This window comes from Marmota flaviventris, chromosome 4, assembly GCF_047511675.1.
Source record: "Marmota flaviventris isolate mMarFla1 chromosome 4, mMarFla1.hap1, whole genome shotgun sequence".
Taxonomy (NCBI): domain Eukaryota; kingdom Metazoa; phylum Chordata; class Mammalia; order Rodentia; family Sciuridae; genus Marmota; species Marmota flaviventris.
The window spans coordinates 43284362-43414281 of record NC_092501.1 but is presented as its reverse complement, the minus strand read 5'-3'; the positions used below and the strand labels follow the sequence as shown (position 1 = coordinate 43414281).

The 129920-nt window shown below is 43.1% G+C and overlaps 1 protein-coding gene across 1 annotated transcript; it reads left to right on the top strand.

The window, feature by feature from the left end:
- Window positions 1-12418: 12418 nt before the first annotated feature.
- Sh2d4b (SH2 domain containing 4B) lies at window positions 12419-96792 on the top strand. Its single transcript, XM_027939877.2, has 11 exons — window positions 12419-13520; window positions 14154-14323; window positions 14414-14821; window positions 34891-34962; window positions 35276-35435; window positions 36535-36682; window positions 50133-50280; window positions 61571-61787; window positions 66196-66323; window positions 91802-92022; window positions 96301-96792. The coding sequence occupies exons 3-11, from the start codon at window positions 14638-14640 to the stop codon at window positions 96391-96393; spliced, it is 1371 nt and encodes a 456-aa protein (XP_027795678.2). The 5' UTR covers window positions 12419-13520; window positions 14154-14323; window positions 14414-14637; the 3' UTR covers window positions 96394-96792.
- The last annotated feature ends 33128 nt before the right edge of the window (window positions 96793-129920 follow it).

Sequence of the window (129920 nt, the reverse complement as noted above, 5' to 3'; positions counted from 1 at the left end):
AGAACAGGTCTGTGGAAGCCATTTTCATGCATAAAACATGCACCTCAGAGGAAGGTAAGTTACCTCCAAGGATTGGGAAAGGCCTGGTTTAACTCTGGGAGCCTATCCCTAGAACCTCACCTTGCAGCTAAAGCAGGAGGCCAGGAGGTGACCTGCCAGCTCTGAATTTCAGATCTAAGATCCTCCAGGTCACTGGGCTCAGGATCTATAAGCATTTGGGAAAAGTGGGGAAATGGTGACCTCCCCTCTGTACCTGGACTTGAGTGCCCAGTTTGATTTTGGGGCCTGTGGGAAAGCAGGGCATTGCTTCTAAGCACAGCCCCATGCTGGGCTATAGGCCTTGGTGTCACACAGTAGGCTCAGTTTGCTGCAAGGCCCAAGCTGTGCTGTGTTCAGTCCACAAACCGACTGCTCCCTGGCTCTGTGTGAGTTGCTTATCTTAAAGCCAAGTTGCTGGGGATGGGGTGGGGACAAAGCTTCCCCTCACTCAACAAGCTTATGGAGGCTGGCATTGTGGGGTCAGACGCAGCCTTCTCTCAAGGAAGTGCTGAGCAGAAGCCACAGAGGGAGGGCCTCTGTCGAGCAGGAGGGTCCACATGATGACTTCCTGGCCAGCAACCTCAGAAGCATGGTATGCAGAGATGCAGAGAATGGGGAGAGCTATCTCAATGGCCCAGCACCTGGGGTTCCCGCTGTCTGGGTAGGAAAGTCCCTACCCAGATGTCAGTTGTGTCAGCACTGACCCCCACTAGCTGAAAACCCTCAGGTCCACAAGATAAGAAGGGAGGAGGAACAGTACTTCATGTGGGCCTTTGCTCCAGTGTCAGTGTGTTTGTGTCTCCAGGGCTACAAAGTTTTAGCTCATCAGCCCCATGATGGATCTTGGTAGATGTGCTTCTGTCTGATCATGTCCAAAGGATCTCTGGACTTCCAGGTCAGACTGGGCCACCTGCAGGCTGTTCTCATTTACCTGGGTGCTCTCCAAAGGCCCAGAGAACCACATACTTTTAGGGCATTTTGAACTTCTTACAAAGTCACAATTAACGGGCCTTTCCTCCTAAAAGGCTATGTTAAAACCAAATTTATTCTCAGAATGATTTGGGGGGCTTTAAGGAGCCTCAGAAATGTCACATGTAGAACTGGGGCTATTGTGGAACCTTAAGAGAAAGAAAAAAAAAAATGCTAAGGATACATTTAAGTGGAAACTGTTCTAGGGGTTCTGTGGGGTCCCAGCTCTGAAGAGGGCAGAGTAAAAATTCCTTACAAAGGTTGGAGGTGATTATTTCTTCACTTGCCTTCCCACCCGCCCCCCGTGTTCTGTGTCCTGTATTTCAGCAGGGCTTTCAAAAGCATCACTTAATAACTACCAAAATAAATTACCACCTTGGACTGTAATTTTGTCACCTCAAGCAACTTTTAAATGTGTCTTTTTAAAATATAAGTAAAAGCAATCTAAATAGAGTGTAAAGTGAATTTTTTTTCTTCTGTTGCCAGAGGCAACCATAATGAAGTCTCCTTCCAGCAAGTGACTTCAGATCTTTACACAAATGGCAATCATTTTACATGGTATCCCATGATTAGTTTTACTTAATATACTGATCTGTGGTGCATTTGCATGGTCACACTGTCCATTGTGGGGCTGTGCCACCAGCAAATGGACCTTGCCCTCAGTAAAGGGGAGTATGTTTACAGACATAGGTAACAGAAAACCCAGTTCAGACTGGCCTGCACAATGAGGGGAGGGTTTTGGCTCCTGAACCTGGAAAGTCCAGAAGTGGGGTGAGTTTCAGGGCTGGTTTGATCCAGTGGCTCAGCAATGTCAACAGGATCTGGTTTCCTTTCTCTCTGCTCTGCCTTCCATGGTATCCCCATCCTCTGGGGCTGAGGGGGGAATCATTCCACCTCGGACAAGCTCCTGTGATGGATGCAGCATGTGGTAAAGCCACTGGGGGAAGGGAGGCCCTCCTGCTTGTTCATTTTACTTTAACCACATGGTAGGATGTGGTTTAAGCAGAGTCCTGTAGGATGGGGGATGGAAGCGAGATGCTGACAATCCCCCCCACCCCTGCATTGCTGTGGGTGAACATCAGGGTAGCTTGCAGGGTTTTGTTCAACAAGGGGTTGAAAAAAAGCATGTGTGTTTGGTTAATGGAATTACTTCTTAGTAGGATTTGTAACATGTTTAAGGGAATTCTCCAGGGGGTTGGCTTACATTGGGTGGGGTGTGCCTCTTTTGCCAGGTCATTGCTGGTGTGTAGGAAACTGTCCTAAACCTCTCCTCCCTTTTTGGTAGGTAATAATCCCTCTCTTGGACCTTTCAAGGATTAAATGAGATGTGGTGGGTAAAACATTTAACAGTAGGTCCAGATTAGTTAGTATGGTAACCCCCAAATTATTGCTAATGTAGTTTGGAGATTAAGGGGATTTGATCTGTAGCGTTTTGTCCCCACCTGCTGAGCTGCCTGGGTTACATGTCATACAGCTCAAGTTCTGAGCCCAGTGAAATGAGTAAGATGTAATATTCATTCCTCCGCCCTTTTAGGCACAAGGCTTCCGGGTTTGTAGGGAGCCTCAGGCATTTGGAGTTCAAGATCTGTTTGCTTTATGTCCCTTTGGGATATGGAGGTGAGAGGGGGCTGCTTCCTGAGATTGGTGCACGGGCCCTGCTGTGCTTGCCAGGAAGCCCTGAGAAAAACTTGGTGTCTGAAAACTGGGAAAGTCAGGAAAAGTCAGGTAGAGTGCGGCAGTTGTCACCACCAGGGCTGGTGTCTTCCTCTTCTCTCCCTAAGGTGGCCATTTCAGCCTTACTGTGCCTTTGCAAGGAGGTCAGGGTGGCAGGTTTGCAGATCCTTTGGGCACAAACAGTCACTCAGCTATCAGCTATTGTGTTTTCTTTACTTTTAGATTTGATTTTGTTTTGTTCTTTTTTTTTTTTTTTTCCTGAAATCAGTACAGATGTAGTTTAATATGGGAAGACTTGAGTGGTCTCTGGGAGGTATTGAGTACCCTGTCTCTGAAGGAATGCAGTACTTATCTGGGATAATATGGATGGGACAGGTAGCATGTGAGTTTTGTGCTTCATGGACTGACAGCAACTCCTTCCATCTATTGATTAAAAAGGGGGGCAGGTAGGTTGTAGATCAGTGGTAGAACGCTTGTCTAGCACATGTGAGACAGTGGGTCCAATCCTCAGCACATTAAATAAATAAATAATATAAAAGTATTGTTTCCATCTACAATTAAAAAATGTTTTTTTAAAAAAGCATGACTCTAATATTACATGTGAACCTGTCAAGGTTTTAATTCATTAAATAAGGGAGTTGGTAAGATTAACAATTCAAAGGAGGAATCACAATGAATCATAAATCCATATGTAGTAAACGTGTTGAAATTGTCTTTTTTTTTTTTCAGGAAAGGAAGCAGTTGAATCTCTTTGGGAGATATGTACATCTATTGACAATAACTCTGCAACATAGAGTTGTAGAATAGCTCAAAGGCAATAAAGATCTAGAATCAAGATCAGATAAATGGGAAGGTGTGCCCCAAATAATGCATAGGTTTCCACTGAGGACACTCAGATGTTTTTTATTTTATTCCCAATTTCCTTCTACCTCTTGTCCCTGTAGAGCTTACTTTTAAAATAGAACCAGGCAGGCCATTGAAAGGAACCAATGGCTCACAGTGATAAGAGGTGCTTGAGGATTAGAACACCTAGCTGCCCCAGCCAAGGGCCAACCACTATGGGAAGCATCCTGGGGGTTCTTTCAGCATGAATGGCTGGCTCAGGCCATGTCTGCCACCTGCAAAGCTCATGTCTGCAAATCTGCTTGTTTTTTTGTTTAAACCAAAGAGGGGAAAACCCAACTTTTTATTTCTTTTTTAAATAAAAAGATGGGGTCTTGCTTTGTTGCCCAGGCTGGCCTCAAACCCTGGGCTCAAGTGATATTCCTCCATCAGCTCACGAGTAATTGGGACTACAAAGTGTGAGCCACTGTGCGCAGCTGCAAACCTGATTTACATCTGCTTCTTGACCCACTCCTACAGACACATCAATTGCTGCATCCCAAACTGCTTAACATGTTTTCTCTTCCCCCAAGCCTATGTTGCACTCACACCGCAACCAGCCCTTGTCCTCTGTATCTCAGCCGAGCACCCCACCATTTATCAGTGACCAAATGCAGGAATATGGTATCACCTGGGCTATGGCAATGAAATTGACTCCTCTGTAGTCAGTAGGCCATCTATCCTAAAAGTTAAACACCATCTAGCCAAGTGATGCTGAATGCTTCACTCCCTGGAGTAGCTACCATGACAGATTTCAGTATCATTTACCCCCTTTTTTGTCTGAATGATTCCTGAGTCTCCCCTTGTTTGTAATGCATGCATATAGGTGCATTTGATTTTTGTTTTCTTATTTATTTAAGTATTAGGGATGGAACCCAGGGGTGCTGTACCACTGAGCTACATCCCTAGCCCTTCTTATTTTGAGACAGGGTTTTGCTGAAGTTGTTGAGGCTGGCCTCACACTTGGGGTCTTCCTGCCTCTGCCCAAGAGGCTGAGATTGCAGGTGTGTGCCGCCATGCCCAGAACAAAGTAAAGTGTGTTTACTTCTTTTCTCTCTGAATCTCAAAGAGATTCCTGAAAGATATAGGGGTGAGAGGATTTTGATCATGTAGAAGGAAACCTGTGATGGATGTTTTAAATAACAGGAGTGCGGGGGTCCCCAGCCCCTAGCTGCTGAATTCTCCCCTCTTTCCTCCCTGAAAAACAGTTCTTAGAACTGGCAAAGACATGCATTTTAATGTCACAATTTTGGTCTTTTTAAAAAATTCCTACAACCTCCCTGTGTTTGTCAGTTTCTATCACTAAAGTGAAATACTTGAGATAAGTGACTTATAAAGAGAAAATGTTTATTTTGGCTTATATTTTGGAGGGTTCCAGTTCAAGATTGATTGGTCCATTACTTTGAGCCTTTAGAGAGGTAGAGTATCACAGCAGGAGTCTTGGCAGAGCAAAACTGCTCACCCCATGCCAAAAAGGAAAAGAAAGAAGATGGGGCTGGGGTCTCACAGTCCCCCTTGAGGGACATCCCCAATGACCTGAGGACCCTTCATAGGGTCTCACCTCCTTTGAAGGCCCACAGCATCTCCCAATAACACCATCTTTGGGACCAAGGACTTGGTGTATGTGGGAGTTGTGGTTCTGGGGATGGAACCCTGGGCCTCTATCCAAGTGTTCTACCACTGTACCACACTCCCAGCCCCAGGACCATGCCTTTAACACATGGACTTTTGGGGACATTCAACATTCAAACTAAGCATCCCATCCCCTTACCTTAAGGTCATACCAGAATAGGTGCCAGCCACGGCCTTGAGGAAACAATATGGGTAAATGTTCACTGTGGTCCTTAGGAGTAAGGTTGAAACTGGGGCATGTATGTCCATAAGCCTTTTTTCTTCTGTGAAAATGCAACAGTCTGATGATGACCTCAGAAAATCTACAGTGGGGCCAAGGCTGCTGGACAGGTGGGGGCTGGGAGAGAACTATTTTCTCCATTATAGTTAAGAGGAAACAGACTCAGACCAAGGAACTTGCCAGATGGCTGGGAAGTAACATAGCTGAGATTACAGCTAGGATTCCCACTTTAAGGACTGTTGTCCCTCCCTCTGATGAGACTAATTCACAGGACACAGATGTGTGTGTAGTTGTGGGCAGATGTGTGTGCTCATGTAGCACAGTGCAAAAGCCAGGAACTACAATCCTTTTCTTTAGAAAAATGGGAATAGTGCAGTCATTCCAACACTAGCTTATGAGTTAGGGCAGTGGTTCTCAAAATGCAGCTTCTATGCACCGCCCTTCCCCAAGTATATGGAGTCAGATACTCTGGGAGAGGGCCAGTGTTCTGTTTCAATCAGCTCTTAAGTGATTTTAATGCATACTAAAGTTTGAGAACTGTTTTATAAGGGAAGAATCAGAATAGAGTAACCACTGTAACAACATCCCCTGAATTTTGGTGACTTTGAAAAAGAAACACTTGTTTCTTGTGTATGTCACATTCCATCCCTAGTGGCTTCTGGGGGTTAGGGTGGGGAATACTATGCTCCATACAGCCTCTCAGGGATCCAGTCTCTTTCAGTCTTATGGCTCTATCTCCTAGAGCCCCTTGGAGTTGTCTCTAGTCAAATGGTGGCTGGGGCAAGGGTGAGGACCAGGGAGGAGGATATTGGGAGCTAGACCCAGATGGGAGTATATTGTGTTCACATTCCATTGGCCAGAACTTGAGCCAGTTAACTACAGGAGCCTGGCAGAGATCGAGGAGTAAGAAGGGAGGTCAGATATTGGACACCAATGTTCTGTGCCCCAAGTCACAGTTTAGGGAAATAAAGATGAACTGAATTTTCTGACTTCCTAAATCCCTTTTTGTAGGAATATGGGGCCCAGATTAGGGTTGGGGCTGGTTTACCTCATAGCCTCTGCTCAGCCTTCTCTACTCTACAGAGTGCCCTGAAAGCAGTTTGGCTTCTCAAGTTCTGGGCAGGAGAGTGGGCTGTGTCCGGACTGGAGGGCAGACAGCACACTGAACAAGAGTGGAACTTGGGAGGGCAGGAGCCATTCTTGGCTTGGTGAGACCTGCCTTTAGTTCTTCTTGTTAGCAGCTGTGCGACCCTAGTCTTGATTTCCTCAAATATAAACTTGAGATAATAAAATGGCTAGTTTCATAATCTTGTTCTGAGAATTAAATGAGGAATTTAAAAAGGAAGCCCCTGGCACAGACCCTTTTGCCACACAGACATAATGTTGATAGTTCTTCCCTGGCTGTTCCACTGAGCAGGACATGGGGGATGGGGGCCACTGGGCTCTCCTGGTGCCTTGGAACCTGGCAGCAGGGGCTCACTCCAGTTCTCAGCCACTTGCCGGACAAGGATGGCTTCTCACTACTGGTCAGGATGGCTAGGGCTGGGCTTGAGGTTTGTATGTGACTTGCCTACAGCTGAGTGGGGCATCAGGGAGGGCTAGCAGACTGCTTCATGTTTACTAGGACCCAAGGGACCAGGGTAGCCTTGGTGGGAGGCTGTTCATAGTGTTGGCCATCTAGAGCAGCAGAGTTCCAGCCTGCCCTTGGAATTCACAAGTATGCACTAAGACTTGGTGTCTGGTAAACCAGTGCTGAGTGGCCTCTGGAGAGGGATCAGGTGAACAGTGTTTTCTTATGAGGAGGATGAGGTTTCCAGGAGAGATTTATGGGGCAAGGATGCAGGCCAGTGTTGGTCCTTTGTCTGGGTCAGCTGGTGGTGGAAAGGTGGCAGCCATCTCAATGCTCCCTCCACCCTGTGGACCCAGAGCTTCCTACTCCATTAGCCTGTGAACAGAAGATTTAGCTTCTCTAGAAACTGTCCCTTCATTGTGTCACAGCTTCTGTCCATGAAGCAAAGAAGGAAGGCCTGGGACACTGCATAGCTCTAAGAGCGTACATTGAACAATCATGTAGAAGTCTTGGAGTTTTGCTCACCATAGAAAACTGGTGACATCCAAGTATGGAGGCGATGGATGGATTTGGGGGCCTGAGAAGACTTCTTGTGGTAATCAGGCCATCAAAAGGGCCCAGGTTCTTCCCTTTTGTGGTATCATGTCCTGCCCATCTCTGTAGCATCCATGACAAGACAAATGGAGACAGAAGCAAACCACTGGGGTGGTCAGGAGACACTGGCTGTAGTAGTTTAAAACTTTAACTCCAGGTTAAGCAAAATGGGGTTTTACAAAGGCCCACACCCCCAAGAAGGACAGGGGCACATTCATAGACTCAGAGAAGAACCAGGGCTTTGGGGTAGGCAGGGGCCTTGAACCTGCTAGGGAGACCTTCCCATTGGCTCCTCTGCTATCTTTACAGGTTGGTCCTACTTCCTTCTGCTACATACAGACCTTAATCTTACAGGGAGACTTGAGTGTCAGCAGCCCCAAGTTAGTAACTTGGTAGAAAAAAAGCTCATTATCCCCCATGTTTGTATATCAATCCCAGACCCAATACCTGTCCAGCTCGTAAGTCCCCTTTAAAGCCAGGAATATGGGGAGGCTCTCTAGGCAGAAGAATTAACTTCCACAATGCACTCCCCCACCTAATATTAGTTTGATTCACCGAATTAATGAGGAACCAAGCTCCAGATTAAGAAGCATACAAACAGAACTCATGTTGTTACCCAGTGTGTGCCTGGCTGGTTCATACAGGGCCTATCTGTTTAATATGGAGCCCTGACTGCTTACCCAGGTACAGATGAGGAAACTGAACCATGAAAACAAGGCCTGTCTGGGAGCTCACTGCGCTGGTAAGGTTGAGTGTGGAGTGACACAGGTCTAGTTGGCTACTAGAACTGTGCTGTTGGAATCAGTGTGTGCGTTTGTGTGTGTGGTGTGTGTGTGTATACACACACACACACACTATCTATATCTATATCTATATATATATAGATATATATATATAGTAGTTTTTTGTTGTTTGTTTGTTCACAAATGTCACCATGGGTGTTCTGCCCTTTAGAGATATTTGGATGTCACCAGTTTTCTATGGTGAGCAAAACTCCAAGACTTCTCCATGATTTCTGCTGACCACTTTCCTAGAAGCCCATGTACCCCAAAACACAGAGATCACTTCTCTTTAGTGATCTCTGTTTATCCCCACCTTTATCTTACAGAATTGGATAAAATTCATTTTTTAAATAATAAAGATGTCACAGCAAGCATTTTGTGAATTAAATCACATTGATGAAGATTTGGGGCAGGGTGGACTGCAACCCAGATTAGATGACTCCCTCTCTCTCTTCTTCCCCTGCCTTCTCTGAAGCTCACAATCCCTAGTTCACTGGCATCAATTCCAAATCTAACAAGGTATCCAGAAGGGCAGGGCTTCTTCCTTTTTTTCTCATATTTTTAATTGGAGCATTATAGTTGTACATAAAAATGGGATTTGTTGTTCCATATTCATATATGCACACAATATAACTGGCCTCCTACCTTTAATAGATCACAATTGTACTCCTTCGAAAGGAGTGGGGCTTGTACTGTTGTTTGTCTTGATATATAAGACTGAGGCTGTACTACATACATCCAATCTCAGTTTACCTGCTTTCCCCTTGACCAACACATCTTGAGCAACCTCTTTATGCTAATGTTCTCCTCAACTTCAGTTCCAATGGCCCGCACTGCATTTTATCCTATAGATGTACCATGATTTATTCAGCTAAACATTTTATTGAACACATTAGTTATTCTGAAATTTTCACTATGGCAAATGTCACAGTAATGATCCTTGCATATGTCATAAGATCCCCGCCCCCACAGTGAGGATGTGAGCATTGAGTATAATACTGGCAGTATAGAGTTCAATATTCCTCAGTATTTGGGGAGTTGGTTTCATCTGTTCATTCTTTTTTCTTTCTTGGTGCTGAGAATCCAACCCAGGACCTCCCACATGCTAGGCAAGCACTCTACCCACTGATCTACACCCCTGGCCCCTCATCTATTCATTCTTTTGTTTAACTTGGGAATCATTTTATCAATCCTCTCTCCTAATTTCCTTTCATATTTGAAATGATATTAAGTCCATAAATTAATTTGAGATAGTATTAGTTATGTATTGCTGCATAGCAAATTATCCTCCAATTTAGCAGCTCATAAACCACACACATGCCTTTCATAACCATTTTAAGGGTTAGGAATATAATAGCAGCTTAGTTGAGTGGTTCTGGCTCTCTCTCTCTCTCGTGAGATTGTAATGAAACTGTTGACCAGGCGGAGATTTCTCCTGAGCAGAGCTGGAGGATCCTCTTCCAACCTCACTAGTGACTGGCAGGAGGTCTCAGTTCTGCCCATGGGCCTCACAGCATGGTTTCCTGAGTGCATGATGAGAGCTGAGAGCCTGGTCAAGTGTCTGATAGAAGGCACACTCCCTTCTGGCACGGGTGTGAAATCCAGGAGGTAGGGATCTTTGAGAACCATTCTTGCTGAATGGCTGATATGGAGATTAATTGGACATTTTTTCAATATTGGTTCTTGTCTGATTGTGAATGTCTTGTGTTCCTAGATCAACTTAAAGCCTACATATTCTCCCAGTAAAAAGATCTACTTTTCCTTGTTACAGGTCCCCACGTTGTTAAGTTCATTCTTAGTATTTCGTATGTCTGGTTCCTGTAGTGAGCAGGATCTTATTTAATACATCATTTTTTTTCTCCCTCCCTCCTTAAATCATTATTTTATTTTATTCAAAAATATACCTCATTTTTTTCTAAGTAGTTGCTGCACTCATGCAGGAACACTATTGATACTTATGTCCATGATGACATAAGTATCATCATGGTGGTGACAAGCAGAAACTACTGTTGACTTTCACTGAGCCCGTAGATTGCAAAATAGATCGAGTAAGATAAGTAAGTACTCTTAGAAGCAGCTTCCCAAGTGATGATGCTCCAGGGAAGGTGGACAGAATGTAAGAAGGGCCCTCCTGTAGCTGATGCTTCCATGGTAACTTTGCCCAAGCTCAGCTGTAGCTGAAATGAGAGGGTCCTCTGGCCATCACTGACCCTGCCTGTGAGGGACTGTGGGACATGCTGGGGAAGCCAAAGCCGGTGACTTGTGACAAGGCTATCCATTCACCTAATGTAGCCCATGACTCCTAGGTCTAAGTGTCCAGCATCCTTTCTGCAGAGCCCTGCTCTGGATGGCTCCCCAGAATCTGCATAGGCTCTGCCAGTTCCACCTGGAAGGTTCCTTCTTCATTCATTTTCTATAGGTATTTACCAAGCATTGCTATGTGCCAAGGAGCATTCTACATCAGTGACGAACTGGATGGAAGCACTTGCTCTTGGAGTGGTTATTATCTAGGAGGGAGGGAGGGAGGGAGGGAGAGAGAGAGAGAAATATTATTGCTAAATAAATAAATAAAATGATAGTTTATAGAGCAGAGGAAGGGAGGGGTCATCAGGAGGATAGGGGAGCTAAAAGTTTGAGCCAAGACTAGAATTTGGTAACTGAACCAAGTAAGGTCTAGACAGAGGGATGAGCCATTGTGAGGCCCTGGGGAGGCAGATGTCTAGTGTATTTGCTGTCCAGTGTGAGGCCAGCAGGCTGTATCCAGTGACCAGGTGCAAAGGGGTGGGTGGTGCCATATGAGGGGTGGTATGAAGCTGGACAGATTATGAAGGGCCTGTGGTCCCCTGTGAGAACTTGGGTTTTGAGTAGAGAAATGACATGCTCTGATTTAATTTTAAGAGGATTTTAGTAGAAGCAGAGATTCTGGATAAGACTCTGGGACCCCCAATTCTACTCTTATCTGACCCCTTAACAATGCCTGTGTAGCCCTTTATTCTCTCTCCCCTGGATCTGGCCAGTATTTAGTGGCTGTTTCCCCTGCTTCCTGTTTTTCTAGCACCCTTTCCACACCAGTGACAAAGCTGTTTCAGAAATGTCCCAAAGCCCTTCTGCTGCTTGGGAACCTGAGGTGATATGATGGTTTGTCCACCCTGACTTCCTGGCATAGGGAGTCTGACTCTTCCTGTGGCCCTTCTCTGGGGGTGGGTCCCCTGCTGATCTCCGGAGGGAGGTTGGTGTTAATAGATCACATTTTAGGACTTTTGAAATACATTTGATTTCAGTCATGTGAGTTACATAAGTGTATGCTAATCATTCTATAAAACACAGAAAAAGTTAAAGTGGTCCCTCCCCATTCCAAGATGAAACAATGCTAAACAATTAGATGTAAAATCATCTGTATTTTTCCTTTGTTTACACAAAAGTAGTCAGAATTTCTATTTTATTATTTTCTCTCCCGTTCCATGTTCAAACATAGACTTTAGAAAATGGATTGTCCTGTGCACAGAATCCTACACGTTGCCTTTCCATTTCATCTGCTTTGGCCCTTTCCCCTCGTTAAGCCAAATCGACCCCACTCTGTGACTGGAGCATACAGTTTTATAGTGGGCGACCCCTGAACTCACCAGGGACTTTCAGGTGGTTTCCAGTCACTTGCACAATAGCATTGCATGCGCGTATCTCCTGGCGCCTGAAGGAATTGCGTTAGCCTGCAAAGATAAATGCATCACATGGCTAATGAGAAATGAAAACAGAATACAGCCTGTTGAAAGGCTGCAGGAAACCTGGTCTGAGAACCGCGGGGTTTCCTCGCTGCTTGTCTCCTGTTATCTGAGGAGCCCAGTAGTGCCCAGTTCGGCCGCCAGAGGGCGCGCCATGCCAGGCCGAGCCTGAGTGGCGGGCGAAAGCCAGGTGGGAGGCGGCGCCCAGGACTGCCCAGCGGCCCCCACCACTTGTTACCGAAACCCGATCCATCCCACAGAGCGTCTGCGATCCGCTTTTCGGTCACGTCCCCGGGATTCGGTGTCTCCTGGCCTCCTGCCCCACTGACCTGGGATTGCCAGGGAGCACCCCTCCCACCAGCGAGGTCCGTTCTGTTGCACAAGACGGGGAGCAAGCCAGGGTCATTCTCATGGATGACACCATCATCACCCAGCCAGAGGACAGGACCTCATGCCCATTCCCACACCCAGCCGGCTGGTGCTGCTGCTCTGAACAGCATTCTCTTTGGCCCTGTGCCCTTTCTTGTCCCATGCCTCTGGGGAGCCAAGGAAGAAAGACACTGCCTGTAGGAGGCCAGCTCCCTTGGTTGCCTTCCTCCTCTGGTCTTCTCTCTGGACTTTGAGCTGCCCCCAGCCCAACCACAATTAAGGCCAGGAAGGTCAGAGCAAGAGCGGGCTGGGGATCTTCAGTCAAGAACCAAAGGGAACCATGTCCCCTAGAGGAGTCAAAACTGAGGTAGGGAAAGGAGAGAAGAGGTCAGGGCAGGATCCACAGCCACAGCTCATCCAGGTGGCTGGAACACCTGGGTGGAGGCTCCCAGAAGGTCTGGGTCACATTGGGACAAGCTGTCTGTTCCTGGGAAGCGGCTCCAGACTATATTTCTTTTGACCTTGTGGGCTTCAAGCTGGTTGAAACCTGCTTAGTCCTTGCATTTGCCGAGGGAGCTCACTTGCCACCACGTTCCATCACTCAGGTGTGCGATCCACTTTGAGTCCTAAGGGAAGAGAAGGGGACACAAAGGTCACTAATCCAACCAAGCCACAATGCCAAATCATATTTGTTTGCTTATTTTCTCCTGGTGGGGTTACATTTTTTAAATCATCAACAAGAAGTTAGATTTGAAAATTGGGGGCTGGGGATGTGGCTCAAGCGGTAGCGTGCTCGCCTCTCATGCGTGCAGCACCACATACAAACAAAGATGTTGTGTCCGCCAAAAACTAAAAAATAAATATTAAAAAATTCTCTCTCTCTCTCTCTCTCTCTCTCTCTCTCTCTCTCTCTCTCTCTCTCTCTCTCTCTCTCTCTCTCTCTCTCTTAAAAAAAAGAAAGAAAATTGGGTCGAGTCCAACTACAGCACTTTATTGGTTGGGTTGCTGCAGGCAAGGCACTTACTTTCTCTGAATCCTGTTTCCTTATCTGAATAAAAGGGCAGTTAACTGTAAGTACCTCTAAGCATTGTTTTTTTAGGGAGGGGGGGCTTTGGTCTCAGCAAAAGCAGTTCCACCCACCCTCACAGCCAAACAGAGGTGGTTTCCCTCCAAGCAGAAGGCGCTATCATCCTGCCCTTCCCTGCCCAGGTGCCTCAGATCAGGGCATGAAGAGGAGGCAGCTTCATATTCTTCCTATTTGGTGAACTCCAGACAACTGCAACAACAAGGAGATCAACATCAACCATCCCATTGGGCTCTGGGGGGGTTGTCTCTCAGCACACACCCAGCTTGAGTTTCCTAATGGGGAAAGGGGAAAGAAAATCTGGCTTTCTTCTTTCTTGGAACTCCATGACAGTACTCCTTTTGGTGTTCTCTGTTGATACCATTTCATTTCCCTCCTTGGCTACAATATTGATAGGAGGAAAGATCTTTCCTCTCCCAATGCGAAGTTTTAAAAGCATTACCTCAGTCTGCCAAATGTCCTGGAAAGGAGAGGGCTGGCAGTGGTGGAGCAGGTAGATAGATGGTGGGGTTGAGGAGCCCAGAAGTTCCTGGCTGGCTCTTTTGGCCTCTTTTTAAAATTGGCCCCCAATATAGGGAATTAGTAGGCAAAGCTGCCTCCTCCTTTCTCTTATCTGCAGAGGAGAGATCAGTTCTCCAGCTGGCCAGGGCAATGTCATTGATACAGCTGGTGTCATCGTTACCTTCCACTGACAGATCACTCGACACCTACTGGCCCAGGCAGGGTTGGGCCTGGGCCTTGCCCAGCTGAGCTAGACCTTGGACTGCCCCTGTTTTTCCAGAAGGCGAGGTGAGTCCAAGAAAGAGGTGCTGCTGGGATACAGTGCTTGGTGACCCAACAGAGGGACTCAATTTCTCCTGGTGGCTGCTTTCCTTTCAGGGTCCCAGAGGCTTCTTTGGTTCCTACTACTTGGTCCCCTGGTGTCCTGGGGAGAGGAGATATGCTCATCACTGGCTGGGAGCTGAGGCAGAGTGATGCTGCACAGAGACGGGGCACTTAGAGTGGCGCCCGAGTGAGGAGCCAGGGCTGAAGAGTGGCTGGGGGCATCCTGCCTGGCTGCTCTGGTCAGCTGCCCTTCTGGTGTGTGCATCGCAGGTGGCACCATGCTGCAGCAGATCCTGCACGACATGTACATAGACCCTGAGCTCCTTGCTGAGCTCAGCGATGTGCAGAAGCACATCCTCTTCTACAAGATGCGAGAGGAGCAGCTGAGGCGCTGGAGGGAGCGGGAGGCCTGGGAGGCCCTATCCCAGGGGGACGGCCTCCGGCCCCCGAAGGTCAAGCGAGGTATGTGGCTGGGCATTCACCAGTTCCAGGAGGGTGGAAAAGTCAGCGGGGCTAACCTGGGCTCTTCTGCAAGATGTGCACTGGTATGATGAGGATTGAGGGCTTAGAACCCTTGAGCTGTGGTGTTTGGTCCCTTTAGCCTGGGCTTTTATCTTTAGATCAGGACTATAGGTTTAGACCACAGCAGAGGCTCTACAAAGTCTCTGAGAATGTGGACTTGATTTATCTTCTTGTAGAATGCCCAGGTTCTGTGAAGTCACCCTGGGGATGCCAGATTAAGCTCAGGCATAGTTGGCAATTGCATGATGGAAGGAGGGCATGTACTTGACCTCATTGCTGGTTCAGGCCAGGGTGCAATGGAGACATGTAGTTCCTCTTTCCTTTGCGAGCATGGCTCAGTAGTTCTCAGCTTGGTCTTGCACTGTGCCTCTCTGTTTCCTCATACAAGGGGATGGTTTGGATTATGCCTGGAACTCTGCTGGGTGTCTGGAGAAAGGGTGTCAGGGAATATCATCACACAATGAGTCACCAGCCCCAAATGGAAATAGTAACTGCAGACAAGAAGGATGGGTGCTACCTTTCAGGCAGTTTATATGCAAAGTCATGTGCCAATCAAGCCCATGGATGGGTCCACCTGAATGAAGGAGATTGTTCAGGACCCCTGGGCTAGAATCTGCTGGGAATGGTCGTTTATGTGCACTGCACTCATTTTATACTTTGCAAAGCTCATTGCCTTTCTTTTTCCCTTCGGTGACCCTCCACTTGGCCTCTGTACTATTCAGCCAGTGAAGTGAAGTTTTGATCTGTTTAAAGTCTTCAGTTCAAGCTGTTTCAGGCCTGGGCATACAGGCGTCTTGGGGCTCTAGCTTCCGCCTTTCACTCCAGCCTCACTGCTGGCCCTTCCCCAATTTGCACCAGGATGTAGTTTAAGATGTGCTCACTCCTGCTCTGGTCTTTGCACATGTGCTTCTTACTATTGGGAATGAGCTCCTGCCTTCATCCACTTGAAAGACTCCGTCAGAACCTGTCTTGTCCTTGGAGTCTTTGGGGATGTCCCCCAGCATAGGGAGTACTTGTCCCTATGTAGCTGACGGGCATGCAGGACTTACCCCAGCCCTTGCATTTGCCACACTGTCATTGTCATTCATCATCTGCTTGCCTGGCTCTCAGTAGACTCAAAGCCACTGGAGCGTGAGGCCATACTCCATTCTGCCCTTCTCCCTTGGGCCTACCTCTGAGCAGGTTGGTATACAGTGTTAAATCTCTATTTTGAACAAGACACAGCAGGACCCTGAGGGGGCAGATTGTGGCTCACTAGTGGCTGTATCACTAGCTGGCAAAAATAACCAGTCACCTTTCCAGTCCCATCCGACCTGTGCCTCCAGGCCTCACATGTGTCTGGTGGCTCCTTTGGGAGGAAGACAGATGCCCCAAAATTTTAACTGCAAAAATATTTATATGGAGATTTGTTTCATATTGACATCTGCATTTTCATGTATAAATTATACATTAAATTCATATGGGTTTCTGGAGCAGAAGATTCTATTCTAGGTTATTAATTTTCAGATTTATGAAGAATGGAAAGAGGGGGAACATGTTGAGGAATATGCATATCCTGGGTCAGGATCCATTTCGGATCCCAGCTTTGTGCTTCAGCCTTGTCCTTAGGAACTATCTGGGTAGGCCACCAGGAGCCTGGTGGACAAAGAGCTTTTTGTTGGAAGAGTCTGGGATGCATGGTGCCCTCTTCATAACCTCATGGTGCAAAGACACTGTACCATGCCTGTGAGTTTTCCATTTGCCAGGTGCCTGCCCTACCCTTAGTCCTCCCATGTGGGGTGCAGGGCAAATTCCTGTGACTCCATTTCAGGAGGAGAAGCTGATGCCCACAGAAAGGATGCATTGTATCCAAGCTTACCCAGCTGCTAAGAAATGAAGTCAAAACACACGTCTTGTGACTTTGTCGTGGAGTCTAATGACTGATGCATGCTTTCTCTTTCATTTCTGAACTGGGGACTTGAATTAGATGAATAATCTACGCTCACATTCACTTGTTCATCCATTCACTCATTTGTTTGTTTCTCCAGCATTATGAAGAGCTGGCTTTGGTGAACTGGATGGAGCTTTATTTCTCCTGATCTTTGGTGGATAGATCACAGGGAAAACAGCCAGAAGCCAGGCCTGGTGCAGGGCAGCTGTGTGGTGGCTCTGGGCAGGAGCAGGAGAGGACAGTCTCCACCCACTGGATCTTTTCTCTTCCTTCCTGGTCCCTTTCCTCCTATTTATCCTGAAAGAGGCATCTGTAGTGCCTCTGGTGAGCTGTGTGCTGGCCTCTTGGGATCCTAAACACCATCTTGATGGGTCTTAGCCAGCTGGAATGATGCTGCACCTCCTCCTGGCCACTGTCCCCAGTCCTGCCTCTCCCCTTTGTTCTCCTCTCTCACCCTCTCTTTTCTGGGAACATTTCCCAGCTCCCAGTAGGCCTGACCTCACTGTTCTTAGGGTTCAGGTAACGCTCTGATGGCACTTATAGGCAGCATAGCACAGGGCAGGACAAGGTGTGCTGTGTGCCTAAGAACTTGTCCATTTTCAAATTGTGCCCAGTGAGACTGGGAATAAGCAGGGTGGCATGGATCATTCTAGTTCACAACACCTTGGGGCTTTATTGGTCTTGGGACATATATTTGGGACCAACACATATAAGCTGGGGTGAAGGCTTAGAACTATGCCATTAAATAAGGCAGGAGAGGAAATGGGGTCACAGGTGGGCATACCTCATTCCTCTAATCATGTGGCACTTCTTTTCTATTTTCACTTTCCATTTTGGCATGAAGCTTCAGATGTTCTACCCAGTCATGGAAGATACAGGTCTGTAGCTTGGGAGATGGGCTATTTATCATGTTGATTGTTTTATCATATTTTGGATGAAGTTTGTTGTCTGGTGGGAAGTTGCATTGTTATACGTGAGATGCGTTATAACATTATGTTCCTGTTAAGATTTAAGCCAGTCCCCTTCCCTACCTATGCGGCCTCCTCCAGCTTTGTTCCCATGGCCCTGCAAGAACTCCCCAACTGCTTTGGGAATCAGAAACGTCACAGTCTTGTGGGTCACTTCTGCACTTGCTTAGTTATCTAGTTATCCCAGTTTCTCAGGGCTGGAGCAGATGTGGTCTTGGAGATAAGGAGTCAGGGCACATATTCACACTGCTCTGATAATATGGGAAGCTTTCCCAGCTGGACCTGTCAGCTCTGCCATGACTGACATTCTGCTAGTGTTAAATTGGTTCCTCTGTGTCCACTGCCTCATCTTTCTGGGTGTCCTTAGGGAGCCAGACAGCTTTCCTTGACCTCCTTCCTGCTTTCTTCTTCAGTGTGGCTGAAATCAGCTACACTGTGAACCAAGCCTGCACACTCAGGAGGCTGGCTTATTCTCACAACACAGCCAGCCCTGAGGCAGAATCCCCACATCCCTCCCAGGTGGCTCTTTGACCTGCATCTATTCCAGCCTGTGATGTGCTGGGTCTCCAGCTTCCATTACCTCCATACCTCACAGCAGGGCTCAAGATGACCTCCCACCTCCTGGTCCACCTCTCTGCCTGCTTGACCTGAGCAGCTCCCAGAGGCAGCCCCAGTTGGGGCCAGAGGGAGTCACCCTCCTAGGCCTCCTTTATGTCCCAGCAGTCCCACTCCTGCCAATCCAATGGGAGTTTCATGAATGCAGAACTTCTCACTGGCCCTTCTGTTTTCTAGGGACGTCTAGTAACCATGGCAACTTCACCTGTTGAATCTAGGTCCTCCTGTGCTCAGCATGTGACTTTTCCAGGCACAGAAGTCCCAACCTTGAATGTTAACCCTGCCTGGAGCATTCGTAGTGTGACCATATTCTCAGGCGTCCCCCTGCCTCACAATCAGCTACCAAAGACCATTTGATATAATAAGTCTTGGGCATACCTCACTTCTCTGCCTGGTGGCTTCCATTACACTTACAGCATGGTATCCATATATCTCTCCAATCCCCTTTGTGTCCCACTGTGTGGGAAGCCCCTTTTCCCAAACCCTCCCAAGGATGGTTCCTTTCTATCTATCATTTTGCAATTACATGTTGAGTTCTTTACTGACGACCCACTCTCAAGGAGTCTCTCTGATCTCTCCATTACAACTCCCTCCCTAAGGTTTGTCCTAGCACTTACCGCATCTGAAAATTATCTATTTTTATTTTAATTGTGGAAAACATAAGATAAAATTTACCATCTTAGCCATTTTAAAAATATGCAATTCAGTGGTTTTAAATGTATTCAAATGTTGTTCAGCATCACCACTGTCAAGTTCAGAACAAAAGGAAATCTCGCATCTATTGAGTGCTCCTCCCTCTTCTCTCCTCCTCTCAGCCTGGCAAACATTGTGTTTTTCATTCCTAGGATTCCTGCCTTCCCCTCCTCTGTGTCTTTCTCTCCCTCCTCTTCTTACTGTTTCTTTTTGCTAGTTTATGTTCTGTCTCCTCCATTTGCTTGAAGTCATCCCCAGACCATGGGTGTTTCTTGCATTGTTCAAGTTTCCATCCCCTCATCTAGAACAAGGCCTTGGGGTACAGTTGTAGCTTGTGTGGGTGAGAAGAGGCTAAGAACCTTGTATGCATGGTGTTTCCAGAGGATGTGATTGAAGAACCAGGTCTTAAAAGATTTTTTTTTTTTAAATGTGAGGCTATGTGCTACACCATGTGATTCCTCTTGTTGATCTTGAAATTCTTCAGTAAATATATATAAAGATTGACCATATAAACTTGTGCTTTGGGATTTGTTATAGAAGCTGATATATGAGACTATAATATACACATAGTGACAATTCTTTGTTACCTTTTCACTTAGAACTAATTTCATTTTCATTTCTTATTTTAGGATTTTGACTCAGATTTTAGCTTGTCCAATACTGCTTTTTAAATTCTCATTTACTTAGTGTGTATTTGTGTGTATCTCCTCCACCCTAGCCTTTTGGTATCATTTTTTTAAAAGAAGACTCTATTGGAAAATGTGTATTAAATAGTATTTGCAATTTTAAGTCTTATTTTGGTAAATGTTCTCAAACCGATTTTCTTTCTTTATCATCAGTAAAGAAAAGGGCTTTATGGTGGGCATGAGGCATAGTCACAGGGAATTACTGTAATCTGTTGATAACTGAAGGCATGGCCCATGGCCTGGGACCACCCTAGTTGTGACTATGTAGCTGGGTGTAGGGTGCCCGGCTGGTCAAGAGAGTAGATAAAGGAAGTCCCTGAGAGCCATGATGGGACTTGCTGTGTGGTCTGTTGGCAGTCTGACATGGAGAAAAGAACAGGTAGCCAGACCTTTCTGCTCTACCCACCTGGTCTGTGTAGCCCACTCTAGATGTACCATGTAGTAGGTGCTCCACTCAGGTGTGTGGCCTAGACATTGATGGGGACCCACTTTTGGCTCAGCATGGTGACATGTCTCAGCATCCTGGATGTGTCACCGTCCTCCTGCAGCACAGCCTTCATCTGTACTGGGGGAGGGGTTCTGTGACCCCCTCCCTTCATGGTGGCTGTGAGGATTGGATGGGCTAATGTGCAGTCCCTGAGGCCCACCCTGTGTGCACGATACTGATGAAAGTCCTCTCATCCTTCCCAATCATTTTCTTCCTGCCATCCCTAGGCCCAGTGGTGTGCATCCTAGTGAACAGCTCCTCCTGACAAAGGGCACCAAGGCCACTGCTCCCCATCTCTAGCACCAGCTTTCAGAAGCCACAAAGCCCCAGACTTGCCAGGTGGGCAGCAAGAGGAACCAGGGCAGAGGCTTCTGTGAGGAGTTGCAGAGTCATCCACAGTGACCAGAGTGATGGCTCTGGTGCCTGGTCGGTGCCATGTCCCTAGGGGTGAGGGTGCAGTTTTTGTGGCTATAGAGGAGGATCAACCTTATGCGAGCCCTTGATTGTCCTCTGTATCTCTGAGCACAGAACTAGCAGCCTCAGGCAGCTGAGGGCTTTTGGTAGGAGGATCCTAAAGGGGTCTCTAGGAAGCAGACTCAGATCTTGGGTGGTGGAGAGGGCAAGCAGAACAAGGCCTCAAAGCAACTGCTTCTTGGAAGGAAGGAGAACTTAACCAAATGGAGACTTGTCTGCCCTTCAAGCACCTCCACTTGCCTAAGCCCTTCAGTGACTTGGAAGATGCATCCAGATGTATTTCATAAAAATAAAACAGTGACTGATTAAAAGACATGCTATTATTTTATGTGCTACTAAGAAAGATGTAAATTGATCCATTGGTTATGAGACACATTCTGATTTCAGAGATGTTAAGTAAAATGTGTACCTTTGAATCAACCAGATAAGGAATTATCTACATTTTAGTTGAGCAAATAGAATCTCAGAGGGTTCAGCAGCCTGCTGTAGGAAGCAAGTGGGAGATGGAGTTAGAATCTGAGTGCGATGCCGGAATTAAAGTTTCTGATTTCTCTGGCTGTGCCACACAGAGCTTTCCTTGTCATGGCTTCTTCCCTGATGAAAAAGACTCATCGAAGGTGACCAAGGACCAATACCCAACAACCAAAAAGCATAAAAAATTATAAAAAATAATAAAAGAAAATATAAGAGAATATTGGGGATAGTTGAGACTTTCTTAAAATACAAGAATAAAAAAAGAAAATTAAGAAAAACCTGACTAAACACAAAATCTGAATAAAACATGTCAAACCAAACTTCCAAAAAGGTCAAAACAGGAGATAAATGGGAAAAATATTTGCACCATACATAACAGGCAAGGTATTAGTATCCCCGTGAACAAGTTCTCTAAATCAATTAGGAAATAATAACCAACACCAGTAAAATGGAGAAAAGACATGAACAAGTAACTCATGGGGGTGGGGAGATTTCAGATCACAATGTTGATGTGAAAAGAGGTTCAACCTCATTAGTAAATCACATAAATGCAAATTAAAACAATGGGATTAGCAAGTGTTGTCAACATTTGATAGTCAACACTGTTCATGAGGGTATAGGGAAAGAGATTCTGTTGCAGGGCTGAGGCCTTCTGGGAGATCGAGGCAGCAACAAGGCCCCCCATTCAAACACCAATTCTTGAAATCGAGTCAGAAAAATTTCAAACATGTCACTCAGAATAACAGGTATCAGTTTATTAGTGGGATAGGAAAGGGGAAAAGGGGACATTCTCAAGGGAGGGAGTGGATCCTTCTCAGAGAGGAAAGGATAGCACTGCATGCATATCTTGCCCTGGAGTTTTATAGGGGTTCTAGGGAATTTTCCAGAAAGTTCTACTTAGGTCCACCTCTTGACTTTTGACTGACAGCAGGATAACATCAGACTTTCAAATCCCCACTGTCATGACCACTCTAGGTCACTTTGGCCCATGCTGGCAGGTTCTAAATGGAACCTATTCTTATAGATTTTATAATCTATAAAGGGAATTATCCTTATCTCCCTGAGTTCCAAGATCTGGTGTATAAAAGGGTCACAAAAGTCTCCACTTCAGGGTACCTTGTGTTCTTATTGGAATTATTTTGGGCCTGTATTTCTCCCGCAGATAGCAGGTAGTTTGCTGAGGAATGTAACATATCCTGTTCACTCAAACCAGGCAGGGTTTCAGGTAAAGTGCTTCTTGGAAAAGAAAGCACGTGGGTGTCAGCACAGTGAGCCCACTTTATACAATTATTCCCTTCATCTCATGTCCCACCGCTTGCCTCTGTCTATCCCCTGTTAATGCTATTTTTCATACACGGTTTCCAGGGGAGATATAAAGAGGCAGGGAGTGTTTGCCCCTTTCCATTTCTTCTGTAGGTTCCCCAAGAGCTGGGCCACACGGGCGCTAGTGGGCTTTCTACAATCATGATGAATACCCGTGATAATCAACTTAAAAAGAGGAAAGGCTTATTCTAGCTCCCATTTTTGTAGTTTTCAGCCCAGGTCTGTTGGCCCCATTACTTTGTATGGTGAGGAGGAGCCTCATGGTGTGTTGTGGAACAAAGCTGCTCCCCTCACAGTGGCTGGAAAGCAACAAGAGAGGAAGGGGAGGGGTGTTAGGATCCCAATATCCCCTTCAAGGGCACTCCTTCAATGACGGCAAGACCTTGCACTAGGCCCCGCTGCTTACAGTTTTTATCACCTCCCAATAGTGCCAAGCTGGGGACTAAGCCTCTGACACACATATCTTTAGGAGACATTTAAGGTCTAAACCAAAGCACATAGGGGTAAGGTGTTTCTTAGTGAGCTGGGGTTGCTATAGCGATTTACCAGTCTAGATAGCTTAAATAACAAGTATTTATTCCTCATAGTTCTGGATCCCGGAAGACCCAGCTCAGAGTGCCAACATAGTTGGATTCTGGTGAGGGCCCTCTTCTGGTTGCAGATGGTTGGCATCTCCTTGTATCCTCTCATGGCAGAGAGACAGTGAGTTAGTTCTCTGGCCTCTTTTAAGGGTACTAATCCCACTTGTTAGAGCTCTACCCTTATGACCTAATCACCCAAAGTCCACACCTCCTAATACTTGGGTTTAGTGTCAACATATGGATTCTGGGATTTCATTGCTGAGGAGTCTTAGGGAAGGAACAAAGGCCCATGTCCTGGATCACACAGCTGTCAGTGATCAATGGATCAGCAGGGAACTTGAGTTTCTGGGCACTTACCCTGTCCTTTCTTATTCTCCATCTTTCTCCCCAGCTGCTGCCTGAAGCCCAAGAACTGTTTGAACAGGACTGCATTTTGTTCAGTTCTGCACAGAGGGAGTCACCTGTCCTAAACCCGTGCAGGGACCCAGCTCGAGGGTGTTGGACTGAGCTGCCCGAGTTTTATTTCTCTCCTCTTGTCTCAGGGATGCTCATGCCTGCCACCTCCCTGCTTCCCTTTCTGGCCTGGAGGTCAGCAGGGGCAGTTCTGAGAAAGGCCACGAGCTATTCATCTCTCAGTAACCTGACCTCAGGTCTCAACTCCAGCTTGGAGCCACTGGACTGAAGCTGAAGTAACAGCTTGCAGATGGCTTGGCTGCCTGTTCCTCTGCTCTCTCTCTCAGAATGGCTAGCATTTCTGCTCTCTAGGTTTTTCTCACGTAAGAATTAGCAAAGATTCCTATGGTTTTCCCTTTTGGAAATAGATTTTTTTTTTTTTTTTTTGCATTAGACTTTTAGATTTAAATTCCCTCCCCCTCCTCTTTTTCTTTATCTCTCTCTTTTTAGTACTGGGGGTTGAACGTGGGGCCTTGCCTAGCACTGACCTACATTCATAGCCCAAGGTTGAAATTCTTTGGGTTCATTTTCACACCAATTTCCTTCACGTCCTTTCAAAGTTACATAACCTTAGGCCTCATTTATTTTCCATCCTGTCATTTCACTGATGTATTTCATTTTCTGGCCACCTCAGTTGGGTTCTCACATTCAGACTTGGTGAGATGCTAAAGATTCAGGATGTCTAGTCCCTGCCTGAAGAATTTGAGCAATCCCCTCCTTTGACAAGCAGTTTATGCATTAGATGTTGTCCCAGATGAGAAAATTGGTCTGGTAAGTAACAAGATGAAGACTCAGGTCCTGACCCCCTCTCTGTCACATTGATTCTGCTGAGTCCCAGAGGGGGAGCTGGGTTGGAGTTAGAGTGTTGCAGATTCTCAACAATAATTGCATCAGGTACTAAGATACACTCCTTCAAAAGGAGATGTGGCCTTGAGCTGGGGAGTCATTTTACAGTCACAATGTTGGAGAGAATTGTGGGATGACAGTTAAGTGTGGCTGAGTCCCGTGTCTGTGTCATACAGTAAGGACAGTGTGGAATGCAACATAAAATAGCCTGGTACTATTGATAGTGTACCTTATGTCGAAACCCTGCTGGGCTTTTGCATTTGCCAGAGGAGTTGTATGTCACACTGCCTGGGTTAAATTTTGGCTCTGCCTACTCCCTAACTGTGGCTGTTTTCCACTTTGGCAAGATATTCTAGCCTCTGTGTAAACTGAGATGATGATAGTACCTTTATCCCGCATTTGTGGGGAAGATGAAATGAGATGGTCCCAGTGAAGTCTGACATGTTGTAAATACTTGACAAACATTAGCGTTAGCACATTTCTTGTGTGCCTGGCTGAGTTCTTTTCTGTTTCTCCAGAGATTCAAATTCACAAATAGAACAAAAGGCACTTAGGTTAAGAGAACCCACCAGCTGTTGGGTCAGCCACCTCCCTTAAAGGATTCTCTGAGAGGTTCCTTACAATTAGATATGGTCCTACCCTTAGGAGCAGGTGCTGTGGTATGCTTTATCTGGTCCATAGTGTCTCCTGATTCCTGAGTGTTCTGAAATTCTGTCACTTCATCACCAGCTAGTATTAACACATGCATCAGTCTAGGTTCTCTAGAGAAACAGAACCAAAAGGATATGTGTTCATATAATTTATTTTTAGGAATTGGCTCATGTTTGTGGGACGGGCAAATCTAAAATCCATAGGGTGGGCCAGGAGGCTGAAAATTGAAGCAGGGTTTCTATTTTACAGTCTCTTCTTCTTATAGAAGCCTTAATTTTTCACTATTAAGGCTTTGGAGGGAATGACACCCCCCCCCCATTAAGGAGACTCATCTGCTTTAAAGTTAACTGACTATAAATGTTCATTACATCCACAAGATACCTTCACAGCAATGCTAAGACTAGTGTACCAAACATCTGGGCACCATAGCCTAGCAAGGCTGACATATACTATTCACCAACACAGCATGTAATTAATTTCACCCACATGTAGGAAACACCTACTGTGTGCAGTGTGCATCTATTGTAATAGGTACCAGCAGTCTGCTCATTAGACTTCCATGGTTCAGCTAGGTTGCTGGTATTTCAATAAGGACATGCCACAGAAAGGAGGTACTTCCAAGCAATCTTCGAGAATGTGAAAACAAGCACAGCATGGAATTAGAAAGCTGTCTGCAGTCAGAGTCGTTTTTCTCCCCTGCCACTCATTTGTGCTTCTCTCTGCACACTTGCTCCTAAGGACTAGCTCCTGATGCTATTCATCCACAAACATGGCCCCCTCTTAATGTATTCCAGGTCTTAATCACATGGCCTTCCATCTCCAAGATCCAGTACCAAATATGACACTCATGCCTTTGCATCTCAGTGTATTCCATTTCATGGGAGTCTGGTTGTCTCAGCGGTGGTCCACATCAGTAAGCAAAGAGGCTCATGGAGATAGTAGGGCTGCTGCTTTTCAAAGTTATGAGCTGTGAAAGGTAGAGCTAGAAGGGAAGTTGGATATAGTGGGTAAACTGTTAATATCTCTGCTGAGGGTGAACCATCTTGTCCTTCTTAGCCTAGGACTAGGACCTTCCTTTTTATAAAATAAAAAGGCTTACATCTTGGAAACCAACTTGGCTCCAAGCAAACTTGGACTGTTGGTCACCCCATCCATTAAACACACCTGAATGGAAACTTCAGAAGACAAAGTGGGTTTCAGGAGCAGGAGACTTAGTGCCATATAAATGCGGAGAAGGAATCAAATAGAAGGAAATATTCTTGGGTTATTCCTGGACTCACTGCCCCTGCATCTGGGTTTTAAAGGAAAATCTGGTAAACCAGCATGGTACAGCTTGGGCTTCCCAGCATTTTCAAGTGGAAAGTGACTTTTTAATTGGAGGGAAAGCTGAATATATATATATATGCATACATTATCTTTCTCATTCCTTGACAGCTTGAATATGGATATATATATGATGCAAAGTAAGAGTCAAATTCATTTTTTTACATGTGAATGCAAAATATATTATTTCCCAGTATTATTTGTTGAGAAAAAAATTATTCTTAATTAAATTGCCTTGGCATGGTTCATATGTTGATCATATATGTATATGTGGGTCTGTTTCATTATATTTATTTCTCTACTTACACAAATATCACATTAGCTATAGCTTTCTAGCAAGTCCTGAAACTGTGGCTTTGTTGTAAATCTTGACAACAAATTGTGCAAGTCATTCAAGTTTGTTCTTTTTCAACATTGTTTTGTCTATTCTAGGTCCACCTAAGTTTTAGAATCAGATTGCCAAATTTGTGTAAATAGCTTTTCCAATCCATAAAAAGATATATTGTTCTGCTTCTTAAAGTTTTTAGTTTCTCTCAGCAATGTTTTATAGATTAGGGAACAAATTTTGTTAATACCTCATAGTAGTTCTTATTTTTGATACTTCTGTAAATGACATTTTAAAATGAATTTTTAATTGTCTATTGCTAAAATATAGAAACACAATGGAGGTTTTTCATTAATGCATTATAGTTAAACATAATGGTGGGTCATTTTGACATACATATAAGTGCATATCTCAAAACTTGCTTCATTTCCATCTCAAGTATTTCTGCTTTTCTCTCCTTTTTCCACTGATCCCCTTCCTTGACTCTAATATATATATATATATATATATATATATATCCATTATAGTTATACATAAAAGTTGAATTCATTGTAATATATTCATATATATTCATACATGTACATAGCATAGTTTGGTCAATTTCATTCTGCAGGGCAATTGATTTTTGTGTACTGATGTAATATGCTGTGACCATGTTAAAATCACTCATTAGTTTGAATAGCTTTTTTTTTGTAGTTTTTTTTGAGGCTTTTATATGTAATTTTTCATAAAACAAAGACAGATGTATTTCTTTCTTTCCAATACATACATCTTTTATGATTTTTTTCTTGCCTTACTGTGCGGGTTAAGATCTTCAGTCCAGTGTTAGATGTGGTGAGAGCTAACAACATTGCTTTGTTCCCAGTCATTAAGGGTAAATAGTTAATTTTTGATCCTTGAATATAATGTTAGCTCTAGGATTTTTATGGATGCATTTTATCAGGATGAGGAGCTCTTTCTCTATTTTTAGTTTGCTAAGAATTTTTATTAGGAATGGATTTTAGGTTTGTCAGATGTTCTTTTCAACTACTGAAATGATTATAGTTCTTTTTCTTTTTCTTCTCTTGTTTTCCCTTGCAGATATGATTAATTAATTTCTTTGATTGTTAAATGTTGAACTAACCTTGAATTCCTATGGTAAACTATATGGTTATGATAAATTATTGTTTCTATATAATTCTAAATTCAATTTTCTAATACTTTATTAAGTTTTTTTTTATTAATCTATGTGTCCAGGCTTTCATTGTGGGTAGATTTGAAAGTACAAGTTGAAATTATTTTGTAGACATAGAGCTACTCAGAGGATGCATTTCTTCTTTGGTGAGCTTTGGTGAGGTATATCTTGCATCTTTTAAAGAATTTATTTCATCTAAGTTATCAACTTACTGTCATGAAGTTTTTAAGTTTTTCTTATTTTCTGTATTTTAGAAAGTATAGAAACTTAGATCATTGGTTTGAGCTCCTTTATTCTCTCCTCTTCCTCCTCCTTCTTCTGATTGAACTCAGAGGTGCTTTACCACTGAGTTACATCCCTAACCCTTTTTATTTTGATTTTGATAAAGGGACTCAGTAAGTTGCTTAGGACCTCACTAATTTGCTGAGGGTTTCCTTGAACTTGGATCCTCTTGCCTCAGTTTCTTAAGTTGCTGTGTTTATAAGCATTTACCACTGCATCTGGCTCTTCATTCTGAATAAAAGCACTTGATGCTAGAATTTTCTCCTAATGCACTGCGTCAACCAAATCCCATAGATTATTATGTGTTATCTTTTAATTTTAAATATTTTCTAATTCACTTTGTGATTCCTTTTTTTTTATTCATGGGTTATTTAGAATTGTGCTGCTTAATTTCTGAATGTTTGAAGGAATTTTTCTAGATATTCTTCTGTTATGGATTTCTATATCAATTCCATTGTGGTAAGAGAACAGTATATGCATGATTTCAAACATGGACATTTGGGTTGTTTCCACTTTGAGGGTTATATGAATAATACTTCTGTGAACATTTATGCCCAATCATAGACTGAAACTTCCACAACTATGAGCCCAAACAAACCTTTTCTCTTTATAAGTTAATTACCTCAGGTATTTGTTTTAGTGATGAAAAGCTGACTAACCTAGTGGTAAATCTGCTGGCACCATAATGGTAGCAGTATCGTATTTTTCACCATGACACAATCACAAAAAAATAATGATGTGTTCACAATAAAATGGATGATATTTTCATCTCTTGATGAATAGTAAACCTTGATAATTTCATTGTGTGACAAAATGGAATGTATGCATAAAGTATTTTTGCTGCCTACAGAAGTATGATGGGTGTCCTGAGAAAAAGCAGGTATGCTTGTTTCATTACATGATGAAGTATCCTCTTTCATGTTACACCATTTTTACTTAAAAAGGCCAACAATTTATATGTATAAATATACATATTTTTTACAGATATGGGTATTTGAAAATAAATAAAGTAGATCTGTTACTTCAAGGAAAGCAACTGATAAAATTTATGCCACTGATAAATTCTAACTTTCAGACAAAAGCTAAAAATTTTGAAAAACTTAACATCTGCCACAGTGCGTTTATTTGTCACCCAATACATAATGACTTTTCTCAAGAGATTCATACATGTATTTACAAATGTGACTTTTCTGATATGTAAAATAAAGTGAGTCCATGTATGGAAGGTCTGCTTGACTCACTGAATCACTATATTCCAAAGGACAAACGAGTAATGTTGCAAAAACATGCATGAGAAAAAGATCCGTTCAAAGTGAATAACAAACTAAATAGTTTTTTTTGGGGGGTGGGGTGGAGTACCAGGGATTGAACTCAGGAGCACTCAACCACTGAGCCACACCCCCAGCCCAATTTTGAATTTTATGAGAGACGGGTCTCATTGAGTTGCTTAGCACCTCGCTTTTGCTGAGACTGGCTTTGAACTTGTGATCCTCCTGTCTCAGTCTTCTGAGCTGCTGGGAATACAGGCGTGCACCACCACACCCAGCGACAAATGAATGTTTATTTTTATTTTGCTTTTTAAATGCTCGAACTTTTTATTTTGAACTAACTTTAGACTTAGAAGAGTTTCAGAGTAGTTTAGAAACTTTCCATCTGCCTCTCACCCAGCTTTCCCTATGGTTAACATCTTATGTCACCGTGATACATGGCTAAAACTCAGAAAATAACATAACAAATGAATTTCAATTTAATAAACTATAATAAAACTAATCAATATGGTTTCAGATTCCAAGCCACAGCTAACATTTAAGAAACCACCTCTTGTTTGATTTTTGGTATAGCATCAAAAATTATCTGAAAAAGGTGCTAATTGTTCTCTTTTCTTCTTTTTTTCCAACTGCATATGTAGGGGAAAACATTTTTAAAAATGTATTTCAACCAAAATTACATATCATAACAGAGTGAATGTAGGAACAGATATGAAAAATCCATCTGCTTTCAATTAAGTTGGACATAAGGCAGATTTGCAAAAATGTAAAATGAGACTACTCTTTCAACTTTGCATATATGTATTACATTTACACACATACACATGCACACACAATATTCCAACATCTCCCCAATCTCCTTGCCTCCAGTCCTTGGTAACCATTTTCACACTCCACATATCAGGGGTTTCATGTGGAACTTGTCTGTGTTCTCCCAGTTATCCACATTGTTGCAGATGATAATATTTCCTTCTTCTTCAAGCCGAATAGTATTCTACCATGTACATCTACCACATAACCTCTGTCCACTCTACCTGCGGCTCCCATTACCAGCATCTGGCTTCATTACACTCCTCTTTAGTTAGGTTCCTGTATTGCCTGGAGAATACTTATGCCCCTTTACCCTGCAGGAGTCATGTTATTCTTTGGGATCCAGATGGAGTCCAGCAGGCTGGAGGCTCCTATCTCCCACAGTTTCACGCTTCTGTTCGGTAGAGATGCCGTAGAGGTATTTCTTGTATCCCTTGTTGTTTTGTATGCATTACGATGTGTTTGGAGAAGAGAGGAATATCTTTATAGGAACATCAAAAAGAAAAGCCTTTAAACCTGCAAGTTTTCTTCTGAACTTACTATGAGATGTGTGCATATGCACATTTCTTGCGTATTTCTTGCTGCATTCCCCCCACCCCAAATAATGTGTCTTTTCAACGTTCATTTCCTTAAAGACTCAAGGGTTATCTGGGAGATATTTTCTAGATTATAGAACAGTTAAAATTTTTTATGACTATTTCCCCCCACTGTCTTCTAATTTGGGGTATTATTATTAGGGAATATGGCCTATAAAAATTTTCTCATAACTATAAGAGCAAAAGAAAAGTATATGCTCAGTGTTTAAGAAATAAAGTTCTGTTGGGCATTGTGGCACATGCCTGTAATTCCAGCAGCTCTGGAGGCTGAGGCAGGAAGATTGCAAGTTTGAAGCCAGCCTCCCAATTTAGCAAGGCCCTAAGAAACTTAGTGAGACCCTGTGTCAAAATAAAAAGGATATAGTTTAGTGGTAAAGCACCAATGGGTTCAGTCTCTGGTATCAAAAGAAGAAAAAAAAAGTTCTGTAATTATTAAATAAAATTGAATCATTCAAGTCCTATATATCATTACTTTAAAAAATCTATTTGACCCACTGACTTCTGAAACAGACGTAGTAAGTGCCCACCAGGAGTTTATACACATTTTCAAATTCTTCTTATATTTTTGGTGTTTTTCTTTTATGCAGTTGGCTGTTATGTTGCTTGTTGTATAAAGTTTTATGACTGTTATATCTTCTTGGCGGGTTGCAACTTTTATTATCACACAATATTCTTCTATGTCTTGTTTACACATTTGTCCTTGAATTTTGCTTTGTTTGACATTGACACTTCTGCTTTCTTTTTGCTTGCCTTTGCACGGTCTGTTGTTGCCTCTATTTTTAACCTTTTCTTTTTTAAGTGGGTTTTCTTTAAGTAGCACATAGCTGGATTTATTTTTTAATCAATTCAATAGTCTCAGATTTTTAATAGGAGAATTCTTTCTGCCTACGTTTATTGTGTTAATGGACATATTAAGGGTTCATTGTCTTTGCATAATTTTCTGTATCGGCTGCAGGTATCTTTGACTAGAACTAACAGAACACGCAACTAATAGTTGCTTAATTAAACAAATGTCTATTAAATTAAACTTCCATGTCTGGGTTGCCTTATTTTGTTTAATAACTGCAGAATTTTATTTCTTGAGGTTTCTTGTTTTTCTCAAAGGACAAAAAGTCTGAAGATGTCCTGAAATGGGTGATTTATTTAGTTGTTCAAGATTTCCAGGGGCACATCCTGGTCTATCTTTCTGCTCCCCCATGCTCAGCCTGTGATTTTATCCTCATGCTTATAAATCTTCTAGCAACCTCAAGCATCATTTCCTCAATCTCTCAGGAAGATGCAAAGAGGGAAAGGCTTCTCCTAAGAAGTTTCATCCTGTGGAGGAGAAAGCCCTTCACTGGGGCTTCTGCCAGTATCTACTTTTTTAGAAATGGGGATCTTGTCACTCTTAGATCCATCACTTGCCAATGAGAATAACATTACATGATGGGTTTAGATCCATTGTTATTTGTCCTTTGAGGCTGGGCTGGAAACTCACCTTTCCTGCAGGGGAGTGTCTCTGCTGCTCCCTGAACAACTTGGGGTTCTGTGGTGAGGGAGGATGGTGGGCTGGGGTGGATGGCGTGGAGGCAATTGATAGCATCTGCTGTGATAGTTACACGTATTTTGTTCTTTCTCTGTTCCCTTTACTTACTGTGACAGGATGGGGATGTCACTAGTCATTTACTTTTCTTCATTATTTCTTTGAAAGTTTTATAATTCTAGTAGTGATGGCCTCTCTGAATTATACCTAGTTCTCGATTACTATATTGCCCTTAATGTACTAAAAATATAACAGTGCCCTTCTATATTAGGGGGATTAATGTGCCTTGTGCAATTGATAAACCCTGACATTTCAGTACATTTACACAATGAAGGCTTATTTCTTGACTGCATTGGTTGGGTGTGGGTTCAGCAGCTCCTCTATGTGATTTTGTTTTAGACATTGACTCATGGATCAGGATGATTTTTTTTCTCGAAATTCTATCATCTTAGAGTCATTTATTTCCAGCTGGGTGGACAAGGGAGAAAATGCAGAAAAGACAGAAGCTGCTGATCACCTCAGCCTGGAAGTGAGACCAGTCACTTCCCCTGACAATCCACAGACTAGAAGTCAGCTGTAGGGTCCCACAGGACTGAAGGAAAGCTGAGGAATGTGGTCCTTGGTGGACTAGAGAAAAGGAATGCAGGGTGGATCTAGCATGGTCACTGTCATTGATTGCCATTCTGAGCATTTATACACTCACCACCTTCTTAAAGGGATTCCAGTCACTGCATCCACCTGGAAGTCCACAGGGTCCGAGGCCCCACATTTATCTCTATAAAGTCCAAATGTGCTAAATAGATATGTCACCTGAATACCTCTCACCCTTAAGACCAACATACAGCACTAAACAAGGCCAGAATATCTCTAGGCATACTGCCATTTGGGAAAGGAGAGAGCGTGAGACCTGTTTTCCCTAGTCTACAGCATCCTTGAGTCCTGCAGGCTGGGCTCTGAGAGTTCCCCTGCCTTAGCCATGAAGGAATTCCTTGAATGGACTTGACCCCCTTGAGGAAGCTTTTTCTCCTTGATTTTTGACCTCGACCTCTTCTGGAGTGAGTGTTGAGGTCCACACCCTCCCCAGATCAGCATGATCTTGAAACCCGCCTGCAGCTCACTAAAGTTGGCACCCAAGAGTTGTTTGAGTCTTGAACAATCAAAGGCTTTCTAGTCTATACTCCAAAACTCAAAAGGCTTCTCGTCTGTTGGCTTCCATGTCCCAGGAACAATATCTAAAATTTTTACTAGTCATTTTCTACAGTTGACTTTATTTCTTTGCCCCTGGACCCCTACATGTCTCACTGTCATCTGCAGGCATCTACATTGAAGTTCTTTGTAAAACAGTTGTGAGAGTTGGCACTCAATGTACTTGGGTTAGTCTGGTTTCTCTGAGGAGCAGGAATGGGGAGGGATTCACCATGCACGGTTTTTTGTTTTTGTTTTTTTTTTCCTCAAGGAAAATGCTTGTCAGAGAAAGAGGGCAAGGAGCTGGCTGGAGGCTGGGAGAGACATTGCCCTGCAGTGCAGTCCTGACTTTGACTGAAGCAGAGAGGGAGGAAGGTTGGTTGGAGGTGTCCCAGAAAGTTTGGCAAGGAGTCCGGTGTGTCTCAGGAATGAGCCTGGTGTGCTCAGTCAGAGACTGAAGCAGACTCTGAAACATGGCCTTGGACAAACCCAAGAGCCCCAGTGAAGGGCTTTCTCCTCCACAGATGAAACTTCTTAGGAGAAGCCTTTCCCTCTTTGCATCTTCCTGAGAGATTGAGGAAATGATGCTTGAGGCTGCTAGAAGATTTATAAGCAAGAGGATAAAATGCCCTCAGTAGTAGGAGGCTGGTGAAGCACAATCTTGTGACCACCATGGAGCTTTGTGTCCTCAATCATGTATTCACCTTAGAAAGTTGACTCAGCTCTACATGAAAATACTTTAAAAGTTCCATCTCTTATAGTTGGAGCCCTCAAAGGAGATGTTTTTCTCAATCCTATGAAGTCCCAGATTTCTAAATGGTCTCTATTCTCTCTCATTTTACTTGCAAAGCCCTGAATTCTTCTTTAGACTCATTTCCTTTTCTTGACACTTTGCCAAACGCAGCCACTAGTAACCAACACACATTACAAACTTTTTATTTCCCACCCTCTTCCCTTATAATGAAAGTTCAGGAAGCCCTGGGCCTGCTTTTTAAGTTACAGTGTCTGACATTTTTACCAAATATTTTGCTCTTCCATGACATGGATCTCCAGCCATTCAGCCTAATGGACATCACTCACTACTCAACTGAAATTCAATGATGCGTAGTTTATATGTGTTTCAGCAGCAGCTGGTTTTTGAGATAGATCTCCATATTAGTCATAGTAATCAATGCCATCTGTTGCAGTAGGAAAACTGAGAAATCTTCATGGCTGAATCTAGTACAGGTTTATTTCTTGCTCAGGTTACTGTCTGATATAGTTCACAGAGACTCAGCATCAGGCTGCTTCATCTGGCAATCTACCATCCTTGATTCTCTCTCTCTCTCTTTTTTTTTTTCTAGCTAGTGGACAGGAAGAAGAGACTGCAGAGAAGGTTCACCACCACCCACTGCCACAGCCCAGGAGTGACATAAGTCAGTTCCTACAGAAAGTGCCTCACTGTTATCTATGTTCTCTTTGATGAGGATTTTAGGAGAGCTCAGTCACAGACACCTTGGGGACCTGCTCCTGCTGGCTGGCTTAGCTATTGTGATGCTCCCCAGGGGAAGAGGGAGGGAAGGAAGAGAGGGTCTTGGACCTGCCTTTAGGCAGTATCTCTCTGGAATCGTATTTGTAGATGACACTGCTCTGCTATGAGGGGTGTAATGGTTGTGTGCCATTTCCTAACGAATGGAAATCAGATATGTTTCTTTTTCCTTCTTTATTCCTCCTCCTGTTGTGAGGTAGCAAGTGACAAACACATCCAGTGGCTCTTGGGAGAAGATGGCAAGGTCTGGGTCTGGGTCATGGGTGAAGGCCCTGGTGACAAGCCTTATGAAGAGATCTCCGAGGAGCTGATTGCAGAGAGAGCGCGGCTGCAAGCACAGAGGGAAGCCGAGGAGCTCTGGTGAGTGGTGCTGGGGCAGGAGGGGTGTTGGTGGGACCTGAGCACACAGCCTTGGGGTAGGTACAAGCCAAAGGCCATAGGTTGTGGGTAGGAGGTAAAAGGTACCATCTGACTGGCTGTTTTGAGCTCTGCTAAGATTAGGGACCAAAGCGTCAGTGTCTTGCATCAGGCAAAACTGAGGGTTCAAATCCTGGCTCTGCTAATTACTAGTTAGCTGATTGGGTCCTCAGTTTTCTCATCAGTAACATAAGCCTAACAATGCCCTTCCGATGTGCATGTAGTTGGATTCATCTTGATTGTATATACAACATGCTTTGGCTCTTTCCTGTACTTAATTGTCAGGGGGACAGTATAGCAGTTTGGATTGACTTTTGTTGTCTGTTTGTTCCTCTATACATCATCCACGTTTCTCACACAAGATGGACGGTTGAGTCCCAGGTGAGGTTAGAGTGAGACTCTCATAAATAATTAATTTTTTTTTTTTTTTGCCAAACTTGGAAATCCATGTGAAATTGACTCCGACATCTCCCCACCACCAATTTTGAATGACAATATTTTAATTGTAAGCTGCAGAAGCCCGTAAACAACACGGAAAACTATAAGGAACAGATTAAATAGATTATAGAATGACATACCACCTAAGATAACTACAGTGAGCATTTAGGTGATACATGCTCTATAAAGTCTTCACCTTGACAAATTGATGAATATAAATCCACAAAACTATTTAAGATTACTGTATAGTATTTGAGAAATACAACTTGTTGGTCCTGTTGACAGACATTTGAGTTATTTATTATGTTATAAAAATTCTCCAATGAACATCTTCTTCATACATCTGTGTATACTTGAGTGAGAAATGGGATTTCTGAATCTTGTTTGTCTGGCTTCCAGAATGATTCTACTGATTTTAACCTTCCCATATGTGAGAGTACCTATTTCTCCCCATCTTGGCCAATGTTAACCTTTTGTTGACGTTCAATATTCGCTATTCTCTAGACCAAGGAAAGATTGTTTGTTGTTCTTATTTGAATTCCCACTGAGATGTGATCCTTGAGTTTTTCACTCAAGCTGATTCCTGCTGGTGCTCTCTTGGAAGGAAACAGAAGGAGGCAGAGATCACCAAGAAGTTCCGGGATGCTCTAGCCAATGAGAAGGCCCGGATCCTGGCGGAGAAGTGGAAAGTGGAGATGGAGGACCGCAAGGCTGCCAAAGTCCTGGAGGAACGCATCCACGAAGAATTCAAGGTGGGCCGCTGCATGGGGCACCTGTGTGGTGGCTCTTGCTCTAGCTCTAAGGCCGTTGTGGCTGATCTCTGGTTTGGATTTGACCTTGGCCATTGGTTGGTACTGGGCACTTTATGAAAATAGAAGAAGGAACTTGACACACCATTTGGTCCCATCCATCTCTTGCAAGATGAGGAAACTGAGGGTCAGACAGAGGAAGAGAATTACCAAGGTCGCATACAATAGAGGTTGGGTCAGAACTCAGGTCTTCTGCACCTCAAACCAAGGATCCTGAAATGAGGGCTTTGAGAGAATTGGGTTTCTGGTCAGACCAGCCTGGAATCCCATTCCAACTTTACTATTATTGCTTTATGACCCTGGGGACTTACTGAACTTCTCTGAGCCACCATTTATTTTTCTTTTTATGAGGATTGAAAGCAGCTTTTCTCTCTCTCTCTCTCTCTCTCTCTCTCTCTCTCTCTCTCTCTCTCTCTCTCTCTCTCTCTCCTCTAGTGGAGGGCATTATTCATAACCTGCATGTCTACTCGTTCTGAGAGCCTTTGCAATTGGTAAAGGAGGTTTACTGCCCTCTGATAGGAAGTTTGAATTACCTGAAAGTATACTTTTTCCTGATTCCTATTTTAAGAGTTTAATTTTTTCCTAGAGTAGCAATATATTTTACTGGATAGAAAACAAAATATAGATAAGCAGAAAACTGAAAATAATAATCATGCTAAATCTCAACGTTGTGTTATTTTGTAACTTGTATTGTCAAAGATAAGCACAGCCAGACTTAGTTAGAGCAGTGAAAACAGTTTTTTTTTTTTTTTTTTTTCAGTAACTGCTGACAATAGGGAAAAGAGTTGAGCCTCTTCTGATTCATGTAGAGGGGATGTGGATGTTTGGGTGAAGGAGGGTGGTGGAGAGCAGGTTCTCCACAGAGTCAGAGAAGAGAGAAATTATAAAGGGCCGGCCAGGGCCAGTGAGCATTCGGTTAGGCAGCTGTGTCTGCTAGGTGGCAGCTGGAATCAGGATTCCACCTTCCCATGGAGGAGACCGAGGCCCTCTCCTTCCAGATGATTACATTTCTAAGGCATGGCTCTCAAGTCCTTGAGAGAGACACTTCTGAGTTGTAGGAGACACATATTCACTACTGTAAGCTCCTTTTAGTAAACACTCTAAGAAAGGGCAGTCAGGGGCTGTCACTAGGTACAAGCAAGATCAAATAGTACGCGATTGCTCTGGCAGTATTGAGCTTTCTCAGGCAGCCACTTAAGTAGTGTCTGGAGTCACCTAGGGACATGGTCTTATGGGCTAGGAGCCAGGCTAGAGTTTGGTGTAGCCTCTGAGTGCAGGAGTTTGGAAGGAGTTATTATGTTTCTTCTGAGAAGTGTCTATTCATTGTATTTGCCCATTCAAAAATCTTTATCCCTCCATAATGATTAGATAGTGAAGACATGGGTTTTTAAAATTGTTTTATGTTGACAATATTTTTCTCAGTAGTTATTGTATTTTTCTTAGTCTTGGTTGTTTTCAGATGTACAGAAGCTTGGGATTTTTATTAACCAAATCTATTCATCTTTTTCTTTACCATTTATTTCACGCTCAGTAAGATCTGTACCATCACAAGCTTATAAAAATATGAACCTGCACTGTTTCATGTATCTTTTATGATTTTATTTCTCTGCATTTAATTCTCCTTCACTTTGGAGAGTGCTATGATATAGGGCTCTAACTTTATTTTTTTTTCAAAATGATTAGCCAGTTATTCCAATATCATTTATTATATAATCTTTTCTTTCCATTTCTATTGGACTTTCTGCCTTGATTAGATTTTTACTTTTTACTTACTTCTGGATCTCTTCATTTTCTTCTATGAATTATTATTCTTGAGCCAGACTTACTTAATTATTATAGCTTTAAAATAAAATTCAATATCTATTAAGGTAAGAGCCCTACCATTACTCTTCATTTTCAAAATGTCCTTGGCTAATCTCACCCATTTTTTCTGGTAGGGAAATTTTTAAATTATTTTATGGCTATCTCCCTCTCTCTACAATAGAACTCACAGTGATTTTCACTGGAATTGCATCCATGTGATAGTTCTGTTTTAACAATATTGAACCACTGAATCTTCTTTAGAAATGTATTATGTTTCTCCTATTATCCAAAGCTTCCTTTTGTCTTTGTTAAAATTTTATCAAACATCTGTAAATGCACCAGCTATCTAATTCCAAACATTCTCAAAAAATTATATACATCTTTGTGCTTCTATTTTTTGGATCTTGCTAAAATTTATTATTTCTTTGAGTGTTCCACATTTCCTTTTTATTTAAACTTTAGATTTCATATTTTTTGTTGCTATTGTGAATGAAATTGCTCCCATTATTTTTAAACCTATTGCAATTGCTAGTTATATACTATTGTTGATCTCCTGATTTACCTTTCCCAGGAGTTACAATTTTTCAGGGGAGATTCTCCTGAGTTATTAAATAAAGCAATATTTATTATCAAGACATTTTATTTTAAAAATTGCAAACATGTAGAAAAGTTGAAAGAAAAGTAGATTGAATATTCATGTATTTTCCACTTAGATTTACCAATATTAATACTTTGCTAAATTTCTACTGTTTCTCTTACAAACACACACACACACACACACACACACACACACACACACACCATGGTTCTTTTGTTAACAATTTGAAAGAAAATTGCAACAATCATGACATTCTAACCTAGGTGTTGGCCAACTGGTATCCATAAGTGGTCAGTGTTTTACTCAGCCATTTCACTGTGACCAAAAGACCTGACAAGAACAATATAGAAGAGGAAACATTTACTGGGTCTCGTGGTTTCAGAGGTCTCAGTCCATAGATGGTCAGCTCCATTCTTTGGTTCCCAATGTTAGGCTGATTATCATGGTGGAAGGGTATGGCAGAGGAAAGTGGCTGGGACCATGGCACTAGGAAGCAGAGAGAGACTAAGCTCAGCTCACACAATATATACCAAAGGCATACCCCAATGACCCACCTCCTCCAGCCACACCCTCCCTGCTTACAGTTACCACTATCAGGGGATTAATACAGCAATTAGGTTAAAGCTTTCATAACCCAATCAATCCACCTCTGAACCTTCTTGCATTGTCTCACACATGAACTTTTGGGGGACATCTCATATCTAAACCATAACAGGTCAGGTGGTAAATATTGTAGTCTTGGGGAGCTATGCTGCCTATGTCATATGATTCACTGCCACTGTAGCATGATGGTAGCAACTATGGTCAGTATTGCAAACAAATGCATGTGGCTCTATTCTAACAAGACTTAATTTTATAAAATAGAGGCCTGGTTTGGCATAAGAACCTTAGCTTTCAGACTCCTGATAAAAAAACCTAAGAACTTGAACATGAAACCTGAAGAGCTACAATAATCATTATCACTCCTATTGAAATTAACAATAATACCAAAATAGTAAATCCAATCCAATCCACCGTGGAGAGAGGTCTATGTTGTTAGATTTTGTATGTTGTTATTTAAGTCTGCTGGGGAAGAAACCAGTTATTTATATATATCTCTAGCAATGATAGTCGTCACCTGCTCCATTTTGGCCACCTTCTTTCCCAGATAAGGCTGGGCCCCAGATGCCAGGAGGATAGTCCAATGCAGCTGGGTCCTGGGCTCTGTTCACAAGGACACTGAGGGATCAAGTTACTTGTGGAGATTTTCTGTTTGATGGTGTCTCTTTGAGCCTTAATGATAGAAGGGGTGATAAATTGTGGGGTGCTCTGTGCCAGGGCTCATGAATGGGTTAGTAAGGCCCTCTGGCCTTTAGGTCACTGAGGAACTCAGATGTAGGCTTTGGTGTTATTTATGAAGAAGGCTATGATACATTTGTTTTCATTTAAAAAATTACTTTGCTAAATGTGAATGTTTCATCTTTAATAGAAATAGTCATTCAGACTCTGCATGCCCTCATTTGAAGAATCTTCAGAAATATAGGTTGTAACTGAGATCCCTGAGAGGCTGAGAAGGACAGTGTCTGTCAGGAGTGGCAGATCAACGAGCCTAGAATTGGTGGCTCCAGGTTTATGAGGTGGGGCATTTTTGTTAGATCTTTAATGCACTCTTCTTTTATCATATTGAGTTCTTCATCCTAGGAAATAGTTAAGCAAAAGGCTGAAACATTATTGAAAAGATTTCTGTGGTGGATTACAGATTCTGGTGGCAAATTCTTTGTCACTTCTCCCTTTGACAGGTGGTGGTATTTATTCCCCACCCCCTTTCCTTCAAGTCCACTGGCTTTGAGATTAGTTTTTTTTTTTTTTTTCCGGTACTAGGGATTGGATTCAGGGGTCCTTTACCACTGGGGATGTAGCCCCATCCCTTTTTATTTCTTATTTTGAAATAAGGCTTTGGTCAGTTGCTGAGGCTGCCTTCGAACTTGTGATCTTCTTGCCTTGGTCTTCTGAGTTGCTTGGATTACAGGCATGTGCCATTGAACCTGGCTTGAGACTAGTTTTGTTGTGGAAGATCCAAGTAGAAATGTTTCTCTGTAGTTTTTAAAATTTTTCAAATTAAAAACAATATGAATTGTGTTTGTATGGCTAAAACATTTAAACATACAAAGAGCATAGAAAATAACAAAAATATGTGGATGTCCAACTCACAAATTCTACAAACATTACTGTTTTCCATGTTTATTTTATATTGAAAAATAAAAAAAACAATGTTGCTAGAACTATTAGGGTTCCTCATTCACTATCTCCCTACCAAGGAGTGGCCACTCTTCAGAAGTTGTATTTTCTTTCCATTTTTACTTTATGATATATAAGAAGCCATATAAACATAGTAACAATTTCTTACAAATTCTCTAATTCTCTATATATTCCTAATTCTTTATATAAACTGTCAAACTGAATACTCAGTTATTTTCAAAGTTTTTTCATATTAGTATCATTTAGTGGCTATATATAATTTTGTTTGAATGAGCATATCATATTTTTTTCTCCAATTCTTTCCTGATGAATTTAGGTCATTTTCAGTTTTGGTTAGAATAAATTTTAATGTAATGGTGAACATCTGTGGACAGGCTTCCTTGTACATATATGGGATTGGTGGACATGTTCTGTCTATGTAACCTATTTCTTTTTTTTTTTTTTTTTTGACCTTACTTGGGATCAAACCCAGGGCCTGGTGATATTAGGCAAGTGCTCTTCCACTAAGCCACACCCCAGCCCACTTTGAGGATAGTCCTAAGAGATCTGCAACTTTTACTTTTGCCTCTGTTGCAATATTCCATTTTGGGAGCTGTCTCATAGATGTCCTGTACCCTAGAGTACAATGCTGTAAGGAAACTCAAGTAGCCATGCAGAGAGAAAAAATCCATCCCAAACCCACTGAGGTAACAGGCACATCTCTGAATCCTTCTTGGCTCTGCTAGTGCATCCTGGACAATGAGCCCAATCAGGACATTCACCTCAGCTGGGACTACATGGTGCAGAAGAGCCACCCAGCCAAACCCTGCCTGAATTATTAACCTATATATTGTAAATGAATAAAATGATTGTAGTTTTAAGCAACTACATTTTCTAGTAGTTTGTTACTCAGCAATAGATAACCAAAACCAGCTTTACCAAAGGGATTATGGATTGAGTGAGAGATGGTCTTGGATTATTTTTATTGTGCTTGTTTAACACTAAGATGCTAATATTTGTGCATATTTAGAATGTACAAACAACTTTTATTAGTACTTTTCTTACTGAGAACCTAAGTGAAGGTTGTTAGGGGAGGGGAGGTGTAAACTCCTTGTTCTATAAAAGCTTATGGGGTGAGAGAAACTTTGTGAGCAACCCTCGGCCCCAGCCACACCCAGGGGACTATAAAGGGGTGCTTGCAGGAGTCTTGGAGTGAACAAAGGTGGGAAATAGAAAGGAGATGGGTGGATTGAAGAATGACCTGGTAGCGGGAGGTAAAAAGCCCCTGATGGGTGAAGCCTCATAGACTGAGCAAGGTAGTTTGTGGAGTCCTTGAATGCTGCATTAAGGGGTGGAGTGTCCTCTGCAGGCAAAGCAGCCTCTTAACCCCAAGAGTTATGGTTAGATCAAGTTTTAAGAGCATAACTGGTAGCAATGGTATGATTCAAGTGCTAGGTTTTTTGGGAAGGGATGCCAGTTGGGAGATTTTTGCAATGCTCAAGATGTGAAGTGATGCAGGTCTGGACAGTTGTGACTATAGGAAAGACAGAAGGGCGTGGACACAGAGAAACAGCGATGAAATCAGTGGTGTTGGCACTAATTAAATATTGGGCTGGGGGAAAGCAAGGAGCACAGACATCTGCATCTCAGGCAGAGGGATGGGCAGAGGGTAGCCTCCTCCTGCCAGGGAGAGCTGGGCAGGAAACACAGGCTGAGAGAGAAGAGAGCCTTCTGAGGTTTCTACCACACAGAGGGTGACAGGCTGGAAGCTGGAGGCTGGAGGGGAGGAGAGAACCTGGCTGAGAAACCTGGTGGTGAAGGGAAGTTGGCTAGCCTCATCTGAGACAGCTTGTATTGGGCACGTAGGCAGGTTGGGCTGATAAAGATACTTGGAAATCTTTCTGTTGTGGCTGGTGCCATTCAAATGTGATTTACATGCTTACCGAAGACTCCTTTAGAAAAAAGGAGATCTGAGGCCAGGTATTATTTGTATTCCCCCTTACCCTTCTCCTCTCCTGCCCCCTTGTTAACTGTAAGACTGCTTCCAGATGCTGCTCTTTCTGCTCATGACCACAGAACAAGGCTCAGTGAGACTCCTGCTCCCTCCTTCTCCCTGGATCCTGTGACCTTCCTTCTCCACTTTCAAGTCTTCTACCCATTCCCTACCTCTTCCCAGTTTCCTTGATAGGCACAAACATAGTTAAGAAGTTCTTTAACTTCTCTCCATTTTCTCTGCCAGGCCACTCTCTTGTTCTTTTCCCCTTTAAGGTTAGAGTTTATTTTGGCCACTGAATGACATCCTCTCCAACTGTAGAAATGGTTGCTGCCTTGTTCCCAATAAGACTATAAGTGGTAGGAAAACTTTCCACTTCTCAGTTTTCTCTTGAACATTTTAGATTTCACCTGAATCTCTCTTGTCAAGACTAACGTGAATAAGACCATGTGATCTACTTACCCTTTCCCTTTCATGGATCCTCACAAACCCTGTCTCATCTTCATTGCTGGCTAATTCACTGGGCTCCTCTGCTGGGTGTTATGGGGCATCTACTATCAGGCAAGCCCAGTGCTGTGAACTGAGAAGGGAGGAATGAGTGACACAGTTTCAACCTTGCCCATTTGGAATGTATCATCCCACAAAACACAGTATTATTGGAGCCAGACAACAATGACACTTTCCAGAAAAATAATTTATGTCTTTGACATTTTCCATTTTGGTGAGGCAGACCTGGACCTTGGAGGGCTCCTTGGGTGTATGTGAGTGATGGCTTCTCAGGAAAAAGAGGATTGTAGAAGCTGGACAGCTCAGAGGGGCTGGTGCAGCCAGAACAAGGCTGAATCATTCCTGGGTAGAATGGGAGTGTTTGCATAGCTTCCTCTTGGCTCTGTTGGCCTTTGGCTGCTAAACCTAGTAGGTAAGGCGGACTTTTCTTCAGAGATCTCAATTTGGCCAAAGGATTCTGATAGTTGCAACAACAATGAGAATTTTTGAGCAATTTCAGTTATGAGAGTTGAGTCAAGACCTCAGGAAGAAAGATGCAATTCTGTTTATTTGTGATTGCAAAATGTTTTGTTGCTCCCATCTTTGCGAAGAGCCTGCCTCTTTCACAGGAAGCAGCCAGTCATTCTCCTTTGAGAGAGAAGGTTGCTGCAGACCTCTGGCTTCCTGGGTGGTGTCCCACTCTCAAGGGGGAGAGAACTGGGTGAATAGTCGTTCACCATTTTACATTCTGTTTCATGTTAATTACAGCTGGGGGAAGTAGGAACACTATGTTGTAATTGGAAGTGAAGTTCCACTTATTCACTGTACAATAGTCACAACCCTTCTCTAGGGTGCAGTCTCCTTGTTTGGGGCTGAATTATGCTTCCCCCACTGGAAATCCATATATTGAAGTCCTAACTCCTAGTACTCTAGAATGTAGCTCTTTTGTATACAGAACTAAAATGAAGTCTTTAGGGTGGGCTGGGTTCTGATCCAATATGACTGGTATCCTTGTAAGAAGAGGAAGCTTGAATATAGACACACATGCACAGAGAAAAGGCCATATGGGGACATGGTGAGAAGGTGACCTTCTCCAGGCCCAGGAAAAAGCCCTCAGAATGAAACCAACCTGTCCACACCTTGATTTTGAACATGAATCCTCCAGAATTGTGAGGAAACACATTCTTGCTGTTGAAGCCACTTGATGTGGTACTTCATTATGGAAGCCCAGGGTGAAGCCCTGGCTCTGACAGGTGCCAACTGTCCCTATTTATCTTCCCTGAGACCCGGTTCTGCCTGGAAGATCTGAAGTACTGTGTGGAGGTTACCATGGCTGTGCCCTGTGGACTGAGTGATACCAGGGAGCCCTGGGGGAGGGAGCAGAACCCACTTTGAAACCGTGAGGGGCTGCTGAGCCAGCGTGCAGGAGGCTGCTGAGAGGCTGATACAGATGAAGTCAGGCTTTGAGGTAAAACTCAGCTGATTTCACTTTGGGGTCTTAGAAACTTGGGTTCCAATTCTGTATCAGTCAATAACTCTGCTCCGGTGTTTCCCACATCAAAATCAACCCATCCCGTGTCTATCATAGCCCCACGTTAACCTCCAGCTGTCACTTCTGTTCTGGGCTCTTTTTCATAGGAAATGGACATCCTGAATGGGTTTTCTGTGGTCCTCTCCACTCCTTCCTGGTGTCATCTGGATGGCTGCCCCTCTGCTGGACTAGGACTGTTCTTGTGAAGCTCTCCGTTGCCTCCAGTGGCCACGCCCAGCAGACTCCTGTGATTTCCTTATCTCTGCAAAGCCTGAGCAGCCTTCAACTCTGTTTGCCATTCCCTGTCTCTTGAAATGCTCTCTGTCCCTTCTGGGTTTTCCTCTTCCCCTTGGTCTTCCTTTTCAGTTCTCTTTTCTGGCTTTGACTCTTTCTCTCAACCTTTAATTGATGGAATGACCCAAGACACTCTGATTGTCTTCTCTTAATCTGCTCTCTTTCTGCCGGAGTCACCATTAGGTTCCATGGCTGAGGAACATCATTCACACCAGGTGACTTCTTCATCAGTCTCTTCAGACTGATGTTCCCCCAATCCCCAGGCTCAGCATTCCACTGTCCTCAGGAACCTCTGGGTGTCTGAGGGCACTTCACACTCTTTCAACATAGAATTTAGACTTTTTCAGTTCCAGCACAGTGGGTAACTCTGTTTTAAACAGGCCAGCCTGGCTTGCAACACCGGCCCTTTGCTCTTACAATTCCCTCTGCCTGGAAATTTCTTCTCCCCAATACCCACTTGCTTGTTATTAAGGTCTCAGACCAGATGTCACTCCTGAGAAGTCTTCTGGTCGCACCATTTAAAGTAGCCTTCTAGACTCTTCATTTACCCAGTTGTGATTCTCTGTACATTGGTTGTTATTTTGTGAAATTTCTTGACTTTTCATTTATTTGTTTAGTGTTTTGCTCACCTCTAGAAAGCAAACTTTGAGCCAGTGGGGACTGTCTTGCTTATTGCTGTATCGCAGCACCTTGAGTAGGCTTTTGAGCCTTTTAGGTGCTTCATAAGTATTTGATGAATGATTAAATGAAGCCACTTAACTTCTCTTGTCCTTGATCTCTAACTCTTTGAGAATGGATAATTAGTAAGTGGGAACTGTGTCTATTTAAAAAAAAATTGATCACTGAATTGGAGGAAAGTTCTCCATCTAAATCATTTCAGAAGCAACAAAGTTTTGTTTTTAAGATGAGGGATTAGAAGTTCAGTTATTTCCTTTTAAATTCTTATTTGATCCATTAAAATACTCCAAGGACCTGAGAAAAATTGTAAACCACAAGGATTGGGAAAATGAGATAAGAAAGAAGAACAGATGAGAAAATGTCCCGGAAGGTCAGCAGTTGGAGGACTGGGAAAAGGTGGTGAGGGCCTCTCTGGGTGCAGAAAGAAGTGAAGGCAGTGAGCAGGTCAGTCCATAGCCCTCGGAGGTCCAGGACTTGGAGGTACCAGCTACTGCAAAGGACAGAGCTGAGAACATGGAAAGGGCTACAAGTTTCTGTATGGAGTGGCTGGACCCAAATGTCCCAATTTTCACCTGTTTCTTCCAAGATATTATATTCCTCCAGGACTAGGCCTAGAAGGAGATGGGGAGTTGAAAGGGGAGGTTTGGGGCTTGGACTAATGGGGCACATGGGCAGAGCAGGAGAGAGCCAAATAGGAAAGATGGAGATTCAATAAAAATCTGAACTCAGAGGAGGGGGCCAATAGCCAAGGTTACCTTTAGGGTATGCAGGGCTAGCAAATAATTTTTTGCAAGGTCTTTCTTCATGTTACTAATTAGGGTCACATAAAATCAGCCCGTTAGCTCTACTCTGGCAACTGAAACTTATGTGAACTTGTGTTAAAAATTCTATATTTTTTTGACACAATCTATCACTTGTTAGGCCACCTTTTCAAAGCAGGATCCAGGCTGACTTCACTGAGTGTGAATTCTGGAGTTCCCTGGGGCATCTGGTCAACCTGTTGCCAGGTGGTCGGGGAGAGGGTTAGAGTGCTCCATGAAGGGAAGAAACAGGAACCAGGATTCAGACAGGACCTCATCTGGGCACAGAGCAGCTTTCCTGAAAAACTCTGCTGATTTTCTCAATTCTAGGGGGACTATTTCTGGATATACCTTGCAGGGAGGGCTTGGTGAGGACATTTACAAAAAAGGCACTTCAAAGCATAGGCTTCCATGAAGCATGGGGCCCAGGTTAGAGCCCTCCTGGCTTGGGTGAAAGGTTAGTCCTATCTGTAGGCTGCTCCCCACTGACTCCTGGAATATTGGTCATCAGACATCACCCAGGAAAGAGAGGAGAAGACCCTGAATATTCTCACAGACAAGATTCTAGATTCTTACATTTGCGGATGGCTCAGTGAATGGCTAGTTCCTTATCCCTTTGCTCTAGAGTGAGGTCCACCTCTCAGGGAAGCCTGGCTACACAGTGAGCCTCCCATTCAGGTTTTACCTTTCTCTTGAATATGAATGGACGACCAGTGAGTATCAGACATAGGAGGAAAGTCTCCCAGGGAAATGGTGGCAGGCACCAAGTCAAACAAATAAAAAACAAAAACACAGAGGAAATAAACCTAAATCACAGAGAGGGCAAAAAAAAAAAAAGCCTCAGAAAGATGAGCTACTGTATTTCTGAAACAAATACAGATGCAAAGAGGAGAAAGGGGCAAGAAAAGGATAGAACAGAGGGCTTGGAAATTGCAAATGCCATAGCTGAAATAAACTCACTAGAAGGTTTGGAAGATAAAGTCAGTGACATCAGCCAGGGAGAAGAGCAAAAAGAACAAGATGTGGAAAACAAGAAATGATAAAGCTCTTAGAAGATCAACCAACTCAAGGAGACCAGCAGTGACAAATAGGAGTCCTATAAAAAGCAAAAGAGGAATGAGAGGAGAAGAAATGAAGAAATCCTAAGCAAAGATGTATTGCACTGGACAGACAAGAGACTCCACACTGAAAGCACTCCAAGTGTTCCACATCACGGATGGGAGGACATCCACACGAAGACACAACATTTAAAAACACCCAGAACATCAGCGATAAAGAGACCCTGAAGGCTTCCAGAAAGAAAAATTGATACCCTATGTGGAAAAATGACAATCAAAGTGGAAGCACCGAATGCTGGGAGACAGGGAAATAAAGTCTTTAAAATTCTGCAGGAAAAGAATTTTTAATCAAATTCTTATGCTCAGCCAAGTTAGCAGTTACAGGTGAGGTTCACATGGCGATATTTTCAGACCAGTAAGGACTCAGAAAATGTTTCTGTGCATGCTTACCTGAGAAGCAGTATGAGACATGTTATCCCAAAGCCAGGGAATGGCCAACAAAGACACAGGGCTCCATTTCAGGGAAGGCTGAGAGGGGGGTCCTGGGAAGATAGATGGAGAGGAGATCTAAGCACCTTAGGTACTGGGATTGGACAAGAAGGAAAAATGGCACGCAGGGCTGTATTATCTATTATAAGAAAGAACACCTGGTTAAATATAGAGAAATATTTAGAATTTCAGTATTCAATTTCAAGAAAAAACAATTAACAACTCAGGAAAAAAAAAACAAAAGAGAAAAAGCCATCATATTTCCATATTTGACTGAATTTAAGATGCTATTAATTATAAAAACATGTCATTATTTTAAGAAGAAAAAAACTGTTGCCTATTAAAAAGACAAGTTGTAAGACATGTAAATTTTAGTGATTACTAAAAAGTTAAAAAAAAAGTACTTTTTAGAATTGGTGAAAATAGCATCCTCTTTGGCTTTGCGATGAACTATTTGATATTGTTATTGATTTAACTACAAATTGCAATGAGAATTCAGTTTTCTATTTTTGTTTTTGTGATGCTAGGGAGTGAACCCAGGGCCTCATGCTATCCAAGCGTCTACCACTGAGCTACATCCCTAGCACCTTTTTTTTTGAAATAGGGTCTTATTAAGTTGCTGAGACTGGCTTTGAACTTGTGATTCTCCTGCTTCAGCCTCCTGAGAAGCTGATATTACAGGCATGTGCCACCATTCCCAGCAAAACAAATACAATTGCAACTTTTTTTTTTTTTTGCAGTGTTGAACACTGAACCTAGAGCCTGTCACATGCCTAGGCAAGTGCTCTACTATTGAGCTGCACACCCCAGTCTGCTACTTTGCATTATAAGCCTTTCTAAGCTCATGATGCATGTTTAACATATACATGCTATTTTCATACAAATAAAAGAAACATTCACGTGGATGTATGCACATGCACACATGTGTGCGCACAGACACACACAAACACATACACACACACACAGATACACATAGACACACACAGACCTTTCTGGAACTTGAAGGTGAATTAGAAGTGGGAGATTCAGGGCTCCTAAACCTATTCACTTTTGGAAATACCTTTTCCAGATTTAAGCTTAAAGCATGTTAATATCCTGCTTAATGGGCCTCCAGGAAGACCAGGTGGCCCTCCTGTCCCTTCCTTCTTTCTGCCCCAAATGAAAGTAATCCAAGGATGATCCAAGACCTCTGATCTTTGCAGAAAAGCTTTTGGCCCAGAGTCCTCTGATCTTTGTAGAAAACTTCAGAATTTTCCTATGGCTCCACATATTTTAACCCATTTGATTCTTACCAAGTGTAAACTTCACTATTTCAACTGTGTAGGGAATGAGACTGGAGTGGCCACTACTGTCCTATCCCATCCTGAGATAGCTCAGCCCTGACCTACTGCAGATTCAAAGAGATACTTCTTCATTCTAATGTTATCTGTCTCCATGATGTTTTAGAGGAAAGAGGAAGAAGAGAGGAAGCGAGGAGAAGAGCAGATTCGCCTTCAGGAGGAACAGAGAGCGAAGGAGCTTTACTGGTCGCTGAAGCAAGCCCAGCTGCGTTGCCAAGCCAGCGAGAAAGAGGAGAAAGAGTGGGAAGAACAGTGTGAGTTGAGCTTGGTTCCTGGGGCCAGGAGACCCCTGCCTTCCCCACCCTCGCTCCACTCCTCCACTGTTCATTGGCTTAGCCATCATTTTAGTTCATTCACATTTCACAAATCTTTCCCAGGGCTGACCATGTGCATGATCTTGCTAGGTATGACCCAGAGCAGAACAGTGAGTGTCATGCTTCAGGAGCTAATATGTCCATTCTGGAGATTTCTTACGTTAAAAAAATTAAATGCTACTTTTACTGAGTTGCCAGTAATTTCCCAGATCTATGCCTGGTATTATGGTTTAGTTTGTGGCGTTCCCCAAAAGCTCACATGTGAGACAATGCAAGAAGGTTTGGAGGAGAAATGATAGGGTTATAACCTTAAGCTAATCAGTGAATTAATTCCTAGTAGGATTAACTGAGTGGTAACTGAAGGCAGGTGGGTTGTGGCTGGAGGAAGTGGTTCATTGGGGGCATGGCTATTGGGTATATATTTTGTATCTGGAGAGTGGAGTCTCTCTCTCTGTGGTTATTAATCATCATGTGAGCTGGTTCCCTCTGCCACACTCTTCCTCCAGGATGCCTGTTCATCTTGAACCTGGAGGAATGGAGCCAGCCACTTATGGACTGACACCCCCGAAACTGAGGGCTCCCAAATAAACTTTTCTTCCTCTGTAGTTGTTCTGGTCGGGTCTTTCAAGTCGCAGAAGTGAAAAAGCTGAATAAAACACCTGGGGATCCAGAGACAAGGAATCATGGTCCTTATAAAGGAGGGACTCACCAATCAGAGCCAAGATAGGGAGCTTTGAGGGAGGATGTACTACATACCACTGGAGCACTCAGTGGCTGCCCTGGTGGGGTTCCAGAGGGTGAGGCATGACATGAGGCTTGTTAGTTGCCTAGGAATTACTGAGGCAAAGAGAACCCTTTAGATGGAGGCCCAACATGTGCAAAGGCATGGGGACAAAAGGAATGTGGCAGAAGTGTGGGGTGACTGAAGCTTGGAGAGTTTCAGGAGTGAGAAGTCAAGTGAGAAAGAGAAGGTGGAGCCAGGTTTGAAGAGTGTTTTTTTTTTTTTTTTTTTAAACGAGACAGGGTCTTGCTATGTTGTCCAGACTGGCCTTGAACTCAAGAACCTCCTGCCTTAGTCTCCCCAGTAGCTGGGATTTCAGGCACATGCTGTCATGCCCAGATGGATCATCTTTTGAAATATAAAAAATTTCAATTTTGATGAGGTCCAATTTATCTATTTTTTCTTTTGTTCTTGTGATTTGTGTCACATCTAAGAAACTAGTTGCCTAATCCAGAGTCAAAATGACTTATGCCTATCTCTCTTCTAAGATTTATGGATTTAGCTATTACATTTAGGCCTTTGATCCGTTTTGAGTTCATTTTTGTGTGAAATAGGTTCCTACTTGACCTAGTTGTCCAAGCACCATTTATTGAAAAGATTATTCTTTCAAGGGTCTTGGCACACTTACAAAAATCAATTGACCAAAAATATAAGTATCTATTCCTGGACTCTCAATTCCATTCTATTGATCTACATACTTGTTTTTAGGTCAGCACCACACAGTCATGATTCCTGTAGCTTTGTAGCAAGTTTTTAAATTGCAATGTATGAAACCTACATTGTTGCTCTTTTTCAGAATTATTTTTTGTCCCTGTTCATATGTATTTTAGGACCGACATCAATTTTGGCAGTAATGCCATCTGGGATTTCAATAATGATTGCATTAAATTTGTGCTCAATTTGGAAGTGTTGTCATCTTAATGATATTTGGTATTCTACTCCATGTATATAGAATGCCTTTCTATGTATTTAAGTCTTATTTAACCTCTTTCATAATATATTGTGGTTTTCAGAGTACTTTGTCCTTGTTTTGATAAGTTGATCCCTTGTTAAATATCTTTGTTGCTATTGTAAATGGAATTAAGTTTTTAATTTTATTTTTGGATTGTTTATTGATAGCACATAGAAATGCAATTGACTTTTGTGTACTGATCTTGTACTGTGAAATCTTACTAAGCTTTTTTATGAGCCCAAATATATATATATTTTTTGTGGTTTCCTTTTATTTTCTATAGAAAAGATGGTTTCATACAAGCAGAGATAGTTTTACTTCTTTCTTTTCAGTCTGGATGCCTTTAATTTCTTTTTCTTGCCTAGTTGCTCTGGCTAGAGCTTCTAATGCCATGTTGAATAAAAGTGGCAAAAGTGGGTATCTTTGTCCCTGATTTTGAGAGAAAGCTTTCAGTCCTCTTTTGCCATTAATATGATGTTGGCTGTGGGTTTTTCATACATAACATTTATTGGGTTGGGCAAGGTCCATGTTTTCCTAGATTGTTGAGTGTTTTTATCAGGAAAAAGACTGCATTTTGTCAAATACTTTTTCTACATCTGTTGAGATGATTATATGTTTTCGTTCTTTATTCTACTAATATGGTACATTCCATGCTGAGTTTCAGATGTTGAATCAATCTTGTATTTCTGGGATAAATTCCACTTGTCTGTAGTATACAAAACCTATTGTGTGTTGCCAGATTTGGTTTGCTACAATTTTGTTGAGGATTTTTGCATCTGTATTCATGAAGGATTTTGGTCAGTAGTTCTTGTGATATCTTTGTCTGGCTGTGGTATCTGGGTAATACTAGCCTCAAAGAATGAGTTGGGAAGTGTTCATATCTATCTTTCTTCCTTTTTTCTTTTGGTACCATTGATTGAACCCAGGGGCTTTTAACCACTGAACCACATCCCCAGTTTTTTAAAATATTTTATTTAGAAACAGGGTCTAAGTTGCTTAGGGCCTAGCTAAGTGGCTGAGGATGGCTTTGAACTTCAACCTCAGCCTCCTGAGCTGCCAGTATTACAAGTGTGTGCCACCATGCTGGGTTCATGCCTATCTTTTTATGTTTTTTGATTAGTAATTTAGTTTCTTTGCTTGTTCTGAGCCTTTTTTTCCCTTGAATAAATGTTCCCTGGATTGCTGAAAGCCTTTTGTTAATTTCTAACGTTTGGAGAGAGTTGGTTCTGATAACTTGCCAGTGTTCTTATTGTTCATAGAGGAGAGGATTTTCAGAAGTCCTTAATTCACCTTTTCTACTAATACCCTCTCAACTGATATATATCAATGCAGTGCCAATTCGAAAATACCAAGTTTCTAGGGCATATTCAGAGATATAATGGGGCTTTTGGAGAGGTAGTTGGGTGGAAAGTATTTATTTTTACATTGAATATTTAAATTTTAAGTGACATAGCACATAATTAAGTGTAGAAAAGGAATAAGTCAGAATTGGATAAAATGAAAAGTTAATTAACTTTTAAAAATTTAACTTTAATTTTATATTTAATTAATTTTTTTTCACCATGAGGCAGTTGCGGCGTTTAAGACAACCACGTTCTTCCTGTTTCTGAGCACTGATGTCTTTGACCAGATGTTCCTAGGCCTCTTGGGCCCTGGTAGCCCCGTGAGCCTGAGCCCAAAGCAGACTCCTCACAGAAGTCTCAGTGCCAACGAGGAGTGAACCTCATGTCTCATGTCTCTTTTTCCTAATTTTTTACTGTAATATTCCCAAGAAATCTTGAAAAATGGGCTATCAGAGTTCTCCAAGGTCCCCTTATGGGTTCATTTATTCTTTAGCTGGCTCAGTAAAACAGATGTGAGCAAGTAGCTGTGGTATGGGGCCATGATCCCCTGGCATCCTGCCCACTTCCTGTGGCTTTAGGGACCCCTCTGTGACTCTTTGACTTCCTTGTACTGTATTTGTGGATTCCTTGTTCAGGACAGTATCCTTTCATCTGCTGACCACTTCTGTGACTATAGGAGCAAGCCATTTTCTCCCTTCAGAGCCAGTATTACAAATGCAAATACGGTGTCCAAACGTCCTTTTTGTTTTTATCAAGGCATATTCTGAGGTGATGCCTCTCAGGGGCTGAGACACAGGAGAGGAGAATGTTCTGTGCACTGACTGATAACTGCTAGGCAGGTGTGCTTAAACTGTTCAATGCCCATTCACATAAGAATTGCAGGTTTTTTGTATGTTTGTTTTGCTTTATTTTGTACAGGGGATTGAACACAGACAGGGGTGCTTTACCACTGAGCTATATTCCCAGTCCTTTGTTTTTATTAATTCACTTACTTTGAAACAGGGTCTTGCTAAGTTGCTGAGCATTGAAGTGGCTGAGGCTGATCATGAATTTGCAATCCACCTGTCTCAGCCTCCCAAATTGCTGGGATTACAGGCATTCACCACCATATTCATCTTGGGTTGGAGTTTTAAAAGAATTTCTAAGTATTACTACAAATGGGTGTTAACTAAATTCAACTGAATGCCCCTTTTTTTTTTAACTTTTCATTGCTGTGACAAAATATCTGAGAAAAATAGCTTAAAAGAGGAAAGGTTTATTTTGACTCATGGTTTCAGAGTTTTCAGTCCATGTTCACCTGGCTCCATTGCTTCCATACCTTGATGAGGCAGCACTTCATGGTGGGTAGCATATGGTGGAGCAAAGCAGCTCACCTCATGGTGGACAGGAGGAAGAAAGAGAGGAAGGGGTGGGGGACAAGATACAGCCCCAAATAACCCACTCTCTTTAACTGGGTCCTAAGTTTCTATGATCTCCCCAAAGCTTTACTGAGTAACATTTGGCATCTGAGCCTTTGAGAAACTTTGGCATTCAAACTGTAACAGCCCCAAACCCTGAGAGTTCATAGAATTCACAAAGATTTGGGCATTTAATTGCTCATATGCCTAGAACAGCCTCAGAGCGGAGTGGGTGTTGGTATTTTTGTTGGAACTCTTTACTGATAGGAACTGAAACAGAAGCTCAGACTCAGGCATTTTTCAGGATTGTGCACAAACGCAGGCTTTCTTTTTCTCTACTCCTGGGTGTGTATTCTGGCCTGTGGATTCAATGTCTTCCAAAAGCAGGACGTAGGAAGGACGTCTCTGGCCATCTGCCTCTCAGGGCATCTGGGGGTCTGTGCACAGGAAAGAAACCAGAAACACTCATTGATTCCTTACGTAGAACTGCCCAACAACCCCAGGACCTTTGATTGGTGGCTGAATTTTCAGGAGCACAAAGCAGAAATCAGTCTCAATAAAATTTGCTTGAATCAACAAGAAGGCTTCTGGGGGCTAGAAGAATAAGACTACAAGCTGGGTAGGAATTCATTCATTTGAAATCAGAATGGAAAGAGTCAAATGGAGAAAGGAGGCAGGGCAATGTTTATACTGAAAAAAAATAGTGAATAATTACTGAAGTCACTTGAAGCTACTGTACTGTCTGGGAAGGAGAACTGGGCTGGGAGTCCTGTCCTAGCTTTGCCACTTGCTAGTGTGACCTTGAGCAAGTTCTTGCTCAATTACTCAATACCTTCCTTTGTAAAATGCAATTATTCATGCTGAGCTGAGTCTTGTTGGGAGGGTGAAATGAGAGAGGGGAAGCCAAAGCACTTTCCTAGTTGTAAGGTCTGAGCACTTGGGAAGGCTCCTCTTTTGTAGCTACATGATGGGGTGGAAAGTGAAGAGCTGGGCTGATATTTCATTAGAGATGGAGAGTGGGAATCATCTTGCCCAGGAGCCGCCTGATTGCTAATTAATGTACCATATGGCAACCGAAAACAGAAGAAACAGAAGAGATGTGATAATTCAGGCTCTCTGATTTTAGTTCCTCATTTTATATTTTCTTAAAGACCAAAGAGCTATACTCTGGAGCCTGTCATTCAAATCCAACAAAGCTATTCTGCACTCAATTAACTTAATATGAAAGATATAGTGGGCCATTAATCTATTGAGGAACAGCAGTTTTTGATAAAACAGCCAAATTAAATTCTCCAGTTAGGCGGAAAAAAAAAGGAAATTATTCCTTTTAGTATCACTTGAGTACAAAGTTATTTAGTTCAAATAGCAGAGCTCTGGCTTCTGAGAATCTCTGAATAGACTGGGCACAGGACTTCATTTGATAATATTTCCACTGTGAACTTGTAGGACTGTAGAGTTAGGTAACATCGAGTTGCACACAGATGAGGGGTGAGCCATATTTGGCAAATGAAGCTTTTAAAAATTGGGCACTTATTGTTGTTAGAAATGTAAATGGGTTTTGGACCCATCGTTGAGACTTGTGTTTGCCTGTTTCTTCCCAAACTGTGTAAATTTGGTTATAGCCCCAAACCAATAATCTGTATCTAGTTGTCTCAGCCCTTGCAAATTGTTGACAGAGCAAATGCAAAATGTGTGCTTAGGCCCAGTCCAGGGTTCCGTGATGTTAATTCTAGTCCCTTTCCTCTGAAAGGTGTGCCCTGATTCTGGGTTGAATATCAGTTTTTTCTTTCTTTCTTTCTTTCTTTCTTTCTTTTTTTTTCTCTCTCTCTTTCTCTCTTATTCTTCCTTGTCTTTCAAGGGGCTTTATGCAATGCCAGGCAAGTGTTCTACCACTGAGTTCTATCCCCAGCCCTTTTTACTTTATTTTGAGACAGGGTCTCACTAAATTGCCTAGGCTGTCTTCAAACTTGCCATCCTCCTGCCTCAGCCTCTGAGTAGCTGGGATTACAGGTTTGCAACACTGCACCCAATTGAATATCAGTGATTCTAAAATGCTGTGAGCTTGGGACAGACTGAACCTGGAGGAGCTTGTGAAGCTGTCATCTGGCCTGGAAGTGGGAAGGAGCAGAGTGGAATTTGGGGCTGAAAAGAAAGTTAAAGTATAATACGAAAGAGGGGTGTTTTCTATCCATGGATGGGGGGTCCTGAAGTTTCTCCCTGGAGGTAACTACGGATGGTCTTTTACTCAGGACAAGGTGATATCTTGATAAATCCATCATAAATTAAAAATATGGCAAACTTAGAATGCATTTCATCCCCTTAAACTACAGAACATCCTGGCTCAGCAACATAGCACCCTGTAGTGTGTCCGTTGTTCACCTTTGTGGTCACCTGATTGATAAAGAACTGTGGCTTGCTACTGTGAGAGAAGATGGGACTGCTTATTACTAGCCTAGAAAAAGATCCAATTCAAAACTTGAAGTATGGTTTCTACTGAATACATACCCCCATTAAAGTTGAAAATTATAAGTTGGAAACCATCTGTAGTTTGAAGTGCACCCCACTGTCTAGGTGCCTGAGCTCCCATGTGTCCAGTTGTGCCCTATGTAGGGTTCTGTCTGCTCTCCAGTTGCTCAGGAACCCCTGAGCAACCAGTTAGCCCAACATTCTTGTCTTAAAGAGTGGCTGCAGTTGCTCCTGGAGGCCACAGGGGGTCACTGTTGGCAGACATCTGACATTTCTGGCCGGTAAGGATATTTGGCAGCTGACCTTGGAAGTCTCTGAGTTGGGGCTTGCGGCCCCTTTTCTAGGCTTACCTTAGTTGTGGGAAAACTTCACTTGCTTTTCCAGAGGTTCACCTCTCAGTCTTTATCATCTTTAGTACCAAACCTGCTAATTCCTGCAGGTGACTGGGACTCTACCAGGCTGAGTCTCCAGAGCCTGTGTGTATACCCTGCCACCTATTCTTACTTCCCTGTGCTTGGGAAACCTCACCTTTACACAAGTTTTCATTTTCCCCCATTCCCCGACAGGAGCCTCTGACTCTACCCAGCTCCCCGCCGTAAGCCACCCCCCAACTTCCACCTAGGGGTAAACTCTTCCTAGAGGATGTGTATCAGTCCCTTTGTCTCAGCCTACATAACAGCAAACACTAGACGACATTTAGTGAAGTTCTACCTTGTGCCAGGTGCTGTGCAGATTTCTTCCATATTTCATTTACATCTCAGTGGGGCCTATGGGGACCCCATTTTATAGATGAATAAATAAAGTGTAGCTATGGTAATTTGGGTTGCCCACGACCACATAAAGCAGTTTTCAAATATATCTGTTCACATACAAACACAATTTAAATCTCTGTCGCTGCCTTTGCTATATTATTGGATTACTCATTAATTTTCGGTGACAGTCTACTCTTCACTACAAATTGACATTGCTCTGAAGCATCCGGTTCCTCTGTAGGATGTAACTGGATCAAATGAACTTGGAAGGGAGACACTGGTTCCTTTCTCACTGTGCAGGGGAGGGGAGTGGGCATGACCCTGGGAACCAGGGGCAAATCCACTGAAGAGGGGTTTCCTGAGGGGCAGAGACTCAGGATTTTCTAGAACCAAGTGCCTTCTGGGCCTTTCCTCTCAGACTTCCTCCTCATGTCTAAAGCTCACCCCTATCCCACCTGCTCATCCCTGGTTGTCCAAGGTAGAAACTTGGCCGTCACTGCTCTCTGCCTGTTGCTCACTACCAATCTAAAACCTTCCAGGGTTCTGAGGGTTCTACTTGTTAATTTCTCTGAGTTTTCATCCCGATTGCCCTGGCCATTTTCCTGAGACCATCTAAGTCCCACTGGGGCCTGACTGAATTTCTGTTTTCTAAGTCTTTAGTTTTGTTCCTGTGTAATTTATTACCAACGCGGTAGCCCAATCTTTTAAAAGTGCAACTAGCATCCTTCTTTCCTGTTTGAAACCTTCCAGTGACTTACAGTCACCTTTTGGTAAAGGATTAGAACTCATTAGCCATAAGCTATTGATCTCCCAAATGGCCTTTTCTGTTTCTTCAGCCTTGTCACTTGTCCCCTCCCTCTGAGCACTTCCCTCTGTCCATGCTCCACTCCCTCTTGCCTCTGGGTCTCTGCACATGATCTTCCCCTGCTTAGGATGTCCTTCCTCTGGCCTCTGTTGGTTGAATCCTGGGTGTCCATCGGACATCAGCTTAGATGTTTCCCCTTCAGAGGATGTCGCTGGCTGGCTGGGGTGTCCCTCCTCTGGAGCCCCAGCACCTGTGCACACTCCCACCACAATTCCATTCACTACTCACAGATGTGTTTCTCCTATGAGACAGTAAGTCCTCTCAGGGCAAGACATTGCTGGTCCACACGGCCTACCACAGGCCCAGCCGCCTGCTGATAATGGTGATCTTGATCTAGAGACCCACTCATCAAGATGCTGAACTGCCATCTGTCAGAAAATTGTTAGAACTGCTGTACACTTCTATGGTGACCATGCTGTGACTGTGCCCCCGAGAGCTGTACTCAGTGCTCAGTTTGCAGTAAAAGCAGTGTCCCTGTGCAGCACGGAATAGGTACCGAGTAGGCCTAAGACTTGTGCTGAATAAATGCAGACACCTTGCCTGTTGCTGAAATAGGTAAAAATCCTTCCTCTTTCAACAACTAGCCTGGTTGTACTTATGGAGCTGTGTAACTGCTCATGGGGATTCTGTCAAGAGGAAAAACAACCGCTGTGTCAGAGAACTGAGCAGGAACCCTGAGCACAGATAAGGGCATGATTCTGGAGTAAACTAGCTATTTGGCAGCTTTTAGATTAGGATGCTACTATCTCCATCTTTCAGGGAGGGAAAACTAAGACCCAGAGAGATGAGAAGTTGTATCAGGCCAAACAGGGAGCCAGAAGCAAAACCCCTGACTGTTAATCAGTTGAGTGTCACTGTGTCTCTCTGCAACTTCCAGAAGTCCTTGTAGGGCGTGAGCTTCTAGTGTGTAGTTTGCCGTTTAGTTTGTAGTACAGTGCAAAGCCTGTCCCAGGGCATCTTGATCTTGTCTGAACCTCCTCCCGACAATGCAAGGCAGGTTTCATGGTGTTCATACTATCTGAAACTTACAGAGGAGTCAATGGGACCCCAAACACCGCTTTTCTTCCTGGAATAGCCTTTTCCTTCTCCTTTCTCTGAAAAACTCCTCTTGATCTTTCCAGACTGTCTTAGTTCATTTTCTGTTGCTATAATAGAATAGCTGAGACGAAGTAATTCATAATTCAGACAAGATCAAGGTCCTGGGTCAGGCTTTGCGCTGCACTACAAACTAAAGTAAAGAGGTTTATTTTATTTTTTCATTGTTCTGGAAGTCCAAAAGCAAGGGAGAGAGGGAGGGAACAAGGGAATAGACCTGCTTTATAACAACCTGCAGATAATTTATCCCATAGAAACTAGCCCTACTGTCAACAGAAAAAATCTTAGTACCTCTTAAGGCTCCACCTCCCAACACCACTACCTGGCAACCAAATTTCAACATGAGTTTTGATGAGAACAAACCACATCTACCTTATAGCATAGCCTGGTTCAATTCTCTCCTCTGTTATGGTTCTAGTTCCCTAGCAGGTTGTGAGGGCTGCAGACCCTACATGCTGACAGTGCTTTATTGGTCCTCTTCTAAATAATGCTCACGACCTGCTTCATTAAGGTGGAGATATTTACTTGTCTTGTTTTCCTACCCTGGCCTAGAGAGCTTTTAAAGAAAGGTCTGTTTCTTTGTTATCTCTTTATCCAGCTCAGGGCCAAATACAAATTTAAAGACTTAATCAGGAGCATTCAGGCATCCAAAAATGTGTATTGCTTGCCAACCCTTTCCAGGCACTGGAAACAATGCCAACAATGGGCAGATCAAAGAAAATTCCCTACCTGCCCTCATGGAGCTCACAGCCAAGTGGATATTCTGTATGTGACTTCCATGAGGGGCACTTCTATAATTACCTTCTTAAAGACGGAATTTTTTTCTCAGTTATGTTATCCTCCTGGAAAAAGTTCTTTGACTGCCTGTGAAGAAGAATGATTTATTCTGGGACTAGGGCAACTTACTTTGTATCCTCCAAATACTAATAAAAATGCAGTTTTTGATAGGTGGTGGGTTGTTGCTTTGTGACTGTTGAATGGAGGTGGAGGACAAGTGGACTACAAGTATCATTTTCCTCCAAGAGGGGAAGGTGAACTGCTGGATCAGGGCAATCACTAGCCTTGCACAATTAGAAGACCAAAGCTAGCTTTGGGGTTTTCTATCAAAGAACTTGTAGATTTGAGTGGCAGATAGGGGTGTGATAAAATGCAATCAAACTACAAAATAACTCATTTTAATGGCAGACCTTGAGTTTAATAGACTTCGTTCTTTTTCCTTCATTTCCTCAGTTCTAGACTTTTCTGGGTTTTTGAAACAGCAATATACTGGCCTTTTCAAGGCCATTTGGCTGTGACAGGGCTCTACCTTGAGGAACATGCAAATGTGGAAAGCCAAAAAGAAGGGTGTCTTGGAGTCTATAAATACCTTCATGTATTTATACATGAAGAATGAAAGTTATCAAAAGATTCTGCCCTTCCTCCATGCTTTTAGGGCTAAGCCTGCCCTACTATTTCCAGAGGCTCCAAACCTCCCTGTAGCACAAATAGGTCTGGTGGCCAGCTTCTAGAGAATCCACCTGTATGTGCACTGTAGCCTGGGCCATAGGTGCAGACCAACACACCATTTCCCCCTTTTCAGTGCGCAGGTCCAAGGCAGCTGATGAGGAGAGGAGCCGCAGGGCCCAGCGTGCCCGAGATGAGTACCGGCGCCACTCACTCCGTGCCATCCAGAAGGGTACAGTTGCTGGCCTTAGCTCCATGTTCCAGGAGCTCGGCCAGAACCATGAGCAGGAATCAAGACTCTACCACCATCTTCCTGGTCCTGGTCCACCACCACCCCTCGCTGTGCCTGTAAGGTGAGTCGGGGATCCACGTTGACATTTGTGGGGTTGTGGGGAGAGCATTGAACTGGGGCATGCCACACCTAGTTCCATTCTGGGCTCTGCCCATAACCTGCTAGTTATTTCCCCTCTGTGTGCCTAGTCTGTGTTTCAGGGTGGAAGGAGATGCAGTGGGATGGGGTTTGGAAATTTCTAACAACTTAGAGTCCTATGAGTCCCTTTGACAATCTGAAGAAAGCTGGATACCTTCTTCCCCTCAAAATGTGCATATATACATACCTCAAAATGCACACAATTCTTAACTCCTAAAGAGCCATGGGCCCTAGTCAGCAAGTTATAATGAAAGGCCTCAGATTGGTGTAATAAGGTATAATAAGGCCCAACAACCCAGAATCCAGGGTTTGGGCCTTTTCTACATACCAATGATGCTGGTTTAACCTGTTTGAATAGCAGATTTGCATATTAGGTGTGGCTGAGTACAGGAGGGTCCTCTCATACATTTGTGTCCCCAGGAGGTTTGTTCAGCAAGGACTTCCCATGATTGCCAGGACTAAAGGTCAAGAGGTTGCAGCTGGCCTCTGAACCTTCCACTTGTCTCCACTGAAGGCCAGCCATGGGGTTTGGCTCCTTTTAGACCCCATTCCACATGATTGCATTTATATTCAGGGGAATTAAAAAAAAAAAACAAAAAAAAAAAACAGGCAGGGCCCAGAGGTGGGTGGTGAGCACCTGCTTCTCCCTTTACTACAGGGAACACTTGGAAGTCAGTTCACCACCAGAGAGTGGGGGTGGTATGAATTGTACTTTAATTGGAGTTTGAGATTATTCATAACCTCCTGTTTCCTTCCCCTGCAGTCCAGGGAGAGCTGACCAGGTCTCCAGTTCTTCCCTCCTTCTCTCCCCACTCCTTTCCTTTCTTGTCATGTAAGGTTCTCAAACCGGAAAGTTTAATAAGGTAGACTGCACCAAGAAGAATCTGACTGCCTCCTCTGCATTCCATCTGCCGAAGTCCCTCTTCCCCACAGGTCATTATGGCTCTTCAGTGTCCTTTGTGCCCACCCAGTTTCTCTTTAGAGTCACCAACATGAAAAGTCTTATCCCCACTCCCACCAGCTTCTAATAGCTACCTAGTATTCTACTGCATGGATGTGCTATAATTTATTTATCAAAAACTCTATTAGTGGGCATTAGTGTTGTTTCAAATCTTTGGTTATAACCAACAGTGCCCTGAATAAATGACAGAATGATAGAAATTATATGTATGCAATCATTATCTGAAAGAGGAGTTCTCAAAAGTGGGATCACTGGGTCAAGGTCTAAGTGCATTAACAATTCAGCTTGCCCTCCTCAAGACTCAAACCAATTCACACTCTTCTTCTTCTTTTTTAAAATTTTACTTTTTATTCTAATTTGTTATATATGACAGCAGAATGCATTACAGTTCAAAAAACATATAGAGCACAATTTTTCATATTTCTGGTTGTATATTCACACATTCGTGTCTTCATATATGTACTAAGGGTAATGATGTCCATCTCATTCCACCGTCTTTCCTACCCCAATGCCCCCTTCTTTCTCCTCCCACCCCTTTGCCCTATCTACAGTTTGTCTATTCCTCCCTTACTCCCCCTCCCAACCTCACTATGAATCAGCCTCCTTATATCAGCCCACTCTTATTCTTTAGCCTGGCCAACAGTGCTTTGTCAGACTTTTGTTTTGTGTGAGAAATAACATCTCAGAGCAAGTTTAAATGTGCATTTCTACTTATATAGTCTTTTATATTTGTTTTAGGGCCATTAGTATTTCTTTATCTGTCTGTTCATTCCCCTAATCATTTTTTCATGGTGTGACTATTCTTTTTCTTATCAATCTCTAGGAACTCTTTACATGTTAGGGAAAAGGAAACTTTGTTTGTGATAAGTATTTTTTTCTCTGCTTGTCATTGATCTTTTGATGTTTGTGATGGAATTTTCCATCATGTATAAATTCTTGATTTTTCTGAGGTTTAATTTTGTTATGTTTTCTGAATAGTTAGAAAAGCTCACTTCCACTTTTGCGTTTTTTTTTTTTTTTTTTTTTAAGAAACCCATAATTTGCCCAGATGATAGAACCATATGAACTATGGTGAACTTGGCTCCAGGTTAGCTATGTGGTCAATAGGGAAGGGGTGGCCCTGCAGCCGGCCTTGAGGGGGTCAAGATGCCAGGTAGTTGGAGCAACAGGACTGGACACACAGAGAGGTGTACATCTGTCTTCCTAGCACCACTGCCCTCAGCTTGATGGTGCTGGCCCTGCCCAGCACCTCTTTGTCTGACTGTGCTAAAGACACACATTACTGACAGGAGGAGAGTCACAGGTGCAGAAATGAGGCTTCTGGCTAGGTAGCCCCATTGGAGCACCTGCCCTAGCATTTATATTCTGGGGAATCAAATTCCTTGCTTAGAAATTCTCTGTTTAGAGTTGAGTGTGGTGGCGCATGCCTGTTATCCCAGCAATTCTGCAGAGAGGCTGAGGTAGGAGAATCACATGCTTGAGGCCAGCCTGGGTAGCTTAGCAAGACCCTGTCCAGCCTTTAAAATGAAAAAAAAAAAAGGGCTGGGAATGTAGCTTAGATGTAAATGTAAAAGGGATGGTAGAGCACGCATTTAGCACATGCAAGGTGCTGGGTTCAATCCCCAGCACTACAAAAAACATAAATAAAAATCAAAACTCTACTTAGAAACAATTCAGTTTTACTGCTTAGAAACAGAAGGACAAGAGGGAGTGCATTTTTTTTTTTTTTTTTTGCTGTTATTTTTAACCTCCTGTTACCTTCTAAGGAGACAGAGTCCTAGAAACTAAGGATTCTTTCCTCTGACACAGTTATTTTTGGGGGGAATACAAATGTAGAGGAAGAGGCTGGACTGCCCTGTGTTGCTTAGTTGAGAGGAAAGGCACCGGAGGGTACTGAGAAGGAGGAGACCTTCCCATGGGAGGACAGAAGAGAGAGCAGGACTAGCTGTGGGGTGGAGAGGTGGAGAAGCAGAGCCTGGACAGACACACTGGCTATAAACTGTGAAATGTAACTTCACCCTTTGTCTTTCTTCCAGAATCTTTTTTGAACTCTACAGTGTTCAGTACTGTGTGTATGTGTGTGTGTGTGTGTGTGTGTGTGTTTGCATATACACGTGTATGTAAGTAGGTCTATTCTGAGGCTTGAAAGGAGGTACTGTGCTCAGCGTCAAAATGTTGGTACAAAGAAAATGTAAAGTTGTTTGTTTTAAAAAAGGAAACCAATGGCAACAGGGGTGACTTCTAAATGCCACAACGAGTAGTGACAGTAGTGACAAAATAAGAATTTACCAGGTTCCTACCTTTCAGTGAAGAGGCTAAGGATGTCCAAGTGGGCCAAGGCTTTGTTCTTCAGGCCTTGTGTTTTCATAGCATGAATTAACACAGGGTGGTCTTACTACATATTTATTCAGCAAACGGTTGTTGGGTGCCTGGCCTGTTACGTGGCATGTGCTCTCTAACTCCCAATGTGCTTTATTTTAGTATAACTCAGATACGACAGGGGTCTTATGTGGCCCAATTTCTGTGCATTCAAGAACCACCATTCAGAAACAAAAACAATGGAAATCCTGACTTTCTTTGTGAGAAAATATGAAAAGTGTCTAATTTATCACTCAGATCTTCACCTGCTGCTGCTTCTTCATCTCTCCCTCCATCTTCCATCCCTCACTGATTTCCTCCTGGCCATGGTGAAGTTTTGTTCCCTTCCCCTCTCTCTCCTCTCCCTTATGTTCTTTATTTCCTGGGTGGAGAGTCTCAGCATTTCCAGGGCAAATTAATGTTCTTTGGTCTCTTTCTGTGCATTTTCCTGATTCTGCTCACGAAAACACAGGAGCTCGCTGGCAAAGGCAGGTGTCTCCTCAGGGACAGGGCATGGCAGAGGGAAGGCATGGGAGGTAAAAAATCAGAACTCACTTTAGTGGTGGGTAGAGGACACTCCCACATTAATAAATTTGCTCCTGCTCTGCTAGGATCCTTATTCATGGATGCTGATGCTTATGACCTGGCCTATGCCCGAGGGAAGGATAAGGTTTCCCCTGCTTTGGTTATCTCTTATTTTCTTTCTGTGCTTACCCATGTGGTTTTATTTGCAGCAAGTGTTAACAGTGTCCTTTGGGGAAAAACAATAATAGCTGCTACATAATAATCTGCAAAGTGCCTTCAAGTACCTGGACTTGTTGAATCCTCTTCATGGCATGAATGTGGGTATTGTGCTTATTCATGCTCAGTGTCCCCTCTTCCCCTTCTCCCTCCCTTCCTTTTTCATTCCATCCCCCTTCCTCTTCCCTCTCACTTCTTCCTATTCCCTATCTTCCCCTTCCCTCCTTCCTCCATCCCTCCCTGACTCTTCCACTTTCCCCTGTCTTCTCAGCAGGACTTGGGAGCGCCCACTGCGTCCACTCTCCAGAGAAGTCATTGTCCGCTGGTTTAAGGAGGAGCAGCTGCCTCGCCGAGCTGGCTTCGAGAGGAACACCAAGTCGATCGCTCCCTGGTTCCATGGTAGGGCCATTTTCTGGGCTTGAGAAAAGATGTATCCACACATCTGCCACTCTCTGGCTGGAGCATGGGTCATGAAGGGCAGCTATAACCAGGGTGCAGAGGTCTTTAGATTCTAGGATGCCTCTGTTCTGGCCCTAGCAGCTCCAGCAGGAGTCTAGGAGCCTGGAGGCACCTGGGGTGCTGGACCACTGTATTTGCTGGGAAGGGTGAACATGAGTCCTTTCTACTGCTGTCACCATGTGACCTCCTTGGCCATCAAAGCTCCTCTAAGGCATCTCCCCAATACTCACAAGGCAGTGAGTTCTCAGTAGGTACAGAGATCCTAGTGGGCAGGACACATAGCTTTGTGTCTGAGCCTGTACCTTGGGATTCTGGCCACAGCCTAACACTGTAAACTCTGAAAAAATCCATGTTGATTAGATGACAGATGGCTGAATAGAGAGGTTAGAGTTGTCCAAACACAGAGGATTAGGTATTGGAAGTCATTCAATCCCTCTATTATTGATAAGAAACTGAGGCACAGAGAGAGGAAGAGGTTTTCATAAGGCATGCCAAGGAACTTGAAAGTCAAGTTCATTTCACTGCTCATGACTCCACTCCAGTGATGTGCTTACGTAGTGACTTCAAGCAAAGAAACAGCACCGTGACTTCAGCAGACTGGCTACAGGGAAATAGGAGTGGTTACCAGCCACCAGTCCCCTCTGTATCAGTTAGTATTGCTGCAAAGCAAATTGCCCCAGAACTCAGCAGCTTCAGGCAAACAAGCATTTATTGTTTTTTTCATGAATTTCTGAATCAGTGTGGCAGTTCTAGTTTGGGTTGGGCTCAGATTATCTTGGCTGAGCTTGCTCATGTGTCTCTGAGCAGCTAGAGGGCCAGATGGGGCTGGCTGATTCAGGATGGTCTCAGCTGGGGTGTCTCCTCTTGGCTGCCTGTGGCCTCACCCTCTAGCAGCTGGGCAGAGACCATCTAGTTCCTCTGGGGAAGCTGAATCTTGACCTTGCTCCCTGAACCTTCCCTTCCTAGCCAGCATTGAGCTCAGGTTTGCCTGGGAGCTCCCCTGGATAGAAAGGATCTCCCTGCTACCATTATCACCCATTTGACCTTTACCTGCCTGTTTCCTGTCTGCCAGTCTCCCGGGAGCTTGACTAGCCTCACCCTTGGCCTGCATTTCCCCTGCATTTATTCTGCTGTTGTGAACTACCTCCTTGCTTCCTGGCGAACTTCTGTGTCTTCTCAGTTCTCTCCAGATGGAGAGATGAACCCAGAGTCATGATGTGCACTAGAGACTGTGGTATCTCCAGGGTTGACGGGCAGATGGCAGAGGGAGGCCTTCCCAGGCAAGCTCTGGACATGGCTTCTGGCTCCAGGAGAGGCAGCTGTGGCACTTAGAAGAAATCATGCCTGGGTGAGCATGGGTGAGCCATCTCCAGGAGCCCAAAGCACTTATGAAATATGAGGTGCAGGCAGCTGGCACTCTACAGACAGGACAGCTGAGATGCAGTGCTGAGAAGGACTGCTGAAGGTCACAAAAGTGGTGGCCACCCATCCAGGCTGTGGGGTGCCCTGTTGGTCTGTTTCTTTCACTGGGGGCCTCCACGATTTATCCTCCACATAACATCCTGAAAAATCTTTTACATATAATTTGTTCCTGTCACTCCCATGCCAGTACCCTCACTCCTGCTTCTCTCTATACATGCAGTGAAAACCAAAGTCCATTCTGGAGCCCACATGTCCCCAAGTGACAGATCCTACTCAATTCCCACATGCCAGAATTTTCTCCTTGCTCTCAAAGCTCTGAACTTATTTTGATCTCCTCAAATGAGCCATCTTCTTTCTGTCTAGGCCCTTTGCTCTTGTGATTGCTCTGCTTGAGTTTGTTCTCTTTCCCCAGCTCTTTGCATGGCTGACACATCTTTATTTTTCCTCTGACCTATCCCCTCCTCAGAGAATTCTTTCCTGAAGCAGTTTTCCTTAATTTGCCTTGTTTAGTTCCTTAAAGGCATTCACCCCATTGTTATTTGTCTTATTTCTTGTTTTCTGTTCTCCTACCTGAATGTGAGTCTGTCAGGCTCAGGGCCTTGTCTGTTCCCCTAGTGCCTGGTATAGTAAGTATCCATGACGGGAATGGCTGAAGGTGGGAATGAAGCGTCGTCGGAGCTGGGATTAGATCCCAGGTTTCCAATTCCAAAGAACAGCCCTTGCTTCTCTAAATGAGGCCCTGCTATGTGCATGAGTCCCCTCAGAGCCTAGGAACAATGCAAGGGTTGTCTTGCCTTCCCAGTTGTCCATGTGTTCCATGGGGACAGGCACCTCTGTCTTTACCCCTCCTCCTGCCTTCCACCTGCCTAGGGCTCAGGTGCAGAAACACATCTAAGGCAAACTCACCATCTTCCTCTGGTGTCACTATTGTGGAGCTTTCCAGTCCCACTAATGGCATCACCATTGTATAGGTTGCAATGTGTAGGTCAGCTTGGTTGTACCTAAGTAACAGATGCACCCCAAATCTCAATGACTTCTATTAAATAAGTTTTTAAATTGATTTTTATTTGTTTCAATTAGTTATACATGACAGTAGAATGCATTTATGTACTTTGATATATCATACATAGATGGGATATAATTTCTCATTTTTCTGAGTGTACATGTTGTAGAATCATATTGGTCATGTAGTCATATATACATACAGTAATAATGTCTGTTTCATTCTACTACCTCTTCTATCCCCACATCCCCACTTCCCTCCCTTCACTTCCCTCTACCTAATCTAAGGTAACGCTATTCTTCTCTAGTGCCCCCACCTCCAGCCTTATTGTGAATTAACATCCGCATATTAGAGAAAATATTCAGCCTTTGCTTTTTTGGGATTAGTTTATTTTGCTTAGTATGATATTCTACAGCTCCATCCATTTACTGGCAAATGCCATAATTTCACTTTTCTTTAAAGCTGAGTAATATTCCATTGAGTATATATACCACATTTTCTTTATCCATTCATCTATTGAAGGACACCTAGGTTGGCTCCATAGTTTAGCTATTGTGAATTGAACTGCTATAAACATTGACATGCCTGAATTACTGTAGTATGCTGATTTTACGTCCTTTGGGTATAAACTGAGGAGTGGGATAGTTGGGTCAAATGGTGGTTCCATTTCAAATTTTCTGAGGAATCTCCATACTGCTTTCCATAGTGGTTGCACCAATTTACAGTCCAACCCAAAACAAGTTTTATTTCTTACCTATGTCTCATGCCCATCAGGTGTTGATTTCTTTTAAAATTTTTTTCTTAGTTGTTGATAGATCTTTATTTTATTTATTTATACATGGTGCTGAGAATTGAACCCAGTGCCTTACACATGCCAGGCAAATGCGCTACTGCTGAGCCACAGTCCCAGCCCCAGGGGTTGATTTTAGACTTTAATCTGGGCCTCAAACCAAGGGAGCCACCTCTGTTGGAAACTCTGATAGTCCCATGTTAGATTATAAGGAAAAAAAAGACTTGGTGAGCCACACAGTGACCCTAGAGCTTCTACATGAAACTGATACCTGCCATTACTACACACATTTAATTAGCCAGAACCAGCCTGGCTTCCACAGTGTGGTAGAGTATGACAGTAGCATCTATTAAGTGATTCCTTATGGCTCAGAGAGAAGGTGGTCAATACAAGTGACTGAGACATGTGCCCCTGGAGCTGGTCCCAGGGATTCCCTGCCCCTCACTTCTGTCACATCATGTGTTCCTGAAGCCCCCATGGAGCCTCCATTTGAATCACCACTTTCCTCTTAACTCACGCATTATTATTGCCATGGGAGCAGGGCACAGCACCTCAGATTCCTGCAGAGTGCAACTCAAACCTTCTGTGGAAGTAGGGGATTGACAGCTGCACTGACTGCACAGCGAGGCTGGTGGTGGCCAATGGAGAAGGCGCAGTGGAGGTGCTCAAATTTGTCTTTAGCTTTTTTTCTACCTTGATGGAGAAAAAGCTCATTTTATGTTGTCATAGAACAAACAGAACCAAGATTTAAATCACAATTTATGTAACTGATTTCATGTTCTCCCTTATTCCTACATAAAACATTCTGGAAATTTGCTCATACAGGGAAGGGAGCTATTTAGTGACCAAATCTTCATTGATCTGTGGCAGAATGAAAGAAAAAAGGCTCACATATGGAGGATGGCCAAGTGTCTTTGCTTAGAAATGACTGTGCTGTATTCTAAGATTATCTCCTTTCTTCAGTTTTAGTGTTAAAACATCCTATCTTTTATGAATTGATGGTGGTAGTAAACAGTAGTTATTTTTATATATTGTCCTTGGAAGAGCAAAAGCCTGGGAACAGTTATTGGTATGTTCCAACCACCCTCCCAATGTAGGAATTCACTGTCAGAGGAGATTGGGCTCCTTCTGTATTAATCCTTCAGAGACTGGGAACTCACTACTCCTCAGGGAGACTGCACCAGGCAAATTTTTAGGTTTTTTTTTTTAATTAATTTTTTTAAAAATATATTTTTAGTTGTTGATAGATCTTTATTTTATTTATTTAAATAAATAAATAAATAATGTGGTGCTGAGAATCAAATCCAGTCCTCACACATGCCAGGCAAGTGCACTACTCCTGAGCCACAGCCCTAGCTCAGGGAGTTTTTACTGCAGGTTGACAGGGTTTTTACTCTCTCCTGGGTGTGTCTGGGCATCTTTGCTGGGGAGGCTCTGCTCCATGTATCTCTCAAGCTTCTCCTGGGGCCCCTGGGCTGGATCAGGCATACTCTGCTCCTGGTAATAGTCCAGATACCGGCAAGCAATTGGCAGCATGTCAGTCAATCTTAAAGTCTAGTCTTAGCAGCAGCACACTGTCACTTCTGCCTCATGCTGTTGGCCACAATATGTCACAGAGTTGAGAGGCAGGAAAATATATTTTGTCTTTCTCTTGTGAGGAACTTTGAAGTCATATGTCAAAGGACGTGGAGACAGGGAGAAAAGAAGAATTTGAGCCAATAATGCAATTTATCACAATCCCAATATAAATCTTTTCTTGGTAAAACATTCCTAGTTAATTTAGCTGGATTTTAGATGCAAGTAAAAAAATGACTACTGGGACTTCTACTTCCTTTCCTCAAACATTTGTATGTGTTCTGCGATCCAAACCACAATGTGCACGAGGGGCCTGAAGATACAAAGTTATTCTACAACCTAGCAGCTATGTGACCTTGGATGTGTATTTTGGTTCCCTACCTGTGAAACTAGCATTATTATGTCCACGTTGCAGGAGTCAACAAAAATGCTTTGTCCCTTCTAAGGAGCCCAGTTTGTACAAGTGTTGATGCACCTGGAACCTGAGCTCAACCACCAGAGACCCACCTCTGCTGGGAAGCAGAATGTGAGGAAATGGGCTCAGAGCATGGGGTAGGTAGGGAGATAGTGATGGGACTGATTTCTTCTGGGACCCAGTGTTCCTGCCAAAGTCTCCTCTGTTAAAAGAGTGGTGAAAAAGCAATTTCTTGTTTCTCCTTTGCTCATTGTTATGTTCAGGAGTTAAGAGACTTCCAATTATATAAAACTATTCCTGAGAAATGCCAGTACATATATGCTTAGCTTTGGGGAATATCTATTTTTGGGCTTCGACCTGTATCTAAAATTATTAAGACTGTCCTCTGTCTGAACATTGACTCATTCAGAGTTCATTTCTCTTCCTGAGCTTTACTTCTAGAAAAGAGTTGCAATATGGTCCATGGTTTATTGTCTTGGCAACTACCCACCAGCTGTCTTGCTGCTTGCCTATAGTGCTTGGCACAGAATAGGGCTCTGTGTTAGACGATGTAGTTGGCATTGGTAAATTATTCCTGAGGGATTTTGCTCAGATGTGCTGAGAGTGGGCCTCAAGCATGGCCTTCCATGGGATTATGTGGGGCCAGGTACACTCAGGTGAGGTGTATTGGCTTGATGCCTTTTCTGATAAGCATAAAGTGAGGGCCCAGAGAAGAGATGCTCCCCATCCACTAGGACAGTGTAGTCTTCAGGGAGCCCAGCACTGAGGGGTGGCTTTCCTGTGCAAAGTAAGAGGTCCGAAGTGTAATGGGAACCTTTCACACAGAGCTGGGTTCTAGGATGGGCCCTGGACCTTTAGACCTCTTGTGCCCATTGCTGTCTTGCATTATGCCACAGTCCATCCAAATGTGTTTGAGGGAAGGGAAGGAATACAAGTCACAATGGTCATTTTTAAGAATTACTTGGGGCATGTTTGTCTTGGAAAAGAGAAACTAGGGGGTAGAATAGGTGGAAGAGTAGAGCTGCTACCTCTCAATCTCTGGATCTCTGTCTTGAGAAGAGTGAACTGTTAAAAAAGAGACAGAACTAGGGTTCAGGGATGGGGTTCTGAAGAGATAGATACATGTCACTTCAATAGAAGAAATAGCTTTTGATGGTTTCAGCTAGCTATGGGGCACTCTTGTTGGACTGAACATTCCCCCGATGAGGGAGTCTTTGGGTATCTGTAATTCAGGGTATTTCTGAGGGCAAGCCCTTCCTGTCAAGACTTCAGTGTATTCCAGTGTCCCAGGTGGTCACAAACATTGGCCATGTTGCAGGACTGGCCGTAGAGTGGGCCCCTGCTAGTCCGTGAGCTGAGGAACTAGTATGTTCTTTGTTTCTTTAACCATCAGACTTCCTCCTACTCACTCCTCTGTTGCTGTTGGCATTGTCGGTCCAGAAGCTAAAGGTTGAGTAGTGGTGATTCTTTTCCTAATGGCCTTCCCAGGGTCCCTGTGGATGACAGGTAGACTCACCAGTTACTCTGCAGGAGTCAGCCCCCGTGAGGTGGAAATGGTTGTGTCCTGGGAGCAGCTCACTATAATGAAGTCTTAGATTGGCCCTCTAGCTGCATGCACTGGGATGTTGCCTCCTCTCTGAGAGGAAAATCAGAGAGGGAAGAGGCTGCACTGGCTGACCAGGGCTGACTGTTGGCCACTCTTCCAGCATGCCGCTTCCCTGTAGTCCTGCAGCGTAGATGTAGAGTGGTTTGATATGTACCATCTCATGGTGCTGTCAATTTCTCCTTGAACTGGGCATGGTTGGCCCTTTACAGATGACCAGAGAGCTTGGAAAACTGACCCATCTTTGCCTAGCAGTAATCACAGGAGCTGGGACACAATATAGTTTCCTGGCTCTGTTTCTCCTACTCCATTCTGGCTGCCTTCTTGAAAAAACTGAAATCCCTTACTATGAATTTCTTAGGCACAGCCTAACCCTCAGTCTTCCTTGTTCCATCTTACAAAGCAGAGCTGGGACACTGTTCTCCTGATCTAGTTGAGGTAATATTTGGGAATGTTCTTGTTGTTCCTTATGATTTACTCTCAAAAGCTAGAGTTTCTGGGGACAATACAGGGAGAGCAAGTCAGCCCAGACCCCTGTCTTTGGTTTCCAAGATCAGTGGGAGAAGAGGAAACGATGGTGAAGCTTTGGAATCACTCTGATGAGAGGTGGCAGCCAGGAAGGGGTGCTAAGGACCTTGGGAGTGTGAGCATGGGCACAAAAATCCATGTTAGGTAAGGAATTGCTGAGGAAATCCGGATGGGGAAAATAATAATACCTGGTGGTGTTATGAGGATTAAATGTAGTAATATTTATAAAGTGTTTAGAACATGTCTGACATTCAATAAATGCCTCCACTTGAAATAAACAAACATGGTGGTATTTGGAGATGAGTAATAGGAGCTGAATCATGTACAATGGTACTTCATGCCTTGAAGGCACTCCCTAAGTTAGTGCTGTCACTCAGAAATAAAGAAAAAGATGACATTGAATGCCTATGCCCAAAAGGAATATGATACTTATTTAGTCTTCTAATAAAAAAGTAGAGGTCCAAATTTTCTTTCATTATAAGTATGACAATCATCTTGGAATATTTTTGAAAAGCCATTAGGTGTAACATAAAGGCCATTTGGAAGGCCAGTTAACATGTCAAATGAGCTTACTAATTTTCCTTTCCTGAGCAGAATTTGGAAAGAAAATTTTCCACCAACCCTTATCTCAAATGAAAAACTTTCTGAAGGAGAAAAAAGTAGGTCAGCTGATGCACTTTATTTTTAAGATTTTTTTCCCTTTTTTTTGCAATGCTGGAGATCGAATCAGGGCCTTGCATGTACTAGAAAAGCACCCCAGAATTACATTCCCAGTCTCTTCTTAAGTTCTTGCTTAAGGTGGTCAAATTAAGACATAAAAGAATATGGTTCATTTTTAAAAGTGTGCACTGGCTAGATAGTCTCAAAAAGGAAATACAGAGAAGAATGAAATTATTTTTGGCTTTAGGAAAGCCTAGCTTGTATTGGTATTCCCAATACAATACTCTTTCCTCTCAGCTGAATTCTAGTGCCTTCTCTGCTTCCAACCTCTGTACACTGTTCAGGGCTGTGTGTACTTGCTGGTGCCCAGAGGTACCATGTGGATCAGTGGGGGCTGGGTAGGGGACCTTAGACTATACCTGTCCTCAAGTGTGTACTGGCTCATATCTGTGGGGTGTGGTGGTTGACCTTACCTATGGGATTATGCTGGCTTTTTATGTTTTGACTAATAATTTTTGCAAACACATTTCCTTTGTGTTGGCAGTATGTTAAGTAAACATACTGAAAGAGCATGTATTTCATTACTCCTCACACAACCCTTGGAATAGGAAGTGATGCTGTTGATTATGCACACAGTGTTTACGGTGTGCCAGGCACTCTTCTAAGCACTTGACATATGTGCTTAATAACTTATTCCATTTTTACAACATTACTGCACCTTGCTATTAGCTTTAGCTCCATTTCACAGATGAGGAAGCCAAGACATAAACAAGTGAAGCCACTTGCCCAAAGTTGACAGTGTTTTAGTCAGCTTTTTTTTTTGCTGCTGAGACTAAAAGACCTGACCAGAATAATTGTAGAAGAGGAAAAGTTTATTTGAGGGCTCACGGTTTCAGAGGTCTTCCTACTTCAGTCCAGGGACCGCCAGCTCCATTTCTCAGGGCTTAAGGTGAGGCTGGACATCATGGTGGAAGAGTGTTGGTGGAGAGAAGCAGCTCACACAATGATCAGGAAGCAGAAAGAGACTCCACTTGCCAAATACAAAATATATATCCCAAAGGCATGCCCCCAGTGCCCACCTTTTCCAGCCACACCCTACCTATCTTCAGCTACCACTCAGTTAATCCCATCAGGGGATTGATTCACTGGCTGTATTAAAGCTCTCATAAACCAATCATTTCTCCTATAAACTTTCTTTCACTGTCTCATCACATGAGCTTTTGGGGGACACTGTACATCCAAACCATAACAGTCATTAAGTGGGGGAGGTGGGATTCAAACCGAGACGATATGGCTCAGAATCTGTGCTTTTACCTGTGACCAGGTGCAGCCTGTTACCATCTCACAGGCGAGGAAATAGAGACTCTGGAAGTTAAGTAACTACCCCAGGGGACCGGGAGCAGGATGGGGAGATCCGATCTCTTCCTTTCCAGTATAGGATATCTCCTTGAGGGTGGAGAGATGGCTGTTTCTCTAGGAGACACCCAGGTGTCTCTAGGCTGTGGGGCCAGCTGTTTTAGTTGCCATGCCTCCTTCCTGGCTGGGGCAAGTGGCCCCACCTCCTGAGGTTGGCACTGCCCTCTCCAGGAATCTTCAAGAGTACCATTTGAGTCTCCAGTCTGCAAAGTTCTTAGGCGATAAGTATAGTGAAATAGGCAATTGATTGTCGGTGTTTTGGATTATTGCATTACTTAGACATGGATACTAGGGGGCAGCTTCCCTTGTTTAAGGCATCTAATTCGTTGATTATTATTACTGCTGTGCTGGGGATTGAACCTAGAGGTGTTCTCTCACTGAGTTACACCCCTAGCCCATTTTTCTTTTTCTTTTAAGTCAGGGTATTGCTAAGTTTCTCAGGCTAGCCTTGAAACTGCAGTCTTCCTACTTCAGCCTCAGAGTTGCTGGGATTGCAGGTGTGTGTCACCAAGCCTGGAAATTAGTTGTTTATTAATATTAAGCTTCTATTGTATGGTGAACACTTTGATGTTATAAGACACAGGGTGGAAAACAAAACTGATCTTTTTTATACCCTCGTGGAACTTATATTTGCTTGCAAGTAACAGGAAAATGCAAGGTAAAAAGATATAACAACTTTCAGCTCATATGACTGAAAAACTTTCAAGTAGAGGCTTCAGGCTTTGCTTGATCCAGGGAGCATAAGCTTCTCAGCCCCTCTCCATCTCCTCATTCTGTTGCTCTTTACATTTTCATTCTCAAGCAATCATCATTTGGAGGTTGCATGTCTACATTCTCCAAGATTCAGGGCAGAAGAAGATATGCTTTTCTCTCAGCAGTCCCAATATTAGTCCCAATTGGCTACTTTTTTGGATCTGATTTGGTCCATGCCCACTTCTGACCCAATCCCGTGGCCAGAAAAATGAGCCATCTGGTTAGGTAGGCTTGAGCCACATGGCCATTCTTGGAGGGGGGAGGGTAGGCAGAGTCTACCCTATTAGATCTGTATAAAGTGAGAGCAGAAAAAAGTCATGGTTCCCTTGCCAGAAAAGGGTGAATGGTACTGAGCAGGCCACTAGAGAGGAAAATAACCTGGCTTCTGCTCTAGCAAAGCAGCCAGTCTAGTCCTGAGACTAACTTTATGCAGATAATGAAGCTGGGCATGGTGACGCATACCTGTAGTCCCAGTGACTTGGGAGGCTGAGGCAGGAAGTTTGAAAATTTAAAACCAGACTCAGCAATTTAGCAAGACCCTGTCTCAAAATATTAAAAGGGTTGGGGATGCCCTGGATTCATTCCCCAGCACCACACACACAAATAATAATAATCATACTATAAATTTGCACATTCAATTGAGGTGATACACAGGATTCTTGCATTGCCATTTTTAGAAGTCATTTTGCTGGGTGGTACCATCCTCTGCCTGGAAGAGTAGTACTGTAGTTTGGATCTGGAATATATCCCAAGGGCCCAGGTGTTAAAGACTTGGTCCCCAGTGTAGTGTTTTGGGGAAGGTGGTGGAACCTTTAAGAGGTAGAACTTAGGAGGAGGTCTTCAAGTTATTGGGGCTATGCCTTTGAAGAGGCTTGTGGGAACCTTAGTCTCTTCCTTTCTTTTACTTCCTGGCCATGAGGTGAGCAGTTTTGGCTCCAACACATTTCCTGCCAATGCCATCTGGTACTCCACCAGAGGTCTAAAAGGGTCTGCTTGATCATGATCTGGAACCTCTAAAACCCATAAGCTGAATAAACCATGCCTCTTTATAAATTGTTTATCTCAGGTATTTGTTATAGTAACAGAAACCCGACCAGCATAAGTGGAATTCATGCTTAGAACCTGGCATGTCACAGTGCACATGGGTGTTGCCTTTTGGCAATAAATATGTGTGCAACACAGAAGCAAGCCCTTGTCTCAGCAGTTAGCTGTGGTAAAATTTCATTAGGAATTATAAAAAATGAAAGCATTTGAACTCATTCATCACGATTTCTGTGGCTTTAGGATGCTTTGAGAAACTGTTGAGAATGAAGAGCTTAATAATTCCAGCCTCCTTAATGATATCGTCTGGAAAGTGTGGCAATAAGAAAGGAAAGTCGCAAAAATGAATGAGAAATAGCTCAGCGGTAATGGAGGAGTTGTCGGCTGGTGAGGCGAAGCCGCAGTGAAAGCTTTAAGAAATATGCATGTCAGATAAATTGAGACCTATAAAAAGCAAAACGTCATGGCTGGCCTGCCTGCGTTTCTTTCTTTTTCAGGGTGAAGCACTAGCACAGAAATAAAAAGAGCTCATCTGGTTACTCAGGTTCAATTCTGGGCTAATGATTTGAGCGGTCGGAATGGGGGTGGAGGAGGGGCTGGGGACGGAATCCCAGGTCTTTGAGGACTTGCTAACATGTGGATTTATGGGTCCATTAGAGCACAGTGACTTTGGAAAGTAGAAAGCTTTCCTTTTTTTTTTTTTTATGTTCAAACAGGAAACTTTATTGTCTGAACTCCAACAGCACTCCACGCACAGCCCCCGGGAACTCTCCCCAACGCCACCCACGCCAGAAAGCTTTCCTTTTCCGGGGCTGCCGCCTGTTCCTGCTGAAGGAGTAATATTTTGAAAGTGAACATGAAGTTGCTGTTGGTGTTTGACAGCCTCTGTGTGGGATCCGGGGGGATGATTAGGGGAGATGTCAGGAAGCACACGGTGGGATTTGCACTCAGGGCACAATAATGGGAGCTGGGTGATGCTGGTCCATCCCACTGGGGTGCTAGCTGCAGATGCCTGCCTGTAAGAGCATAGTGCTAGTGGTGAGAGGGTGGAAGCAGACATGGGCTTGTTTGCCAGCCTGGCTGCCTTCTGCATGCTTCCTTCTCCCTTCTCCATTCTCTGCTTTCCATCATGTAACCATGGGAAAGGAGGCTGTCTCCTGTCTCTGACCTGTCCTGTTCTGCAAAGGCTCACTAGGGGGCGCTGTAGCATGTAGGCGGACTTGGGCACAGTTTCAGAGGAGCCCTGGGCACCTGCAGGTAGGCACAGGAGCAGCCCTCCTTCGTCTCCATCAAGGGCACACATCAAGTCTCCATCAAGGGCTTTGGACTTAAGATTCTCCTGTCTCAGCCTCCCGAGGTGCTGGGATTACAGGCGTGCGCCACCATGCCTGGCCAGCATTGTTTTTCTTTATATGGCCAGCAGCTTTGGGTGATAACTAATGTGAGTGTTTTTAACCTTCGAAGAGAGAGGCACTTGTTCAAGATCAGGCCATAGGTGGCAGGGACACAATTGTAAACTCAGATTTGTTTGACTTTAGCTCCTGATTTCAACAGGATAGTATAAATCAATTATCTGTGTCCGTGGGTTTCCCATCCATGATTCAACCAACCAAGGATTGGAAATGTATTCCATTGGACCTAGAATGGTTGCAACATGCTGAAGGAGTACAGCCTTTTGTCTTGTCACTGTTTCCTCAACAGTGCAGTATCACAACTATTTACATAGCATTTACACTTTATCAGGTGTTATAAGCAATCTAGAGATGATTATATGCAGACACTATGCTGTTTTATATAAGGTCCTTGAGCATCTTTGAATTTCAGCATCCATGAGGGATCCTGGAACCAATCTTCCTTGGCTATACAGGAAGTGGATTTAATTTCCCACTCCATGTGGACAAGTCTACCCAATCTGGAAAGAACCCTGCCCTCAAGTCTGGGCACAATTTCTGTTTGCAGATGTTTGCAATTACTTTGCACCTCCACATCAGGCATCTTGGGCATGCCCCCACCAAAACTAGACCTTCTGGGCATTGCCTCTTCAGCTTTATAAATGGTCAGTGTCAGAAGTCCTGGACTGGGCTCATTCGGAATATCAGGTAGCAGAGAGGCCTTAGCAGGCTTCCTAGCTGAATTCCCCTGGTTCAGGCCATAAGCACAGCAGGCCATAAGCACAGCAGGCCTGGGGCATGAGCTGTTGCTGCTAATCCATACCTCATGCATGTATTCCTCTGGGAGCTCCCATGTAAGGCTCTGCAGATGGGGTGATCCTGGGGAGAATTGACAGCTGTGGTCTAATAGGAATGCAGGCTTTGTTCATATGACTGACATTAAAAAGAATACTGCTCTTCTATCCTCATTTTGCCACTTACTAGCTATGGGACCTTGGCAGTAATTCAATCTCTATCAGCTTAATTTTCCCCTTTATAAATGGGGAGAATAAGAGGACCTCAGGGATTATTGTGAGGATTGAATGAACTGTGTTTATAAATCTGTAGCACATCCTTAGGCATAGTGATAGTATTCCATAAATGCTAGTTAAGGGATTAAATTTTTTGTTAGTGATTTATTCAGTGCTCTTTATCAAAGGCCCAAGTTTCAGACATTCTTCTAGACTTGGGGATAGAGTAGAAAAAACTTCTTGCTGTTTTGCATTGCTATGATCAAAGGACCTGACAAGAACAACTTAGAGGAAGAAAAGGTTTACTTGGGGCTCATATTTCAGAGGTCTCAGTCCATAGATGGCCAACTCCATTGCTCTGGGCCCAAAGTGAGGCAGAACATTGTGGGGGAAGGGCCCAGGGGAGAAAAACCAATAAACTACTGGGTTCATGGCAGGGCCAGGAAGGAGAGGTGGTGGGGGGGGGGTGGAGAGAGAGAGAGAGAGAGAGAGAGAGAGAGAGAGAGAGAGAGAGAGAGAGAGAAGGGCCACAGAGAAGCATGCCCTCAGTGACCCATCTCTTCCAGCCAGGTCCTGCCTGCCTACAGTTACTACTTAGTCATTCAAACCAGGATGGATTGATTAGGTCGCAGTTCTCATAATCCAATCACTTTACCTCTGAACATTTCTACATTAACACAGGTACTTTTTTTGGGGACACCTCACATTTAAACCATAACATTTGTTTGTATAGATTTTATATTTGTAAAGTTGTAAAAATTTTAATTTAAACTATTATAGAAACTGTTTTGTATAAATTATATCATACACTATAGTATTACTGTTCTATAACTTTTCTTTTTGTTCAGTTACTGACATGCTTTAGAGATTCCTTGTCTATGTCCATGGCAGTGGTTTTCAATAGGGGGTGATTATGCCTCCAGGTGACATTTGATGTTATCTGAAAATATTCTTGGTGGTCACAACTGGAATATGCTTTTGGTTATTTGTAGGTAGAGGCCAGTGCATAGGGCAGCTTCCACAACAGAAAATTATTTGGTCCCAAATGTCAGTAGTGCCCTGGCTGAGAAACCCTAGTCTATATATTTTTATCTGTGTCTTCTCCAGACATTAATTGTTACTAGAATTAAGTGCAACAGTTGAAACTTCTTTGCTTGTTTTGATACATGATCTCATCTTACTCTGGACCCCTATTTCCTGTTAATGACTAAAAAAAATACACATCATTTTCTAATCAAAGATAATCTTGTATTGAAACATCACATGGTACCCCATAAATTTCTACACTTTTATGTATCAGTTAAAAGAATCATGATTAAAAAGAAAAAAGTGTCCTGTTTTTTATTTTAAAAAGTCCTATTTCCTCTGGTTTAAGAGTATCTTCCAGTTTAACTCTTCTGTTTTCTAACAAATATTCAATCATTTTAAACTCAAAGTACTGCCTCTCCCTTCTCATTGGGGCTGTCCAACATTATTCCCCTTCCCAAAATGGTGTCTGGATGGAAGGGAAGCTCATGGCCTTGTTCACTGGGCCAGTTCTCAGCCTTTCCTCTGTGCCTCTGATGATCCATGGCTGGTGGAAGAGATGGCTTGATCTTTGATACAGCCAGGGTCTGAGGGATCCCTTCCCTGCACTGACTAGCTTCCAAACATAACTTGTCCCTATCTCCACTCCTTCTGAGGGCAACTCCCCTCAATTAGCTGTTGGCTGAGCCCATTCACCAGGAAGGTGGATTTAGGGTCATCTTGCCTCTTTTCTAGGAGGGTACTTAGGGAGTTGACCTTGCTCCACCTTTTAAAAAGCCCTACTACTGAAGGTTGAGTTCATGACAGTTCATGCCCTGTCACTCCCTCTTCATGGCTTATTACTGGAAGAAGCAAAGCTACCCCTATTTATCTAAATATTCTCGTTTATTTTTATTCCTCATCTGCATTCTCTTTCCTTCTCAATAAATAGTCACTTTGATAAATTTAATATTATCTATTGAAAGTGTTCTTGTATAGGCAACTATCCTTTGGTATTCACAGGAAATTGGTTCCAGGATCCTCAATGATACCAAAATCCCCGCATGCTCAAGTCCCTTATATAGAATGGTGTAATATTTGTGTATAACCTATGCACATCTTCCCCTATGCTTTACCTCATCTCTAGATTACTTTAATACCTAATTCAATGTAAATACTGTATAAACAATTTTTATATTTCATTGTTTAGAGGACAATGACAAGAGAAAATTCTGTACATGGTCAATACAGATGCAGTTTTTTTTTTCCTATTTGCTGTCGGTTGAACCCAAAGATTCAGATAAGGATGACTGACTGTGTATTGGACTGTGTATTGGACAAGGGAATTTATTCTTACCTCTTTTTTCTTTCCTCATGATAATATTGTGATTTGACCTTGATGTTTTTCTATAGTTAATTTTTATATGAAATTAGTTTTCCTGAATTTATCCAGTGAGAACCCAGCCCAGAATGTTTTCCCATCCACAGAGCTTCCTCTTCTGTTCTTTTGTGCGGGGCTTACCAGTAGAGCAGCTTGCTTCTTGGGATTCTCCTAGCTCTAGGACTCTCAAACCTGGTTATGCATTAGAATTACCTAGAAGATCTTAAACAACATGGATGCAGGGTGGTCCCCAAATGTGTCAAGTGAGACTCCAAAGAGGGACACAGGCATCAGCCAGCATGGAGATTTAGAACTCATTAGTGACCCTTTTGCTCTTGGTGGTCACCTGCCCAGACCCCAAAGGACACTGATGATTTTGAATAAATGCCACGGCAGTGATGTGTGGGAATTTACAAGGGTGGGAAGCTGCAAAGCAACAATGATAACATATTTGTAACGTGAAATGTCGAATACATACAGCGTATGCTCGCACATGAGGGACTGGCATGATGAAAGCCTGTGGGAGCAACAGCCATCCTGGGCACCCCAGCTGCTTCTAGCTGTCACTACCCTCTCCCCCCGCCCAGGGAGAATCCCTGCCCCAAATGCTTTGCCCATCCTTTCTTTGCTACATTTATTACTTATATGTTAATATCCAAGCCCTACAATGTTTAGCTTTGTGAGCTTTTTGACCTAATAGAAATGGAATCAGAGTGTATTTATTTTTTCAATATTTGCTTTTTCCATGCTTTATTAATTTTTTTTCATATTCCATTCTTCCACCTCCACTACTTGGAGGTTATATACACTCAAAACCTGTTTCAGTGGTTAATTTAGGTAATTTAATGTGTACCTAAGAAATTATAAGGTTAGTATATATGTTTATCATAAACAAACAATTTTAAAACTCTAATCATGTTACTCTCCACTGTAAGATGTTGTCTAGTATTATAGTTTTATATTTTTAAAGTCCTCGAATTATCCATTACTATCATTTTGTAAGTTTTTTTCTTTAAATTAGATTAACTTCCAGCACCTGTGTGCATCATTCCTATTGGTTTCTCATAGTCCTTGTTCAGGACAACTTTTCTTCTTCCTGAAGTACATTCTTTAAAATTGACTTTAGTAATCAAGTCTTTCATTGTTTTTTTTTTTTTTTTTTTACTGGAAATGTCTTTTTCCTCTCTTCTCTTGATAGTTTTATTAAACATGATTATATTTTCTTAGCATACTGAAAATATTATTCTAATGTCCTCTGGCTCCTAGTATTGCAGTGAAGAAGTCAGCCATAGGTCTTAATTGCTTAATTCTTTATAGGAAATTGTCATTTGTCTCTAGTTGTCTGAAGGGTACACTGAGTATCTTTGTGAAGTTCCACTATTATGCGTCTTTGACAGTTCTCAACTACTCATGACTTAAGAACAGCTCTTCCCCTCCTCCCTTCCTCCCCTCCTCCCCTCCTCCCCTCCTCCTCCTCATCCTTCTCCTCCCCTCCTTTCCTACCCCTCCTCCCGTCCTCCCCTCCTCCCCTCCTCCCGTCCTCCCCCACCTCCTTTCCTCTCCCTCCTCCTTTCCTACCCCTCCTCCCCTCCTCCTGTCCTCTCCTCCTCCCCTCTCCTCCTCCCCTCCTCCTGTCCTCCCCTCCTCCCCTCCTCCTGTCCTCTCCTCCTCCCCTCTCCTCCTCCCTTCCTCCTGTCCTCCCCTCCTCCCCTTCTCCTGTCCTCCCCTCCTCTCCTCCTCTTCCTCCCCTCCTCCCCTCCTCCCCTCCTCCTCCTCATCCTTCTCCTCCCCTCCTTTCCTACCCCTCCTCCCGTCCTCCCGTCCTCCCCTCCTCCCGTCCTCCCCCACCTCCTTTCCTCTCCCTCCTCCTTTCCTACCCCTCCTCCCCTCCTCCTGTCCTCCCCTCCTCCCCTCCTCCTGTCTTCTCCTCCTCCCCTCTCCTCCTCCCCTCCTCCTGTCCTCCCCTCCTCCCCTCCTCCTGTCCTCTCCTCCTCCCCTCTCCTCCTCCCCTCCCCTCCTCCCCTCCTCCTGTCCTCCCCTCCTCCCCTCCTCCCCCTCCTCCCCTCCCTGTTCCTCCTCTCCCCCACCTCCCTGCTCCTCTCCCCTCCCCTCTCAGCCCCTCCCCTCCTCCATTTCCTCATTGCTCCTCTCCCCCACTCCCCGCCACTCTCCACCCCACTCCTCCCTTCCCTCCTTGGGGCTTAGAATACAGACTTGTTAGACCTTCATTCCATTCTCCTGTCTCTGGGCCTCCTGAGCTTTAGGTTAAACTTCCTTCATGTGACATTTATATAAATGGCCCGTGGATGTGCCATCGTCAGTCTTCACTCATCTCATCCCTGCAGCTCTTCCCCACCCCTCACTGTCCACACAGAACCTGCCTAGCCTTCAGGCCCACCTCATATGCCCCCCAGCGCCTCCACAAAGCTATGCCGGATTCTACAGGCCTCTTGATTCCCACCTTCTGTGTCTTTCACAGCAACTGCTGTCCCCTGCGTGAGATGACATGGTATGGAGCAAAGGGTGTCGCAATTGGAGTCCGAAGTCCCTAGTCATACTCTGACTCCACCACCTAATAGCCCTATGTGCTTGGGTAGTCACTTGTCCTCCTGACCCTCAATGTCCTCAGTTGTCGCCTGATGATGACAAAGTTGTTAGGAAGAGTAAATGAGGGTCACAGAGGCCCCAGCTAGTGCCCAGTGCTGGCTGTGACCTCAGCATGTCCTTGTACCTTAATGCCTCAGTGGAATCTATTTTGGGGAGGATGGTGGTCCAGAGGTGGCTGCCAGTGCCCACCTGTAGAAATGCGGCAATGAAGTGGTCCTTAGGCAAGGGTGAAATCCCAGTTTATGTGCCTCCGATCTGTACTCCTTCATTCTACTTTCCACGCTGCAACATTCCCATGCCCTCCTTCTGTTAAGGAAACATCACTAGCTCCCCATTGCCCTCAGAATTAAGTCCAGAATCCTTTCTATGGTGTGGCGACCCCTTTGGGGCTGGACCACTGCTCACCTCTACATATCTTGTTACTGCCCAGCTCCCACCTTAAATCTCCTTCCAGGACTCCACAATGGCTTTTTCAAGATGCCTTTTTTGTCTTGCCCTTTTACTTTTAATTTTCTGGTCTCTTTCTATCTGTCACTTCAATCCTGGGCTCCAGAGTTGAGTGGTGCCTTTCCTAGGTGCTACCATGGCACTTGAGCCCACACCCACATGGCCTGGTTACAGTTAGCCTGAATTGGTCAGGTGCACATTACTACATGAAAGTAACCTGAGGCAGTTAACTTTATAAAGAGAAAGGGATAAATTTAGCTCATACTTTTGGAGGCTTAAAGTCCAAACAGCATAGCTGAGGCTTTTTCAAGCTGCCCCTATCTGCATCATATAGGTTATGGATGACAATGGTGGGAAGTGTGTGCCCCTGCAAAACTCTCTCATCTTCAGTCAGAGCAGATGGACTAAAAAACCAAGTTCCCACAATCCTGTTGGGGGTCACGGCCCCAAGACTTCAGGACCTCCCACTTGCCTCATCTCTTAAAAGTCCCCACCGCCTCCCAAGTGCAGTACCCCAGGGACCAAGCTTTTAAGGTATGGAACTTTGGCTACATTGAACATCCAAACCACAGCATAGGCTTTTATTAAAAAAAATAAAAATTCTGCCAATCTATTTCTGTCCAGTCAGAGGTTCGATAAGGCAGGACCTGGCTCTCATTTCCTGCTGGTCCCCAGGTGCCCAACATAAGACCCCTAGATAGTGCTTAATAAATATCTATCAAAGGGAGGAAGGGGAAAAGGAAGGAAGGAAGGAGACAAAATGTTATTGGGAACTATAGGAAAAACGGTGTTTTTGTCACCCAGGGGTGAGGACTGGCTCAGAAAGAATCTGCAGTTATTCTCTGGGTTAGGAGGAAAGATTTGTTTTGGCTCCTGGTTTCAAAGGTTTCAGTCCCTGGTCAGCCAGCTTCAAGGAAGAAACATGTGGAAGGATGCAGAGGGAAGGTGCTTAGTCTGTGGCAGCCATGAATCAGAGAGAGAGAATGGGCTGGGGACAAGATGCAGTCCCCAAGAACATGCCCCCAAAGACTCACTTCCTCTAACTAGGCCCCACCTCCTACACCTTCTATCCCCTTGCAATAGCAACATCAAATTTTTCATTCACTGAGAGGTCAGAGCCCTCCCGATCCAGTCACCTCCTGAAAACCACCTCAGAACATTCCTGAATGGAGACAAAGCCTTCACCATGTGATCCTTTGTGGGATAGTTAGATCCACACCATTACACATAGCCTAACAGTCATTTCAGAACAACCACACGAGCACTAGCTGGTGTGGCCACACCCCTCAGCCAGTCCTGGTCACTAGCCAGAACATTAGAGCTTGAAAGCTTTGCAGACCCCAACAGCGAGCTTGCTTCCCAGCCAGAAGTGGGGAGGAGAGGCCCTCCTTCTTCCCTCAGCTGGGAGGGGTATGTGTTTAGATAAGCAGGAGTGGGATGAGGAGGCTGGTGATTAGAGCTCATTTCCCAGCCTCTCTATGCTTGACTGAGATCCAAGGGCAGAGAGAGATGGGGAGGGCGAAGTGGGTGGGGTAGGAACACAGCAGCTTATCCCTTCAGACTTCCCACACTAATTCTCTTGGAGGTCAATTTTCTATAAAATGCTATTTGCTGCCTAAACTGTGCGGTTATTTTACCTTTTGTCTTGTGCCAAATTACAATTTTGCTTTCTAGGCAAGTATGGAAGTTCTGGGGAATTCACAGAAGCTTACTATTGGAGACACCTGGAGAGTCTCCTAAGACTGGCCCAGCTAGACTTATAGTGCAGGCAGGGGCCTAGGGACCCAGGCTGGGGCATCTTCAGAGAAAATTACTCAGCCCGAGTTTGAGAGGATGGAGGTGGGGGCAGCAAAACCTGGCAGTACTAGGACCATTGCTGCCACCTGTACCAGGTGGTTCCCCAGTGCTAACGCATGTGTGGGCTGCTCAGCGTGTCTCATGCAACTAGTTATAGCATGTTAAATATTTGTTATACCATTGGGCTCTGTGCTAGGCACAGTCATGCATTAACCTCATTCTCAAACCACTTTATGATGCAGCTGTTGCTATCTGTTATCATCAGCTTACTAGATGAGGACTGAGTATCAGAGATCTGCCCAAGGTGACCTCTGGAACAAGTCTCAGGGCCAGGATTTGAGTTCTTGCTAATAACCCCTCCTCCCCCAAACATGCTTCCCAATGCCAGGCACTTAGGATATGAAGATAAGATTTGAGGTTTCTGTCTTAGTTCAGGTCTTCTGGGAAGCAGAAGTATAGGGATTGATGGAAGGAAATGCCCGCAGAGGACTCAGGAGAGATGAAACCAGAGAAGGTGGGGAGAGCCTTTAGAATGTGGCGCAAGTGGCATCTGTTGAGGGAGCAGGAAAGGACACTCAGGTGAGAAGAGCCTCCCCCTGGAGCGCAGCTCAGAAAAGATCCTGGTTAGTCTGATAGGAAGCCTCAGAGTGAAGACCACTCATAGAGGAGTCCCACACTAGGTAGAAATGGTGGCTTTAGTATCTTCTGTGTCTAGTTAGTGGATGAGGGTATCATGGCTTCATAGTGGATCCTGTAGGGCATGATACTGCCCCTTGTAACAGGCTCTTCTCTCAAAGGGAGGCCGAGGTGTGTGCTTTCATGGCTGCCACAGGCTCTAGCCTTGAGCAGTCACATACTATTTGTCCTCTACTACTGTAGGGTTTGGTGGATGTTTTAAAAACCCTAAAGTAGAATATCCAATGTAGTCTCCTGGATAGAAATTATTTCATTATCAGTTGAGCAAGTTGTACACTGTACAAAGGGACCCTGTCAAGGGGGCTAGTAAGAGAGAGCAGGGGATTGACATGCAGGCACCCTCTCAGCCAAGTTGTGAGTTTTGCTATTGTGGCTCAAAGAGGCACCTTTTCCCTAATTCAGCTATTCAGAGATCATCATTTGCACAAAAGTAGAGAGTGAAGACTACCAGCAGCCTGTCCTTCCTAAGAGAAAAGAGGGATGGGGTTTTCAATGAGTCAGGGTCAGCTGGGGCAGTGGGGGCTGGGAAAAAGTTTCAGGCTTCAGCCCAAAGAAGGTAAGCTGTAAGTCCAAAGAACAGGTAGGGTAGGGGGCAAGGAGTCCAGTTTTGTCTGTTTTGGGGCCTATGAATCCTTGGAAATCAATAGGAAGCCACTCAAGGATTTCAGATGAGAGAGAGACAGCACATGGTCATTTTGGTGCTCTGGTTCATTTTGGATATGAAAAAGTCAAATCCTAAAGATAAAAAATGTCATTGAGGATATGAAGAAAAGGGAACTCTCTTGCACACTGTTGGTGGGGATGTAAATGAGTACACCTATTTGAAAAAGAGCATGGAGTTTCCTCAAAAAATAAGAGAATATCATATAATCCAGCAATTCTACTTCCGGGTATATATCCAAAAGGAATGAAGTCATCTGAGCCATCTTTAGGGTCTAGGTCCTCTGGTGTTGGGGCAGAGGGGTGGGTAAGGGACCGTGCTGAGTCTTTTGATGGATCCTGGATATTACCTTTTGGTCCTCTATAACTGTCACTGCCTGTTGGGCCCAAGCCACCAAGGCTGTCCAGGGGGCGGCACAAGGGTGCATCGTCCAGCATGGGGCTGTGTGTGATTCTTCTGGTATCCTGTGTCCAGAGGGCTCCCATTCCTTCTCCTGCCTCCATCAGCATAGTTTTCCTCTTACATTGCCTGGTTGGGGAGGGGGTAGTTGGCTCGATTGCCTTTTGATCTGAGTCCCAGGAAAGGAGGACATTGGTTGTCCCCAAGCATGCTGGCTGTGTTTAAAAGGTGGGGCATTTGACAGTGTGGGTTGTCTCTGTGTCCTCTGCTTTGGGCATAATGAAAGTTAGGGGTGTGCACCTTGTCTGGGGGCAGAGCAATGGGAGGGAAGTGGCCTGCGGGTGCACTTGGTATACTCAGTGGCGGAGTGCCTCTCAGCATCATAGAGATGAGTCTCCCAGCTACTCCTGCCACCCTGCTTGTCACTGACAGTGAATAGTCCCCCTGAGGGTATGCAAAGGGCAAGTGAGTGGGTATGCAAAGGGACAGTGTGTTGAGATTCACCGCTCCTCCAAAACAGCAGATGGTGACAGGACCCACATGTTCACACTAGTCTCAATGTTAAAAACTATCTTGGATTCTTTTTTTTTCCTCTTTTCAATGCTTTATCCATTCACATTATTCAATACAATTCCAATCTATAGGTACTTAATCAAGAAATGACAATCCTTAATGTTGGGCAGTACAATAGACATAATCAATTCAAAGCAACCAATTCTAAGTTAATTCTAAGCACTGCAAACATATTTATGATAGGCTCATTACAGACATTCCCTCTGCATGCTAAGTTCAAGTGCCAGATCTAAAGTCTCAAGTCCTAGTAGTTAAGTCCAGCAGATACACACTCACTCAGACCGCAGTGATCAGGTCAGGAATGCATAAAGGCTTCTCCTGGGGTGGAGCTGAACGCTGACTGAGGGTCCTGAGGAGAAGTCACTGTTCTCACCAGGGTCAAGATGTGGCTGTAGAGTTTGAGAACCGTGAGGATGATGCAGAGGATCAGGCAAATGATAAGAGATGGGATGTCAGTCCAGGCTTTCGGGCATGTGTGCATCAGTATTGGTTGGCTGAATGTCAGTTCATTTGCTCCATCATTTATGCTAAATTCTGGGGCTTCTACTGGCCCTTTCAATCCCTATCTGCTGTTACTGGGCTGCTCAATGACATCTTTTATTCTGGGGTCAGGACATCTGGTCTGGTGGTTTCCCTAATCTCTCACTTCTGCCTTGATCAGGGCGAAGGCAAATGACAGTGGATTCACTTTGAGTTTTATCAGGGTTGTGGGAAGTGACTTAATTTATCAGGCTATGCCTGATGACAATATTGGAGAGTTCCATAGTCGTGCCTGGTGGAGAATGCAGTTTTATTTTAAAATGGAGTTACTTAGGCTAAGGCCCTTCTTAGGTTAAGGCCATACTTACAGAATGGCTCCAATTTATCCTAGCAACAACCTTACTATGTACCCCCAACTCCTCCCAAATGCACCTCAACAACTTTAAGTCACTTTTACTCTGTCTGGAATACATTTCCTGGCTTTTAGAATCTCCGGATCCTTCTGGTTCTTCATGAATCAGTATAAATATGAATTCCTTTGAGTTACTTTCTATGAAGACAACCTGATTTCTGAATATCTCCACTTGGATACTACACACCACAGGCAGTTGCCAATGTGGATCCACTGCAGGCAAATCAGAGAGGGGTATTAAGAAAACCTGCATCTCAGATGGCACCATGGCATGTCTGGAAACAGAGAAATCAATGACCAAGGACATGGTCAAATTGATCCAGAGGGTGAGCTACAGTAAATTCTTATGTAAAAGCCACTGTATGGTAGCCTGCTGAGAGCCAAGACAGCTGCCATTATTTCCTGCTACATTACAGTCTATCTTGGATTCTTTACCTGACCTGAAAGCCATAATATGCCTTTGAACTAGACCTCATATGATCATTTAAATGTCAGAAGACATTGGAGAAGTTGAGGGCTTCTTCACAGCATATGATCCCATAGTCAGGGAAAAGCAGAGTTGGGAAGTGAGTCTGTCTATTTTGTGTCCATCCTTCCCACCTCCCTGCTCCTCAGCGTGCCTCACCAAACACATGGCTCTTTGTACCTGACCCTGAGGAGAGCAGCTCCCTAAAAGCATCTTGAGGTATTGCCATCCATGAATAAACAACTCCAACTCCAGGCCTGACTTCTGTAGTACGATGACACTATGTGGCATGGGATCTCAACAGTTCAGAATGGTCCCTTGAAAGGATGTGAAGCTTCATTCTGTGCCCCAGAAACTTTGTGCCCAGTGTGCATAAGTATTTGGAGGAAGTTTTTTTTTTTTTCCTCTTAAGAGAAAACACTGCTTCCAGGCTCTCATTTCTGGCCCCAGAAAGGTGGAGAGGTGAGTGTAGCCACTGTCAGTCCTTCTGCTGCAGTCATTAAAGCAAGACCCTTATGGCTATCCACAGAGCTGTGCATGCTAATGGGAATTTGTAATCAATAGATGCTATAATTTTGGTTCATTAATAATCCCTTGCTTACCCAATTAATCAAAATGAGATGTGCTTTAGTTTGGAGGAAAGCATGCTTAACTCCAGTCCTGGCAGAAACTGTGCCCAGTCTTGCAGCTGGTTGCTCTGGGCTAAGACACTTGTCTGTAGAAGGAAGTGAGTGCTAGCCAGCCTCTGCGGCCCTTCTCCTCCCTTGTCCACACCCTGGATAGTGTGGTGGGCTGAGCTTCAGGGTAAGAGGCAGGGATAGGTAGGGGAGGAAGGGGAAGGAGGTGCAGAACCAGCCAGCTTATTATTATTACTTCTTCTCAACCAGGAATTATCAGCCGAGAAAATGCAGAAGATCTCCTGGAGAACATGATGGAGGGAGCATTTCTGATCCGAGTCAGTGAGAAAATCTGGGGTTACACCCTCTCATATCGCCTGCAGAAAGGCTTCAAGCACTTTCTCGTGGATGCCTCTGGAGACTTTTACAGCTTTCTGGGAGTGGACCCCAATCGCCATGCCACACTCACGGATCTCATTGATTTTCACAAGGTATCCCTCTTCGGGGTGCTAGTCGGGATATGAAATAGGTGGAAACCTAGGCTGAAGAGAGCTAGAGCAAGCACAGCAAGACTGAAGGTACTGACCCATGGGGCTGCGGAATCTCAGAGACACTCAGAACAACAGGGTAGAAGAGCATAGATGTAGACTAGGCCAGGCTCGGGGGCCCACTTCTCTGTTCCATTATATCTTATGACCCACATGTGCATCTGTAGCTCTTTTCTCTAGACCTCTTCTCATGCTGAATAGCCCAGTGCTCCCTACTGTCAATACCTAGGGGCTGACTGATGGCACTCTCCGCACACCTATGACTCAGTCTCAGGAGTGCCCTTCTTGAGGACATTCTAGCCAGGCCTCTGGCAGACTCTGAGAGTTAGCTCAAGTGCAGCAGGCAGTCCTGTGGTTAGGGATGCTTTCCTAGTAGTGGAGTTAACACCTCTCTTGTGTGAACCTCAGCTTTAGCACTTGATGTATTTGTGGCCATGGGCAGAACACTCAGTCTCATTTACCTTTGGTGTCCTGGCCAGGTGCCCTGTTTCATTTTGCACTGTCATCACAGAATGCCACAAACTAGGTAATTTATAAAGAATGGAAATTTGTTTCTCACCATTTTAGAGGATGGGAAGTCCAGGACTGAGGGGCCAGCATCTGGTGAGTGCCTTTTTATGGCATCATCCCATGGTGGAAAGTGGAAAGGCAAGAGAGAATGAGGCAGTGAGAGAAGAGGGGGCCAAACTCATGTTGTATTCCTTTCTTTTTTTTTTTTCCCTATAAATACAGAAGTGGCTCCTGAAATAAAGGCACTAATTCACTCATGAAGGCAGAGCCTTTTACTGGTACTACCTCTTAATAGCATCACAAAGACAATTAAGTTTTCAACACATGATTTTCAGGAGGAAAAATTCAAACCACAACACCAGGCATATGGATGTAAATAGTCTTAGCTGGGATCTTGTGAGCCTTAAATGAGATCATGTGCACAACTGTGTTCTGTAACTGGGGTTATGGAAGTCTCTGTGTCCCATCACTCTTCTTGTGATTCGTCCCCCTGCCACAGACCCACATTGAGAAAGATGTCTTTCAAACAATGCATGTAGTGAGAAGCCACTCTTATGTTATGTGGCTGTTGGCATCAGTAGTAACTGAGAGAAAGGCAGAGGTGGAAGTCAGTGGCCTGGAAGGGCAGGATAGAAGGATTCTGAGCACCGAGTGGTAGAAGCTCAGGGCTTCAACATCTCCCTGAGCTTCCCAGGCTTAGAAGGGCTCACAGAGTGACTTGACCATCTCAATAGGCTTTTGCTTTAATAGGAACCCTCAGATTTATATTCTCTTCATTTCTTCATGAGTGTCCCCAGGGCTTGAGAGAGAGCTTGTAATGTGACCTTATGACTGAGGCACATAAAAAAGTCACCCACCCCAAAACACCTGGACATAGAGTGCAGTGGACTGCCTGGACAACTGGATGAACCAGGATCAGGGAAGATTTCCACTTGTGTGGGAAAGAGCCTCTCACAACCAGAGGAAAGGCAAAGCCTGGGAATGTTGGATACTGGTACCTTCTCTGAGCCAAGCATGGAGCCCACTGATCTGCATCATGCCCTCATTTAATATTCACTACTCTGTGAGGGACATGTATTAGCCCCAGTTCACAGATCAGAAAACCAAGGCCAGGGAGAATGAGAAAGTTGGCCAGTTCTCATGGCTGGGACCAGCTGGGACCAGCTGGGACCAGGAGTAAATCCTCAGACTGTCTGCCGCTACAGCATGTGCTCTTCCCACTAAACCTTTGTATTTGTTTCCCTGTCCAACATAAGCTACTTCAGTGGTGATGAGCTCCTTGTCCCTGGAAGCTTTCCCAGCAAAGGGTAAATGCCCATCTCTCAGGGCAGGTTTCTGTATGTGAATCCCAGACCAGATGTCTCCGAAGGTCTTTATTCTCTTCCAAAGCTCAATTTTTGAGACTGACAATTCACTTCTAAGGCTATAGAGAGATAGCATCCATATCCATGGAAATCCAGTAGCCAGCTTTTATAAATGAAAAATTTAATTACACAATTAATTCACGATTGTATTTTAAGAAAATTCAAATGCCATAGCAACCCCACACTTCATTCATTTAAAATCCCTGTTTCTATCCTCCACCATGAATAATCATTTTGCTATGTGCCTATCCAAGTACTTCCTGGGCAGTAATACAAAAGCTTAAGTATATAAGGAAATATATAGTTTCATTTTTTTTTCACAGAAATTATATAACTTTTTACATGTGGCTCAGCAACTTGATTTTTAAAAACTATATGTAAAGCATCATAGAATGTGGTGTTTAAAATCATGGTCCCTGGAATCAGAGTGCTGAGTTTAAATCCCAACTTCATTACAGTATGTGATTTAGGCAACTACTCAAACCTCTGTGTCTTAGTTTCCTGGTCAGTAAGATCGGTTTAATAATAGCACTTTATCTCTTAGATTCACTGTGAGGTCTAAATGAGATATCATAGAAAGTGCTGAAGAAGTATACCTGACACTTGTAAGTTACTAAGTCACTACCAGGAGATCTTTCCATGTCACGACACGTACCAATCCTTGTACATGCCCTGTGGTATTCCATGGTACGAATGTATATTACAACTTAATTATCCATTCTCCTCTTACGTCCACTCATTCAACTTCTAGTTTTTCAAGATGATGAACAGTGCTGCAGAGACTTCATCACTATGTATATGTCACTATGTTACTATGAATACATGTGCAATATTTTTTCTAGGATGGATCCCCTGAACTGGAATTTCTGGAGAGGAAAGTATGCACATTCTAATTAGAAAAGATCTGCCAGAATGCCCTCCCAAAACATGGTGCCAATTCATGTTCCTGCCAAAACTATATGAGGCTGTTTCCCCACACTGCTGCCAACACTGGGGATTCTCAGTCATTTAATTTTTTTCCATCAGATGGGCAGACACTGGATCTCACTATTGTTTAGCTCGTATCTCTCTGATTGCTGCTGATGCTGAGGATCTTTTCATACTCTTAATGGCCAGTTGGATTTCTTAGTCTGTGAATCATCTATTCATATCCTTTGTCAATTTTTCTATTTAGATGTCTCTTTCTTATCGATGTGGCCATTTCTTCAGCTTCTAAATTGCTCTTTAGTTATGTCCATTCTGCTTTTTCGGTTCCTCTACTGAAATTTTTCTTTTTTAATTTAAATGGTCATGCTATTCATTTGCTCCCCCCTTTCTCCCCCCACTCAAATATAATAGCTCATTTTTGTTTCATGGATGGCTTATTCTGCTGAGAAAGTTAATTCACATCTCTTAAAGGCTCCTTATGTTTGTTTTATAAACTTGTTATTTTTCTTGGGAATCAGTTCTATTATTGAGCCTGGCATCTTTCTTCTATAGTTATGCTTGTCTTTAAATATTTCTAAATTTGGGGCTATGAGATGATAGTCCAACTTTAAATTTCCTGATTATCCATGAGTGCTTTCAGTTTCTCTTTCCAGTCTCTTCATGCTGTAGGGGTTGGAGTTAATAGTGAGTAGTTCATCTTTTGGGCAGGTAGTATCTGAACTTTTGGGGTCTCCTTGGCTTCCCCAGGAGCTATGTGCTTCCCCAATCTGTTCAAAATCCCCTACCTGACTTCAGCACACACCAGGGGTTCTAGATTAGTCCCAAAGTTATTATTGGATCCTCTTATACATGTTTCACCACACTAGGAACTCAACTCTACTTGCATGTTGACCACAGCTTAGAAGGTTTTAAGAAAATGATCCCTGGGCCCCAACTCAGATCAATTAAATTAGGATACAGAGGATCATTGTCATTTAGATGGGTGTCCCCCAAATGCTCATGTGTGAGACAACACAAGAATGTTCAGAGGAGAAATGACTAGATTGTGAGACTTGTGAACTAATAATGGATTAATCCACCTATATGGACTAATTGCGTGGTAACTGTAGGCAGGTAGCCCCTGTCCTACATTGACACCTATAACAATCTCATGTGGTATATCTCTTGGTTTTCAAAGATCCTTCAACATTTTTATTCTGTTGATGGGTTTCTCTTATTTTCCAATACTTTAAAGATTTATTTCTTTTTTTTTTTTTAAAGCAGATTACCCCTGCCTCATTATTTATAGAAATTTGAGTGAAGAAGACATATGCATAGTCTTTGTCTTTCTGTCTCAAACAAGACTCTAGTGAATGTTTATATCGCTTTCTTGATTTTAAGTAAATGCCCCTCCTCCTTTTTTTTTTTTTTTACCTTTCAGGAGGAGATTATCACTGTTTCAGGGGGAGAATTGCTACAGGAACCCTGTGGACAGAGGGACAGCCCACCAGACTACCACCTATTATTTGAATGATTATTTTTTTCCTTATTATAGTTAAATCCCTTTGGGTACCCTCTTTCTGAACTCAGTGCAAGAACTTCCCAACTCAAATCCCAATGGCTTTCTAGAAGATCTACCACTATCCAGAGGATCAAGTACATCAGTATGTCTCAAGAGATATGAAATGTGTGCATCTGTGCTGTGGGTCCCATCCCAATGCTCAGGACAGAAATTGCTAATAGCTGCTGCAACTGTTTCATGGAGAATTTAGCTGTGACCTCAGAAGATTCACCCTATTTGTCATGGCTACTCTAAACTAAGCTCCTAGAATGTATGGATCATGTTTTAATAATCCAAAATATTCTAGTGCCGAACCTGGACTTTAACATGTGGTGTGATAAACATTCAATAAATGTCGGTTGAACAAACACACTTCTGAAACTTTTTCAACACTAATAAGCAATGGTTTCTAGTAAGTTATTTCCTGCTTCTCACTCTTTATAAAGCCATGGAGATAATAGAAGAAAGATTGTAAAGGATTTCTATGGAGGATGCTGTAGATGGAGGGGACGATTTCTATAGATGCCACTTTGCTTATGGAGTTCATTACCCTCTTTGATATTATCACTGGAATTACCTAAGGCTTCTGAGCCCTGGCTTCCACGACAGGTGATGGATTCTGTGCTGCCTTCCTTATTTAACCTCTTCTTTGGTCAGCCTCCCCTGTTTTTGAATCGTATATATCTTGACTGCAGTTTGGCAGTACTGAAGTGATGATTTCATGTATTCCTACATATGTGCCCAAGACCTGGTATGCAAGAAATATTTTTAGATATCTGACAAGGCTTTTGCACTTTAGAGTGTTCTCTGTATGCAGGCTACTGAAATGATTAACGTTGTCTTCATTGTTCTTGTGTTGATTCTAGTGTCTACTTAATCTGAATATGTTTAACAAGAAGACTCTCCCAATAACTCCTCAATTATGCTCAGTGATGGTGTGATGGTGTCTATTTGTGCATAAGCATTTATGATCACATACACAGAGACAGCAGATTAGGATAATAATCTAGAGTTAAGAAGACCTGGGTCCAAATCCTTATCCCTGGAACTTACTTGCATGATAATGCTTGCAGTATTATTAGCTCGGTGAGCATAAAAAGGTGAATTGATTCCAGGAACATCAGGGAACTGGTTTACCTTACCTGATGAGTGTGTCAAACATCTCTTATGCTCCACTCATTTCTTGCCTCACCTGCTTCCCAGCTCCTTGGCCACTTGTTTCCCCCACAGCCACCATCACTGGAACCAGTTTTGTGTGAGCTCTCCTTTTCTTTACTGCGTGGATCAGCCTCACTTGAGCATCAGCTTATGGTACATGGCCCCATGTGGTACTACGGCTGCTGTTATGGGTTGGATCTGAGGTATCCCCCAAAGGCTCATGTGAGAGACAATACAGGAAGGTTCAGAGTTGAAATTATTGGGTTATGAGAGTTTTAACCCAATCAGTGAATTAATACCCCTGGTGGGATTAACTGAGTGGTAACTAGAAGGAGGTAAGGTGTGACTGGAGGAGGTGGGTCATTGGGGGTGTGACTTTGGGGTATGTATTTGTAGTTGGTATGTGGAGTCCATCTTTGCTTTCTGATCATCATATGATCTGCTTCCCTTGGTCACACTCTTTCACCATGATGTTCAGCCTCACCTTGAGCCCTGAGGAATGGAGCTGGCTGCTATGGACTGAGACCTCTGAAACTGTGAACCTCCAAATAAACTTTTTCTCCTCTGAAGTTGTTGTCAGGTTTTTTAGTCACAGCACCAAAAAAGCTGACTGAAACAGCTGCTCCTCCTGTTGCTGCCGAGGCATACCACAGGAGAGCTGGGGGTTAGTGCCCATGCAGTGAACCTTAGCTCATTGGTTGATCAATTCTTCTTACTTCTTCCACCTGGAGGGGCTGTCCTGAGAGCCAGCTCTTCATTTGGCCTCTATAGTTCTGCAAGATGGAGAAGTCAGCCATGAGGAAATTAAGCAGTGACCAGGTGAGTGTGACACTCTCTGTTTGTTCTTGCTCTTCCTCTGTCTTAGCTCCTCTCCATCCTGCTCCTCTGGGATGGCTTTCCTGGATTAAGCAGCAGCACAGAAACTTGCCACAGTCTCTTCCTTTTGGGGAACCCTTGAAAAGCACCCATTGTAGCAAGGTATTTAATAATATCAGTTTTGCAACTCAGTTCTCTAACTTCCCCAGCCTTCCTGTCTCGTTGGGTACATACAATCAAGTGATAGAGGGAACCCTGCTTTCTGAATTCTAAGGCACTTTAATTTATAACCAAGTACTATCAAAATTACTTTGTTTCTATCAGGACTTTGCAGAACCAAGTTTTTGTTCGGGCTCTGCTAGGTACCAACTATGTGAGTTTGTTCAAGTCTTTTGACCTCACTAAACCTCTGTATAACAGGGGAGAGGATTTTCTATATGGTATCCATTTGGTAGTTTTGGAAAATTAGTTAAATGACAATATGGAAGCTCCATGCAAATGAAAGCTTCATATTGAGCAGTGATGCATCAGGAGAGATGACGTGATGATTTTCACTGTGTTGGAAGAAACTTCCAGCAGCATCTTTGAAAGCAGACCAAGATGGGTTGAGAACCCAAATCCCCAGGCTGCTGTACCTGTCACTGCCTAATTAATATGAGAGAGACAACAGCTGAGTTTTCCATCCCTAACACATTTATTTCATTTTATTTGGGGCCAGCACTTTCTGCATGTCTCATATATTTTAGGTTTTACCTGGCTTCAAAATAAATTCCTTGTAAGTTGTCCTGCAAATGAAATTACTGTCTGGAAAACTGCAATTTCATCTTGAGAGTTTTATTATGCTAATAAATGTCAGGATTCTCAAATAAAGGAATTGCCTCCCCCCCCCCCTTTTTTTCCCTGAGCCCTACAAATATAATGAAAAACAGCCAGTCAGCTACAAGACTCAGCAGAGGGAAAATTTACAACCTGTAACTAGAAAGAGAAGTTGTAAAAAACACAATGCAACTTAATGGAAGATAAATTTCAGGGAATGGGAGGGCAACTTGGGGGTGCAGATCCAGGGAGGTCTCTGCATGGCAGATATTCTTAGGGAATAGCAAGGGGTTTATGGGCCAAAAAGGGGCTACTGACAGAGAAGACCCTTAAAAGGAAACATGGGCATGAATACTTGGGACCTGGGGTAGTTTGTTCCTTTTTATCACCTTGATCCTCTCCTTATCCTCAGGACTAACTTGTGATACCAGGTAAGTTTCTCCATCCTTGGGCCATAGTTTCTTATTTGAGATGGATAAACATGGCTGGTTTCAGAGGGTAGCTATGAAAATAATGTGAGATTTTATAATAATAATGACAGACATTGTTTTAAGCCCTGTGTGTATATGTGTGAGTTTGTGTATGTGTGTGAATTCTCCAGACCATGCTTGAGGGAGACAATGCTCTCATTTCCATCTTGCACATGGGGAAACTGAGGAACAGAGAGGCTCAGAACTTTTCCAGGGTCACTCCTCTTAGAAAAGCACAGACATTGACTATAGCCTGGCTTTTGGAATGGTATAGGCCTTAGGCCAGTGCTTTCCAAACTGGAATGTGTGAACCAGATACAGAGTGATATTAAAAATGCAGGTTCTTCTTCAGAGGATCTGGGATCAGGTTTGAGGTTCTGTGTTTCTAACAGGTTCTGGGTTCTGCTTCCATGACTGGACTGTGGGCCACACTTTGAGGAACCAGCTTTGAGAGCAGTGATCAGCAAATTATAGTACAGGTCAAATTTGGCCTGCAAATTGTGTTTCTACAGCCTGAGAGATTAAGAATGGTTTTTATATTTTTAAATAGCTGAAAAAAATTAAAAGGAAGAATAATATTTTATGATCTGTGAAAACGATATTAAGCTCACATTTCAGTGTTCATCTATAAAGTTTTAGTGGACTATAGCCATACTCATTTGTTTACATATTGTCTTTGGCTCTGTTTGACTCACAAGAATTAAAGCATTTATTATCTAGCTTTTTATAGAAAAAGTCTGCTGACCCCTGCTTTAAATTGTAGTACATCTGTTAGGAATTATTTTGTCTCCTTCCTCTGCTTTATCTAAGTATACCCTTAGTGTTACATTTTTTTCATCCACTGTGGTAAAATACCTGAGAGAATCAACTTAAAAGGAAGAAAGGTTAGTTTTGGCTCATGGTATCAGAGGTTTCAGTCCATGGTCACGTGACCCTGTTTAGGCCTATGGTGACACAGTACCTCATGATGGAGGAAATCTGTTTACCTGGTAGCATCCAGGAAGCAAAGAGAGGGGCCAGAAGGGGCCAGGGTCCTGCAGTCCCCTTCAAGGGCATGACCACCATGATCTGACTTCCTTTTACTAGCCCCCCCCCGCCCCCCCCCCCCCCGCTTTAAAGGTCCTACCATTTCTCAATAGCACCAAAAGCAGAGGATCAAGCAATTAACACATGGGCCCCCCCCCCCTTTTTTTTTTTATAAATTTGTTCTAATTAGTTATACGTGATAGCAGAATGCATTTTGATTCATTGTACACAAATGGAACACAACTTTTCATTTCTCTGGTTGTACATGATGTACAGTTGTACAACATGTGCAGTCATACATGTACCTAGGGTAATGATGTTCATCTCATTCCACCATCTTTTCTACCCCCATGCCCCCTCCCTTTCCCTCCCTCCCCTTTGCCCAATCAAAATTCCTCCATTCTCCCCACACCTCACCCCCCCACCCCCATTGTGGATCAGCATCTACTTATCAGAGACACCATTCAGCCTTTTTTTTTGGGGGGGGGAATTGACTTACTTCTCTTAGCATGATATTCTCCAATTCCATCCATTTAGCTGCAAATGTCTAATTTTGTTCTCTTTTAATGCTGAGTAATATTCCATTGTACATAGGTACCACAGTTTCTTTATCCATTCATCTGTTGAAGGGTATCTAGGTTGGTTCCATAGTTTAGATATTGTGAATTGAGCTATTATGAACATTGATGTGGTTGTGTCACTATAGAATGCTGATTTTAGGTCCTTTGGGTATCAATCAAGAAGTGGGATATCTGTGTCAAATGGTGGTTCCATTCCAAGTTTTCCAAGGAATCTCCATACTGCTTTCCATAGTGGTTGCAACAATTTGCAGTCCCACCAGCAATGTATGAGTGTACCTTTTTCTCCACATCCTTGCCAACACTTATTATTACTTGTATTCTTGATAATTGCTATTCTGACTGGAGTGAGATGAAATCTTAGAGTAGTTTTGATTTGCATTTCTCTAATTACTAGAGACATTGAACATTTTTTTCTTTTAATATTGATTGACTATATATCTTTTTCTGAGAAGTATCTGTTCAGTTCCTTAGCCCATTTATTGATTGGGTTATTTACTTTTTTGGTGTTAAGTTTTTTGAGTTCTTTATAGATCCTGGAGATTAGTGCTGTATCTGATGTGGGTATAGTAACGATGTTCTCCCACTCTGTGGGCTCTTTTTCACGTTATTGATTATTTCCTTTGCTGAGAAGAAGCTTTTTAGTTTGAATCCACCCTATTTATTAATTCTTGATTTTATTTCTTGTGCTTTAGGAGTCTGGTTAAGAAAGTCAGGATCACACAGGGGCTTTTGGGGGACACTTCCAAACCACAGCATTTAGGAAAGATCCCAACACCATAGTTTGTACCTCAGAGAAACCTAGGTAAATGTTCTATTTTTTTAAGTACTAAGGATTGAACTCAGAGGTGCTTTTCCACTGAGCTACTCCCCAGCTCTTTTTCCTTATTTATTATTTTTAAAAATTTGAGACAAAGTCTTGCTAAATTTTCGAGGCTGCTCTTGAACTTGTGATCTTCCTGCCTTAGCCTCCTGAGTAGCTGGGATTATAGGCATACATCATGGTTCCCAGCCTACTAAGTTTTATAATAGTGTTACTATTTCAGTTTTGAATCTTATATCTAGTATTCTAAAAGAAGAGTCATTTTCTTGTCAAAGATTCTAACCAAATGTAAGCTGGTAGCATCAGTTACATAGATATTTTATATGGGCACGTGATTGTTTCCTTCTTAGAATTTACCATACTTCCCTGCAGGTAGCTATAATTGTATGTTTTGCCCTTCAGTCTGTGAGATTCTGGGGTCAGGCAAAACCGTATTAATCTGTGTATTTTAAGGTATCTGGAATAGTGGTTATTGTATTCATTTGATATGAATTGGGGACAATGGATTGTGCAGATTTCAAAGATCTGCTTTTACCTTTAGGGGACCTCGAAAGGGAAAAAAGCCTAGGCTGAGAATTCTTGCTTCTTTGCATTAGAATCTCAAATCTACTACTTTAAGTTACTAAGAAGAATAAATAAGCAAGTGAACAAATGAGACCAAGAAAGTCAAAAGCAGTTCTGAGGGCTATTTTGAGATGGGAGAACAGCAAGTTGAAACTGAAATCACATCTTGTAAATCTCTTATGTGGCTCACAGCACAGGTAAATGGAGTCAAACCATAGCATAGCAGAGGAACTGTCTAAATGTCGGCTCTCATTCTTAACCAGATTTACGCATGTAAACATAGATCATCAGACAAGCTGATCCATCTCTGCATGACTTTTTAAAAAGTTTTGGTAAAAAGTACATAACATAAAACTTAGAATTTAAACAGTTCTTAAGTGTACAGTTCAATGGCATTAAGTACATTCATGTTATTGTGCAACCATCAATACCATTCATTCTAGAAGGATTCTCATCCTGCAAAACTGAAATTGCATTCTCATTCAACAAAAAGTTCTTACTTCATCCCTTCCCGAGAATCTACCATTCTTTTTATCTCTACAAATTTGACTACTCTAGGTACCTCATATAAATGGAATTATACAATATTTGTCCTTTTGTGACTGGCTGACTTCACATAACTGATGTTTTGAAGGCTTATTCATGTTGTAGCATATGTCAGAATTTCTTTTCCAAACTGTATAATGTTCCATTGTATGTAAGCAAACCCTCTACCATTGAGCTACTGCCTCAGTGATTGTTGTAGCCATTATGGAAAACAGTATAGAAGTGCCACATTTTCTGTGCCATTCATCTGTCAATGGGCACTCAGGTTGTTTCTCTTTTTTGGCCACTTTGGATAATGCTGCCATAAACATGGGTGCACATCTCACAATTCTTGTGCTCTAAAGATGAAATCTTTGACTATTCTAGCAACTCCCCAGTTTACAGATTCTGATTTATCCTGACCACATCATTGCTCTTGTTATGCCAGATTCATGGGACCCCAATAGACCTCCAGGAGCCGAATCTGATGCAATCACACAAGAGTCTTTATTGCAAGCCCAAGCCTGGACTCACAACCGTTCCCGATGCAGCAGTCCCAGGGAGTGAGTCCCGGTCCTTTGTTCAGTGATTTTATAGGTTTTGGGGGGATACTCTATGCATCACAACATCACACAGCAAATCATTCCATACCGCGGGAAAGTCAAACAACAACTCTAAACATTGATTAGCACATTCAATGGCGGGAACAATTTGGGTAGGGTTGATTGATTAATATAAGAGAGGGATTCCTTTGAACTGATTGTTTTAGGCCACGAGGGCTGCACTTGCTAAACTACATGGTTTCCCAACATGTTATCAACCACCATAAACTACTTGGGGGTCATCTGGCATTCCAGGTATTTTCCCTGTCTCATGCTGATTGGAGGTTGCTAGGGGGGTTGCCATGGGTCTTCACCTAGCCTAACTGAGTCAGGGACACCTGGCACCTCAGACCTCTCCTGTTATTTATAGACAAACAACTCAGCAGGGTGGGTATGTGTTTAGGAGTGCTCTATGGGTTTTTCCAAGTCCAAGGGTCACACCCCTCTTCCTTGGACAGGCTTTGCTCTGAGGCAGAGGCTGGTTTCTCAAAAATGGAGTCACATTAGTTGCTCACCCTCCAGTTCTCCGGTCTCTGTAATACCCTTTCCTAACTTTTCCTTGTCCATGTTGCCCATGACTCCTCTGATGTGTTCTCTTCCCTGCTGCAACAAGCTACTAAGCCTGACTCTGGCCACATGTGTATTCATGGTGGGCTTTAGCTGATGGGCAATAAAAAGACAACACCTGAGAAGCCATCTGCAATAGACAGGAAGAGGGATTTGCACTTCCCTGATGATTAGTGATGTTGGGTGTTTTTCCTATACTTATTAGCCACTAGTGTATCTTCTGAGAAATGTCTATGTGGATCCTTTGACTATTTTATAAATCAGACTATTTATTTTTCTTGTTGAGTTTTTTGGAGCTCCTTATGTAGTCTAGATATTAATACCCTGTTGGATGAATAGTTTAAAAATATTTTCTCCCATTTTGCCAGTTGTCTCTTCACTGTGTTGGCTTTTTCCTTTGTTCTGCAGAAGCTTCTTGGTGTGATATTATCCAGTTTGTCTAGCTTTGATTTTGTTTTGTAGGCTTTTGGGGTTTTTTTTTTTTTTTAAATCACTGATATCTTGGAACATTTTTCCTATGTAGTTATCAGGGAAATGCAAATCAAAATCACAATGAGATAGCCTCTCACCGCAGTCAGAATGGCTATACTGACAAGAATGCCGAGAAAAAGAAACTCTTATACACTGTTGGGTGCGAATGTGAATTAATACAGTCATTACGTCCACTTTTGTTTTTCTTTTTCCTTTTGTGGTACTGGGGTTCAAACCCAGGGCTGTGTGTGTGCTAAGCAAACCCTCTACCATTGAGCTACTGCCTCAGGGGTTATTGTAGCCATTGTGGAAAACAGTATGGAGGTGCCTCAAATGTCTAAAAATAGAACTACCATGTGATCTAGTGATCCCACTTCTGGGTATATATCCAAAGGAAATGAAATCAGTACCTCAAAGAGATACTTGCATGCCTTTGTTCATTGAAGAACTATGCACAATAGTCAAAGTATTGAATTAACTGAAGTATCTATGGATGGATGAATGGATAAAGAAACTGTGACATATATAACTAATGGAATATTAATCAGCAATTAAAAAGAACGAAATCCTGTCATTTGTCATTTGTGGAAAAACGGAGAGACTTGAAGGCAATTGTGTTAACTGAGATAAACCAGACACAGAAAGACAAATAATGTATGTTCTCTTTTATGTGTGAAGCTAAACAAGTTGATCCCACAGAAGAAGAGAAGAGAATAATGATTACTAGTGGCTAGGAAGGGTAGGGGAAAGGGTGAATAGAGGGAGGTTGGGGAACAGGTACTGAAATACAGTTAGGAGGAATGAGGTCTAGTGCGGCACATACAGTGGGGTAACTATAACAACACATATTTTTAAAAGAAAGGTATTTGAAGGCTCTAAATACAAAGAAATGATAAATATTTAAGAAGATGGAACTGCTAATTACTCAGATTTAATCAATTTTATATGTATATATGTATTGCACTGTCACACTGTGCCTCATAAATATGTATGCATATTTTGTCAATTAAAAATAAATTAAGGGCTGGGGTTGTGGCTCAATGGTAGAGTGCTTGCCTAACACACATGAGGCACTGGGTTTGATCCCCAGTACCACATTAAAAAAATCTAAATAAGCAAAATAAAGGTATAAAAAATAAATTAAGACTCAATGTCTCCACTGACCATACTGAGTAGCATTACATATGTCTCAATTGTGTTTCTCACGTCCATTATATATCCTCATCCCAGAGAGTGATGATTTCATGGGAAGCTGATTGTGAGCTAATCCCCCAGGAGACTGTGAAGTGGAGGACAGTGAGGAGAGAGAGCCAGAGATGGACTTAAAGATGCTTGTGGCAGCTGCTCTGCTGAAGGACACCTCCTTACTATGGAGGTACCAATGTCAAGGTCCAGTCATCACAGGCACCTCCTAGAAGGAGGCTGAAGTAGAGGAGACCAAGAGGCTTCGTCCTTTGTGAAAGGAGGGGCTATCACAGCTGCTCTGTGGTGGACCCTTTGCTCATTTGCCAAGAGACATCTGCGCTTTATGAATATCCCTTCCTTCTTCACTCCAGGTAGAAGGAGACACTGGGTAGGGAAGGTAGAGTCATTCTTTGTGTGTGGGGGGTCATGAATATAAACCTGAATTTAAATGGTAGTAGAAGAATAAAAGAGGACTTCAGGAAGAGGAAATAATTGGAATAAGGAAAGACCTGGAGGCACGTGTGTGTGTGTGTGTGTGTGTGTGTGTGTATGTATGTGTGTGTGTATATAGGCTAAAAATGGGTTCGTTAGTGTATTATATCTACTCCTCTGTACGATACAATCTAAACAATAGCATGACCAAATTCTTCAAAAGGGATATATTCTTCCAGATTCTCAGCCATGAGCCAAGGATCTTAGATATTTCTGGAAGCCTATGGCAAAACAGCCGCTTGTATTAATAATTTGGTATTGGCCCAACATTTGGCCTAGATCTTTTATGGCTTGGTTTCCACCCTGTGCATCTTTTCCCAAATCCTTTAATCAATGTTGTATACTGCTAACTGCAATGTATGTCCTCCTGTTGGAAGGCTTTTGGATGATTCCCTTCTTATTGTCACATCTTTGTAATTTTTATATGGACTTATTCTGATTGGCTGGAATTTTTGCTTTTCATTCTGCAGCTCTTTATTAATTCCTTTTTCTCTGGGTAATTTGATAAGGGGGAGAAACCAACTTCTTGTATCTGAAATGTGTACTCTTTTCAATCTCATATTTCTATTGGCAGCTGTTTGTTAAACAGAACCATGAAAAGTTCTTTGGGTTAATTAAGCCTCTTTTCCCTTTCTAGTTTCTAAGGATGTATGAAAAGTAAGAAACACTTATGGCAAACACAACAACCAAAATAATACATAGAGGGAAAAATAATATTTTATTATATATAACCAACTTCAGTAAAAAGAATCTATGAGCCAGCAGCTCAGAGTCTGGCTTTAGCACAGTATTTTAGGAACAAATCAACCCCTTCCCCAAGTATGCCTGACAAAATATTGTTTTCCATTAACAACTTAGCAATCTGTTTAAGAGGCATGGCGTCCCTGAACAAATGGGTCACTGGAAAACTAATTAATGACACTCTGCATTAGACACATTCTCAACCTTAAAATGCAGATACTAACTCACAGCCAAAACACAAATGTAAGATCATTTGAGCAACAATTTAGCTTTTATTCCTTAGTAGATACCAAGGGAGGGATATTGTGTGTTAACAGCACTTACCTGATATACACATAAAAACAGTAAAGCTCAGGCTGGTAGATACCGCACAGGGCACTGCTAAAGAGGAAACCTCAGTGTTCACAGTGGAGGTTTATGTTCTCTATTAAGCAATTCAATGATTGGTTTAAGGGAGGTTCCATCTATCCTGACAATTTTAAGAGCCCCTGAACTCTAATTTTTAAGCAATTGTATTCAAAATATAATGGTGACTCAAAGAAGAGAAAAAGAGACACATTGCAGACTTATGGAAACTTTTTTCTCTTCTTTTACTTCTTCAGGTGGAATCATTTGTTTTGTCTTCTTGAATGTGCAATTTGTCTTTTACCAGCAGACACCAAGATCCAGGGATCTTGGTATCAATAATAGCCAGAGTCCCTGTAGGAAAGAGGACGGGTCCTTGAAAAAGGGTATTTGAGGAGGGCTCAGTAACAAAGCTGATGGTGTAGGGAGCCACCTGGGGCTGACTTAATACCACCCTGCCTTTACCCACCTATGCCAGGAAGACAGGAGGGAGCAGTTCTAGGGGAGCAGAGAGAGCAGGTGCAGTTGGCCATTTTGGAGGGATAGACTCTGTGCAGGGAGAGAGCCAGCTTGAGGCAACACTGCAGGGAGGCAGCTAGGGTCTCCCTCTTTCTAGTCTCTCCAGGTTTTTCCTATGGGTCCTGGACAGGTTCCCACCTGAATCTCCAAGATTCACACTACATCATCTGATAGTCTGGCCCCAGCTTCAAAGTCCCTCTGGGTCTGCTCTCTCTCAAATTCACACAGGAAATGGCTCATCTGCTTTGTGGGTTCAATCCATTTGGGTGTGTGGGGACTCTGTGACACAACTGGAATCCATCCTCCTGGGCATGTCTGTGTGGCCTTTCCTACTCTGTTTTCTGGTGATGTGACTTTCCTACTCTGAGGCTGGTGATGTGACTGACTGTGGGGAGGCTTGTCGTCCATGCAGGCTCAAGCCAAGCCAGGTGTGTCGTGCCTCTCTTTGGGCTCAGACTGCAGGGCTCCTGACCGTGGCTCTTTGGGGGGCTGCTTGGCAGAATACAACTATTTTGTTCTCTCCAATTCTTTTTTTCCCCTACCAACTTGGAGGGTCTCTGTTTAGTTCAAAGGTCACAGTGAACAAAGTTGAACTGGGTTGGTCTAATCTGTGGTCTCCTAAATACTTCACTTGTATTAGGGCTTCAGCCTTTGAATTTAAAGCCAAAGGGAGTGGGTATGTAGCACCGTGGTAGACACTTTCTTGCAGGCTCCTTGGTTCAAACCTTAGCACTGCAAAGGGGGGGAAACTATGAATTTAAAGCCAGACTGTGCATCAGTAATTGTGAAATTGAATGATGGGTACTTGGGAATTCATTATGCTATTATTTCCACTTAGATATATGTTTGAAATTTCCTATGATAAAAATGGGTTGCTAGAAACTTTCAAAAAAGCAAGGATTTGACGTATAGATTTTCCGGTTTCCCCTGTGAAAACAACCCTAATGTGTTCTTCATGATTTCTGAATGGACATGAGTCTCAGGCGAAAACAAATAGTGTGTGTGTGTGTGTGTGGGGGGGACCAGGGGTGCCAAACCAGTGCTCTTGGCTTCTTCACCCTAAAATGGGAGGCAGAATTGTCCCCTACCACCCTGGCTTTGCTCTTTCTCTGAGGTTGGCTAATTCAGTGGTGTAGGATTGAAAATGGCTCTCCCTCTTGAGGCTGCCTGTTTGAATCCTCTGGGGCTCGCCTGTGAAGGCTCATCCGTCAGGGGCTTATGAGCCTGTCCAGTCCTGCCTTCCACTTGCTAGCAGGTGCAGAGAAGTGAGCTGCCGCAGCCAATCACCCGTGTCCTTCGGGTATATTATGTGGCTTCTGGAAGCTGCTCACATTAGCTCCAGCTTCTATCCTCTTCCCCAAGGGGATGGGAAGTTGTAGCCCTGCTGTGTTTGAGAACTGCAAAATCTTGTTCCTCTCTCTGGGATGTTCACTGAGCAGAGACAAGAGACTCCACCAGGCCCTTTCTAATGACAAAGGTCTCTAACCTTGGAATTGCATGATTTCTTTCCTTTGATGGAGACAGTGTGACCAGGACTTGTAAGACAACAAAGGGAACGAAAGGTGAGATTGGAATTCTCTGATCCTTGTCTGCTTTCCCCTCTTTGGTCTGGTGCCTGTCCCTGTTGCTTCATTTTACGCCCTGGAAACTGTATGCCCTACCTAGCCAGCATTTATTCTCTTCTGGGGTGGCACATTTTCCTGGGTGTTTGCTTAGCTCCTGGCCTCTGCTGGGTGCTGGGAATATAGGGACAGATTGGCCACAGGCAGTACTTGGGTCTAGGAATCACTGTGTCCATTCCCAGGAGCCCCTTTCATTTTCATTACTGCCCACATCCTGCTTCCAGTAACTCCTGCCCGCTGGCTCTTCCTCAAGAATGGGCTTGGGTTGTGACTGGAGCCACTTTGTAAGGAGGTGTCTTGGAGCCAATATTTCCACCCTGCTTCTCCAGCCCTGGCTGCCATTACCAAGGCCTCTTGGGTATGGGGTATGGAAGCCCAGGCCCTCACCTTGGGATGGGACAGTTCTGAGGTGTAATTTACCCTCTACCTCACTCTTGCCTGAGATCCCTCCCTGACTTGGCCTCCTCTTCTTCCTGTCCTTATCTCTGCTTTCTCACCAATCTTTCCTGGGAGAGCTTCCTTCATAAATCACTTGTACATCTCAAGGTCAGCTTTTGGAAAGTCTGTGCGAAATCCATCACAGAAACCTAGTCAGAGCAAAACCACATGGTCAAGTTACAGGGTTGCTGGGTGAGAGTTCAAGGGCTGTGTGTGTGTTCGTGTGTGTGAATGTGACATGCACAAGAAGGTATTGCCATGATGCTCAGGTAGTGGTGGTGATGGTAGCAAAGTAGGGAAAGCTATGAGGCTGTCGGTATTGGTGGTGCACACTCAGATGGCCTCATGGTGATGGTGGCAGAGATATTGACCGTAGACTGTTCTGTGATACAGTCTGGTCTGTGGTTCTGTGTTTTCCTTCATTCCCATCTATTTTCCTAGATACTTCTCTGGCCTTCCTAGTCATCCCAAGAGCTCCCTGATGTCTTCTTCTGTGCAACCCAGAGTTCTGCCTCATCCCTGTGTCAGAATTGTGGGAAAATTGAGGGAAAGAGAGGGGCATGTGACCAGAGACAGAAGTGTGTGAAAGGGTCCCTGGGTCCAGGGAGCTATGGGAGTTTGGCATTATTAAGATGGCAGTAGAGAAGAGCTGGAGAGGGCCAGGAGACAGTTTAGGTGGAGATGGACTTAGGTGCTTTAGTCACTCTGCATTAAGATGTAACCCAGGTGAGGACATGGGTCTCCAATCCTCAGTGACCTAAATTCTTTGACTCTAAACTTGGGGTCTGCTTTATTTACAAATGGATACTTCTATAACTTCTCCTGCTTCTAACATCCTGAATCCATAGGTCCACAGCTAATAATGGAGAAAGGGTCCCAGTTTATCTTAAATTCTAAGCTGTCTTACATAAAAGGAACTAAGAAAAGGGGGATGATCATTTTGAAAGTACTACACATTCTATGCCTACATTGACTGTATTATCATAATCTCATTTTACAGGTGAGGAAACTGAGGCTTAAATAGCTTGAAAGGTTTGTTGGGATTGCTCAATTGCAGAACACCAATGCTAGTACATGAACCCAGACCTTCTAGCTACTCAGTATGGAGTCACTCTGTGCTCTCAGAAAATTTTACCTGCTGGTCACGTTCCGGTGTCTGCCCAGAGCGTGAAATATAGCTCACCACCAGTTTGTCGATGAAGCATCAATCTTATTTCTTCTGTGTTTTTCCAGTTGGGATGTAAGAAAAGATGTACATTCATCAGGGACGACTGGGACCACTATTAGGGATTCAGCTCTGAGCTAACTGTAAGCTCTAGGTTTACAGATGTAGGAGTGTCTAACCTTGGCAGTAAGGGGCTAAAGAATGAGATAGACCATGCTATTCATAAGTTGTGATGCTGTAATTTACATGTCTGTAAATAAGAGCCCTTTACTAGTATCCATAGCAGTGAACTGCTGAGGACGTGAACCTATTGGGAGAAAATCTACATGCTGGTAATGGTCACCATTTACTGAATGTCCACTATGTGCCACTACATCAGGTGTCTGTACGGGATCTGTGCACATCTCATGGGCGCCACAAGGTAGGTGTGGGCATGCCCTTTTACATTTGTGGAGTTCAAGACTCAACATGGTTAACACCTTTTTCTTTTCTTTTCTTTTTTTCTGGATACTGGGGATTGAACTCAGGTAGAGGCCACTCTACCACTAAGCCACATCACCAGCCCTATTTTGTATTTTATTTAGAGACAGGGTCTCACTGAATTGTTTAGTGCCTCATTTTTACTGATCGGCTTTGAACTTGCAATCCTCTTGCCTCACCCTTCTGAGCTGCTGGGATTACAGGCATGGGCCACTTTTTTTTCTGAGATTATACAGCTAGTAAGTGTAAAAATTGAGGCTATGGCATTTTGGTTGAACTCCACAGCCCATGTCCTTTCACTTAGAATCTTCCTATTCAAAATGTGGATCTTGGATCAGCAGTATCACCTGGAAGATTGTTAGAAATGCAGGATTCCAGGCTATAATCTAAACCTAGCCAATCAGTATCCATATTTGAACATGTGGTATTTGTGTGCATTGAGTCTCCAGAAACTGGTCTGGGCTATATCATTTCCCTTTCATCATGTCAGAATCTTGTGGATCAAATCCTGATTGTCATTGACCATAAACAAGAAGTTTTACGGAACACCTTATTTCCCCTGTAACATTGAGAATTGGTCTATTACAGTCCTATATCTGGGGTATATATCTTAAACTGCTGGGGACTCTCCCACAATTTGTAAAAAGAAGCAGAAGCAGGCCTGTGCCAGCAGGGGGCATCAGCGGAATCTTCTGCAGCAATTTATCTAGCAGCGGGAAAGAAAGTTGGGAAGTTCAGCCCCTTGCGATGGGAGGGTGCAAAGCATGGATTAAAAACAATGCTGTGGGAATGAGCCTTGCTCTCTGCTTGCTGGGCAAAGGGATTTGGCTTTGTAGTGCTGTGGCACAGAGGTGGAAAAGGGCTTTTGTCAACCTGTGTATTTCACAGTAAGTGATGGAACTAATCCCCAGCTAAAGCCTGCATGTCTCTCTCAGGGGTCTGCAGCTCTGTGCCCAGAGGCAGGGGCCTGTGCACAGGAAGCAGGGTACCTGGCATCTAATTTTTGCTTTGCACTAACTCTCAGTGTGACTTTGGGCGTTGGTCCCTTTTCTCTGACTTAAATTCCTCAGCTATCTGAGGCATAAAATGCACAAGATATAATCTCAAAGTTCTTCTTAAGCTGTGACATTCTATAAAATAATAACTAAAAGGCACTAGATATTTAAAAGAATCTTTCTGTTAAATCCAATTGTGCAATCTAATTATCACTCCTTAACTCATCTATTTTATAACTTTCACTTTTTTCTAAGTTTTTTTAAAATATATAAAAGTGAATCTCTAAAATAGGAAATGAAATCATAAGACATAAATCTGAGTAAATTGCCAAATACCCAAACATCCCCCATATCCAGAAAGATGACATGCATACTATTTATACTAAATAACCTAACAGGTCTCTATAAAGATTTTCATTTTCCTAGAATTTTCTTTTTTGGCTTCATATGTTTTGATCATCTCTCTAGATAACTGCCATTTTTATTTTTCATATAAAGAATTAAAAATATAAGCTAGCTTTTCCTCTAACAGAGTTGATCAAAATTTATGTTTTATTATTCACAATTGGGGTTTCTAAATCATATACTTCAGATACAGATGTGCTCATTGTTTGTAGTATTGGTACAAGATTGTGTTTTTCAAACGCAAAATCTGAAAAATCATATTTTACCTAATTTACATCAATAAAGGAGAAAACTATGGTGCATTTATATTTCAGTGAGAATTCTGATTTCTACCATTAATTATAACTATTTTATGATCTGAAGACTTTTTCACAGATTAACTTTTGGCTCTGTATATTTCAAACCTCCTCTTTCTTCCATTCCTCATTGACATCAGGTGGCAGGTGTGGTGGGACATGTCCCTAGAGTGATAGAATTGGAGGCCCTATACTTTCACTACAGGATGTTGGGTATTCCTGGAAGCCCCTGCTATACTCTTGCTGTCTCCAAAGCAGAACCTGCAGGGTAGAGGATGTTGTGTCTAAAGAATGTCCACCTGCAGAGGGCAGTGCAGATCACTGGCTGTGGCTCCCAAGGCTTTGCTCTTCCCCGGGTAAGGTTTCAGGGGAGGATGGGGGAAAGTGGACACCTGCTTCCACTGCTTCAAGTTTTCTTCACCTCTCCTAAGCTGGCTAAAACTCAGTGTCATTTTCCTTCTATGTGGTGTATCTCTTGTTCCCATCACTAGTTTCCCCATCATATTCCTGAGGTCTGAAACATTCCCAAAGTAGATAGACTTGAAATGAAACTAGATGCATGCTACATTTTCCTCACTTCAAATCACAATTCGAGTTATTAGTGCAAGAAAGAAGTGAAGGTTTTATCTATTTGGAGAATATTTCTCAGGAAGGGCTCCCTGCCTTTAGCTTATACAGGTCATCTCCTCTTCCTCCTGCTCCTCCTCCTCCTCTTCCTCCTCCTCCTCCTCTTCCTCTTCTTCTTCCATTATGCCTCCTCTGAGGATGCATGAGCCAAATTCAGAATAAAGGAAATCCTTTTAAAAAGGTAAATTGAACTGGGCACGATGGTGCATGCCTGTAATTTCAGCTACTTGGAGGCTGAGGCAGGAGGATCGCAAACTCAAGGTCAGCTCTGGTAATTTAGTGAGATCCTTTCTCAAAGTTAAAAAGGGCTAGGGATATAGTTCAGTGGTAAAGTTCCAATGGGTTCAATCCCTGTACTAAAAAAAAAAAAAAGTTAAACTGAGCAGCTAATGAACTTTTTAAAGTTTATTTGAGCAAAGAAATATTCATGGATTAGGCATCTCCAAACCAGAAAGGGGCTCAGGAACTCTGTGCAGAAAACCCAAGGGGGATGCTTTATAGGATCAACACAGGAGCGAAACAAAGAAAGAAAGTATCTGATTTGTTGTAGGTATAAAGTTGCTTATTTGGTCTATCCCACTGGAAAGTCCCTAGTTAGATAATTATAAGTTTGTTGGCTGCTTCTGATTGATTGAGTTTAAGCTCTGTTTTTCTTTGATAGGCCTTTATGAAAAATAGTTCAAGTTAAGGTTAACTTATGTTTGCAGATCAAGCAAGGTTAAAGTCACTTATGAAACTTGTGTTCTATCACTATAATGGATACCTGAGGTCATCAATTAATGAAGAGAAAAGGTTTATCTTGGCTCACAGTTTTGGAGGTTCCAGTCCATGATGGGGTAGACTTATAGTTTTTAGGCTGTGGTGGGGAGGGAACAGGGAACAGGAGTAGATCATATTGGGAGCATGATCTACCACTTTCCTTATGGCTGGGAAGTGAAAGGGAAAAAGGAAGACACTCAGTCCCACAGTCCTGTACCAGGATTATTCACCCCAATGACCTGAAGTCCTCCCACCAGGTCCCATCTCTTAAGGGTTCCACCACCTCCCAATACTGCCACTCTGAGCCTTTGGGGGATGTCTCAGATGCAAACTCTAGTAAGGCCTAACTGGCTTTGTCTGCTTAGGGATTCTTGAAGTTTGGTTTTCATTTTAACTTACTTTAACAACTCTTTAGAGCAAATGACTGAACTTTTTCAAAAAAGAATTATTGTTAGAAAAAGGGGCAGGGTGGAAAGTAACTTTTAGATTCAAAGAAATTTAAATGTGTGGACATTTTTTGAATCCTAATTTGAACTGACTATAAAAGAATGTTTGAGAAATGTGACAATTGAACATGATCTGAAAATTAACCAATACCAAGGAATTTTTGTTAGTATGGTTAGATGTGATGTAGTGATAACTTGACTTAAGGTCCAGCAAATGGTTAGCACTCCTGCTACCTGCATCACCCAGCTCTGGGCATATACAGGGAAGGAAGACGCAGAGCAAAGGTCCAGAGAAGTGGTGACAGGGACTTCAGTCATGGCTGGGGGTGGACCATAGAGATGTTTTCTCTGTCTTTTCCATCTTCTTTTCTCTATATACGGCTACCAGATTTCTTGCTTCTGGGTTTCATTTAACCTGTTACACTTTCATAGGGAGCCCTCCCTTACTCCTTCCCCTTCTTCATGTCCATCTTCCTGAAGCCAGGCTGACCTCTGATCTTGCCTTGCCCATCGCAACACACATTGCCTGTCTCTTCCCTGAGAGCTCACAGCACCCCCACTGAATTTACAGATGGTTGCTCACAGGTCAGCTTCTGCTCTCTTGCTCAGCTCCCCAGTGGGACAAGGGATCTTCAAGGAAAGGTCACAGCTTGGTCTGATGTCTATTGTCGCCCTCGCGGACTATGTGCTTAGAAAAAGTGTGTTGATTGAAGGATTCGCCAGAACAAAACAACTTACCCTGGAAAATGTATTTACATAGAAAGAGGCTGCCCAGCAGTGCCTGTACCACTGCAGGATTGTGGAGGCAGGTGGAGTACCAGGCAAGAGCCCTGGGGGGAGTAATGAGTGATGAAGCTTTATGACATTGTATCCCATCCCTGATGATGGCTTTTCAGAGAAGCTCCCCTGAATGATGAGGTGGGACTCCTGGAAGACGAGGTGCTGGTCTACTTCACTGACCACACATTAGGATCACCTAGGGAAGAGCTTGACTCAATACTGCTGCTCAGGTCTCCCATGGGAGTGGAAGCCCAGGCATTTTATGTCTGAAAACCCATCCAGATGATACCAATTGCAGCTAAGGTTGAGAAGCATTGGGCTGTGGAAGTCTTCGCCCCTCTACAGAGCTGGGATTTAATGGAGCCATCTACAAAGCTGCCAGCTGTTTCATGTTGACGGTGCCAACAGAGACAGCAAGCCTATAGTTCTTTATTTCTACAAAATATAGTCAGTAGTTCCGACAGTGAGCAAGGGAAGGTTCTTGCAGCTGTGTGCTTCAGGAGAAAATTGGGGTAGGCCTCACTGAACAGAGCCATGATATTGAGGCCTCTTTGCAGAGGTAAAAGGAGCCTCAATACTGTCCTCTGTAATGTGGCTGCCCTTGTCCAGAAAGTGCATCCTCATAGGGCATGGCTTAGAAGCTGATCAGGGCAGGTGTGGGCAGCTGAGTGGCCTTGTATGAGGAGTGAGGTGCTCATGATCCTGCAGCCAGTGTCTCTTCCCAACCATCATATGACCACTGAGTGGGGGAATAGTTTGCATTACTTACATGATACTTGTAGTACCCAAAATTGACACATTTATTATTTTTTTCTAAATAATATGCAATCCAGTTCTGCAGTTCAGCTCACAAGAAAGCCGAGTGCAATCACATCTGGGATCTGTTTTTGGACAAAAGTCCTGGTTTACATGATACATAGTGGTGGCTGCCTTTCCCCTCTCTCTGCCTGCTGACATTGTCATTGCCTGCTTGGGAAGGTGGCTTTGGTGCCTGTGGCTGCAGCTCTTTGTCTGTAGCCAGGGCTGTTCCATTGTATCTTCCTTCTCATACAAGACCTAGCCATGCCTGGGGTGCTGGGCTAGAGAGGGGTTATGTTCCCACTAGGAGCAGAAACCCAAATGTCCCCTTCCTCAGCTGATTGTGAGGGGCTGGAATAAGATTTCCTTTAACCCCAGTGTTAAAAGCTCTTCTTCTCCTGGACTTCATTTGAGAAGCTTTAAGAACTGAAGACTGACTCCTACCTCTGAATTCTTTGATTTATTTGGTCTGGGTTTAGTCTGGCCATAAGGACTTTTAAAATTTCAGGCGATTCTCATCTGCAGCCAAGGTTGAGAGATACGGCCAGCCCAATTTCTCTTCATTAGGCAGAGAGAACTTTCCCAACCTCTGCAGAGTAAATGGCTAACATTCAGACAGGATGCCAAACCTCCCACCTGCGCAGATTCATGGTCTTCAAAAACATTGTTTCAGGTTGAAAAACAGTGGCTAAAAGTTGGCCCCCAGTGACAGCGTGGGATCACTCACCTGGGCTTTTGATAACAAAGGCTTACAAACTCACTTAATAGGGAAAAGAAACACATGTTTTCAGAGCCTAATGCCTGGCTGTCTTTTTGAGGAATAAAGCAGTTGTTTTTAAACCAGGTTATAGTATATTTCTAACAAATCATCAAATCATCTTTCTACACTGGTTCATTTGTCTGTACCCTCCTTGAATGCTATTTCCTCAAGGCTAGGGACTAAGTCTGTGAGTTTCCTGCTGTATGGCTACTTTACAGGACAGAGCCCAGTATTCAGCCAATTGTTGTTGCAAGAACAGACCTGAATGCCTAAAGGATGGTGGATGGGTGGATAGATGAATGGATACGTGGATAAGTGGGTGGGTGGATGGGTAGATGGGTGCGTGAATGGCTGATGGGTGGATGAATGATGGTAGATAGGTGGGTGGGTAGGTGAATGGGTGAGTGGATACTTGGGATGGGTAATTGGTTGGACAGATAAGTAGATGGGTGCATACAAGATGGACCAGAATCAATGCCTCCTGAAATTCTCTGGAAAACCAGCCTCTCACTGATTCTTTTCAAAAGCCAGTACTGGAAACAGACATATGAAAGCAGAGCAACCTATAAATTCAATTTTTAATAAGGCCAGAATCTCAGAGCCCAGGCAGGTTTCATTTTAGCTATTCACATAGTCACAATTTAAGATTTTATGAGTAGCTGCCACATCAGCCTCTCTGTCTTGTGACACTCAGACCCCATGGCTGAGGACTAGAAAGTGCATTCTTAAGAAAGCCATCAACCTCAAAGAGTGACCTTTCAGACACAATGATTTATAAGAGAAGAAATAAATGCTGCAATGAAAAGAATAAGATTTCTTTCTTTCAATCTTTTCCAGCTACCTTTATTCCTAGAGGGAATATCTTGAGGCAGCTTTTATTCCTCCATTGTATAGGCCTTTCCTCAGCAAGCTGTATGGAAGGGAATCCTTTAGGACTTCTGAGCAGGTGGGGGGAGACAGGAAGACTTGAGGTGGCTGTCAACTCTCGTCCTGACCTTGTTTCATTTCAGCTGTTCCTAATCAGCAGGCAAGGCCTGCTGTCTTCTCACCTATCCACTTAATGAGTGAGCAGAAGGCAGTTCACGTCCTTGAAGCAGTGTCTACCTTCTTCCAGGGCCTTGGGTTCAGGCCTGTCTGCAGGAGCACGTTGAGGGAGGCTGGCAGGCTCTCTTGCTTGCCCTATGGAAGGGTGCTTTCAGAACCTGATGTGGTTGGACTTTAGGACAGAGGGTAAAGAGTTCAATAAGAACTCACAGGTCAGCTGTCTGTTCTGTATCTCTGAGGACCTCTCACCTCTGACCTCTGACCCTTACCTGGGCAGGATTGAGCCCTCCGAATTCTGCTTTTGACTTTGTTAGCCCATGTGCTTGTCAGCTTCCTGTTACTGAAATAAACACCTGAGATAATGAACTGAGAAACATAAAAGGGTTATTCTGGCTCCTAGTTTTGGAGGTTCCAGTCCATGATCCATTGGCCCCATTGCTTTTAAGCCTCTGGTGGGAAAGGAGGCAGCACATCATAGCAGGCAGCATGCAGTAGAGTAAAGCCACTTACCTCATGGCCAGGACACAAAAGAGACAAGGGAGAAAGTGGGGTCCCACAATCTCCTGTTGGGGGATGATCCTAAAGACCTAAAACTTCCCATTAAGCCCCATCTTTTAAACTTTCCATTGCCTCCAAATAACACCAAGCTGAGGCTCAGCCTTTACTATGTGGGCCTTTGGGACACATTTAAGATCCAAACTTTAGCACCATGCCCTGGTGGTAGTGCATGTTGTCCCTGTTCAGGACAGTGAGTGCATGATGTTGAGGTGTCCCCAACATTCCACCCATCTATGGGAGCACTCAGGTGGTGAGGTCCTTCCTTCACACAGACCGTACTGAAAAATGGAACAACGAAGGATCTGGTAAGTCCACATAGGGTGCCTTGTTTAAGGATGTGATCTTTCCTTGTTGGAGGGCTGCCCCATCCGTCATGATATTCCATATTTTTAGTGATTACCTCCTGAGAGCCAATGGCAAAGACTAGACTTCTTATTGGACAAGGTTAAATTCTTTATTACAAAACACCCAAGAGGATATATTACATAAACAGTTGGATAAATGAGTCTAGGCCTCCAGGGAAATGTCCATGCTAGAGCTAAAATGTTTAAGAGTCTTAGACCATGATGTACCAGAAGCCAGGTTAGATAGGGGAGGTTGAAGAGCCTAGGACAAACCCAGGCACTCCACCAGTTAGAGCAGGCATCCAAAGATCCTGGATCAGCAAAGGACACTGAATGGTATCATCTAGTAAGGTAGGATGGAGCTAGATACTTTCAGAGAGTCTTGATATTTATGTCATTATGGTGCATGAGAATGGTTAAAGGTATCAGAATCATAAATACAAGAGAGTTTGAAAGGAAGAATAATTACTAGTGTTTAAAGGAGTTCTTAATACACATTAAGACATGTTTGCACTCCTGCAACAAAACTTTAGGAGTTATCTTCTCCTTTAAAGTCTTCATTTTACAAAAATTACTAAGGTTTAATGAGTGCTTAATATGAATTAGGATTGGTGCCCACATTATGCAGAATACTGCATGATGCATCTTCTCTATTAAATTCTCCGCATTACAGAAGAGGCATTAAGTCTTAAGCGGCTAATGTAATTGGACCAAGGCCAAACTAGATTCACTCTATGTTTGTCTGACTCCAGAGCCCTTGAGGTTAAGTGCTAGGTGACACTGCCTTTCTGGGGGCTGAGAAAGAGACAGGATCCTTAGTGGAGACAAAGGCACTTTCTGCAGAGCCACCATTTGGAGGGATATGAAAATTCTCTATGTAGCAGCAGAGGACAGAGCCAGGACCATGTTGGAGGCTACTGAAAAGATGATTTCATAGGACCCAGAGAAGTCTTTCCCATACTTAGGGCTCTCTGAGCCATGCACAGACAGTGGGATTCCTGGTCATAGAGATGTGCAGGCCGAGGCTGCCCATCATTATCAGGGAGAAGCAAATCATGTCCCTTTTCCAGTTCAGCCTGCTGTTTCTCGTGTATGATGACAGGCTGCTACTGGAGGCCAAGTTCTTTTTCCTCTTGCTTTCTGGGCCATAAAGTATGATTCAAATACTCCAATCTCCCTTCCCACTCCCTCTCATTGGTTTTCCTCCTGTGTCTTCAGTTTTCTTAATGGAAATCAGCCAACCAATAAGCAGCAATATGGTGCATGACACCTGTCTGTTGCCACATAGGGCTATGCTAAGCAGTAATTGGGTCAGTGTAGGGCAGGCATTCCCAACAGCCTATCAGGTAGGTGTTATTCCCACTTAGAGGTGGGGAAACTTTAGAAATGTGAAGTTGTAGAACTCAGATTCAAACTTTAGTCATCCTGGTCCCATATTTTGTCTACTTAATCCCTACATATTACTCTGAGCAGATCCTGGCATTGCATTTTTAAAAGTTCTCCAGGCTATTGGCTAATGTACAAATTATCTTGTCAGTGTCATAGATTAATTATGGGATTTCTGTATTTCTTCCCATAAACCATCGGAAATATATGACTAGGTGTTGATGTTTTAGTGAAGATCCAACATCAGAAATATCAGCTGAGGAATAACAAAGAACACATTGGTTCTTCTCCAATTATCAGCTGTGGGCAACAGAAAATAGACATTTTGCCCAGGTCTACAGTGGCCAGTGTTTGTACCCACTTGACTCAACCACAGCTCAGCTCAGGGGCTCGGCTTGGTATGAGGTGTGGGGTGTGACTCTTCATATTTAAATAATTTGAGTCTTCAGCTTTGTGATGTTTTTAGCTAATGATACTTGGTACACACATCACTGTTCAGTTTGCCAAGAGCATCCTCCATAAGGCAAGGCAGATGCTATTATTCTGTTTTACAGGTGAGGAAACTGTGATCCAGAAAGCTTTGAGCAAAATGCCCAAAGTGACATAGTCAATTAATATCAGAACAGAAGCTCCTGTATGCTTTCTGCTGCCTTTCCAAGGGCCTGACTCTATCAAGCAGCACCTTGATGTGGCCAGAGAGAGGAGTTCAACCTGCTTCCAGTGCTAGGGGGATGAATGTTGGAGGAGAAAAAAAATGGAGACAACAGCTATTGTGTTTGTCTATGAAAAACACTGCACAAAATTTGATTATATCCAGATTCCAAGCCAAGCATGGCAGCTGGGCTAGTACCTCATTCTTAGGCTTGCCCATGCATGGAGGGGAATGGGATATTGAAGGCATATAAGGTGTTATTGCTGCATGAATGCAGGAACTCAGAGTGATTATGCTGTGAAATTTACCTGGCAGCTCAGCAGTGAAATTGCAGCTAATTAATTTTGCCTGACTTTATGGAATCCTCTCTGTTTCTAATCCTCTTTCTGCTCTTTGCCAGAAGATGAGTGAGGGGGTTGTAGATGGAAATGTAATCTGTTACTTGAAAAGTAGCTTCTGTGTGTGGCTGCCTGGCATTTACTCCATAGCCCACCCCGGGTTTTCAAGCATAGACATTTGCTTCTCATGGGGCCTGGGTGGAAAAAATGCTGAAGACACCTGTAGGGTATCATTGACTTCCAGCAGAGTTGCAGGAGAGTTGAAAATAAGGAATGTAGAGGAGGAAGGAGAAGGGGAATGAAGAGTCTGGCTCTGCAGATTTGATGGAGAAATTCAGAGAATTTTGTTAGAGCTGGAAAGGTTCTTAGAAGTCATCTATTCTGTTCTACTTTAGTCCTCCCTCACAGTGGGGCAATCAGTTTGGACAGAGTCAGTTTGGACAGAGCCATGGGAGCCTCACCTGTATGAGTGACAAGGACTCATAGGCCTTCTGCTTATTGCTTCAGAAGGCCCAAGGATTGGAGGTGACATCTGACAATATAATATGGCTACAGAGTTAGAGAATTGCATCTAATTCAGGCAGGCTGTTTAGATCAAAACTGTGTATATCTAGACACTCTGGCTGGTGGAGGGACCCTTGGCTTGTGGAGGCCAATGTTGGGGCTCCAGCCTGGACTGCTGTTCCTCCCTGGAGGTCTCAAGCTGAGGGGTCTCTTCAGTAGTGGTACATGTTTTCAAGGCTTGCCAAGGCTCATTTTGGGAAGTCAGGTGGCTTGTTCAGTTGATCAAAATGAAGGTCCATCCCTAGGCTTGAACCATGTCTCAGAATTCTCTTTTCTTCATTTTCTCATCTTCTTGTCTAGTATTCCCACCAACCATTTGGTTCCACAGTCTGGGTAAGTCTGGGTAAGAAGGCATCCCATAAATCATGACTCATAAATCATGTCTCTTCATTCTTGATGCCTGTTCCCTGTACTCTGTCTCCCTGGGAATGGGATCTTTTAAGTATTTCTTTTAATATTCCCTTCCCCCTTATACCTGCCTAAGCCACAGGCTTCTGGATACTTGGGTGTCCCTGTGCGAGCAGCCAGTGCTATGCAGGGAAGGAGGAGCTGATGGGGAATATAGAAAGGATCCTGACTTGCCTCAGGCTGTGCTTCGGTCACCTGGAAAGACAGACAGAGCCTTTAGCTTTCCCTCTTGCCTCCTCTGTTTCTTCCTTCCAAGGTCCCAGAGGTCGGGACAAAGCTGTGTCCTCAGGAAGAACATGCTAAACTCCAGGACTCCCTGTGCAGAAAGCTTCTGGCCAACTCAGAGGGAGGCAAAAGCTTTTCAGCCATTAGTGTGACTCCATCAGTTCATGTACTGAGTGCTTGGTATTCTGAAAAAGAGGAAAGGGTAGTCAGGCTCGAAGAAACATGATGTATTTGGAGAAATGACTGGAAGTGCAGGACACAAAGGGGGTTATCAAATAGATAAGTCTACAGAGATCAGCAGGGATCTCACAAAGGGATACATTTCCCAAGACAAGGGACTTGGATTTGGAAGAGTAGGAACCATGAAGTGTTTCTTTTTCACAATTAGACTTTAAAAGTACCTAATAACATTTAAACTAATGAATTACATATATTTAAGGTGTGCAGCATGATGTTTTGACATATATATGTATATATTATATATGTATGTATATATGTATATAGTATATATGTGTGTGTGTGTTGTCAACCAAGAATAAATGCAACTTAGTCAAGAGCAAAGAAAATAATATTTATATTACCAATTTTTTTGGATCCAAACTGAGTCCTTTTTTGCTCTCAGAGTTGTGGAACCAAGTACCAATTGAGCAGTAAAGGGATATTTATTCTTGGCCAAAGAACAGGAGAAGCAGGGAAATGGACTCATAAATCATCTTCTCAACCTGTGGAGGCTGGGGAAGTCAGAGATAGAGTATGAAAGAAATAAGACAGAGGGAGAAAAAGGGGAGGAACATTCACATATTTTCCAGGAATGGGCAGAGGCTTTCTGTGAATCTGGGCTCTACTTCTTGTTGCTCCTTTGATGATTCTTTATGGTCATCATTATGGCAATTGCCAACTGTCATAGAGCTGGGGGTGGGGTGTTTTATTAGCATGCAGTTGGAATTATGATGAATTTTAGAGGCTGCCTGCTGGTCACTCTGGTGGATCTTATATCTAAATATTTTGATTAACCCACCTGAAGAGGGACTTCTGGTCTTCAGGCATCGTATCCTTAAAGATGAGCAAAATTAGGGTAGGGTAGAAACTTACCTCGGTTTCATAGGCTAGTATACTGGATAGCATTTGTTTGAGGTTAGTAAGGGTTGATTGCAATCTGGGAAAACAAATTCAAGCAGTCTTGAAAATGTGCTCTGAGGTTTTACAAAATGGCAGCTGTATTAATATTTTAAACCACAAGGGGGGGCTTGTAATTATATCATTATTAGTCAGAACAGCATTGGCAGAAGTTAAGGTGTCTTCCAAGAAAGGAAATGTGTGTGGTTTTGGTCTCTGGGTAGTTTGGCAAAATAGTTTGGTGTACAGATGGTCAGTGAAAGTTAGATGGGGTTTCAGTGGTCAACTTGCACCTAGGGTTGGGTCTGTCTGCAGGCCAATGCAAAGTTTCAATTGCTAGCAATTCTAATATCTAATTAACAATGGACTCTGGCTCTATATTACGTACCTTGAGCTGATGCTACTCCATTTTGATTTTTTTTCTTTGACATATTGAAATGGTTACTATATTCACACAAATTAACACACTCATCATCTCACACAGTTACCTATTTGTGTATCAAAAGCACTCCAAATCTATTCTTTAAACAGAAATCCCAAATACAACATTATTAACTATAGTCATCATGTTGCACCTTAGATCTCTACTCTTGTTCATCCAAAATATCAATAGCTTTTTATTTTTAATATTTTTTAGATTTAATGAAAAATTGTCAAGATGGAAAAAAATATTTCCAAATACCCCTGCGATATAAAAAGAAATGTACGTTTGGTCTCTGCCCTGGGCTGCTTATGACAGTCTCCCAGGCTGCCAAGTCATGCAGCGGCCTATTGGTTCCTGCTGAGAAGCAGCAGTGGAGTGATGGAGGGCTGGAGTAGAGGAGGGGCAGCCAGGTGGGTTGGAGGGTGGCAAGCATTGCCTGCTGCTACATGGAACCTGCCAAGCCCTTTGGCAGCCAGGCCTGGGAACAGTAGGGAAGCCTGCTGCAGAAGCTTGGAACCGGCGTGCACAGAACATCCCACAACCTCAATCTCCTGCTTCCTGACCTGGTGGGAGAAAATGCAAGTGGGGCAGACCTGAATGGAAGTTGGGGCTCAAGAATTGACCAATAGCATTAGTATTTTTCCAAACCCTAATTAGCATAAATTTATATCAATAGCAGTGACTCAAGTGCTATGTAAACCACTAAAGGAGAAACTTGCTATGGGTTCCCTTTGGCTCTGCAAGGGTTCTGTTCCTGTTTCTATTCTTCAATAAAGCCTTATCTAGCAGAGGGGTGGGAGGGGAAGGAAGGGGGCAGGGGGTTAGCAATGTTGGTGGAATGTGATGGACATCAGTATCCAAAATACATGTATGAAGACACAAACTGGTGTGAACATACTTTACATACAACCACAGGTATGAAAAATTGTGCTCTATATGTGTAATATGAATTGTAATGCATTCTGCTATCATTTATTTTAAGACAACAATAACAACAACAACAAAATAAAGCCTACTCTCCCATTTTCTTATCCTGGTTTGTGGATTTTATTCTTTGAATTCAGGAGACAAGAACCCAGAAAGAAGAAGAAATAGATGGTGATCTGCTGTGATCTGCTGCAATACGGAGGGCATGGCCTGCCATTAAGAGCTGCAACACTACTCAGCTGTAGTGCCTGCAACATTACGCAAACCTCACTCACTAGCAGAAGCGGAAAAACTCCAGTCTCACCCACCTGCAGAAGTGGGGAATAAAGTTTCAACTCAAAACTTTGGTTTCACTGGTTCAGAGATTCTAAAGCCTTTGGAATGCCCTGAGTGAATGAGGTGAGAGGAATATTTATTGTTCATCATAATAAGCCCCCATGCAAACATTTGTGCAATTATATTGCAATTATTGACTCTTGGTGGGCCCCTTGGTAGCTGTAGGAAGGAAGCTGGTGGCCAGAGGAATAAACTATAGGATTAGAGGGTTGGAACTTTCTTCTCCAGGAAGAGGAGAGGGACTAGATGTTGAGTTCATTCACCAATGACCAGAGATTTAGTCCATTATGCCTTACATAATGAAACCTCCATGGAAATCCTAAAACACTGGGGTTTGGAGAGTTTCCATGTTGGTGAACACACTGAGATGTTGGGGAGGGGGTTGTGTGTGGAGAAAGCATGGAAGGTCCACCCTCTTATTCCACACTTTGCCTTATGCATCTCTTCTGTTTAGCTGTTCCTGAGGTACATCCTGTATAATAATCTGGGAATAGCAAGGAAATTATTTTTCTGAGTTCTGTTTGCCACTTTAACAAATTAGGGAACTCAAGGACAGGGTGATGGAAACCCTCTCCAACTTTATAGCTGGTCTGTCAGATTACAGATAGCTTAGACTTGTGATTGGCTTCTGAAGTGAGGGTAATCTTGTGTGTCTGATCCTCTCAGCTGTGGGGTCTGTACTAATTCTGGGTAGCTAGTATCAGAATTGAATTAAATTATATAATAACCAATTCTTCACACAGAGAGTTGGAGAACAAAATACAGAACAAAACTAAACCAAACCCCCAAATGTTCCCTCTCCCCGCTACTTGCTGTCAGAGTGTCCTGGGAGTAGAAAGTGATCACAGGAGTGGTAACACCAGATAGTTTCCCGTACTATTGTAACAAAACTTAAAGGATGCTTTTGCTTAAAAACCACTGACTTGGACCTGCAAATGTAAAACATCTTGGTATCCATTCCTCCATTTTGCATCTGTCTCTTTTGTTGAGTTGCCTTGGATTCCAAGAACAACAGGTCTGACTGGCATACGTTTTGTGATGGACCAATTTACCCCCAAACCTCCTCTCAGGCAGAGCAACATTTTCATTACCACTGAGAAGGCCCTGTTGACCAATTCTGAGATCCTGTTGACCAGTTCTGAGATCATGACCTACCAGACCACAGTCTAACCAAGACTGCTTGACTGCATATTTCTGGTTCCCCTTTGTCTATGTAATCTAGAAGCTCCTGTCAGTATCCCTGAAGACAGGGCTGGAAATGCTGGTCCTCTTTCTCTTCCCAGTATGGCCAAGTTCCTTTCTTGCTTTTCACACTATATTTTGTGTTTGGTTTGGAGGGAAAGTGGCCAGACCTGATTAGTGGAGACTTCCAGAGTCTGGCTTCTGGCTCAGAGCACTGGTAACATTATTAGCATTTTAATATGGTATATGTATGTATGGAATCGTTACTAAATGAAGTCCATACTTTATTCAGACTTCCTTAGTTTCTACCTAAATGTCCCTTTTCTGTTCCAGGATTCCATCCAGGATGCCTCATTACATTTCCTTATCATGCTTTCGTAGAAACTTGCCAGGCTGCAATAATTCCTCAGATCCAAGGTTTTAAACAGGGGTGCAACATAGTCAGATCTGAGGTTTGGACAATTTGTCTATATTATTTTTTCCTTTATTCATTTTATTTCTTACAATTCTTGGAACTCCTTGAGTTGAGTGTGTGTCGTCAATGTCTGTTTTAATTTTTTCTTTATAAATTTACAGAGAGCTAAAAAGTCTGCTTTAGTTGTTCCCACAAATTCTGAAATGAAGTGTTTTAATCATTACTGAGTTTTTAAGTACTTACTAATATCATTGCTGATTTTTTTAGACCAGCTGTTATTAATAAAGTATAATTTAGTTTTTGCTCCATGGGATTTTGAAACTAATTTTGTTGGTAATTTCTAAAGTCATGTACTATAGACAGAGAGATAACATATTCTCTCCAATAGTGAGGGCTTAGAATTCACAATACTCCCTTTGCAGCCAAATTCATTGTCATTTTTAGTGTATGTATAATATTTAATTAAAATACATTTTCTATAATTACTGGGTATCAAGTCCTCTATATTTAATAATTTCATTACTTAGATACTATATAATCTTACTTACTTTTTCCTGCTATATTCACCAGTTCCTGAGTATTAAATTTTCAACTATTTTTGTTGATTTATATGTTTCTCCCCATAGTTTGTCAGTTAATGCTTTATATATTTTGAAATTAAATTGTAAGGTGCATAAATATTCATGATTATATTTTCTTACTCTGCTTCTGTTTTGATCAGTATGTAACCCTTCTCTTTGTGTTTTGCATTTCATTTTGTCAGACAATGTTTCCCCAGCTTTCTTTTGCTTCCTATTTGCCTGGTGTATCTTTCTGATTTCTTTTGTTCTTTAGGTTTTCTCTGTTCTTTGGTTTCAAATGTATCTAAGATAGCTAATGGTGAAATTTTAAAAATTTAGTCCAATGTGGGACTCTCATTTTAATTGGTAAGTTTTAACCCACTTGGATTTATTTTTCTAATTGTTATTAGATTAGAACTTGATTCTGTCATTGTACATCATCTTTTTCATTTGTTGTGTGTATCTTCCCTTTTACTGTTTTGCTGTTGTTGAGAAGGTTGTTTTACTCTGCTGATATAAAGCTGTACATTCTATTTTGTTCTTATTATGGTTTCCTCCTTTTGTCTAATTGAATTGGCTCTCACTTCTCGGGTGTGAAGTCAGAGCAGTGTAGCATGCACCTTGTCATCTATCTGACTATAGTACCACTGTGTCCAGTGCTTCCTTACTATGTGTGATGTGTGCTGTGAGCAGTGCACTATTTTTATTACCTAAACACTTGACCCCAATGCACGAGGGATTTCATAGTCTTTTAAATCCATACTTTCTTACTTGCCAGGCTTATTACTATAGCTTGGAGTCCTTCTGAATGAGCACACTATCAATATATAAACACATGCATTTTCTTTTGCAGGAGGAGTGTTTTATTGACATAATAACTTTGAAATAATATTGCCAATGTATTTAATATTAAGCATTTTGGCAGAGAGAGTTGTTTACCCTCGTATCCATTTCCATTTCATAGGGCCCTTGATTTCTACTGGGATACGTAACTGCATGAAACAAAGACTACATTTCCCAACTTCCTTAGCAATTGGGTGAAGCACGAGATTATGTTCCCGGCAAAAGGACTTCAGTGGCTTTGATGTATGATATCTTCAGGCTTTGATATATGTCTCTTCTTTCTCCCTCTTCTTTCTTTTTGCTTGTGACAATGATATGACTGAAGATTTGTGTTGGATAGAAACACAAATGTTATCTCTTAGATGATTCTGCAGACACTAACCCAGGTTGGTCTGTTGACCTTCAGGCTTTGAAGCATGAGAAATGTAAGTATTTATCTGGTTTAAGTCACTGTCATTTTGTGTCACTATTAGTTGCAGCTGAGCTTAATTCTAGCTGATATAATCAGAATTTTGCATTTCTTATTGCTTGTTGCTTTATTTTTTGACTAAACATTTAGTCTGGGAAGATAATGTGTAGATTGCTTAGATTTGAACTTGAATTCTAGTTTTGTCAGTTATTGGCTCCAAACTGGAAATGTTTTCTATGTTTAATCTTAATTTCTTCGTAAATCTTTAATAGCATGCTTCTTGTATAAGTTGTGAGATTAAATGTTTGCAAAGTACTTAACAAAATGCCTCTCATATAATAGATGTTTGACACATTTTTTAAAAACTATTCTCATCTTTATGCTCTATGTTGAGGAATCATATCCTGACTCTACAGAATGATGTTACACAATATTTCTCATAATAATAATCATATTGCACAATTGACTTATACCATGATTTCTGCTTCACTTAAAGTTTT

What these genes read in the sequence shown, in the direction of transcription:
- Sh2d4b (XM_027939877.2), top strand. Translation starts at nt 14,638, where the DNA reads ATGCTGCAGCAGATCCTGCACGACATGTACATAGACCCTGAGCTCCTT. An exon ending in GCCCCCGAAGGTCAAGCGAG is followed by an intron (nt 14,822 to 34,890) that starts GTATGTGGCTGG and finishes TTTTTTTTCTAG; the next exon opens with CTAGTGGACAGGAAGAAGAG. An exon ending in ATCTCATTGATTTTCACAAG is followed by an intron (nt 92,023 to 96,300) that starts GTATCCCTCTTC and finishes TTTACCTTTCAG; the next exon opens with GAGGAGATTATCACTGTTTC.